The sequence below is a fragment of the Podarcis muralis genome, chromosome 10 (genome assembly GCF_964188315.1).
Source record: "Podarcis muralis chromosome 10, rPodMur119.hap1.1, whole genome shotgun sequence".
NCBI lineage: Eukaryota > Metazoa > Chordata > Lepidosauria > Squamata > Lacertidae > Podarcis > Podarcis muralis.
Window position 1 is genome coordinate 46,028,875 of NC_135664.1, and position 103,221 is coordinate 46,132,095.

Consider the following 103,221-nt stretch of genomic DNA (forward strand, 5'->3'; position numbering starts at 1 on the left):
AGAACAGACAGCAACTCCTCCTCAGTGGGAATTCAGTGGAGCTTGCTAAGTAATATTTGGAAAATGCCCCTAAGGGCTGCAAGCAAGCAAGCGGCCACCTTCGACTACAGAGCTAGGCAGAAAGTGGACCGGGATTTTACTGATAGATCTCTGGGTGTTTTGAAATAGGTCGCATGGGTTTTTGACTCGTTGATAACAATGGCCACAATAAAATTACTCTCTCCCTCCAAAATACATACATACATATCTACTGAAATAAGAAAGCTGTGTGCGGGGAAAACTTGGAGTTTTGTGTAGAAGGACTGTGAGTTCAGTTCTATACTGACACTCAGAACAAATTCCTGGGTTGTGGGCTCAGAAATGACAGCTCTCACACTAGTTTGCACAAATTAGATATTGCACAAATATCTAAATGGTATAACAGGACGCTTGTTGTTGATAGCTTTAGCAAAATGCTCAGAGTATATAATATACTGTACATATATTACGAATATCTATTACTATACTAATGCATCTATATCTATATCTATTACTAACTTACATTACTAACAGTGAACTCATTCTCTTGAGTGTGAATCCTTATGTAGACAAAATGGCATTATCCTCACACAAGGACCTAACATAAGGGCTGAGGAAACTGGGAGGTTTGCATAAACAGAAACAATATTTAGAAAAATAGAACCCTAAAAGCGGGCTGGGGCAGCCGCTCACTGACAGAAGGGTGGAGCACTACAGAATCAAAAGTGTTTTAAAGGTATGTTTTTTGGTCTCATTTATTATCTTTTAAACAAATAAAATGTTTAGTTTGAGGAACACTGAAAGACAATTATGTCATCTTAATCATTCTTTCTTTCCAGTGTAGCCCAGTGCTTTTTTCTGGGGGTATGCATGCCCCGTAAACATTCTGTGAATCTTTGTACTTTTGTCCATTTACTGTATTTATTTTTCATGATTTGAACTATAAAATGGTGTTTTTCTTGAGTCAAAATGAGAGAACCCCTAACCTCTTTTTTTTAGAAAAAAAGCAGTGGTGTAGCCTACACCTCAAGTTAAACTAAATTCAGCAGCTGATTCAGGCTGCATTCTCCACCTCCCCAAATTCCAATTTTTGGGAATATAGCCAGACATCCCTCCCCCATATAATTGGGGTGTTTTCTCTCATTTAAAGCGTTACACCTAGAATTGCAGCTGCCTATGGTTGCCTCTTAGCGCCTCCCTCCCCCTGTAAAAATAGCGAAATGCTTGCTTCTTGCCACAACACAGATAGAAAACAACCTAATGCTTGCTCGGTAGATCTCACTGTATGAGGACAAACTTGTTATCCAGCACCATTCTCGATAAAAGGCAGCCAAGAATCACGGTCACCACCTGATTTATTTCAATTATGGGACCCTGAGGCCTTCCAGATGTTGTAGACTTCAACTCCCATGGCTAATGATCAAGGATGATGGGTGACAGAGTCCAACATCAACTGAAGAATCAAAGGTTCCCAACTTCTGGCTGATTCAGACTCTCATTCCCAACAGCCTGTGTTTGAATTGCATAACAGGGCTTTGTACTTTTTGGATACTACTCTCTTTTGTAATCTGAGCAGCCGAATTCTCACTCTTTCTTGAATGAAAAGTACTGAGATAAATTTCTAACCTATGTATGCTCCTTAAAAATAATTACAATTTCTTATTTAAACTGTGTCTTGAGGGAACAGCATCAGCTTGCAATGGAATTAATGTGAAGGAAGGGGGAAGCAGGAGTAGTATCTTGCCAGCTTCCTTAAGTTTTCCAGAAAACTGCATGAGGTAGGGTAGTGCTTTTCAACCTTTTTGGTATGATCCACAGGTCCAAATTTACTTTGTATTTACTGACCCAGTGATTTATTGTCACATTAATTTTGGACCTTAGCTCTTTGGCAGCCATCACTTTTATGCATTTTAAGTGAAGCTTTGCCGACTTTATAACCATCCAAGCAAAAATTGTTCTTGATGCCCCCATTAATGTGGAATTGTTGAACTATTTATAGTACTTACAAATTCAATCAGGTTTTTTTTTTAATGAGAATGTAAGAACACCAGTCATGACTTCAGAATATTGCTTCATAAACCATACAAATGTATTCTATAAACATACCAAAGTGGTGTTAGATGAAACTATTAAAAATGTTCAGTTTGTCATCTTTTCATTCATGGTCAACTCTGTTTTGGCAAGTATTGGTGGGATCCCTAAAGCTTGCATTTTGCCAATGTGTACTCAATGTGGGACCTGAGATTTCATCTTCATAGCAGTCATTGCTTGAAAACCTCTGGCAAAGGTATGGGCTACCAAATGGCAGCAGCAAAGGTACTGTTTCATTAGCAAGCTCAGGATACTCGCTAGTGAGTAATTTGGTGATATAAAGTCAACATTCAGTTAATTTCAGTTCCAAAAAAATATTGTTGAGTGTCCTATCATATGACAATTCAAGAAGTTATTATCCTTTTTGCAGAGTGTCTGCAAACACCATAGAAGTTTAAAGCACATTTAAAGCATGTTCACAAAAAAGAATCCTGGTAACTGTAGTTTGTTAAGGTTGCTGGGAATTATAGCTCTGTGAGGGGAAAACTAGTTTCTATTATTCTTTGGGGTAGTGTGTGTGCTTTAAATGTATAGTATGAACACAGCTAAATACAACTTTGTGATATCAGTTGCAAATGTGTTTCACACACATTCACACTTCTGATTCTTCAGCAGACAATTTGTGGACAAATGTTGGCTAAGCAAACTCAAATACCTTTGGCTAAACTATTAGTTACCGTAACCCTGGTGGTAGGATCTGATGATGGTTCACCATAAGGTGCTCATACAAGTTGTTTTGAGTATTACAACTTGCCTCTGATGCGTAGATGCCACGTTCTCTGACCCACTGGTTGGGAGATACAAGTAGGGAGTGATTCAACATACTCTTTTTTGCAGTGATGGCAAGCAAGGTCGACTTTTTAGCTTGCTTAGCAATGCCTGTGATTCTGTTTTAGGGCCCATTTGGTCAGTGGATTTCTAAAATATGTAACGTGGGGTCTCAAAATGGTTTGCCTGTCACATCGACTGATGTGTCAAAATCTGGAAGACATTATTCCTAATTTTAGATACGTGGAGGATGGTTGTAATTATTTTGTGGTGCATATGGTCTAACTTTTTGTTTTCCCCCCTTCAAATATCTGAGGTTGAGCCACTGAGTTGAAAATAGGTTCCACTGCTAAGATGTGGTGGGCTTTCTCTTAAACTCCTATATTTTGTCTATAGAGCTAAAATAATTAGCTTTTTGGGTTTTAGAGGAGGAAAGGGACTTGAGGTTGTTTCCAGCTTCTACTCAAGACATTAAAATCAATGCACCTACATTAACAATATTAACCAATTTCAGTGAGTCTGCTCTGAATAGAACCAAGCTGAATGCAATCCTTGGTTTTGAGAAGTGTGTTTCCTGGCATGTAAGGTTTTGATTTTGGGCACTGAATGGGTGTGTTCCAATAAATGTGCCTTAATTTAATTATTCCATAATTAATTTCTAAATGAAAGATGCTGGAACTCACCTTTGTCTGAAAGCTGTTTGTGCCCTTCCACTCCCATCTAATGAGGGGTACGAAACAGTTCCTTTCACAGGAGGGAGGCTGAGGCACTCAATTCAAGTTTAAAGGGACATTTTCATTTGTTAATACTATTTCAGTTCCGATTTGGAAAAATGAAATGAAATTAAAAATGACAGGCCCTCCACTTTACTAGCTGCAACAGTGAGAATAGTACAATCCTAAATTTGTCAATTTAGAAGCCTCACCAAGTTCAGTTGCAGGTAAATAAATGTGTATGGGATTGCAGCTTAAATTATGCAAAATGCATGGATATAAATTACTGTAACCAAATGATATATTTCTGGCTACACATTACTTGCCTTGTTTTAATCCCCATTAGTTCCAAGGTAATCCACGAAGACTACAATCATATATATACTTCCCTGCCGGTCCCATTTAGTTTATGACTGAGAAGACATGCACAGTATTGCTCTGCCAAGCAGCATTAAAGTCCAAAACACAGCTGGTTCTTCAGCTAAGTGGTCTCATTGGCTATAATGCAAGTTTGCAATAAATGAATGCCTTTGAAACTTGATCCCATTAAGGTTATTCATAGTACCCTAAACACAGGTACAAGTTGTCTGTCTACACATGTACAAGTGTTTGCATTGATTCATGCCGCCCAGCTATTTACAGAGATTATATACTCATTGAAAGTAACATGTAATCACCCTGTTATGTTTAATGATCCCAATGCAATTAGGTTAACTTTCAAATAAGTGAGCATATAATACAAAGCTTGTAAAAAGTGAGTTTCACGGTTTTGTACTCAGTTATTCCTAAATCCAAATTAGGATATTTTTTCCCTAAGAGCCAGTAAGTGCTGTTTTTTTGTTTTTGTTTTGTTTATCCTATTCTCTCTCTTTTGTCTCCAAGTATCTCAATTGCATCATAGCTAAAGCAGGTCAGTCATAACTTTGTAGTCCTACAATCAACAGACCCAGAGAAAGAAAAAACCTGCCCTGTCTTTTGCTCTTTAGGAAGAATCAGAACTCAATTGGAGCATTCATTTTGTATGCAGGCAGTTTCAATCCCCAACATCTACTGATAGGGCTGGGAGAGGACCCCACCTGAAACTCATGCTACTTATGCTCACTATCGACAATACAGAACAAGATGGACCAATGATCTGACCCTGTTTAAGGCACCTTCCTAGGCTCCTGTGTTATTTCCTGCATGTCAAGCTTCTATTATCAGGAGGAATGAGTGCATTCTACATTTTTTTTTGTACCAACAATTAGAGGTAACATTTGAAGCAATGACCATGATTGTCTACTGTTGCCATCTTTGTACTGCCCTTGCTCATTCACCTTTTAAGAACCTGATACAAAGAATGCCTCTTGTTACATGTACACCCCCCCTCAATCACAAGAAAACTGCAACAAGTTAAAAAATGGCAGTTCTGCATGCCAAACACACCGATTCCCACGAGGTCCATGCGAGTATAGTTAAGGTTGAAGTAGTCCTTGAAAACCAGGTGGAGGTGGTACTCCTGCTCTGCAGCCCAGGTGTACAATAATGTTCATACACATGAGAATTTATGATATCCCTATTATGGATAGTATATTTTGCATTCTTGTACACAATGAGAATTCAAGATTAGGAGCTGTGGTTATTTTGCTCAAGGTAACTAGCAAAAGCATGAGAATTAAGGCAGGCTGGATGATTAGGGAAATGCCTGTTTCATATATTTTTAATATTTGAAATTATTGCTACAGAAACCACCTATAGTTCAATCTCCAATGTAGGTTTGCATTTTTTTTTTTTTAATGATGGCTTATCTGAGTGTTGCTGTCATGGCTGAGGCATTGCTGAATAATTTCAAGATTTCCAAGCTTGCAGCCTAGGTGAAAGGACCTTCTGGGCCTCCAGCTGTTGCCAAACTACAGCTCCCATCATCCCTGCCCATTGGCCATACTTGTGGGGGCTAATAGTTGAAGTAAATAGAAAAGAAGTGTCTTAGTATGGTCAAATGGCTTGTAGACCAAGAAGATGTCTATGGTGGAAGCATATGCATTTCTGAGGTAGGGAAGTTGTATTCCTGACATTATTGCAGAACAGAAGGAAAATGCACTTTATATTTCTGCATGGCAAGAAGAGCTGAAGTCAGTCAGAGGTGCATACTGAAGACAGGGAGTGGGCTTCTGGCTTTGCTTAGGTTTTCCCCAAGAAAGAACTTCACATTTAGTAATCACCTTCCTACTTCTTCACCCTTTTCTGCCTAAGAGATAGTAACCTCATTCTGCCTAACTACAGGACACAACATTTTAAATTCTGGGATAGTGTTTATCATTGCAGATTACAAATAAAACATGACAAGCTGCATGTTGTGAAAGCTAGACCCATCTGCATACCAGATAGATATGAGAATTTTCTGTTTTAATAAGATTTAGACCCAAAGTATCTCTTTAATGGCAGTACACCTCCACTGATTTGCAGAGCTGTAAGCTCTTATTTCCTGTAAAGGCACTGCAAGTTCGCTACAGAAGAATGCACTGAGTGTCAGATTAACTCACCCCCCCTTTTTTTTTAAAGAAAGGATGAGGCAAGTCAGTCTATAGAAACTTGATGTAATTTCTATCCTAAAATTAAGAGGGATCTTTTTCAATCCACTGAACTGTGGATCTGCTATATGGCTTTAGGGACACTGTTTCTCTGTCATTTTACTCTGCGCTTCAATTCTTATGCAGAAATCTACTCACTGTTTTTATAAAATCCTGGCTGGATTTCATTATAATTAATATTTTGTTTGCAAGCATCTGTTATAAATACTGTAAGTGAGTGTTAGTTCTAATTCATCAGTTTTGAATGAGCATTTGGCTCAAGAACTGGAAAGCAATTTCATTTTATACATGTATGTGTGTGAGCATGCTTGTGGGAAAAGGATTTAAGCTAATAAATTTAAAACCACCTAACAAGGAGACAAAGAATGATGCATAGAGTGACAGTACAAAAACGCAGTGATTATGAAAATTCATAGAAGATAAAAATAAAAGCTGTAGCTGGTGATGTGCCATCAACAATTGCAATTTAAAAATGGAATTTTGTATCTCCAAAATCTACTGAAGAACTACAATTTCAAATTTATCACACTGAGCGCATTGAAACTTTGCACCTTCACCCAGACAGGAAACACTCTAAATGCTCATAGGACTGTAGATGCAGAGTTCATCCTAAAACTAAAGCCTCTGGCAACGTTATTACCTACAACAATTTTCTATGAGCCACTTTTATTGTATTTTTGCAACACAAATAATTGTACATTATCCTGAGTTTTATCATCTGTGATAATATGTATTAAATTTTACTTCTTTCACTGTACTTTCCATCCAACCTGCATTGCCCTGTTTATCTACTGTTCTAAAATAGTGTTTGTCAGGGCTAAGGCTAGAGCCTGACTTTGAAACTAAACTAAGCCAATCCAGAAAGGGCTATAACAGGCGGAGAAACATTTAGAAGACCTTGTATGTAGTAGCTCAGATAAGCACCAAACTGACAGGAATTCTGTAGTACTTAATAATGCAAAACCTTCCTCAAACTCTCAGGACCATCCGCTTCAGCAGAAACAAAGATGCATCTACAGTAGTTAAATGTTAACTACACAAAGCACTGCATGTGTAGCTAACTATTTCTCCATCTAAGCTTGTGGGCATGACCAAAATCGGACCACCAAATTGCTGCCCCTGGATGGCACTCATTTATAGAGGGAGGCTCAGTCTTCACAGCACTCATCTAATTAAATTAGAACTGCTGGTGTCAGAGCAGACTGCCATGCTTATAATTTGCCTGCAATCACCACAAATTCCTCAGGTCGCCTTGCATGCCAACCCACTGAATTGTGGAATGGTGTCTTGAGACTTCTGTTCCGATAGTCAAACCCTGGGCAGTATTCTGGACTCTGGAGGTTCTTTTGAGGATCAAGTGCTGTCCAGGTCAAATATGCAGACAGCATCCCACCTAGATATGAAGAAAAGTTTCCATAGCACAAGTAGAAGCAAATATAGTGTCACAGCAAAATGGACATTGATCATCTTCATCTTCATTACAGCCCAAAATACGCATGTTTCAAAAACACACATAATGGTATGTTACTATACATAAAATTGATCGCCGTAGTTTTTTGTTCTGCAAAAGCATACCATCTTCTTTCCCCAGTTTAAAATAAGCACCAATTGAAGGGGAAAAGAAGAAGGGAAGCATAAAAAAATCAGTCTGTCTCACACAGTTTATTTAACAATAGGTAATAAGAAATCAATTAACAGTCTATACAGTGATCGAAAGTTCATATTTATAAGTAATCAACTTTAATTGCATGATTTACAACATTTGAGGGTTTTTTGCTTTCTATTTTCAAGTTTTACAGAAAATGGAAGAGGAGGAAATGGGAGGGGAGGGATAGAGAAAGCAAGCATAAAGAAGAAACCCCAGGGATTTACTCTCAGGTTAAAATTATACCCTTGGAATAGTTTCTTACCCTCTTTATTTTTTCCTTTGTTAGATGTAAAAATAACGAAAAAAATTCTTTCAAGAAAACAAAACCACAATATATATACTACATCCATTTGGCAGCTGCCCCGTGTATTTGCAAAAAGTTGTCTTCTCTCTACATGTACAAATTTTAATACTTGAAGTTTAAGCTCAGACTCTGGTATAGAAAATTCTTGGAGGACAAAAGTAGACTTCAGGAGGGAGACTGGGTTACTTAATAATTTTTACAGTTTTTAAAAGAATTGACATCTTTCCAACCAAAGAGGAAAAATTGGTATTTATCTTTAATATATATTTTTATATATTTATATATATGCACTGTATTTTAAAGCAACATTCACCCTTTTTGTCCTCCAGTTTTAGGAAATGTTCTGTTTTTTCTGTTTTTCTTTTTTTCTTTTTTGCAGTAGGCATGAGAAAAACCAGAATAGGGAAAAAAGTTAACCATCTGCCTCAGTAAATTATAACTATCAATATTACATATTTTCATTAATTTAAAAAAAAAATAAAACCTATTGGAGGCTAGAGAAGGAAGCCATTTGGTCAGCAGCCAAATAACTGTCCCCTCCCAAGCACCTCCCCAACGCACGCGAAGGGAAAACAAAAACAAGTAAAAGGACTGGTTATGACCCCAGCCATAACAAAAATATATTTTCTTTGTATTCTATTGTCCCTCAGGTTCATTTTGTTGGTTTCTCATTTTTAAAACCACAAACTACTGCTGCAGAGTTCAGATGTATTCCAGGGAAAAATGTTCTGCTAAGAAAGATTCAAAAAAAATTGTCTTCAGTACAAAAAGTCTTGAGAAAATAAGTTTTTTTTGCTCCCAAAATGCTACAGTGTGTCTTAGTGTATGTCTAGTGTACTCTGTGAAAGGTTTGAATTCAAGTCTGAATTATCTGAGCCGAGTCCCAGTTCTGTGGCACTTGCACCATGGAGGCCTGCCATGCCTGGATTGCTAGCAAGCTGAGAAAGCATTGCACTCTGGTCCGGGCTGGCAAAGTGCCCTTGATCCATGGGGTTAGCCTGGGCAGCTACCAGTCCTGGATGAGGGGAGCTGGTCTGCGGGGAGACGTGATGTGGAGAAGGTTGTGGCTGCATCCTAGGGGACGGACTGGAGTGGGGTGGCTGGGACTGGGGACGTGGTGAAGGGACAGGCTGTGGAGAACGCACTTGATTGGTGAGCGATGACGGAATCTGCTGGCCTTGTAAGTGTGGGGACTGGGCCTGGCTAGGGAGCATGTGCTGTTGGGGACTCATAGGATTGGGCTGAGCTGGTGATCCCATCTGCTGCTGAAGTAGCCTCTGCTGGAACACTTGCTGCAAACTGGATCCCGTCTCTGCACTCATCGCTTGTGGAAGCTGGCTCATTTGTCCCATATTCCCTTGTTGCATTTGCTGCATGTGATGCTGCATCCGCTGCTGTTGTTGCTGTTGCTGCTGCTGCTGCTGCTGCTGCTGAGAGTACCCAACTCCCTGGGGCTGCTGGAACTGATTATGGTTGGCCATGCCAGGCCCCAGCCCTGGTCCTGCTCCCTGACGCTGCTGCTGCTCCATCAGCTGCCGTCTCATTAGGATTTCCCGAAACTGGGGAGACATGGTTGCTGCAGGATTCATGTTCATTTGCTGTGCCTGAGGATTCATCCCGCCCATGGCCTGCTGGGGTGGTGGCTGCTGGGGTGGCGACTGCTGGGGCATGCTGGGCCTCTGGACGCCTGCTTGCATCGGATTCATATTTTGCATGCCTTGATTGGGATGCACACCTTGCTGTCCTGGCATGGCCTGCTGCTGCATCCCTGGTTGCCCTTGAGGCATTCCAGGCTGTCCCGGCATGCCCTGTGGATTCTGGTTCCCAACATACTTGGCAGCCCTCTGCTTGATGAAAGCAGCTAATAGTTGAGGGTTGGAGTGCAGGATGTTAAGCACCTGCTGCTGCTGCATGGGAGAGCTGGGGGACCTGAGAGTCCGCAGCAGGTTTTGTAAGGCTGCCTGGGGCACAGAGCTTTGCTTTGACGGAGCAGCACCAGGGACCTGACCCATTCCTGGCTGCTGCGGTGACATACTCATCTGCTGCCCAGCCTGGCCCATTGACATCATTGGTCTCTGCATTCCTGACTGCAGCTGCTGAGTTTGAGGCAAGCCTCCCTGGGCCCATGCGGGCTGCTGCTGAATTCCTGATGGTCCCATCCCTTGATCTATGTGGCCCCCGGGACCTCTGGCCATCTGAGGTTGAGTTACACTCATAGGCTGTATTTGATTCATCTGGGGCATCTGGTGTTGAATTGGCCTCTGGAAAATTGGATGGGCCATCTGCCGCTGGTGGTCAGCTACTCGCTGGATCTGCATGGCTATTTCCACGGCAGCTGCAGGGGGCCCCGGCATAGGTGGCTGAGTAGCCTGAGGAGTTGTTGGAGGAGTTACCTGGCCACCTGCCTTGCCTTGGGAGACAGCTCCAGGAGGCTGAGTTCTTGACATGCTATATGGAGGCATGTTATTGGGAGGTACGGGTTGTGGCTGCGAGGCATGCTGGGGTGGAGGCTGCGGCTGTGGGGTCTGAGGAGTTGGTGGCTGCTGGCCTGTCGGAGTTGTTGGTGTGGCTGGTGTTGGCGAGGGCAACCCTTGCTGCTGGCCTACTATGCCGGTCCTCTGCATGCTTGCCACCCTCCTCCGGAGCATCTGGGCCTGCTGCAGGCGGTGCTGAAGCTGCTGCTGACGAAGCTTGTGTTTGATGTTGAGGCAAAAGGGCACTGGGCACTTGTTCTCCTGGCAGTGCTTAGCATGGTAGCAGCAAAGAGCAATGAGCTGCTTGCAAATGGGGCACCCGCCATTGGTTTTGCGCTTGCAACCTTTGGTGTGCTGGACGACCCTCTTCATCTTCTGACAAGACGGCAATGAGCAGTTGGCATTGCGGCACTGGCAGGCATGGACCAAAGACTGGATGCAGCGCTGGATGCTCAGGCGACGTGAATCACCAGGACTCTGCGTAGTGGCTGTCTGTTGGTTGTTGCTTTCATCGTCAATACCAAGGCCCAGTTTCTCCATCTTGTGCTCATGGTTTTTAGAGTTATAGCAGGTGATACATAAGTCATAATCCTGAAAACAGAAATGATCAGTCAGATAACTGGCCTTATTCCCTGACAGAGGCACACATCTCTAAAAAATTAAATAGCCGATAAAAGATAGTCTTAATTAACAATGCAATCTCAAAATGCTAATGATGACCTGTCCAAGAAAAAATAATCATGAAACTTGGAAAGGCATAAACAAGCATTCACTGAAAACTATGCAATGACTATCAGCCAAAGTGGCTCAAGTGTCAGTTCTCAGGGGAAGAACAGCAAGACTGATATGGTGAGCAACAAAAGTGAAAGGTTGCTCCCATCTCAGACAGATGCAGACTTGAAAGAGGCCAGGAGTCACCAACCAGTGACTGGTAGCCCCATAAAAAGGTCCTAAGTTCTGAGTTTTCATATATTTATTTTTAAAAAGAAATCGCTAGACAGCCTAGAAAGTTAACGAGGAAAAAGTGCAGATATGTTGCTAAGCAATTTCTGTGAATAGTCAGCCTGACTTCTGTCACCTGACAATGTTTTTATTTTTTAGCCAATAAGTGAAGCCAGCTGTGATTAGTAAGTTAGGTAACAAGAACTACTTGGGTTCTGAAGAGCTGTTGTTTCCCCTCTCCCTCAGAGCACTCTTCATGCTTATTTTCTAGTAGTCCTTGGAATCTCTGTAATTTGCCATTTCTTTTTCCCTAGCAACCACAATGCATCTTTCCTATGGTGAATTCATCTGAGATCACGTAATCCCTAAAAGTTATTTTCTCAAATACTACTACACAATGAATATGGGTAGATGTTGAAGAATCCCAGTCTCCAAAAGGAAAATCTGAAATCTTTGCAAAGTGGCTTAAGTATGTCTTCTGCTTTGCAGGAGCTAAAGAACAAGCACCTACTAAGAATGGCAGAGTCAGAAGTTTGAGTCCCTTTCTGTTTAATGGGCTTTACTCCCAGGTAAGTTGGGAGGAAGGCAGCCTAGGCTTTGGTCTAGGGTTGAAAAATGGGGCGAGGGAGCACGGTTGTGTCTTTAATAGCTTTATGGTAGGCAGAAATTCATCAGGAAATACAATTATAAGAAACTTCACAATTACTGTACTTTCTCTAATCTTGTGTTATGACATGCCCCCATGGCTGCCATTTTGTCACTGGTACCCACAACACTCTCAAAATTTGAAATGTGTCCATTGTTCCAAAATGGCTGATGATCCCTGATGATCCCTGCCTCAGGCAAACAGGGACCCTAACAAAAAAGGGCCTTAAGGAGAATACATTTTCATCACTTTTTTTGGCTGTAATATCCTAAGAAAGCTCTTTACTCTGAAGCAGAGCCATGTTAAAATGGAAGCGTAAGCTATAAAGTATTTTGGTAGTCACAACATAAATATCAAGACACTGGAGTAGGGTAGCAAGGAATATTTACTTTTAAAATGTCCTAAAATAAAACCTAATATTGCAGTAGACAACACTAATGAAACCCTCCACTTCAGTTCCAAAAACCTCTTCATGATATAAACCTCTGAATATTTGTATAACAAATTATTTCACCAGTGGCGAGACATACCTCACAGACTGTGCAGTGCCACCTTGTTTCCACGTGGTGTTTGCACTCATTGCAGGTATAAACAAAACGATCCTGGCTCTGAGTATGAAGCTCTACCAGCATGCACATGGTTGACCACATTGCCCTTCGTAGTGAGGAAAACTCAAGGTGTTTGTCTCTAGCAAGGGTGAGGAAGGCATCACGCCCATCCATTAAGTCGCACGGAATGAGTGGGTCAGGTTCAATGATGGGAGGCAGGGAATTGGCTTGAGGACCAGCAATGAGACGGATCACAAAGAATACCTGAAAAAGAGAGTAGTGGATTTTAGGCTTTATTCCAAGAGGTTTGATTCATCACCCTTAACTATACAATGCCTTCTGTTCTCTGTCTTTCAGTCTCATTGTGGAGTCTGAAGTAGTCAACATGCTCCGAACATCAGGAACAAGCCACAACTGTTCTGTATTTTGTCAAGTTTATTGCAGGATGGCAGCAGCAGCAGCAGCAGCAGCAGCAGCAGCAGCAGCAGCAGCAGCAGCAGCAGCAGCGCAACTCTAGCCCCTCTGTACTTCCTTGGCCCAGTGTTGTAGAGAAAAGAGCTGGGCATTAGGCAACAAGTGCCATCAACCTTATTCTCAATGTCTCTGGGCCCCACCCTGCTGTACATTTCAGGGGCCAGGCCCAGCAGCATTGAGAGTAAGAAATTACGGGACAACTAGCTGTCAAACTTGGCCTACAAGGAGCTGGAGAGATAACAATTTGGCTCTCTGGGCTAGAACATTTCCCACCCCTGCCCTAAAAGAAATACCTGAAATAGTAAAACACCTAGTTATAATACTTTGTGTTATACAAAGCAAATTCAGATTATTTGGTTTATAATGCTCCAATTTGTATGTTTAACTTCATTTACCACAACAAAACCAACCCAAAATCACTTGGCCACAATGGTGCCTCAACAACGTCAGCCTGATTGCATTTCCCAATGTGATCAGAATTGAGCATTTTCTTCAGTATTTTTTTCCCAGGGGGTCCTCAAGGGTATGCAGTACCAGCACCTCTTTTGTTGTTGTTAAAAAGTGTGGCACTTACTGTAACAACTTCATGGTGAGTACTGGTGCCTATTTTTCTAGAAAAAAATAGCTTGTTTTCTTTCACAGTTTTTCCTTACTCTCACATGTGCTTGATAACATGCTCATTGGTTTACAGTATGCCTTAGAATTTGGCAAAAATGCTCAACTTTCCAATTTACAATACAGCCTTTAAAATATCTATATAGGTTTATTAGATATGAAAAGATTCTGTTTTTGTATATTATCTAAATACCCAGGAGAAATAAGATTTTAAAAAACCTTTTTAACACAAATAGAAACATGTATGCAACTACTTTCCACAATGCTCCACAGAGAATGTATGTGTGCAGCCTGCCGCTCATTTCAATACATTCCGTCAAAAGCCTCAGACCACTGGATTAAATTAACCAAGCGTCTAACTTGTGTGGCAAATGAAAAGAATATTATTATTTGGTCATAAAGTTCCCTCAGTCAACATGGAAGTAATAAACCCCCTACTTTTACAGTCCAAGGATATATTTCACTTGCACTTAGATGCTGCAGCCATTCAGACACTTTAAATATTGTTCTTACCTCCTTATGCTTTTCCATAGTGGCATACAGTTTCTGGGAAAGGTCGTTGGAGACATTAGGCATTCCAGGTTTCTTTTTATTACCACGACTCAAGCTGCTCTTATTTTTACTGGTCTTCTTATTATTTTTCTTTTTGGCATTTTTGCTATCTCCTTTGCTGACCTGCAATGTGAATGGAGAATTGAGTCTAATTTGAAAATGGCAAGACACATTTGGTTCCCAAGAGTAAACAAGCAACCACCAAGAAGTCATTACAACACATCAATTATCCATCAGTCCCAAAAGCAAAGGTGGCAACTTAAGCCAGGTAAGGCACATATTCATGTCTTGATCTTATTCACACAAGAGGCAAAAACTATGGCAGCTAGAATGTTCTTCAGGCAATTTTAAGAAGTAATTCCTGAATGAAAACAAAATGCTGGGGGTTGGTTCCTTATTCCTTTCCACCAACAAACCTATTAGAAATTAATAACTAATTCTAGAGGGGATTCCTGAATCCTGGGTCCAGTTTAATATGCCATTTGTAGATTTTAGGAAAGAAATTTGTTGGGAAAACATGACTTCCTTACATCAGTGCTCTCATTGCTAGTGTTCTCTTCTCTCTTTCGCTCCTCTTCCTCTTGCTCTAGCTCCTTAATGCTCTCTTCTAAAACATTAGGCCAGAAGTCCCCTTCAAAGTAAGGCAGCTCTTTTGCACTTGTCAGACGGTCTTCTGTTGCCTGCTTAAAAATATCCTGCAACACAAAAGGTTTCTCAGTACACATCACATTGATGACAGCAGCAAAAGCAAAAATTCTCATGCAGAATATAATAATAATAATATTTGTACCATGCCCATCTGACTGGGTTGCCCCAGCCATGCTGGGACACTTTAATTCTTCAAAGTTGTTTTTCTTCCAGGATTCTTTTAAAAATAGTGCTGGTGTTTACAGTGCAAGTTTTTTTCTACCCACCAAATCTGAAATGCTTCATAAGATCCAAATGTTTCTCGGACATTACCTTTTAAGTACTGTTAGCTAAGCAGTATTCTAAAATATATTTCGACATTTTTCTCAAAATAAATTCCTGTTCCAGTATATGTAAGGGGCAAGAACTAAAGGTGATATTTAAACTAATTCACAACCAACCTTGTAATCATGCACTATGCGCTCTGACACAGATTTATCCAGCATCTTTTTGTACCACTCTTGCAGTCGTTTGGGTTTGGGTATCTTTTGGTCAGGAGGATGGCAATGGAAAATATAATCATCACCTTCACTAGGTGGGCAGGCCCATATATGTCCCGTTGTATACCTAATAGGAATTAAAGGAAAAAGTCAATACCATTAGTTCTGTTATTCATTATAGTGTTTCACTGTGTTGCCCACTTCATTTATCCATCTTTTCAGGAGCAAAAGTTTCTTTTACAACATCCAAGCAGAGCCAAGGTCAGCCTAGAAATATTGCATCTAAGGAGCAATGTATAAATGATGCAGATGACCTCTCCATCCAAGTTAACTGGTCAGACCCAAAACTGCTTAGCTTCAGAAACAGAACTGATTCATATACCTTTAAACTATTCTAAGGGATTCAGAAGCCTGATGTGGTAGCCAATGGAAAGAGCTTATTGTCCAACTCAACCCACCCAATCTCTGTTTGAAAACAGTTACAGGCTATGCTCAATAATACTTGCAAAACTGGGAGAAATCTGAGTTTTTAATGGTTTTATTAATATTGTTTTATTGAATTTAGGCTCCTTTTCTTTGGGGATGGAAAAATAGGTCAGATTTAGAATGCTCACCATTCTTTCTCAACTATTTTGCCCTATATACCCTCCCCAACCAGATGCTGGGTAGTTCTTTGTCCCTTCCATTTATCTATAATTCCTTGTGCAACTGCTGCACAACAGCCTTGTAAGGCAGACCAGTTGCACCTGAACTGTCTGGTAATCACTGCCAGCACCACTCCCTTTCAACACTTATGACTCCCCCAGATGGGAGGGGATTCTGGGGCGCTCAAGGAAATGCTAGGTCCTGAAGTCAACTTGTTCAGAATCTACCACTTATGCTTCTTCCCTTTGAAGCAACTTGACCAATATTTCCTGCTGCTTTATCAATTTCTACTTTAGCTTTGGCTTGTGTGCCCATTTCTACCATTATGGTTACAATTTAATGGCAGAATGCACCCTTTCCTCAGTCTTCTACAGCTTATCTTCTCAACAACCAATATGTGGCGGTCAGCAGCTTATAAATCTGTGACAGTTTATTTTGGGTAGCCAACTTCTATCTGCTTCCTTTGATAGCAAAGAACATTTAAGTAGAGAAAAGGGTTACTTTACCCAGGCAAGAATTATGTAGCAACTATGATTTAAAAAAGCAGAGAGAAACAACAAAACCCCATTGATACAGATCTTAAACTGTCCCTTTGCTTAGATTTCAAAATTTGTATAATCAGACACCTTTTTCACAACAGAGATATTTGTGGGACCTCTTTTTATAAGCATATCACTAATTATTCTACATTTTCTTCAAATCCACCCCACTTCCTCTGGCTTATTTCACTTTGTCATTTACTTAGTTTTGTCTACAATTTGGTTAAATTAATGCAGGTTAATCTAGTTAAATGAGACCTCTCACATCATGCTGGTTTTATTCATTTTCAATCAATCCACCCTGGTTTCTTTTCTCTCCCCCCCCCCTCCAGACACATTATCTCCTGAAGCACCTCATGCGCCAAAATTTCTACTCAGTGCTGGTGACTATCACTACATAAAATGAGACAAAGGCTCTTCCCTCAGATATACAAACTTTAAAAAAGAGACATTAAAGAAAATAATTCAGGGAAAAGGTAGAGACGGAAAAGAAGTTTTACACCATAGGTGGGTTATTTGACAGCAATTACAAGAGAGAGACACATCACTGATCAATACAATAAAAGACAACAACATTTAAGACTATCTTTATTTTTGTAAGTCAGCATTGCAGGAATTGTTCTCCTTTAAAAACACTCAGATCAGACTGAAGCTGATCTTCTCTATATATGGACTTCTGCCCATACATTGAAGGTACTCAAAATGTACTGTACGGTTGCCACAAGCAACCTAACTGCATATTCTTCCTCATTAAGGTTAATTACTAATTGTGGGCACATCTATATCCACAATTTACTTCTGAAGATCTATCATTTTCAATCATTTGGGATAGTATGGAGTTTATTGCAGAAGAACAGAAAGCTTACCCCAACTTTTTAACGTATTCGAGGTATCCTATTAGGATTTCATGATATACAGCAGTCCTCAGGCATTTGGGGCGAAAGAAGTGAACACTGTCAAGGTAAGATATGTATACTCTCCTAGATAAAGAACAGAGAACATTCATAAATCCAGGCCATAACCAGAAACATTATTCAAATACCTCACCATTCCATTTTTCCCCATTACCAAGGAAAAATGTCTGTTGGTGTTTGAATTGAGGTACTTTCAACATTTGAGTAATTTGTCTTCCTTCACATTTTTGTTTTGTTTACATAGCTATCTCAATTACATTGCCATTTCCCTGCCCAAACTTTTTCTCTATTTGCCATGTGATATTCTATACTTTGGGTCACCAACATGGCACCTGTGGGCACCATGGTGTCCTCAGACACCCCCTTGCCATTCAGTTCTAATGTTTTTTTAAATGAGCTTTTGGGGGGCTTACTTGTCTTGTATTTGTTCTGGGGAAGGTTGCCTATTTTAGAGGGTATGTTAACTGCTTTTTTAATATAATATGTGTTATCAGAGATGTATAGGTGTTTTGTCTGTTGGGAGGGGGTATTATGAGCATCACTATTTTCTTCTTCTCTGAAACTAATATCTTGGGGTGTCCATGACAGTTTTAGATCTCCAAAGGTGGCCTTAAAACTCCAAAAGTTGGGGCCCCTTGTTTTATATTGTATTTTACAACACTCATCTCTGGAAGAAATTAATGTCAGAAAGGTTCAGTCACAAACCTTGGTTTGGTGCTACTAGAATGAACCTTCAAGAAGCTTTAGGCTTGCATGCTGTGATTTTATGTTAACTGGAAAACTAGGATTTGTCTTTGGCCAGAAAACGGGATAAAACTTTTGTTTCCAACACTGGCTCGCAGATGAAGTACTAACCATAGTTTGACAGTTCAGACAAATGACTAACTCTGACTTGCCTCAGACCAGAGAGGGAACTGTCCTGTGCAATGGAGGGCAAAAAGTGCACATGCAAGTCAAAAGCTCCTTGAAGGTTTGTACTTATAGTATCAAGTCACAGTTGATATTTAAACCAGTCCTGCAAACTTGTTGGGCTAGATCTCTCTCTGGCATGCAAGCCTCAAACGTTGGATGTTCTCAAGTGTTTTGTAAGGCAAGTCTATTACAGTAACAAACATATATAGTCTCATTAACAATGCAGCATAATAAATAGAAATAATGTCAGGAGAAAAATATGTGGTACTGGTTTACATGGTGCCACTTCTAAGAAGTATTAACATCTCTCAAATACCAAGTACTTAGCTTGCATTAAGACTTTAGGCATTACTTGACCTCTATAAATAGGTCACTCATAGGCTACTTTCCCCCATTCAAGAGATATGGGCACATTATGTGGCTAGCACAATGGTCTGAGGATACATCTCCCAACAATTATTGCAATAGTTTAACAATCCATCCACAAGTAGAAGACCAATATGAGCAGAGGAGCTTATTCATTTAATTCTGTAGAAAATACTGAATTTAAGGGTCAAACCTTATTATTATTATTATTATTATTATTACATATAAAAGATAAACAAGCTTCAACAATTATGCTTGCCATGGGGAGTGCCATGGGGAGTCTTCTGCCCAACTCTGATGCTCCAAAGATGGGTGGAGATTGTCCCCTGGAAGCATTCTGATGATCCCTGCCCTCTCCCCAGTTCTAAGGTTAGGAAGAAGGTGTGGGTTGGTTAGCATCTTCATTGCTCAAAGCCCCCACTTTGAACATACGGGCTCAAAACCAACACCAATCTGCTTAAGGGGCTTCTTCAGCGTCTGCTCAATGGTGACACTCCCTCTCTCCCATAGAAGGGGGGCAGTCTTTGGCCATTACTTTGAGCTCCTTTGTTGAGCACTGGTGAAGCCAGAATGGTCCTGGCCTGCCTTTCCCACGGGACTTCTTTTGCTGCTGAGTGGAGGCGATTGCCTCCATCAAGCCACGAGGGGATGGGACAGGGTGGGAAGAGCGAACCTGGCAACCACAATTATTTATTTATTTAAAGATAAAAACATTCCAGTTGCTTCTATGAAGTAAACACATTGGGGGGGGGGGGAATCAACCATCAGAAAGGAAAGCCAGAGATGGAGCAGGAGTAGAGGGTAACTGTAGACATGTACAACGAATCTTGCAGTTTGCTTTGGGGCAAATAATTTAACCTCTCTTAAACCTTCAAAATGGCATATCTGGCAACAATCCAAACATAACTACCATCAAAATAATAAAACTTCATCAGTGTACTTCTTTACCTCTGATTGGGTTGAGGGCAATCTGATCCATACTCCTGAACATGCATACCAAAAAAGCACAAATCGACACCATCAATCTCCTCAAAAGCAAAGAGGGCTTTTGTTCGATAAGGGAACTGTTCTGCCATCTCTCCACTATCTACAAACCTGCAAAATGTAAAGACATAATTTAAAGGCATTCTTTGAAGACAAGCACAACAGAACGAAGGTAACAGAAATTCTAGTCATGTGGTACAGTTTCAAAAATGCAGATATTGTACCCAAATAAAAAACTGTAACTACTGCTATTTATTTTATAATGGATTTGTTTTAACTGCCTTGTTCTGTTGTAGTTTAACCTTAATGATGAAAACAGCTTTAAATGTCTTGATAGCATAACCGCGTCAAATTAATAAACTACACAAAACCTAAATGAGCACACCCGTAACTATGGAGAGAATTAGAGCCAGCTCCGATTAGAATTTAACAATAAGAGATGCCTGTTCAGTCTCCTTAACGTGATTAATTTACTACCCTTCATTTCCTAGTCTTTCCCAACATCTCCCACATACCTTTTCTCCTAACCCTTACAATTCATTGTATGAAATCTAAGTAACAAGATATGCAACCAACAGTGAATGTCCTAATTGTTATAATCATTCATACTATAATACCAGCATTAAAAACACTTCACATTATGACATTCCATGGGGAGTGTGGGGAAGCGAGGAAATATCTTAACATTAGAAGAGATCTGATCACCTTAGCCTGCAAATGAAAACTTAGCAGTTCAGGGTATCTACAGCCTACTGAAATATTATGTTTTATTCCTTAAATTTTATTTTTTAGCTATAAATTATGAAAAGCCAATACTCTATTTAATCCCTATGATCAACATTTTTTAATTAATTCACCTTACTTTAAAAAAAACTGTTATAATGGGAAAGTCATAGAAATAACAGTTTGAAACTCATAAATGTGAGATACGATTGATGGCAAAGATATTGCCAAGTGCTCTTTGATTACGAAAATGATATATTATGCATTGCTTTAACACACATAGTAACTGTGCAACTAGAGGATTCATAAGGAAACATAACTCAAAGACTTGAGGAAAAACATACCTTGCTTTCATCCCTGGCTTTACCTCTACAGTTTTCTCTGAAGTATGAACCACCCTAACTATGACTTCGCCTGACTCAGGGTGATTCTGTCTTCTCAGGAACTCATTCACTCTGTTCTCTAAGAATGTACCAAGTCTTGTGGCTGGTAACCCTGTATAAAACAAAGAACTCTCAGCATACTATTACAGTAAACATCAACCAAAATCGCCTAATATAAATAGGTATAGCTTTACCTTGAGACCCACTGATTAAAATTTGCATGCTTTTGCCCTTGATGTTAATCTAAAACTTCTGCCTATTAATCTACCAACTGAATGATGTAGACTTGCCTGGACACCGATCAACTAACCTGCTAACAGTTTTCAATAAAGCTAGTAATTAATATCTACATAATGTTCTCCCCAAGAAAAGAGGGTAGCATCAGGTATATATATCGCCTGATGCTACCCTCATATAAATGAAGAAAATGGAATTCATCTAGAAACATGATTCCAGTACTTTTTGACCATATGCTTGTCATGATGTCCCTAGCAGGGCACTAGAGCTCTTTTAAGATCTATCTCCAGCATCTTAAACTGTCCACCATACTAGCAAGATTGTTCCTGAATGGACTACTTAGGAAAAAGTTATCTGTGTATAGCTCACTAAAAACACTGCATGCAGCAGCATAGAAAAAAGGCAAACAGTATTGGGAATGATTAGGAAAGAAACTGGAAATCAAATAGCATGCACAATACAACATCCCCACCCCCACCCCAATTCTCAAGCAATGATCCCAATAAATCCAGGAAGCTTTAATTATGGGGGGAAAGCAAACAGATGTTGAGACTTTAAGTATCAGGCTCATATAGTGGCTTGGTTTCCATTTTAGGATAGTGGGGAAAACTCCAAGTGTTTGGCTGCAAGTTAATGTCTTCCATATTTCAAGGATGTGCAGAGATCTGGGCCTCCTAATTGCACCTTGTCAGCGCAAGTTACCAGGCGGTTTCTGATAGTCAAGGACTTCTATACTTGCCTAATTTCTTATTATAAAAATGACCAAAGATTCAAAATTCCACCTTAAAGGCGGAGTAATGTTAGGATCATGTTCCTGATAGAGGAATATTGTCAGTACCCAAATGGAACTGATCTGGTCAATAGACTACCTCAAGTTAATTTCTGTGGCTCAGTGAAAAAAACAGCATGTAATAACAACAGTTCTCAACGTATCACTTAGCTATAGGATCTTCTGAAATTAGTAAGATTTATTTCCTTAATCGGTAAGTGAGCATCAAGTGGATGCTCTGACCCCTGAAATGCATCTTGTTGGGTCCATGAGACCTTCTCAGGTTCTGTGTCCAGCCTCTGGAACTCCCTGCCAAGGGAAACTCTTCTTTTTATGAAGGCTCTAGGACTTTAGAGGTTTAATTTTGCTAAAACGTTATGTGGGCAATTGGGACTGATATTTTAACTTGCTATTTTATTTTTGTTGTACTTGAAATTCTCTCTTGTATTGATTTTTAATGTTGTTGTTAGCCATCTTGAAGGAAAGACTGGATTAAAATGCTTGAAATAAAGCAACCAAAGGGTTGAGGAAGACAAGGAATATCTTCACTTACTTCGAGCACAAAATTTATTTTCTCTCCGGGTTCGCCCAGTTTTCTTTAGGCAACCATCACAAACAAAGCTGAAATAGAAACGGGGGAAAAAAGAAATTCAAAATATATTCTTAACAAAAAGGTGAATAATCTCCACAAAAATATTCCTTTGATATTTTCTAACATCCTGATACCCAGTACTTATTTCAACCATTATTTCTTTTTTTAAAAAAGGATAGCATACTGGATTTGATCAATGTTTTAGTATGTATCAACAATAAATTAGGAAATCACTAAAAGGTCTTATTGCCAAAAATATGTTTTATCAATTAACTTCCCTTTTCAGGTTTAAGATGAGCACTAATTTTAAGCTGATCCGGTGATTAATGTACACTATACTACCACTTCAGCCGTTTTCCTACAGCACTTTCTTCAAAGGAGAGCATAAATCCCAACTAGGACAATATACTGGATGGACAGAATGGAGGATGCTGCGGAGAATGTTGGCCTGCCTTCTGAAATACTGCATCATGGACCATATAAATGATGCTCTCTGTGCATTCTGTGATCTGTGGCAGCAGTAGTAAGGTTATTGGAACTAGAAAATCAAGCTTCCTGGGATCTGAGTTGTAGAAAGTCCCTCTAAAGGCAGCATTGATATTACATAGGAGAATGTTAACAAATGTCTATTAAGAGGGCAAGTTTATCAACTGACTTGAAAATAGCAACTTAATGGCAAGCGTTTTAGAAAAACAATTTTAAGCTGGCATGGTTGCTGTTTTAAATTAGACCACCAGCACTCTTTCCAGATAGAACTGTAGTCATTTTGTCATTTTTTTAATTGTACACAAAAAGCACATCATCAACAAATTACCATCTTTGTAAGAAAAAAGGAAAGAAAAAGCAGGAAGCAACCCACCCAGATGGCCAGATTGTCTCATTGTGAAGCACACAAATCTGATGCATTTTTCTTCCACATTCTATACATTCAACAAACCTGGAAGAGAGAATCAAAGTATAAGCAACACAGGAAGTTGTTGAAGATAACTGATTTAGAAAAAATGTGTTGGAACTGAAGATTATGTAGCCCAAGTACAAAATATTCAGAACTGTACAATTTCAAACCTGTTGATCTGCTGTACATGTATCTTTTCTCAGCAACAGTCTAGTGTACTATGCCCAAATGCAAACCACTACTCCCCATATGGTCTACATTGATTTTAGTTATGCATTATATAGCTTTTCTTTTCTTACATTCCACTACTAAAAGAATTCACAGCAACTAAGATTCCTGTGCATCTAAGTCTGAAGGCAGAACTAGGTACATGACAAAGCACAGTTAAATGTTTACAAAGAGGATTGGGAGGCTTTTGAAAAAGTGAAGTCAATTTTTTATACTTCAAAACAAATATATTCAATATAAATTTGTAATATTGACTAAAGTAATCAAAGGCTTTTCTACCCCAAACTCAGATTATGTGGCTATACTTAGGCAGGCAAATATTTGCTTTCTTAAGGTACAACACATCATCAATATTGCAGGTGATAAACTAAGAGAATAATGCTAAAGCCTTCCACTTACCCCTCCCACCCCCCTGCAAAAATAAATAAATGAATAAATGGTGAAAAAAACTTTCATTTTTAAAATGACAAGTGATTTGAGCTGCTCAAGCATGACTTACTGTTCAGGGTCCAGTGTATCATTTTTCCTTTTAGAAAACTGGTCTTTATTTATTGTGCTGAGGAGAAAAATTGATAATCACAGTTGTAACAAAAATAAGTAGCTGCTCATAATAATAATAAATCTTCCTAGCACCTACAGGAAACCCTGCTACACAGCCCAATAGAACTCCATATGCATTCTGCTTCTTAAGAATTAAACATTTTGAGAGGAAGGAAAACTACAGGTGAATTCAAATATCTAGGGCAATGTAGTGGCTACTTAAAAGCTTGTAAGACACCAGAGTTGCCATTCATAATCTGTGACCACACACTTAAGCACTCCTCCCCCTCTGCAAATGCTTAAAAATCCAGAAAGTCTTAGGGCTTAGCAGTGTCATCAGAAGCTACAGATAATTTCTTCCTCACTAGGTACAGGAACCATGCAGTCACCATGCAGCTTCTAACCATCCAAAGTCAACCCTCCATCACAGATTCGGGAGCAGACAAGCACAAAGAGGCTACTAGGAAGTACAGAACGTACTATTTAAACACATTCTACAGTTTGACGTATCATGAAACCCCATTTTATAAAACACATCATCTTTAAAGACTGACATTTATTAATATACAACATGACTAGCTTTTGGGTTAGTGAGACCTCCTTATCTTCTCTCAACTGTAATACTTGCTTTTACTATGATAGCCTGGACATAGTTTTCTACCCTCTGGAAATTTCAGAGTTTGACTACTGTTATATGTTGTATATGGGGTTGCCTTTAAAATTGGTTCAGAAACTTCATCTGGTTCCAAGCACAACCGATAAACTGTTAAGCAGGACACACTAGTTTCAGAACCTCTGCAGTATTAATAGTTCTACAAAGTTACCCAATATTTCCAAGTTCAATGCAAATTTCATTTTTATACCTTTAAAGCCCTGAACAGCTTGACACTAGAGTACTTAAGAAGGACCATCTTTTCTTATATGCACCAGCCCACCTTCCAACACCCTTTCCCAGGTGCCCTCAACTCTTTTAGTGAGAGCATCTATTCAGTGATGGTGCTTTGTATTTGAATAGTCTCTCTAGACATAAATATGGCAGTTACTTCTACCTTGATTCAGCTCAATTTCCTTTTTACCAAGGCTTTTAATTGAATTGCTGCTGCAATCTGATCTATTATTTTAGTGAATGTCATATTCCCCCCCCCTTGCTGCTTACTTGGGTTTATTGTTACCAGACAGGTAGTAGCCATGTTAGTCTGCTACAGCAAAATTGACAGGGTCTTGTGGCATCTTAAAGACCAACACATTTTATTATGGCATGTGCTTTCACGGACTAGAGCTTACTTTATCAGATACATGATTTTGTTTATCGCAATGTTGCTAGCTATTTCATTCTTTTCTACTATGGTAAGCTATTCCAAAGAGGCTTTGTTGAAAAGCACCCTTTTAGAACAATATCAAACTAATTAAATTAGGTTAGGAAATTATTGTTAATAACTGTTGTAGCACGTGCTTTTGTAACTTCTACCACTGAACTACTGCAGTGTGCTGTCTATAAAGCTGCTTTAGAATTTTTTTCAGAAGTTGATCCAGAATGTAGCAGACTTTTGCTGGCCATAAGAATTATGCTACACTTAATATGATTACTGGTTTGTTTCCAACCATAAACTCAAATTTCTGGTTTCAGCTTTTAAGGCCTTACCTGATCTGGGCCCTCATAACATGAAGGAATATCATAGGTACCCCATATGGAACTGAAATTTTGGGAGGTGGTGCTATTACTGTATCCTCTCAAAGAGGTATGGACAGCAGCTGTAAGATATAGGCTGGGGTCCCCAGTGTGACACCTGAAAGTATCACATTGCCCCCAGGCACCCACCTTGGTACAAGCCAAGACCCTCTGCTCCCCCCTTTTAATGGGGAGTTGTGGTCACTCTACAAATATGTATAATCACATTGTGATATTTAGAGTTTTCCCCAGTCTCTTTACCAAAGATCCCAAACATGGAATTTGCCTTTTGCACAGCTGCCACACAATAGGTCAACATTTTCACTGTGCTACCAATGATGACTTCAAGATTTCATTCCTGGTGAGTAACCATCAGGTCAGACTCTATAAGGATATATGTGAAGTAAGGATGCTTTGCCCTGTTGACCATTACTTCATACTTGCTTATGCTGAACAGCATTTGCTATTTTAATGCCCATTCATCCAGTTTGGATTCTTTTGGAGCTCCTCACAATACTCTTTTGGTTTTACCACCTTAACAATTCAGTATCATCAGTAAAACTGGCTAATACACTGCTTGTGCTTAATTTCAAGTGATTTATGAACAAATTAAAAAGCACCAGTACTAACCCAAATTCTTAGGGACCCCACTTCTCAAATCCCTTCATTATAAGTTGTTGTTGTTCTTTTTTACTATGTATTTTGTGGTTTTTATATTGTAATTTAATGTTGTGAACTAACTACCCTGAGATCTGTGGATGAAGGGCAGTATACAAAATGAATAAACGCCAAGTTTGGGGAAGGACAGGGGAGTGGCAATTGTTTGTATTTTTGTATTATTACTATTTGTGGGGGAGAAATATTTTGCCTGCTTTAGTGTGTGTGTATCTAAGCATTACCTGTTAACCTTCTGTGATGTTTATTTAACAAAGTTTATATACTGCTTGATTGTAATAAATCTCTAAGTGGTTTACAAGACATAATGTTAATGTAATGTCAACAAAAAAAGTTAAAACAGGTACTTTAAAATGTTCAAAGATCAAATGTGCATATAATGAGGTAAGGTGATCTCACAAGTAAATGGATCCCAAGCTGTTGAGGGCTTTGTATTAATATATCAATAGTAACGCCTTGAACTTGGCCTGGATATTAAAGGATATTTTGTAGTGCCTATAACAGTTTCTCAGATTTCAAAGAGTGATCTTGGACTGGGGGAAAAATCTGAACATCTAGGATGTTCTTGGTGGTGATGTTCCAGTTATGAAATTGTTGCCTAGAGAAGCTTTTCCTGGCTAGTTCCCTTTCACCTTTTAAAGGGTAGGAAACTTTCCTTTTCTGGAAGACATCTGCTGCCTCAGAATCCAACCAGACTAAAAATTATGTCTTTTGAGACCCTGTGTATTTTAGCATTAAAAATGTATTTTAAAGCATTTTAGGCACTTATTCTCCAAAAATCTACCACATATTTTCTCCTGTAGGTTAAATTAGTGGTGGACAAGACTGAAGACTAAGTTTTTAGCTAAGTCTCCTTCCAGGCGCTTCTTGTTTAATCCTTGGCATTAGGCTCTTTCCTGCTTCTAAAACCTTCCCTGTTTATATATTTTCACATATAACCAGAATCCATCAGGCAAAGGATCCCCACTTACTGCAATTAGGCAATCTATTTCACATATTATGGAACTATCAGAACAACATTACAAATATTGAAGTTGAAGCAAGGGAGCCTTACAGATTGACCCAGTCCAGATTTCACGACAAGTCACACATCAGCATGACAAGAGTGAGCCACAACAAGCCTTGAGCTTGTGCACTCCCCTCCTGAGAGTTCCAATGGTTCCACTTCTGGTTTAGATTAACCGCAACATCATGTCATCTGAACTTAACTTAAGCTGTGGCTAGCATTAACTATGGGTTGTTTGAAACAAGCATGCTTCATAACACAAGGTTTGAAGTTGAGTTGTTGCAAGCCATAGTTAAGGTTAGTCACAGTTTAGGGTTCGGACAACATGCAGTTCTCATCTCATCCTTGCAGCTGTGCCTAAGGAGAAGAGGATGTGGCGTTCAAATATGGCCAATATGTAAAGGCACATAAATATTCTAAGTGTCAGAACATGGTTGTAACCTCCAGCAAACAATTCCTATGAACACTCTGCTCCAACATAACCCTATTTTGAGCAGGAAAATCTGTCACCCGTGTTTTCAAATTTAGGCCTGCTTTCAGTTAGGTACCTGCCTGAACAATTCCTTACTGGATCTCCTGCTCAACAGGTTAAAGGTAGTCATGGTGTGCATGTGTGTGCACAAAATAGTTAAAAGTTAAAGCAAGCTGTGAAGTCTCTTTTCTACAAGCAGAAGCAACAAAAAATTTTGCAGGCTCAGGTGGGACTGGAATTCTTAAACATTAGGTCTTTATTAAATCTAACATATAAACGGGAATAATGCTTCTACTTTTCAAAAGTGGTTTTTCATATTCTCACCAAAATATGAATGTGTTTTAAAAGCTAAAGCTCATTCTGAAACATAAGGTTTGTCTTGTTTTCAAATAATATTCCTGTCCTCTGTTCCTCCCATAATTGCACAAGGCCTCAGCATTAAATAAGGAATTTTACCATAAATTTGATGTAAATTGTTTAATAGTATTTAGAGTATGAGATTGACTAATGCTATGATAAATGTTGTAAGAAATTTAAAAATAATTAGAAAGGAGATAGCTACTCACGTTTGAGGCTGTGATGGGTCGTCCCCCAAAGAAACGCTCTCTCCTTGGATTTCATTGAAGCACTTCTCACAGAAATGATACCTGTCGGCAAGAAGGCCATATTTGGGTGAACTGTTCCGTCCACACAACACAGCCCAAGCCAAGCAACGGAGCCACCAATCACAGCAGGCCAAGGAGGGGGGCGGGAGCAGAGAGCAGGTCATCAACGGCGACAGGGACATTCAATGATGAAGATTTATGGGACCCAGAGTTTGTGTTTGGTTTTGTTTTTTTGTTTGGGTTGGTTTTTTTGCAATCAAAGCCAAGTGCAGACAACGACAAGCATGAAGGAGAAATAAAAAAACAACACACACACACGAACAAAGAAATAGGGATTTGCAGGACGGAAAACAAAAACACAGAAGCAAGACAGGACAACACAAAGCAGAAAGCCAAGGCAAAGCACAGATTAGCATTAAATCTCTCAAATGGGATCACAAGCAGCAAATTATAGCAAATAAAAAGAGTATTCCATTTTAGTATGCCCATGCCCTCCTCATTTCAATAATCAATGCTACAATAAAGCAGAGAATCAAAATGAAGAAAGGGTAAGAGCAATTGCTGCTCTGACATCTGCATCAGGGTAGCAACTCTTTTCACAAGAACATCTGCCAGGAGAGGGCTGGAAAGGGGTGAAAACAATCCATCTTGAGAATGCTCAAATGTTGACAGGCCAGTCCTTCCCCTCAACGCATTTTTTGTTTGCAACATCTGTTTAAAGCAGCAGTAACCATCCCCAAAACAATTTCTATGCAATTGTTCATGATCTGCCAAAATGACAGGTGCTTTAAGGCATCTGACAATCAGCCATGCATATGTATGTTCTTAATATGTGACGTACTGATGTTCCATGCCTCCAAATTGATGTATAATTGACATATTAAAAGGATTCCATCTTCATCTAAATTAATGTTGAATGCTTTACTCAAGATGTTTTTTTACCCGCAAGAGTGCACAGAAACTGCAGCCTTTCCATTGCTAAGCAAGTTAATTTGAGTGCAAACATACAACAAAAAGAAACAAAAACAAAAAACAAAACTGTGACAGTATTATAAAGCAAAGCAAAACCAACACTAGAGGAAATGTAATTGCTAAGGAACGGATCACTTCTTCACCACCTATGTTCCCTATCTATAACAGGTTAGTTTATTTATTACACTGATACAATGACAAACATTGATTTGGACATTCAAAAGACCAGTGTCCAAAGAACCACTTAGTGTTATCTGCTTGGGGGGGGGGGCTTTGCCTTGCATGTTTTGGACAGCAACCTTCCATTCCACATTGTTTTTGAAACTCCTCTTAATTTCAAAAGCTGTGATATGGCATGACAGTCTGCTGATTAAAGGTAAAAAAAATCCACTAGCAATGCCCTAGCCCATGTACACACCTACAGCAGTTCTTTGGATCCCAGCTCATATGTATACATATGAAGATTTCTTTACTCAAGTTGGCATTTGTGATAAAAATGACTTATGGCATGAAGCTGTAAAGTTATAGAAATAAATGAAAGCTTAGCTTTAGATTTGTTAAAGAACTAGTTGTCTACTTCAGCAACCCACCCAAAGCATGATTTGCAGCAATACTCCTGACAAAAAACGTGAAAAAGTTGTGTTCTCAGTTTTCCTTCCTCCCTTAGAAGAGCTCCAAACACAGTTTTTCCTAACAGATGTTTTCCGACCCCAAAGCAGAACATAGAACCATGCTATCACAGAAAGCAAGTCTTCAGAAAGACTGCCATCATCATGCAGGTGCAGGTGGTAAAATTAAGATGCACGGTGATGCTTATTTAATCAAACAACTCCAGAGTTCACTCCTCAGTTAATTTCCACTTCAGAAAAGGGCCATCGAGAACAAACTGAAGGCTGCAGGTCCAGTGGAGTACAGAGAAGTTGCTGGTTTACTGAAATTCCCATAAAAGATGCCGGACCAGGTAAATCTTGGTCTGATGCAGTGCAAGATTTAGCTTTTTAAACAAAAGTACATACTCAGGAACACTTGACAGTTATGCCTCAATAGTTAAGAGATCCCAAGCACACACACAGGAGTGCTAACAGCATAGAAATTCTAGCTGAGAGTGAGAGACTGTAAGAGGCCATGGCAGAGTCAAGTCAGCCCCTCTCTGACCTTGCAGGCACCCTGCTTTTCACGCAGCTCAAACAAAACACAGCTTTACAACTACAGCTTTGGTTGAAATAACTGTGATCTAAAACAGGAAATATGTCTCCCTTAGGACAAGACTGAATGTTAAATGCAGTGAACTCAAGATGCAAACATGCATGCTTTTCTGTGCACTGTTTCATACAGAGGAAAAAATGATGGCTTTACTGCAAAAGCTTTGAACTTATCTAAAGCATATGGAGAGTTTATATTAACATCCTAATTTCTGAAACAGGAAGAAAAAGTCAATTGATGCAACAAGGCACTTGGCTTGCATGGGAAGTAATCTGCTGAGTATGCTATAAATATAAGTGCATGCCTGCCTATATCTAATATAATTTTTCACAGAAGGTGCAATGCTGTACCCAAGCATTTTCTTACCTGTTTTGGTAACTGTAATATGTAGCATCTCGTGGGATTGTGCATAACTGTTTGCCATAGCAACATAAAGTCTGTGGTGAAAACTCCAACTGAAAAGAGAGGGGAACGCAGGTTGCTTACAGGTATCCAAGAAATAAGACATTTTAAAGCAAAGTTTCAAAAGCTGCTACAAAAGCAGCGGAAGCACAGATCCCACCCAATGAGGGCATGCACACTATCTCCAGAAGGCAGGCTGGACACCAAATTTTCCTAATAGATAAGCTCTAGAAGGTTCCAGACACTGTCCTGAAGAGGCAGAAAGCTCATACTTGGGATTGCACAGAAACCACAGGTTTTTGTTTATAAGTATTCATGAAGTATTATTCATGAATAAGTATTCATGAAGTATCAGTGGTGGTAGTTCAGTATCAACACTGTCCGCCCCTCCCCAAGCTCCTAGAATCAGAGCACAACCTACAAATGTTGTGGTGCTAATGATGATTCCTGTACAACATAACATTTATTAGGCAGTAGTTTTATCCATTTGGAATGCTGTTTACCCCAAAGAAAACCTTGCCATCAAAATATTTTGTACACAACTACATGTAGGGGTAGACCAGGGACAATAAACTTCTTAGCCTTGGAGGACCATCTGCTTTATTGCTTACATGCAGTAGGAAAACAACTGAATGTTGTATTTAATGATGAACATTAAGACTCTGGAGTAAGTACTGAACACAATTTAAGACAATCCTAAAATAGTTCACCATACTTGATTTCTATATTAGCATTCAAAACAGACTTAAAGGATCCTTAAAATTAGACATTGAAGTGTTTGGGTAATTTCCTGAAATTCAGCTTAAGATGACTCTCCTTACCTTTCGTCCACAACAATAGCCAAGGCTCTGCATAACTGGATCAATTTCCTGCTCAAACACCTCTGCCAGCTTGGAACAGTACTTATATACTCTAGATGTTTTGCGGTTGTAAAGCCAGGCATTGTTGAACATGAGCCAAATATCATCGACATACTGCCAGGGCTCCTGGTACTGTCCTGTGTCAAGCTTCCTCTTGATTGTAGAAAGATCCATGGGGTTCTTTACTATATCAAAGTAATCCTGAAAAATAAATAAATAAGAATTCTGAACCCTTGGGTGCAGACCTGGAATGTCTTTGCTTATCTCATCCACAAAAGCCTGAAACCCCATCTCAGAAAGTAATGGGTAAGACATTTGCTTTCGGTCAGACAAATTTAAAAATGCCCAATACAGAAGACAACTTTGCTCTGAAGGAGACTAATCTGAAAAAAAGAAAAAGGAAAAAGATGGAGCTACAGGATTTTGTTGTTACACACCAAAGCCCTGGAAAAGTAGTTACGCATTGAGAGAAATGTTTCTTTTCAATACACTTACAGGAATTCCTAGTAGTTGGGGATCCACAGGCTGTCGGAAGGGAAGGGACTCTGGGTCCTGACGGTAAAGTGCCTCCAAAGTTGGCATAAGTGCCTGCCTCAACTCTTCTGGCTTGAAAACTTGTGAAAGGAGACACATAACATAAAATTAACCAAGAGAATTAGAAATCTGATTAACATCAAGACCATGCTTCATTTCCAGTTTCCCCACTCATTATCCAATGGTATCCAGGAATTTGATACGGAACAACAGTAGGAATTAAAAATATTTTACTCAAGAGCTAATGTGCACAGTAAATGTAAAGTTTGGCTAATAGTTAAATTTCATAGGCCTGTCTCCTAACCAGTGTTTCGTTAGACAAGGCACATCCTTCTATGGATGTCCTATTACCAAAATGTTAACATGTGAAGTTCAAGTCTCAAACTTAAGAAAACTACACAGCTTCTCTATGTAGCTGAAAAGAAACAGTAAACTTACTTTTCCTCTTTGACTGTCCTGAAGCTGGTGAAGACTGAGTACCTGGAGTACTAGGTCTTTCCTCCTCTTCCTTCACTTCTTGCTTCACTTCTGGCTTTTTCTCTTCTTGCTCTGTTGATTCAGATTTGCATTCCTCAGACATGGATTCTACCTTAACCTGGAAAAGCAGGAAGACATTTATGAGCAAAAAAGCAAAATAATAATAATAATAATAATAATAATAATAATAATAATAATAATAATAAATTACCACACCTTCAAGAATAATAATGAAGAAAGTGGCTGGGGGACACTGTATGTACTCCCTCTATTGCAGTGGTGGTGAACCTATGACACGTGTACCAGAGTGGGTTGTGATGGTGTGGGTCTGGATCCGAAGCAGGTTTGGATTTTTATTTTTTATTTTGGCGGGGAGTGACAACTCAGCTAGCCATCGATAAACAGAAGGGTCTGTCTCTTACCCTTGAGGACAGCAGGCTCGGGCTATGCTGCTGTTTTCAAGATCCAAGATGTAGAGCGGGGTGGGGGCAGAGAAGGAGCCTGCCCTCTGACACCAGGGAGGGGAGTGCTACGGTGGGCCACGCTTGTGCAAAGCAAAACACACACACGGGAGAGGGGGCAGCTTTGCAATGTGCCACATCGGGATGCTTCTGCCTGGCTTTTGTATAAGCCTGATTTCCCTGCCTTTCCCTCCTCCTTTTTTTGAACTCAGAAGGAGGTTGCTCTTTCGCCTGTGCTGGAGAGTGCGGACTGGGTGGGGAAGAGGGAGAGCCAGTGTGAGGGCAGGCGAGGCGCAGAAGGAGTGAATGTCATGAAGAGGGGCTGGAAGAAGTGAAGGGGTGGAGGCAAGCTGCTCCTTGAAGACACCTCGCAACAGGAGACCTTGCTGCCTGCACGCTGCGAAGCCAATGAGCCTCAGTTCTCCTTCCTGCCCACCCAAAGCCCAACCCAACAGAGCGACTCCAGCTTCCCTGGTGAATGGGTCGGTCAGCCAGCTCCGGGTTTTCCCGAGTCCCACACTGAGTCCTCTGTCTGTGTCTGTCTGTCTGTTTCCTCTCTGCTTTTCTCTTGTTCTCCGATGCCCGGGAGAGAAGCACCGAAGGGGCCACAGAGAGAGAGAAACAGACAGACACACACACACACTTCCCCACTAATAATAATAATAATAATAATAATAATAATAATAATTATTATTTATACCCCGCCCTCCCCGGCCAGAGCTGGGCTCAGGGCGGCTAACACCAATAAAACCACAGTAAAAACATAATAGGGGGAAAAGGCGGGGGGGACCAATTTAAAATACAGGTTAAAATAAAATTTTAAATGCAACCTCATTTTAAAATAGCTGATAAATCAAGACCATAAGGGGAGGGAAACATAAGGGTCAGACCGAGTCCAAACCAAAGGCCAGGCGGAACATGCAGGGAAAGTATCCCGAGAGTGCTTCACAACACACAAGTGCTGTCAAATTAATAGTGCAGATGAATTTACAGCAAGGCCACTGGGATCAGCACTTCCAGAAAGCCAAATATTTTACCACCAGCATGAAAAGAAGCCACAGATAAATTATTGTTCTCTGCAGGTGTGGCTTGCGCTATAACCATATTTTTTTAGTCTGGGTCTTCTGATGTCACAATGAGTTTTTGCACCAAAAAGAGTGTGTGTCAATGAGACATCAGGTGACCCCACCCACCTGTTAAAATGGACCACAGGATGGGGGTGGTTCAGAATCTGACCAGCTGGCCAGAAACTGTTCCCCACACAAGTGCAACTAATTAAACTGCTTGGTCATCACTTGAGAGAAAACTTCTAACCCCGCTTGTATCATGCATCAGAGACTACAGAGACAGGAGATCTGGATCAAAAAAACAAAAAAACTGAAATGTTTTAAAAATTAGTGCATTGACTTTCCTAATCAGCAAATCAGACTGGTATAGTAGATATAGTACCAATTTGGGTAGACCAGGGCTAAAATCCATGACATTTACAGGGCGACCTTGAGCCACTTACTCTCTTTTCAGCCTAATCTACTTCATAGGGTTGAGTGGATATATTGCAGCCCCCCCTTTCCCGTATCCCTCCTGTTCTTCTTGGAAGAAAAAGATCCAGATGTGATCAAATGAATGAATTCCTAGGCATATCCAGTGTGCATGCCACACTCTCACCTCTGGCTTCTCCTCCATTTGAAGATCTGTTTGTTCTGACTCCTCCTCTTCCATTTTAATCTCCATTTTAATTTCAGGCAAAGGCTGCTGCTGCTGCTGCTGTTCAGGAGCAGCCTGTTGAGAGTTCACATCTGCACTGTTGGTGGATGGTGGGTTTGATACTTGCCCATCAATGTTTGCACCTGGATGTGAAAGCTACAGAATGAAAGCAACAAAACTAGTAAAGCTACATGTCAAGTAGTGCTACACAGTTTTGCAGCAATTGTATTCTTTGCTTTATTTTGTGCTTCTAAGCGAGATGGTATCTCAAGCAAGTTATGCCACATGCATCTCAATAAGAAGAGGCGCTACACAAAAAAACCCCAATATCTTAATACTAGCCTACCACGGAATTATGTCTAGCTATACCACTTTCTGCACCTTCCTCCCCAGAAATCACACACACACATATTTTTATCAGACATCTGTAGCTGAATTAATTCTTTGAGACTCTGCTATACAAAAGACAGCATGCATTCCAAAGTCCAGCATACTGTTCTATACCTTCATGCAATGCATGCTATTGAGACAGCAGAAACCATTTAGCCTTTGATACTGTATATAACAACCTAAAAAGATTTTGCCCAAGGTTGGACTTTCACTCTTAATAGCCCTAGAAAACTTAAACTGCCTTACGGGTGTTGTAGGATGCTGAGGCTGCAGTGCTGCTGTAGGGGTGGGCACAGATGCAGTCGTGCTCTGTTGCGAAAGAGGTTGCTGTGGCAGCTGCTGCTCTGCAGAAGGGGTAACAGAAACTGGAGGCTGCACTTGCGGAGTCAGCTGAGCCTGGGGAGGTGTTGGGGTCTGCCTCTGTGGGGGGTGCATAGTTTGTGACGGTGGTCCAGGTGGCATCGCTTGAGGAACAGTGGCAGGAGCAGACGCAATTGTTGCCTGTGGTGGTGCTGGTTGCTGCTGCTGCTGCTGCTGCTGCTGCTGCTGCTGCTGCTGCTGAGATACCAGTCCTGGGGGTGTATGGTGTGGTGTGGGAGTACGACTTGGTACTGGAGAAGGAGAGTTTCGATGTAAAGTAGACTGTGGAATAGGAGGGCAATGAATATGACTCCCTTGAGAACCTGGCGCCACTACTGGAGAAGTCACAGGACAGGAAGAGCTGGTCATTTGTGCCTGTTGAAAAAAAAAAATTGTCAGTGTCTGAATAAACTATGTTCGGTATCAACAACTGAAAGTCCCAGGGGCAGATCTAGTCTCCCATCAGCTCCTGCTCCCTCAGTTTGGAACACAAAGGAGAAAAGGATGTGGAGGGAGTGGTGTGACTTGCAGGCAGTTCACATTGGAGAATGGATGGAGCTTTGGCCCATCCTCCTCCTTCTCCCACTCAGTGGCACTCCTGTAGAACTACTTGCCAACCAATGAGAATGTGAGTAAAATGGAAGGCAGTGCACAGAGAACTTAAGGATAAGTACTAAGTACGCTTGCCTGAAAGATGGTCCTCACTAGATAATCAGTAGTGCCAGTAACTGGCTTGAATTAATAATTTTGCTCCCTTTTTATCATTCATTCAGGTCTACCACACACACAAACAAATCCACAAGGAGCCTGCCAACAGAACTTCTCTCAACATACTTGAGACGTGGGAGTCTGATTGCCAGGTTGAGTCATAGGCGTGCTTGTTGGATTCATTCCAGGAGACAATGTAGGATATTGGGTCTGCTGAAGGAACTGACTTTGATTGGAAGGTTGTGACACCCCTTGTTGCATACGTGGGGAAAATCCCATCTGTAACAAAGTATTTATTATGAATGAATAAAACATTGTATCAAGCTAACAGTCAATGTTAAGAATGACATAGTATTTCCAGACATTAACATAGCAAATTTATTGATACCCTCTTATCAGATAAGTTGCCAGGGACTATCATGGCCAGAGACTTAAATGGTACTGCCTCTGGATTCTCAGCCCAGTAGCCCAATAAAATTCATTATTTGAAGCATGTTGCAGGTCTAACTTAGTTAACATAACTGGTTAAAATATGAACAGTACTCCCTATTTAGAGAGTGGACTACCAACACATTTAAATACATAGGGTGGTATTCAAGGTAGATCCACCAAAATTAATAAACATGACCAAGTTAGATCTCTTAATTTCAACAGGTCTACTCTGAGCAGGATTTGAGTCAAACAGCACCTATATAGTTTGGGCACAGCAGCCAACAATGGAAAGCAAAGTCAACCAACCTGGTTCATGGTCCCCGTCTGGCTTAGCTGTCCAGGGTGCTGAAGGGGAGGAGTTTGCCGGGGTCCAACTGACTGCATTTGCATGGTCATCTGGCCAAACTGATTCATTCCTGGAAGTTTACATGTTTAAACAAGATTGGTGAGTTCATCAGAATATTTATACTATGCCACACAAAAAGTTAAATTTGTAAGAATCAGAGAAGGATGGGAATCTTTTAAATAGGCAAGAAAGAAGGAGGAAGATGTCAGGGACAAACCAGTATCAGGACTGTGTGCAAGAGAATAAGGAGACACAAGGGAGTGTGAAGCTTGAAGTTAAAATGAATAGAGACAGGAAGCAAAGGCAAACAGGAACTTTATCATGGCACTGGAAAGAGACACTTACAGCACAGACATTCTGAAACAAATCAAGAGAGGAAAATGTACCAGAAATGCAGAAAAAACAAAAGAAAACACAGCTTGGGGAAAATGATTACATATGGACATGGCCTGTTGCAATAAAAAGAAAAGGGTGGCTCTTAGAGACACTGTAAAGTATGTGGAAAGATTTTGGCAACTGACATTGCTGCTGCTGTGTCCTGCCATTCCACTGCCATGTCCTGCCCAATGCTGCTGTCGGCCTCTCACATCTGGACATACTGACCCAACATGTGCCAGCACTTTGGAATCTATGCCAACTCAGTGCTCAGCTCTGATCTGCTTGTGGTAGCTTGACATTTTAGAATGATGTTGGACACTGCATGATGGGCAATGTCAAGCATAGCATTTGGGGCAATTTACATTGGCAGGCAGCTGCTAAGCACTAGCTCAGCACCCATTCCAAAGCATGCCATGCAAGAAACATATCTGGAGGAAGGTGAATAACTGATGGTGGTGGCATGCTGTGGCAGCACCGAAGTGGGAGCCGAATAGGGTGAAAGCACTGTCAGGTAGGGGACCATGCTGGAGCTAGCATGGGAAGCGGTAGAGACAATGAAAAGTCCCTACTATAGTGCCAAGTTGTTCAGCTCTCTTTTTCTGAACTCTTACCTGATGGTGTCTGCATTCGATTCACCATCTGGTTTGGCACATTGGCACGAATCATAGATGGATCGGGAAGAGGACCGTCTGTAATGTAGTTGAACACCAAAATTAAAGAATTCAGACATTTTCATTTTAAAAAAAGTCAGTTTAGGGTAAGGGGAACTTTAATTCTTAAATTCTTGGACATATTTCAGCATTTGGGGAATATTAACTTTTACATCTAGGATGTTAAAAACCTAACAGCAGCACTATCTTTATAAAATTCAGCAGCTGATCAACCAAGTTCTATTTTCAAGAACCAAATGTATCTTTAGAAATGAAATGCCAGGATGAAGGGCATTATTCTGAAGGTACTTTCAACAGAATGTGAAAGCATGCAGTTCTCCAAGCATCCTCCCTGAAATTGACGATTATGTATCACAAGCAGAACAAAGGAAACCTTAAACAGAACTATATATAACTGAAGAGAGATTAAAGGGTGTAATGTCATTTGTGTAGAACTATTCGTTTTAATGATCAAATGATTGCAATTATACAGATATATCAGAATGCTGATAATGAGTTAGCCGTTTTCACACATGCTTGTCCCAATGCCTCCTTTCACACAGACACAACTACTTTGCCATGTTTTCACACTATGCACTTCTGGGCTCTGAACAAATCACACAACTATATGGGGTGAAGGCTCATATGGGTTATTCCCTCTGTACCCAGCTGGAGGATGACTGTCACCCCTGTAATTCTTGAGTGCCCAAGAATCAAATAGATTCAAATGTCTATTGTTGTTGTTAAATTAATTGTTATTGTTAAATCAAACTTTGTAAGGGTACAACACTTACTTGCTGTCATCACGGGTTGTGGCTGCCCCATGGGCCCCTGACTGATAGGAGCTGGTGGCATGACTGGGGCATTTGGTATCATATTCTGCCTTTGTAGTCTGGTCCTCCTCTTTTCCTCCAGTTCCTTCTGGATCTTATAAATTTTCTCTGCTAATAAGTGGTAGTACTCTGCCTGCAATGAGAAAAGTATATGAGATGCATACATAAGGAAAGCTTACAATATGCATATTTCCAATCCACCCGAGACTGAAGGAATCCTCCAGCTACACCATATTAAGTTGTAATCTTTTTTTCCTGCACAGAAAATAGTGGCCACATTCTCATTAGAATTTCATTTTAATCCATACTAGAAAAATGCTGATCCTTGTGATGGATGGTATACACACATAGAAGGTTGCCCTTCATACTGTACTGACCTAGAAAGGGGGAGTGGGGAGAATGTGACTGGGGTCCCCATCAGTAGAGGCCAGGATACTTTGAAGTACCAGGGAGTGGTCTTGTACATGTAAGCCCAGGAAATCAAGATTCAGCGCCTTACTTCCTATGGCAAAACTGTTCAATTTATACTTCAAGTCTGGCAGATTGTGTTCCGTAATTCAAGGGCATCATCTAGGCTGCAGTTCTAGGTTGCCTGAGCATTCAGTCAGCTGACCACAAGTATCTAGTCAGCAGGCCCAATAAAATACTAGCCTCAAAAGTTTACTCCTTATTCCAAGTAACTCATCACTGGAATGAGCCTACACCAGAATGATATTTTGCTAATATTCTTTGTTTGTAGCTTTGGAACTCAGCCTCTGCCTCCTGCTTCAACTGACGGACAGCACTCTACTAGGTCCCAGAATACAAGGTCTCAGAGTCTGTCCTTTGCATGCAAATACCTAGTGTCTGGCATGGTAGGCAGGCTTGGCCATAAGGCAACATTGTCCCAACTGCAGCACTTCATTACTGGAGTAAATGGACAAAAGCAAAGGAGTATAACCAGGAGAACTACTGAAATGGGGGCTAGTTTCTTGGTCAGAGCAGGTTTCATTCCTCACATTTGCTAAATACTATCCTATTTATATGAGGTATAGCAGGAGCTACTCAGAACCAGGGCTTTGTCACCCTAATCTGGCTTGTTTCTTGGTGAAAATAGCAGCAGTGGGGAACCTCTGGCCCACAGTCCAAACCACAGTTTCATATTTGGCCTGCAAAGCAGTTTCCTCCAAAGTATGTCATATATGACATCAGGTGAGGGGTAGGTAGAGATGCAGCTGTCAATGCAGCTGTTGATACACAACTATGAGCCTGAAAGGGTGCCACTGACTATGTCCTGGCAGGGAAAGCAGACTTTGCCTCTACAAAGCTAAAGCTTCAAACACTTTAAAGCACTGTGCAGGGCTCTTTGCAATGATGCCATTCTGACATCCAGTGATTGACAGGAAGGTAGACACAAAGCTAGCATCTATTAGGGATCTGGGTTGCAAAGCCTAAAATGTTTCCTGCTCCTAAAATAGAATATGTTTGAATCCTTGGAACTTGCTTCAGAGAAAATTGGAATTTGCTACAAATGATGATTCATTAGTATTACTGAACCATTCCTTCCAAATACTTATTATATATACCATACAATGGAAAAGAACATGACTGGCTTTTGATCAACATAATTATAGAAATGACAAAAAGACAAATCAATTTATAAATTAGTACTTTGATACCAGAAAATTACAAAATAACTTACCCTGCTATTTGCTGATTCATACATGTCGCCTTCTACTTTCCGAGCATAGGAAACAAGATTTGCCATGCGCCTATCTTTTAGTGCTGCAGGGTCAGGAGTTGGAAATATGGCTTGTACTCTGCAAGAATATAGAGGGAAACCTTGAACCAACTATTTGTCTCCTGAACTTCTGGATCCAAAAATCTAATGCCCACAGCTAGAGTTTATGTTATTCTTAATTTTTGTCAACTTCTGGTAAAAGCCAAGAACAATCATAGATGGGAATTCTGTAGCTGTACTGGACCAAGAGGTACAAATTGTCTAATTCAACTCACTGAAAGCTTGCAACATCCAGAAAACATAAGATGCCTTAATTAGGAATAGGTGTTCAGTACAAATATGAAATTTGCTGTTGTGATGCTAGCTCACAAGCAGAACAAATTCTGGAATAAGAAATTGAAGAGAATCCAGCAGAGTATAGCTTGGTACAGCAGGAAGAAAGCGAAAGTCATGATAACCGTTTCTCAGACAAAACAAGCTTTTATAACCTTGTTATTTCAGGGAATGCGACTGATGCAGTAGAATCACCCTACAGCCTCAGAGGAAATGATAATCTTCTGAACCTTTCAATCTGTAACATGAAGTGTCTTACCACAAGGGGCAGCAGAGCATAGATCCAAAAGTTCTCAGTTCTAGGTCCAGGGATTCTTAACAAAAGGCTACTTTCCACTCATACGCTCTTTGAATATGATGTCTGAATAAGAACCAAAGTTTGCCACACTGAAACATCTATTGTCTCAATAAAACATGTCTTGACTGGGCCAGAAGACAGACAACAAAACCAATCCTCATCCAATCAGTGCAATATGTGAATTATGATTAAGAACTGTCCCTTACTCAACAGTGTGCGGTCCGATGAGCAACACTGTTACCTACAGCACTACTAAACAAGCCCCTGAAGCATGCTAACAAACACGGCCTGGGCTTTTTCTTTTCAATTCAACTGTTTTCCCCCATCATGAAGAAAATGGCAATAGATCAGGCACAGGCAAACTCGGCCCTCCAGATGTTTTGGGACTACAATTCCCATCATCCCTAACCACTGGTCCTGTTAGCTAGATATGATGGGAGTTGTAGTCCCAAAACATCTGGAGGGCTGAGTTTGCCTATAACTGGTCTACTACTTATTACATTCCCCTTAATCCATGTGTAGGCATAAAGTAGATCTCTGGATGATTTGCTGAAGATCCACAATGGTTTGACTCCAAATAGTTTATCAGTAGCAAAATGGGTTACTCAAAAGAAAACTTGGAGGGCAGGGAGTGGGTTAACAGGAATTGATTTTTCTGTGAAAGGGTTGTCAGCTAATTTTTGGTACTAAAATTGTCATTAGCCTGATAATGTGTTCAGCCTCAAGAGATTCTGAATTTTAAGTATATCCACCCAATAGTTCCTCTGGCTCTTGCTGGCAGAACTTAAGGTTCTAGGTTTTTTTGGGGGGCAGTTAAAGCCTGAAGTCTCCCCCAGCTTATTGCACTCCAATTAGCTGATGCATAAGAGCCTGAGTGGAACAGTGCTAAGGAAAATGCATATAACCTGGGGAGGTAAATTCAAATTATCACTAACCTGGTGTGTATCACACTGAACCATAGTTTAAAACAAATTATAATTTAATGTGAAAGAGAAGCATGCTGCTCAAAAGTTCTCATGGCACTCCTTCCACACACACTCATGTTACACTGTGGACAAAATAAGCCAGAGCGACCTGGTTTGTCAGCCAAACCCGAGCCTGTGGATCATTTTGTCCAGACAGACTATGGACTGAAACCAAGGTTTGTTCCAGACAAGCTAGAGTCTGATTTGCTTCATCTTTAGCACAGCAGAAGCAAGGGAGAAGCAACATGAAAGTTTTGAGTGGTGTGCATCAGAATATTAAAGCATTGTTTGCTTTAACTATGGTTTAATGTGATATGCAAACTAGGCCACTGTCATGGTTGTAACTGAGATGGATAGAGGACAATACACCAAGTATGCTACCTTGAGCTCTTTTGAGGAAAACAGTGATGTTAAATAAAAATCTTCCAAATAAATCTATCACAATGAGTCTGTCTCCTGGTCGAAACCAGTAATAATTTCTTCTTCCTTATTGAGTCAGTATAGAAAAATGTTCTGGGCATGTTCAAGATCATATCTCTTTGGTTTATTGGAAGTCATTTCAATTCCCCTATGGATGCCTTGGGGGGGGCAGTTTATGTGGCAAAGGTTCTAAGTACCAAAAAATGGATCGTAACCTAGAATAATTTATTTGGGCAGAGTTACAATGCTGTGTGTTTGTTCACCCATCACATCATGCACAGAATTGCCATTTAGCCCTGGAAATGACTTGTGTCTTCAGGAGCAGGGTGTGGAAACAATTACTGAGAAATTAAACTCTAATGACAAAAAAAGCTAGCTCAGGACAACATGGATGACATGCTAGAACCAGATCACACCACTTGGCCCCCACTGGCTGTTTCCTCTGAATTCCAACTACAACACCCTTTTAGGCATTTGGTTCAATGTAGAGATTCCAAATGAGCTAGGCAGCAAATTGGAAGTATTGCCATCTTCGGTCATAAGGCTGATTTTCTCCTTTCATTAATAACTCTGTCTGATCTTTAGACTCCTGCTCAGTCTCCCACAACTCCCATACAAGGGATACCAGTAACTGTAAAGTTAACAAGGTAACAAAGTGAATAGTTACATCCATCACCTATGGAAGGAATGCAGCAGATACATTTAGAAGGTTTAAGTACTTTTATTGCACTATTTCAATTATTTCATCTAGAAGTTTGAAGATTTGGTGATCAATACTTACAGTTTATGAACAAGGTGATTTCTGAGGTCCTGAGTAATATCTTCATGCCATGGTTTCCGAATTCCAATGCCAGAAGGATGTGTTGCTGTTGGCATGGCTCCCAAACTGGCAACATTGGCATTTTCATTCATCATGGTACTATTAAAAAAAAAAAGAGAGGTGATTATCAAAGACACAATAAACCTCGTTAAGTGAGACTTTCTTTATATGTAAACACATCACAAGTAATTGTATATGAAAGTGGCCTACTCATGCTCAGATTCCTGCTCAGCCATAGGTGGATAAACATGTCTTTTCTCTCTCTGTGTGTGTGTGTGTGTGTGTGTGCGCGCGCGCACTTATGAACTTCTGAAACACTGTTTTATGTAAAGAGACAACTGTAAATAAATAATGGCTTAATACCTTGGGGCCAAGGAATAGCAAGTCACTATTGGTGCTAAAATACATATGGATGATATTGCACTCTTCTTTCAGGCAAGGCTCTACATTAAGGTGAGTTCCAATATTCATTCACTTTCCACTTTATAGATGGAGAAATACAATTTTGAACATTAGCTGCCATTTCTTGCATCTGGAAAGTCCTGAGTACTTGTTATTAACCAACAATAATTTACAGTGGTCAGGAGCTGAAGCTTCAGTGTCCTCACTTGACCTGTGTCCCAAGCAATGAGCAGCAGTAGCAACATTATGCACAATAACCAACTTTAATTTGTACAATATCTACCAATCACAACATGTACCTTTTTGTGGAACAGAATTATTTAGCCCGGTATATGATATATATTCATATTATATATCATAGTTCAAAACATGTGCTATATAGCATGTGTATCACTAGCAGAATGTGCTATACTACTTCACTGACAACATTTAAATGCCAACACTTTCCAGTCAAAATAGAACCGGCGATCTAAGAGCGTGTAGCAGCACTACAGAATTCAGTAACGAGGCGCATGTATATCTACTATGAAAGCAATGCAGCTACTGCAAGGTATTTTGCTTTACCTATAACCTTTACAAAAAAAGTTTTTCAGGTAAATGTGGAGCCCCTATGGCAGAACAGACAGAGTATCTCTATGCTAACTCAGATTTAGATCAGGCAGACAAAAAAGCCATCTCTATCATAAAGAGCTTTATTCAGAGGTCACAGATAAAATTTTAAACTATACAATATTTTCCTTTTGTAAAAATCCCTCTTGTTCAAAGTTACTATTTTGTAGCTCTGTCACTTTTGTGAATTCTTTCCTCAATGTGTTATTCCAAAAGTTGCTTTCTATACAATTAAAAATAAACTTACTTTTGAGAATTCATAGCTGGATGCAACATTGATTCAGGTAGAAGACTCTGGGCTTGAACACCAACACCTCCATTCACTCCCATAGGATTAGCATCTAGACCAAAAGAAAGAAAAAATTAAAATATGCTCTACTGTAGATTAATTGCTTTGGGTGCTTAAGTTGTTTCCAGATATTCTAGGGTACACATGCTGCTATCATTGCTGCAAAACAGATTTTGGCCCTACTACAAAACGGCTTCTTTCCCTCCATATGAATGTGTAGGAGCAGCTCAAGGGGGGAGGGAGCACTTATGATGGCAGAGGCAGATCTTGCTTCCTTAACTGAGTCTCAGATTGCAGCGTGTTTAATTTGTTCATCAAATTAAAAATGAACTCAATGGGAATCACTGAGATAGCCCCTCACTAAGACTACCCTGAGTTCAACTTTTTGGTTATACTAGAGAACAATGAAACCTTGAAAACTTGCTTTTGCCATGTACAAAGCCTCACCTCACTATCACCCATTCTCCCAATGGATGCAAAACTTCACAAATGCCTTTAGTAAAATACTTGAATAAGTTGTAGCTTACGTGTGGATGGTCCTATTTTTGTTTTAATGCGGAATTACATATTTTATTGTTGTTGCTATGATTTGGAGTTGTTAGCTGCCTTCTGAAATAAGGTGGGATATACATTTTTAAAATGAAGTTAAGAACATACTTGTAGGATTCATGGGGCGAAGTCCCTGCGGTGACTGTCCTTGCTGCTGGCTCTTCACTTGAGCTTGTGTTTGCGTCTGCATCTGATTCCCTTGATACGTCAGTCCAAGGGCAGCATAAGCCCTCTCAATCGAACTGGGGTCAATCTGGTTAGCAGTATTTATGTTGGGGGTTGTCTGCTGACCAACCCCTACAGAGCCAGAATTTCCAAGTCCTACTGCAGCACCACCTAATAATGCTAGAAAAAATGGAGACATGAAAACGATCAAAAACAGTGACTAGAATGAACATAAAATACATCAACCCTTTTATAAAGTCCTTAGTAACACATCAATAAGGTTTGTGGCATTAAACTGTGTCTGTTGCTGACCTGGTAAGCATGGAGGCTGCTGCCTACCACAACTTGGGCAGCTATGGCTGCGTCCTACTGTATTTGCAGACAAGACTGCCATCACAATATGATAGTGAGGCCAGAGTAGAGGGTCCATGTATATCGAGGGTCCCTGCTGTCAGGAGCACTGCTTGTCCTGTAGGAACTTGATCCTGCAGCTGTCTCTCACACCAGCCATTAATAGTATTAGGAGAAACATTATGAGAAATGGAGTGATACTGCAAATCTGTAATGCCCTAAAAAGAAATAAATTAGTGACTACTTACATTGTTGATTTCTTTTGTCCCCAGCATTCTTGAGAGGGAGACACACAGGACAGTCATGCCGTGTACAATTCTTCCAGTGCGATATGATTTGTCGTGAAGATGCACAGTGAGCCACTAAAAAGAGGGTTAAAAAACAATTTTACACTTAAAACTTTAAATTTCTTTGAGCCAGCTATACATGTGCTACGGATGCACAGAATCTATGCACAATTACTTGGAGTACAGTGTGACTCATGCTTCTGAGTATATTGGACTGCATATATCTATATCTCCAGAATTGAAAACTTTCCCCTTAAGTCGTCTTTTGACTGATAGGTCAAGGGAAATCTTAGTTGATTGAAACTTATCTTACCCAAGTACAGATCAAGGCTTTTCTGCTCTTTGCAATAGGTCACCCAGTCTGGATCTCTTATTACTTTTTGCACAGTGGAGGCCAAAGTTGATTGCTAAAACTTCAGTATCTCTCATCCTGACCTTGTAACTTGTGAGCACAAATTACTGCAAAATTGTTTTTCAAACAGTATTAGCTTCCTACTGTCACAATGGTAACATTTCCGGAGGGGCTTGACTTTACAAGAACAGGACCAAAGATTTCTATGAGATGAAAAACTTTATACTTACCCTGGCAAGATTTTCCCGCCTGGCAATGTGTCATGTGGTTGAGGACATTCTTCATGGTTCGACAATGAGGGAGGTTGCACTGCCGCACCTCACCATTTGCTTGTTCCCGCCGCTGACATTTGTGAGCATGTAGGAGGAGAACAAGTTGCTGCTGAATGAGCTTGCGCTTTTCTGGGTCTGCAGTTGGTGCTCCTGATCCCATGCCCTGGGGGGCAGTTGACACCATCCCAGCCTGCTGAACTGGAGGTGTCTGCTGTTGACCCTTCAAAGGTAAATAAAGAAGACAAATGGAAGTCTAACTCTGACAGTTCTCTAGAAGTCAGCAAAACACAAAGAAGTTATTCATGTCTTTTGAAAGTTTGCCTAAACCTGTAGAAGCAGCAGCTATATGAATTACTTTAAGATAACTTAATAAATCCTCTCTCTCAGAGAAAGCTCTTATTCCTTTGAAGAAAACCCATTCTCAAGCAAAGTTCCACAATGCAACTTAATGCTCATATAGTGCCTAAAGAAAGCAGCCATACAACACAGCCTACTAATATAATGAGTATGAGGAATGATTTCATGAATCAATATTTTCTAACCTCCAGCAGCCAACACATAAACATACCATCCCTAAATATGGAGCAATGCAAAGGACGGATCAAGCACAGGAGACATAGTTATTGTAGCCACTACCAATGCAACACAGCAAACTAATATTGCTGAGGTTGATAATTAGAAATATATGTCCTATTCTGCTTAGCAACCACCTTGCAATGCCACTTCTGAGGCTGATCTTTGGAAGTGGCAATGCAAGCATTATTCCATATTGCTTTTCATTCAACTTCAGAGAGCTTGACTTGATTTGGTTTTAAGGATCTTCAGGCTTGCTTCATTAACTGGGAAGGAATAATTATTGTTTTTCTCTTTTAACAAGGGGTCAAGGTATGAGAGTTCAGCACAACTAACATTGTACCATCCATGGGAGAAATTCAGTTTTCATGTCAGCTTCACCCAAATACAGTAGTAAAGGGATTTCTTCATTTTCAGCCTGTTTTCAAGTATACTGGAGCTTCACAGCTTGAAACTAACTGGGCACCATAGGCAAAGGCTAACTCCAGTTTGAACAAAAGTTACACTAATAACTGAAATGAGCTTTCCTCTGTGTTACTGTTCCATATGAACCATGTTTCATCGTTCCCAAACTGACTACAACATAATACTACAATTGAATTACCCTTTAGCAATACTGTAAATTCCAGAACTTTGACTCTTCACATGTATGGGTATTATGGCGATTCACAGTAAAACCCCACTGTCATGAATGGAACTTCCCTATACAGGTAGTAGGATTGTGGCACTCACAGATAGCTTCACTCTCTTCAAATTAATTGGTGTACCCAATACCAATTGGATTTCAATCACAACTAATAAACTTACTCTTTATTAGAGTAATAAAGAGTAATACAACATACCTAATTAGCATGATCTATATTCATACAGTGAAGCTTTTAAAGTGCTCTTTGCCAATGCTATATGGATTATGGTGTACAAGTTTACATTGGCCCAGTTTGTACATAACATTACTCCATAGTTTATTTTAAACTATGAGAAGTGTGCTCCTGCCCACCCTATAGTCCCTATGGCCTTTTAAACCGTGAATGGGTGTGGGTTATTGTTTTTGCTTGTTACTATGTTATGTATTTTTGTATTTTTATATTCTAAACCATGCTGTGATCCTCGGACAAAGGGTAGTATATAAACTTAATAAATAATAGTAACAATAATTTGTTCCTCCCCTACTCCTGCATGTGCCTGCCCCTCTCTCATTGAGGTAACTGTTTGACCAGTTCTATGAAGAGCAGTGTTAGAAACAGAGATATTAAAGCTATTCTTCATATGGCCCCTTCAAAGGTAAATAAAATAGGTTATGGGCACACTAATGGAATGTTTAGGCACTTTAAAAAAACAAAAACAAAAAAAACAACCCATGATTACAAAGCCAAAAATGAATTTTGTATACTGTCAGCTCCAGCTAAAATCTGACTCATGCCATAGCATGGCAGCAAAAAACCAACAAGGCTGCTGCCAGTGGCGGAGATGTCAGGTGCCATCCTGGCGCCCAGGCATCTTCACTTAGTTGCAAGTGTCTAAGAGAAGCAAAAATGTTTACCCATTCAAGGGAGTGTAAGTAGAATTCACCTCACATTTGAATTTATTAGGTTAGTCAATTCTCATTATGTGCCAGTGTCAGGAAGCCTCTGCAGAGGGAGGCCGATGTTTCTGCCCTCACTCTAATTCATTGACATGACTGTTACAGCAGTAGAAGACTATACTGCCTATACTCATTAAAACATACTCTAAAATAAACTCTAGTTTAATGTATTGTGTGAACTAGTTCACTATTGGAATCTATTAGATCTGAAAGCCAAACCAACTGTTGCTTATTGGCATGCTGATCTGATGAGGAGCGCAACATGCTGCCCACGTGATTCCCAATTGGTTTGGATCACATCAGGAATATGGCTTAAAAGTTAATGTGAACAGTACATAATGGAAGCAAGCAAAGAGGAGCACTATAAGATGTTTTGACTTCTCCTAATCTTCTTTGTTACCAGTATTTTTTAGGCAAAAGTTCAGCACAGTTCTATTAGGATCTATACAACATTATTTCACTCTTAAAATGCCACTATCTAGGGATGCACAATTTGACCATAAGGTGCATAAGACATTCTAAAAAAGTCAGCAATCAGAATTAGCTTGAGATAAGTGAAGAGCTACACACCTGTGCTGCTCAGAGTAGATGAAGATGATGAATGAAGATTTTAAAAAATCCACTTTTTACAGAGCAACACTTGGCTACAAAGATTACTGGCAACAGCTAGACATTCAGAAACAGCAGTCTAAGAATGTTTGGGGGTCTGACTTACACTCTTAGCTTTCCACTTTTTAAGAGCATGGTTCCATGCATGCACTCAGGCCACACATATAATGCAACGTGAGATAAGTAATACTGCATGCATACCTGCAATTCTATCCCCCACAAAGGTGGTAGAAAAATTAAGACAGGCTATACACAACCCAGGAATCAGCTCTACACAGCCTCTTCAGTGCTCCCCTCCCCAGCTCCAGCCTGCTTTTCAGTGTGGCGCCTTCATCGCCCACTGCCCAGGCCCCCCCTGACTTCCCAGAGAATGGAGCACTGAAAGCTAAAAAAGGCCAACAGAGAGAGAGGTGGTAGCTTTGCATGGCCTTTGCAGACCTCACAATCCAAGTAACACAGTGTGCCCATCTTCACCACAGCTCACAGCAAGGAGAAGGGGACATTGGAAGCTCCAAGGAAGTGTCACACTCTCCATGTTCTGACCAGCCTGGCTCCTCCAACATCTTACCCAGCTACATTCTGCCTCCTCCTCCACCTCTGTATTGTCCAGTAAGAAGAGTGTGTTCCTTGATACCCCTGCCTCCAACCTCTCCACCATTCCCAAAACCTGCTGTTAAAAATACCAATAAGGCACACATCATCTGGAAGGGAATAGGGATGCTAAGAACCTTATGAGCATGTACAGGCACCTTCCCACTCACACGACCACTGACACATGCATCATTTTTGGTGCCAAAGGGGGGCAGAATAGGACAGAAAGGACTTGTGTGTGTCCCACTGACATGCACAGTTACTGGGAATGGAATCTCTATGTACACAGAGATTCTCTTGTACTGCTGTGTCACTAGCTCAGCACTGTGAAAGGCAGGATTAACAAGAATCAAGTTAAGTGTGTGCACATTACACTGTCTGCTCATTGGGAGCTCAGGTGTATCTGTGGTGCAATGCTCCACTGAATGTGTTGGCTCAATGGCTGCAAAGCATAGACTGGCAAATGAGTGAACTGATGCAATCACTCCTCATCAAATACATCTTACATCCTACTATGACAATGCACCTATGTAAACTCACATAAAGTCAGTTTTCAACAAAAAGTAATTTTATGTCATCCATTTCTTCCTATATCCCATTTCCTCTTGAACCTTCCACCCATATTATCAACAAGCACATGACCACAGTTTCAGAATACATCACAGACTGTTATTTCTATATGTCCTCCAATATATGGATGGAAATAGTACTGTCTGCCCCCTAAAAGGCTAGAATTCAGATGATGAAAGGGTAGATATGAGAATTATGCAAAAGACAAGGAGATATGGTTCAAGTAGAAATGCCATTCAAAAGAAATTAAAACTCAACTAAAATGCTTTTTTCCTCTAGGTTGAATACACTTATTTCTCATGATTTGACACAATATGGAACCCTTTAAGACAAAATACTGGTATATCTTGAACTAGCTCTACAATAATTTGAAATAGAAGTTACTACCTACCATATTAGGCATTACTGGACCAGGCACTGGCTTCTTGTCCATTGGAAACTGGGGTAAACTGTTAGGTAATACAGGCTTATTTTGCATCTGGGGACCAAGTCCACTGGATCCAATTGGTTGTCCAGGATTCTGGCTGTATGGTGGTACATAAGGACCGGGGTTGTTCATCATTCCCATCTAGAAATTAAAGAATGACAATTAAGGAATATTTTCATTTTCTTCTGTTCATTTCATGGTATACACTATGGTTAACTACTGTTTGGTTCAAGGAATGGAATATCAACAAACTGTAAAGTATTAACAAATTCTGATCTACGTCATATACCCTCTTAATACTATCCATCTCTTTCCAAACCCCAATTCAATATTGGTTGTACTGACAATTAATAAAAATTTGCTATCATTCAATACTTTCCATTTTCCCTTCATTTTAAATCAAGCATTTCATATATATATTCCTCCAAATATTGAATTATATTGACTGAGCACCTCAAAAGTTAATTTATCCTTGAATGCTTATGATCCAAAGGCACACCTTCAATTTTACAATCTGAATATTGAGCCTGATTCTGATCATAGGTCATGAAGAAATTGAAAATTTGAAAGAATGTCTCAATGGTTTGGCAGATTAAAGATTTTATATCAAAGCAACACCCGAGCCATTAATTGTTTAATGAAGAATTATATATCACTTGATCTAAGAAAACCTCTAAGCAAATTACAAAAATATAAAATACAATTATTGATAGTTCCTAAATGTCAAATTTTTACAAGTGCAGAATGAGTATTAAGAATCACCTGTAACAGTGTCAGTGCTCCAGACTGAAGCTGTCAAATGGGCATATATAGATATATACAAAATAAGCGGAACACGTGAGTATATATGGAAAACACAGCTGAATCTGGCAGCTGCCTAAATTGATGTTTTCTACATTTATTGACTTTTTCACTATTAGCTGTTGAATAGTAATCCAACAGTTCTCCTGACATGTGTGGATACTACACCCTAGAATCACCTAACCTAACATGCTAGTGGAAGCCAGCAAATTGTCTCCCACTAGCACAATGGGGCTTCTCCTGCTCCACCAAATCTACTCTGGCGAGTCAAGAGAATCCCTAGAACATTGCACGGGGGTGAGGAGAAGGGACAGTTCAACCAGCAGAAATGCATGCACTGACAGAACAATCATTACATCATGAAGCTGAATTCCTCCATATGGTGGTGGTATTATTATTATTATTATTTACAATGTTGGACTGGTCTAAATCATGACAATCTTTAAACAGTTATAAAAAAATTGCACGAGTTTTCAGTTGAAATTGAAGCAACAAGGCTCTGCCCTTCTCCCCGGCTCCAAGCTGGTGGACCCCTGCCCATTATAAATAAAATACACAATCTCTGTGCCTCTTTCAGAAGTGTGGTCTACCAGAGCAGGTAATTTTCAATGATTGGTTCTTTATACAGGAAGATTTTCTATGTCTCAGATCTTATCTACTTGTCCAAGTAAGTTCATTTAATACAATTTTGCTAGTAAAGTTCCTAGATAGCAGGAAATCTCTACTGGAAATTGTAAGAAAGCTCTGCTGGCCACAGTCCATTTTACACAGAGATTTTAGTTGCAGAGAAAACAAGCACATTGTTTTTAAAAGAGGAAATCTGTGGTTTAGACAAAGTAGCAGGTACGAACATAATTAAGAAACCAGCATCGGTTAAATAAACCTAGATGGCTACAGTGGAAGAGTCCATGCTATGCACTACTGTAACATACTGGAAATTCCCTTCCAAAACTTTCTGATATCATTATCTTTTACATTATCTAATACTCATCAACATAGACAACTCAGTGCCCTGTTCTCCAGTAGAGACAGCTGATGCCACCCCCTAAAAAGGTCACACTGCTATTAAGTTGAGGCGAATATGAAACAGACACAATTCTGTAGTATAGTAGTAGTGATTAGGGCTGGGAGATACCTGAAGGAGCATCTCCACCCCCATCGTTCAGCCTGGACACTGAGATCCAGCGCCAAGGGCCTTCTGGTGGTTCCCTCACTGCGAGAAGCGAAGTTAAGGGGAACCAGACAGAGGGCCTTCTCGGTAGTGGTGCCCGCCCTGTGGAACACCCTCCCATCAGATGTCAAGGAAATAAGCAGCTGTCCTATTTTTAAAAGACATCTAAAGGCAGCCCTGTTTAGTGAAGATTTTAATATTTAATGCTGTATTGTTTTTAACACTCGATCGGGAGCTGCCCAGAGTGGCTGGGGAAACTCAGCCAGATGGGCAGGTAATAAATTTGTTGTTGTTGTTGTTGTTGTTGTCGTCATCATTGTCATCATCCGCTTTTCAACATAGTAGTGTATCGTCAGCCAAATATCACAGTTTGGCGATATACCACAATGTTGAAAAAACAAGATGAACTGGCCTCTGCCAGCAAGACACCAGCTGAAACTGCCCCAGCTCTCACAGCCCCGGTGATCTCTCGTGTGAGCAGCAATAGCATTGGAGCTGCTTTGTGCCACTCAGCTGGGGAGAGGGAACGCCCGTGAGTGGGCAGAGCATCAGGGCTCCTTTAACTGCTCGCTACGGGGAGCAGCAACCACGCTCTCCTCAGCTGAGCAGTTTCACAGCGCCGCCAGCCTGCGGGAGCTAGCGCAGGGCTGGGGGCTCCTTCGACTGCTCGACTGATGCAAGGGCAGCTGAACACTCCTCAGTCGGGCAGTTTAAAGATGCACTTCACAGATACAGCTTGTTTCTCCCTCTCTGTCATATGAGAACGAAGTGGGATGGCTGTTTCACTCAGCGAAATACCGCTGAGTGAAGCAGACATCGCGGCCTGTTCCTCATACCGGTCTTGGGCAATATATCACCCAGGCCTAGTAGTAATGGGGAATCTGTGTTCCTTAGCCTCAAACATAGAGAAGCATGGAAAAATAACTGAACACACAAGCTTGGTTACATCAGTGGAGAATGGAGCCTCTCTACTATCCTTCTACTGGGGAACAGAAGACAATTGCAAGTTGTTCAGCTCTTGCTAAGTCATCCCATGTGCTCTGTCATCCTTGTGTCTTCAGTTTGTGTACCTCAAAACATGCCACATAGGCAACCCTGAAAATTAAGACTACATAGGTTTAGATCTACCTTGACAGCATAGATCATGAAGTTATACATAAACTGGCAGGCACAATATGCTGTTCCTCTGGTAGTTGCTGTAGCCAACTTCAGAGTGACTGGTTAGAGTTTATTATTGCTTTTTAAAGAATGTTTAAAGTTTTCATTTGCTAGAGCGCATAGGAGGTGGGAAGGTGCTCAGTATGTGTGCACAGGAATCAAGTGGACTGCTGGCAAAGAGATGAAACATTTCAACGCACCACTGCCAGCCCACTGAATTTTCATACTGGATTCTAGAGGTCAAGCTCCCTAATACCTGTCCATCCTAGAAAGCAAGAGAGCTGGCGGCAGAGAAATGAAGCACTTCATTCCTCTGCCACCGGCCTGTAGTACCTCTATGCTACACAAGTAGGAAAAGGAAGAACAGGGAGGCATGGAGTGACTCATGCCTCTGCCACTAGTCCATTTGCTTTGTTTGCTGGATTTGCAGAACGAGTCTTTATTTTCAAGACATAAAGTACAGTGGTACCTTGGTTTACAACCATAATCCATTCCGGAGGTCCGGTTGTGAACCAAAACAGTTTGTAACCCAAGGTGCGCTATCGCAAATGGGGCCTCCCCCCAAAAAATGGGTTAGAATCCCAAAAAAGGGGCACGCACTTCCGGGTTTGATGTGTTTGTAATCCAAAACGGTTGTAATCCAAAGCAGTTGCAAACCAAGGTACCACTGTAGGAACACAAAAGGCTTGGTGCCTACTGTGTTTCTAGCCTGTAGAATTCTTCACTCTGCTTTTTACCCAGAGCAGGGGCTGGCAAATATTCTATCCATCTTCCATCAGCCCCTCTTTTGAGTACTATTTTTGGCTGGCTGTTAACTTTGTGGCCAATTTATACTATTATTGTCATTAATTTTTAAGTAGCCTTCTGCACAATCATCTCGAAGTTATGCACAAGATAATAAAAATGAAAAGTGAAAAGACGGTTAAAAGCACAAAACACAGCAGACACATTTAAAACAAAACTCAAATAATATAAAGTAGATACAGCAAAGACCCATTTATCCAGTTGAGAAAGCTTGTGCACAATTGTTATAATCCTATTATTTTTTAATATTTGATTGGTCTGGGAATAACCTCTAGCATTCTCTTCCATTCATGATTTCATGTGAAAACTCACTATGGACTATCAGCAGTCCCTAGATTCACAAGTAAAACTCAAGAGATAAATGCTATGACCACCAAGGTCCCTTGCAACTCTTACGATTCCAAAATATCAACAGATTTTAAGTTTAATGTTTGTAAAGTGTACCCATTTGGATTCATAACTAAACTATCTTCATGAGCCATTCTTCCAAGCCTCTAACTTACTAAATTATCAATGTCATTGCACCAGCATAGCCAACTACCATTAAGTGTAATATGGCTGAGATGTGAAGAGTAGATCTGTTCAATGCACTGGCTCTCTTACAGGGTACTATAAGCAGGCAGATTGTTAAATCCCAGTTAAGGCCATATTATGTTGCGAACTACTCTGTGATCTTTGGTTGAAGAAAACTGTATCAATTTAATAAACAACAACAACAACAATTAAAATAAACTTGTGGTATTTATTCTTCAGTCATTGCTCAGGGAACTGACAATATTCACATTCACCGATTAAACAAAACAATGAGTAGTAGAAGCTCCTATATTTGGGAGGGGGTGGTTCTCCACACACGTTCTTGGCAGCAAACCGATCCTCTAAATACTCAAATTTGGAAAATTCTCTATAGATGCTAACAGAGCAGATGGCACTGGAAACTTCTGTTTCAAGAATGCAATTTACTCCACCTCCCCTGTTAAATTCAGTCTGCAGCATGTGCATTTTAAAAGCCCAAACTGACCACACTCCCACTGTAAACCAGTGTTAGAAACTCAGAACTTTGTGAACTTAAGGAGGAATAGCTACTTTATCCAGGGACATTTCACACATACATATAGGCCAGGGGTCTGCAACCCGCGGCGCTGGAGCCGCATGTGGCTCTTTTACACCTTTGCCGCGGCTCCGGGGCAGATACTAGCGAGGGGAGGAGGCGCATTGTGCGCCCCGACACTCCCCACTGTTGCGGGCACTGTACTGGCTGTGACGTCGCATGGGGGTGGTGCATGCGTTAGTCACGCACCGTCCCGACGTCACCTTCCCGCCCGCCCGCTACATTGTAAGGGGCATGTACGCTGGTCACTGCATTGAAAGGGGGCATGTACGCTGGTCACTGTTTTGAAGGGGAGTGAAGAACACACACACACACACACACACACACAGGTAACTTGTTAATTTAACATTTATTTCTATGAGGAGGAGTAATTCTGAGGGGTCAAACAAAGAAATAATAAAAAAGTGACAAAAAAGTTATTTTTATAATGACGAGTTTTGCAGCTCCCAGTTTTTTTTTCTTTGGAAACGGGTCCAAGTGGCTCTTTTTGTCTTAAAGGTTGCAGACCCCTGATATAGGCCTATTATTACCTCTTTTTCTTAATGGTGACACAGACCATTCATAATGTAAGTAGGGTAGGTGAAGAGAAGCTACAACAATTAACTATAACATTGTTCACTGCTCCTGCTCAGGCTGCACAGATAAAGCATGTTGGTTCCTGAAATTCATTCTGATTTTGTAGATAAAATAAAACTTATAGAATTCTACAGGATGTCTTATTAGTGTGTGAAAACAATCAAAATCCAAGGATCCTGAGGCATGCACCTCCAGATGGTGAAAATGTCAGGCGCCATCCTCACACTTAGGCTTCTTTACTTGGTCACAAGCGGCTGATAGCCAAGTGCAAAATGTACCTGGCTAATTTCAAACACTGTTGCAAGCTACTCTAGCATGTTTGCTCTAAGAAAAGACATGTGAACCATCATCAAGAAAAAATAAAGGAGAAGACAAGATGGACTTTCCCCAGACATATAAGATTACAGCATTTGAATTAAATTCAGTATTTACCAAGAGTTAAGGAGGTTTATTATTGCAAAGCCAAACCTTTCAGTTCATTTTAATATGTGGCATATTGAATCCTTAAGTGGCCAAAACACTTGTTAGACAATGCCAACATGTAAATCAATGGATCAAAATGTGATTAAGTCCTTTCTTGGAGTTCATTTATGTATCAAATACAGTCAGACCTCGGGTTAAATACGCTTCAGGTTAAGATTTTTCAGGTTACGCTCTGCAGCGACCCGGAAGTATCGGAACGTGTTACTTCCGGGTTTCACCGCTCGCGCATGCGTTCAAAATGCTGTCACGTGCATTGCGGAAGCAGTGAAACACGACCCACGCACACGCGTGTTACGTTCTACTCAGGATGCGAACAGGGCTCCGGAATGGATCCCGTTCGCATCCAGAGGTACCACTGCATATCATGTCTTTTTTTTACTGAAGCCCCAGAAACTATGCTATTCAATTATGACTTTGTCAGTTCTTGCATACATAAAAGTTTTGAACCATATCCTTTATACCACACAAAAATTCCAGGATTGGGAACCAGAGACCCTCTATGTGGGCTTCCAACTCCTACCAACTCTGATCACTGGCCACGCTGGCTGGGCCTGAAGGGAATCGGAGTTCAACAACATCTGAAACGAAACACATTCCACATCCTTGGTGTTGCTAATATGGTGCACAAGAACATAGGAAAATGCCTTAGACCAAGTCAAACCATTGCTGCTGCTAGGTCTTTATCAGCTACAGTCTGATTGGCAGTGGCTCTCCAACATTTCAGACAGTAGCCTTTTCCAGCCCTACCTAGAAATGCCAGGGGTTGTGTACAAGATGTCCCAGGTTCAAACTGTGCACACTTCCTATTGTGAACCTAATCAGAGATTAATCCCAATTTCATCCTGACATTTCCCTTTCACGTGTCGTTGTATATTTATGTTATTAGGGGATGTCTTGTACAATTGTTCTTTGAAATTATTCAAAAATAAATAAAAGTACAAACAAAAATTTGCCACCAAGTTACATCCCAACTTCATCTAGTTCTACCTGCAAGATCTTGTACTGCAGTTGTTGCTTAATTCCACTTGGACTGCATAATGTTCAGATATCAAGGTCTGGTTATTCTACACCCATCAATGATATTTACTGTAGCTCATGTATACCAATGATATGCCAAGTAACTACTAATCCATAATTCTTAACTGCTGTTCAAGAAAACGTGACTCACCTTTTCACACCCATAATAAAATTAAATTACAGCTCAAATGCAAGAGTTCTAGAGTATATTCAACGACACCAGAAGATTGTAGAATCATTGTACTGTGCTCAATTAGAGCCAGAACGGGCCAATTTATATGAATGGATGGAAACACACCTCTTTTAAAAAACAAAACACTGAACACCTGAACAGAAGTAAAACAAAAATAAATCCAGAGTATTCTAAACTACTGTCAGTTATATCTAACTAAGTCACTTCAACGTAAATGAACACAGTTCATTCTCTCTCTCTCTCTGTACAGCTGTTTGGGCTTGATAAAATTAGCATATGTTAACAATTTTCAGTGCTTCCTCCCCCCCCCCCCAATTAAATTTAAGCAAAGTGCATAACACTAAATTGTCTTAAAATAGTTGCAAGTAATAAAAAAATTTTTAGTAAAGCTTTGAATATGATTTACTAACATTTATACCCTATCTATAGTACACAGTGCTATATGGTATAGAGCTTTGAGACAGCTATATATAGTATAGACTAAGTCCAACAATTATCATAATCAGATTTGTAAAGCTGATTTAAACTGGGCATTGGGGGAAATTAGATCCATTTTAGAAAATGGAAATTCACACCACTGCTTTCCACCTACTGTATTTAGAATTCAGGATAAGGGCTTTTATAAAAGCACAAGTATCATACCTTTGTACAACAAAGTGTTAGTTGACAAGAATGTTTCCTGCAGATAAAGCGCCTATATATTATAACCCCATGAAAGTAGAAGAAAATGCTCGTCCTGATATGCACAACAGCCATGCCATTTTGCTTCGCCATACAAAAGAAGCCTAGTATTTCATTTGAAGATGAAGCTCAGCTATACGTAGGCTACAAAATACTTTCACACTTTTCATTTTTAGACCCCTCAAAAAACTCCTGTTCCCAGTTTACTTTTCTAGACTCGGTTGTGGGGTATCAACAACAGCTGGTTGGAGAGCAACACAGATCAAGCATGCTTGTTGTCAGCTTGTACCAACTCCACCTCAAAAAGTGAAACTTGGGCTCTCTGCCAACAGCCAAACCAGTTGAATACACTCTTGAGTCTCAGCCTCCATTTCAGATTTCCCTCTAATAGGCTCTTCAGCTAGCTTAAGAACATACATTACAAATGGGGGTGTCCAAGCCAAAAAGAGTGTCCTTTCTGCTAAAACTGACAGAAGCAGAGCAAAACCATATCTACAATTCATGTTAAACAATCTTCTTTGCTTCTCCAATTACCACTCAAGTAAATTTCAGGATTTGAAGACAGTATACTCCAATTGCTCATTAAACTGAATCTTCACATGTTAAGTATTATTATATTATTAAAGTTGTCAGACTATTAAAGAAATCTTAGTACAGTTTATCAGTCTTGTGAGGTATAGCCAACAGACTAAGCCTGCAATGATATGTACATTTATCAGTAGTCCTACTTTGTTCAATGGATTTGCTTGAGTAAGAACGCACAATACTAAAAAATGCATTTTGAGTAAAAGTGCATTCAAATTTAGCTCTGTAAACGTTTGCATAGAATGAAACTGTTTAAGGGAAAGACATTCAGTTTTCAGATTATTTGTGCCTATGTTACAGGCGGCACCATCCTAGAAGAATATTTGCCTTTCTGAAGAAAAAAGCTATGCCCCCAAATTATGCCTGACACCTGCAGTTTTTCTGAATAACTTTTGGTAATAAAGAAATAGTTTTCGAAAAATCTGTTTACATAAGCCAACTAATCTTTAGGAACTGAAATTCTCATTATAGACTTATGAAGCTTCTTCAGCTGATGAAAGGTTGCAGCACTGCATTTTGTGGGCTTAAAATCACAAAGCTAGATCTGGTAGCAGGGTCACTGTCTTTCTAACTGCTATTTGGCTATCTGAAAATGCCTGCAGTTAAGTTTCTCCTGCAAGTTCCAAAGATCTCAGAAGCCCACTCTGCAGTAACTCAGAGCAGTGTGTGGCTGTCCCCACTCTGTGGAATAGAATTCCTGTCAAGATACAACAGGCACCCTCTCTATCTGTACTTTCCTGAAATAAGTGACATGTTTGTACCAACAGGTTTTACCAGCAGCATTAACTGGTCTATATCATAACTGTCTACTTTGCTTGATTTCATTTTTGTTTTAAATGAATCTGCTATTTTTGTGTTATAACTTGTTTTAATTATACAACACCTTGAGATGGTTTTTAAGAAGGTGATCAATAAATTAGAGAGGATTATATTTGCACCTTTAAGTTTAGCCAGTTTAAATCTAGTTATTTGACCAGCCCTTCTATGAAATATGGTACTAAGGTCTGCAGAAGGTAGTGGGATCAGTGAAAGGTATGTTCCCTATCTTGAGAACAGAAACACTTTTCAATACAGCAAGGCTACTATTGGATACAACCATATGAAATCAAATTCTAAACTGCCACTATAACTGTGTTGATCAAATACATATTTGCATCCATTTGAAAGACAGTGTTGTTGCTTTGCAATTTTGTTGTTAATCTATATTGATTTTTTATTGGCTGTAAGCATCTTTAGGTAAACATACCAATTTTGCTCTCAGATTCAAAACCTATCCCAAACCAGGGTTAGGTTAAACAACTGCCATCAAGAAAGAGCCAGTAAGATTTTCTGCTGGCTCAGACCTTGAGGGCCTGATATAATCAGGTAATAAATAAAAATGTTTGCAACTTAGAATTCTAGGTGCTTTGGGAACCAAAACATACAAGCCCCACAGATTGAGAAAAGGAAACTGCATCACTCCAGAGCCACTATTCATGTGTTTCATGTCCATGCAAAGCACAAGAGTTCTCAACAATGTGGAGCAGTAATGTGGAGCAGAAAACTTTTCAGAGCTTTATTTTTCCATGAAAATTTTTCTGTTTTATAAGTTCATTAGCAAAAATTAAAAGATGCCAAATGCAAATATTAAGCAAGCTTGATAGTTTCAAATATTTTAGTTTTGTTTATTAAATACAAGAAAATATGGCAAACTAGATCACTCTCGGAAATTTTTCCAGGAAATCCATGTTGAAAGAGGTGTTACAGTTTTTATCTTGGAAGCCACAGAATACACGTTATTTTTAAGGGCAATACATAAATAGCAACCCTTCCCCAAAGTAGTAATATTAAATGGGAGTTATCATTATAGTGGAGATCAGAAGGTGGCACAATGTATCTTTACTTCAGTAGCTCTTAGAGATAGAACACAACCTGTTCCCAGCCTGAGTCATATAACAGGAGGTGAACTGACCAGTAAACCCTGAGAAAAAATCCATACCCGCTACTTTGTGGGACATGTTCAGGTGAAGAAAAGGCTAAGGAGTAAACCCTACACAATCCAAAATGGAGTCCCTAAGTCGGTTGGATGGTGCCCTGTATACCTCCTTCCAGCAACTCCTGCAACCAAACTTTCCTTTCCTTTGGACCACATCAGTGAAGCCGAGAAGGTTGTTGGATGCCACTTCCTTTGAGCTGCAGCTCCCAAGCATGCATGCTCCCTGCCCAGCTGAGGAGGTCGGGTGAAAGATGCTTGCTAGGGAGAGGGCACGGCCAGCAAATTGTAGGGCCTTGTCACTGTCATATTTGTTCTTTACTCCACATGTTAACCCTGTTTCTGAGATAGTGCTTCCACAACTTCTATCAAAATGCCACCGAAATCAGCAATGACAGCAAGACTTCCCTTTTCCAAGCATCACTGTCCACCTCATTCACATATACCTTGCTAAAATCATTTCCCATGTAAACCAAAACATTCACTAGTAGACAAAATTGAAGTGATTCTACTTCCCCAACTTCCAAATGTGAACATGTACCTACAGTAGTCACTGGCAGTGAAGCATTCTGCAGTGGGTGTGTCCAACTCATTCACGTTATTTTAAAAAAGCTGCCATCTCAAGCACAGAAATAGCGATAGAAGTACAGTAATGTAGCAGTCCTGTCACAAAAACGGCAACAAGCTCTCTCATGTCAAGCAAAAAATGTTTTTGCTTCAAGAATTCAACTACAAAAAATGTTGATTAATTCCCTGCATCTGGGGCCAGGATTCCTCTACTCTTCATTTTAGATTCCAGTAAGTTCTCAGACTGAATCAAACACTTGCATTCTCTTTCAGGGTTAGGACACTGTTCAACTGACCAGCCAAATATACAAGAAATCAAACATGTTGATAAAACATGGATCATTAAGTATTTTTGTAGGGGGGTGTTACATTTACAATGGCAAATTTATTTTATATTATAAGACAGTGTTGTTTCAAGTTATGCTAAGCAGTGATGCTACATATTTTTCTGAAATTCCAGATTTCATCTCACTATAAAATCTGGCACTACTTTTGATAATTTGAAATTCATATTTTGTCACTTGAATATGTGTGTAGCCAACTGCACCTACAATAGTAGTTACATTTCATTGCTAAAGCCCAGCCTCTCACGCCTTCCCACTGCCTGAGTTAAACAAAAACAAAGAACACCATACTGTACTAATTTTTTGGTCACACACTTCCATTTCCTCGCTACTGACAGTGTGAAGTCCATTCTCCCCATAAAAAAACAAAACAAGCTTTCTAAAAATAAAATGTTATTCTTATCTTGTCACTGCACCTATATACATCCAAACTTTAAAATCTTTGTTCTACTTTGTTACTTTAGAGCTAGTTATTGCCTTTAAAGTCTGCTTACAAGACTTATGTCTGAACTATCAACTGAGATTCTGCAGACCTTAGGAACCAAAGATCAGAATTTGCTATATCTCCTTTACAAGCGTCACTCTTTGACAAGCTAAACAGCTCACAAAGATGGAACTGGAAGGCAAGCAGGTTGACTGATCAAGCAAGCTCATCAGCCAAGCAACTTGCAAACCCAGTCTGCATCTAAGTAGTAAACCTGCCAGTGAGGGCCACACTATGGAGACTGAACACATTATTATGTTTAGTCATTAGAGCAAATGAGTTTTCAAAAGACAGCTTAAAGGGTATTATATGCAAAGACTGCATAGATCTATTCTACTAAAGAAATCCTCACCAACGTGTGCCCTTCATATGTTTCTGACTACATCTATCACCAGGCATGAGGACCCTCTGGTTTGTGGGCCTACTTAGACCTAGCACTGTTCCCAATTTGGCTTGTGAGGCTGCTTTCCCAAAACCACACCCACCTACCCCACAACTGATGTCATGTGATATCAGGTATGGAGCAGATTGTGCAATGGCAGTCATGATCTACTGGGAGCCTTAAAGTATACTCCCAATTGTTCAATGGCAAGGGAGACTTGCTATCACTGCTGATCAGCTGGTTTTGGCAGTGACAGCAGCCCTGCTGGGATCAGCTGAACCATGGAGTTCCCCATACAGTACTCCATAATGCACTAAATCCCTGCTCAAAGTAGAGCATGAAGTTGGCCTGTATCAGCAGCTTGATGGTAACTTCCAAGTCAGGCTTGAATGAACTAGAATTTCCTTTGTAGCAGTACCAAGTAAAAATGTGTCAACTGCCATCACAGTGACATAGAGTAATTTCCAGGTGGGCAGAGGCTCACCTACCTGTCAAAATGGCCCACCATCGGCAGGAGAAACTAGGGTACAGCCCACCAGCTAGATATAGTTCCTCACCCATTTTACATAAAGCACCCAAGTCCTCTATTTGCTGCTCTGTACAATCATGTGTTAACTCTCACTGGCTACCACTCAATGAGAGCAACCTGGCAGTTTGCTACATATTTCCCACAGGACAAGCATCTGCTAGGCAAGTACCTATTGAGGACTCATTTTAGATGCTTAATCTAAACACTGTACTAAAATAAGTAAGAGAAAAGCTGTTTCCTATCCTTTCCCCTGAAGTAGTAAACAACTACATGCAGAGGTTACACCAAAGCTACATGATTAGTAATGAAATGTACAGCATTTTTCTGCTCCACCACTTACAAAGCACTAGGTTATTCATTCTGATTAGTGAAGATACTGTTCTTGGTGCCTTATTACACTCACAGTACTGTTTTTTCCAAGTACTGAGATATGAGAAGTCCTGCTGGAGCAAACCTACAGATCTACCATCTAATTTGTAAAAATGACTACAAAATATCTACAACCACCATGCAAACTCTCCTTCATTGTTTGGCACCAGCATCTGTACTCAGAAATGCTGCACCTGGAGGTTGAAGTTATCAATCATGGGTAACAGTTGTGATAAACCTACCCACTACTTAACAAATCAAGGAAAATATTGCATGCACGTATATTCCCACCCCACCCACAATTATAGCAATGTTTCACTGAAGAATAGCAATACAGTGGTGCCTTGCAAGACGAAATTAATCTGTTCCGCGAGTCTCTTCGTCTTGCGGTTTTTTCGCCTTGCGAAGCACTGGTCACTGTCTCTTCGAGCTCCTGCCATCGGGACGGAGATACAGGACGATGAAGACAAGAACGAGCCGTCTTAAGAACAGCTTATTCTCCAGAGCAATCTCGGCCCTGAATGGGAAGCCTGGACTTTGAAAGTCATCTAATCTTCCTTGCTGTATTATACTGTATTGTTTTAATTAGTGTTTTTATAGTTGTTTGTGTGGAGTGCCCTACCTGGGTGGATGGAGCAGCCAAGTAATTTCGTTGTCCCCGAGAGGGGGCAATGACAATAAAGATATTATTATTATTATTATTATTATTATTATTATTATTATTATTATTATTAGCAGCAGCTTAGCGGCTATTAACGGCTTAGCGGCTTTAAGAAAAAGGAAACAAACTCGCAAGACGTTTTGTCTTGCGAAGCAAGCCCATAGGGAAATTCGTCTTGCATAACGACTCAAAAAATGGAAAACCCTTTCGTCTAGCGAGTTTTTCGTCTTGCGAGGCATTCGTCTTGCGGGGCACCACTGTATTAGCCTTCCCAGTAGTTTTAATACTAGGGGGAAAATTCAATGGAAGAACTAATACACCAATCATAGGTACTATTGAAAGCTATAACCTCAATACATCATTTTGAATGACAATACTGTAACTGGACACAAAGACTATGAGGTTTTTTTTAGAAATACAACTTTTCATATAATGCTACATGCCTCCTTATCATGTATTAATATGCTTAAATATTCCCAGGTATCGTTCATAATTGCAGTGAACAAGCCTGTTTTCTGGAAATGCTTAGGTATTTTGAAATATTATACTTCAAAAACTTTATTTGTGATCACAAGAAAAACTTTGTCTTACCTTGCCCATTGCTCCAGGCTGTGGACCCCTCAAGCCTGTCTGTCCTCCCATCTGCTGAGAACCTTGCTGCAATGTCTCAGCCAACAAGTTACCAGCATTACCCATTCCTGGGTTTGAGTATGACATGTTGGAACGTCCTCTTCCTGCTCCAATCGAACCATTCAAAACTTGCCCTTGCATCATGCCTTGTCCATTTCCTGAAGCCAACATACCAGGATTCATGCCAGCATTTATTCCTGCATTCATTCCCATTCCAGGCTGATTTACCGGATTGTTCACTGCTGGCATCATTCCTGCAGTGGGTTGAGTAGACGGACCTTGATTTGGCCCACTTGCACCCATCCCCAAATTTGGAGATGTCAATGCTGCCTGTGCCATGGGGCTTTTGACCATACTGTTTAAGATTCCCATTCCTGGATTGTTCTGCTGGGGCTGGCTGGCCATGCCCTGACCTGGCCCACCAACTCCCATATTAAGGTTTGGTGAGCTACCAGCACGTAACAGTTCAGACAACTGTTTGTGTTTTGAAGCAGCATCTTGTGCCATACCAAGACTAGTCTGCAGCTGATTAATGTCACCACCATTGGTAAGTCCCAATTCTGTGGAGCTGATCAGTTCATCTGGTAAGTCATGTTCCAGATCAAACAGGGATCCAAAATCTAGGGAAAGGAAAAAACAAAAGAAATTGTTTAGAACACTGAGAATAAATTTCATATAAAAGTTAGCTCTTTTCAATGCTGGCACAATATCACTTTTCTTATCTAATTAACTATGCAGCAAGCCTAGAAGCATAAACAGGTTTTTTTTCCAAAAAGTATTTCACATTTTTCCAACTACATAAAAGCCTCACACAATTGGCTACCCTTCTTCTCACTTCATTAAGACTAAAATGGGGGAAAGATTTTGGAGAACAGAGGAACAATTCTGGGAACACATTTGTAATAAACTGCCATTTGGATCAATCTCAATTAGAACTTGAGAAAATGCTTTAAAGATAGCACATCACTAGTAGATGTGCCCAGCCAGATTATAGAGAATTAATCATAACACATCCGACCTTTGCTAGCAGGAATGCAATTTATCTGTCTCTAGTACACACATGTGGTTTTGCCCCAAAATTATTCCCTTTCGGGAAAAAGTTTTTCAAACAACCAAATGATGGGACAATAGCTACAGCCCTACAATAATTTTTCTCCTCTGATTAAAAACATAACCAATAAAAACCTGATTCTCCATTTATTAAGTGCAGCTAGATTAGTGACTGCAAAAAACTTGGAAAACTTTAAATGCCAATCTTTTTGAAGCCTGGATTTCACAGGTATTGTGCTTCTGGTCAGATTAACCATTTCACAAAAGGAATATTGACTGGGGGGTGGGGGAGGAAAACTCACACCTTCTATATGACAAGTTATCATTTTATTGACTTTGTTAAGACAATCGACTCATGGAACCTTATGAAAAAACACTTTCATTTGATCGCCTTTCTTGGGACATCTAAAACTACAACCATCAGCCTCTATTTTTCTTTCGTTTCTGCATAACTACTAAGCTCTGCATTCCTTGTTTAGTTACTTGAAATTAAAAATCATTTTTAAAAATTCACATTTTTCCTCCACAACCCTACAGAATATGTCAGGCTGAGCAATAGTAACTGACCTAAGGTGAACAATGCTTAGCAATGGCTTAAACAAAGGGCTCTCCTGTGCAAATCAAATAAAATATCAACTATACCACATTCCTTCATATGTATATATTCAAGGCTTAATTTCTTTTACTCCTGCAAGATTCTAACTCATGTTAAAAGCTTTCATTGTAAAAATAATGTCACATAGTGTTTGTAAACTATTGGTTGTGGTGAAAGAACTGGATCTGGCTGGAAGGCCAGGTTCCTACCTCCCCTATTCTGCAACCCCTCAGCAGGTTTGCTTTGACAGATGGGCAGTGCTGACCATCTATCAATCATCTGACATCACATGGCTCCTTTTCCTTTTTGCCCATGAAGTTTGAAATCAAGCCACTGCAGGCAAGGCACAACATTTCTCAAGCACCAATGATCAGTTGATTGTTGGCACTTGTAAAGCACTGTGCCTTCTTGGCTAAGCCCAGTGGGGCACATCACCTGATCAACACTGTCAGCATGTCCCGCTTGCAAATAAACAATTGGAAACCCACTTTAAGCTTCCAATAGCTCATTTGGAGCCACGTCCTTGCCTACCCTATCCATGACATCACACAGTACTTCAGGTGTCAGGCAGCTAGCTATGGCAGCCAGCCTTGCAAGTCAAACGCTAGGTCTAATAATGTACACAAGCTAGAGGTTTCACACCCATGCCATATGCCAAGAGTTCAAAGCACTCCAGATATGAATTTGGTAAATCTTACAAATAGCCTTGCAAAGTAGGTCTGTAGTTACACCATACTGAAGATGGGGGCAAGAAAACAGTAGATAATGAAGACACCTAGCAAGCTCACAGCCAAAGTGAAATGAACCAGGAACTTACTGTGCAACACCAGTTTTCTTCATGTGCCACTATAAAGAATACTTCCTTCTTGGTTTTCGTTCAGCAACTGAATTGCCTAGACTAAAGGTCTTAAACACGCTATCATTCACACAAGTATATTGAGTCTGCATCAGCTCAATCTACTTAAACCTAAAACAGCTTTAAGCACAGAAATACAGGCAGGAAACCTTGGTTCTGTTCCTGGCCCCCCCATACATGTCAGCAGAGCACATATAAGCACACACTGCTTCTGTTCTGCCTTCTTCTGGGTACCAAAGGACCCACGTGTTGGTGATCACATGTCATTTGGACATGCCTAAAATGGTCACCAGGACGCGGGTGGCGCTGTGGGTTAAACCACTGTGCCACTTGGGCTTACCAATTGAAAGGTTGGCGGTTCGAATCCCCGTGACGGGGTGAGCACCCGTTGTGCGGTCCCAGCTCCTGCCAGCATAGCAATTCGAAAGCATGCAGTACAAGTAGATAAATAGGTACCGCTCCGGCGGGAAGGTAAACGGCATTTCCGTGCGCTACTCTGGTTTCGCCAGAAGCGGCTTAGTCATGCTGGCCACATGACCGGGAAAAACTGTCTGCGGACAAACGCCGGCTCCCTTGGCCTGTAAAGCGAGATGAGCGCCACAACCCCAGAATCGTTCGCGACTGGACTTAATTGTCAGGAGTCCCTTTACCTTTACCTAAAATGGTCACCACCTGTAAGTACACATGTATCTTTCGATTAAAAAAAATAAAATCCAAGTATTTTTTCATGATGAAGGGTGTGTGTGTGTGCCCACACACATACATACCTTCAATCATGAAAAAATACTTGGATTTTTTTTTTTAATCGAAAGATCAAAAGCCTTTTAAACATCAGTGGGGTTTTTTTTGGGGGGGGAGTAGGTTTTAAATGCTACAAGCCTCAACTGCCAAATGTTAGGCTTCGTGCATCTATTTATGCAAAACCATTTTGGACACACAACAAAGGAAATGAATGATAGTGCCTACAACTAAGCAATTACAGCATCTTTTTATTGACTATGGACTTTCAGTTTCAAAACCTGTTTCACCCAACTCAAGCTAGAAAGTAGCCCTAGACACCCACTAAAAATGCGCCTGTAAGAACCTGCTCCACCTTTGGAGCACCTTCATACAAAATGAAATTCAAATGTTCAACATACTGTACTCTTCAGCAATTTGATATTTCAATAAAGTATGTACTATAAAAGATATTCCATATTTCTGTAAGAGAATGACCTGGTTCACACATATTAGTTCATGGTTTAGTATTATGTGTGAACTTGACCCAGTTCCTCAAATAAAATAAGCCATGGTTGGCCACCTGACATTAACTATGTTTTAGAGCAAGGATGAGAAATCTCTGGCCCATGAGCCGATTAGGCCCAGTGTGTCCAGATTCTACGCCATTTCCTCCTAACCATGTCTATCTGCCCCACAACTGAAATTATATGCTATGTCCAGTATAAGGAAAGTATGTGGCTTCAACTGTTCCTTGCAAATGGGGCTCACTGACAGCCCCAAGAGATCTGCAGAACTACTTGGATTCAAACCACACCTGATGTCTCCAGAGGAGAAATGTCCATGTGTAGATGCAGTATGAATGCAAACTTTGCCAGCAAATGGGACTTCAAAAGGGTTTGCTGTAACTGGTCCCACTTACCTTTCAAAGCTGGCACATGAGAAGTGGGAGAATTGAGGAGCCAACCTGCCAGCCACATCCAGTTCTGCATCTCTAGTTTAGAGATGTGAACCAGGACAATTTTTTGACTATGGTTTAAGTGTGGTTGTTTGTTCCACATGGGTACAGAGACAGTAGTAAGAGTATAAATGAAGTCACTGCTAGATCTCCCTGGTAACATGGTCCTTTCCCCCCAAACAATTCTTCCACCTCCAGATTTCTTAAAGCAACTTGTGTTATGGCAACTATTAATAAAATTGCATTCCTTAACATAAATTTGTCTGCTCTGACCCACCATGACTTCACAGAAGAGTTGTGGAGTGGAGATAAAAATTTAAACAGTGTTTATTTCTCATTACGACAGCTTTCCGCACTTCACTCATTGTCTACTGTTTACAAAGCTTAAAAGCCTGTTACTAACATTCTAAAGTCATGCCTGCACGAGTGAGTGTGGGGCTTTTAAAATTATTTTAAAAGAAAACTACCATAGAAAACTACCCTTGGGTTGTTTTGTTTTGATTATGCATTTTGTGGTGTTATATTCTGTTTTTATCCTGTGAACCGCCCTGAGACCTGTGTAGGGCAGTATACAAATTTAATAAATAATAGATAAATTTATCTTAAGATTCTGTCCACGAGCAGCCATTTTATGGATACTCTTCCCCTCCCCCAGTTAATTTTCTTTCTTCTCTGCTTCTATGGTTTCCTATCTAAATTACTATACATGTCTACTCAGAAGTAAAGTCCAGTAAGTTTAGTGGGGATTACAGCTTGGATACATTCTAAGCATATCAAAAAGCCCCAATTTTAAACAGGAAAAAGGGAGGAGGGACACTTCAGGCTACATTGGAAAGGATGAGATAGGTGAAGTAATGCCAGCAGCAGCAACTCAATGATTTCCCTTTGGACCAAAACCCACCAACACACATACAAAGTCCTATTCTTCCTTCCAGAGGACAAGTGTCCAGTTCATGGAATCTTGCCTGTGAAAGAAAACTAGTCCCTCTTCTCTAACTCCAGTCCAAGAGTATTTGCAAAAATGTTAAACTTTGTCTTTTCACTCAGATACATTTCATTCCTTGAGGAAGGAGGGCAGGATTTGTCCTAACCAAGGTAGGAGCAACGGAATTATGTGACAGAGCAACACTATAGGTGACTGGTTAGTAGGGAATAAAGCAAAGCAGTGGAAGGAAAAGGTTAATCAACTACACTGCCAAGGATTTTAATGGAGTAATATTTCCACTCCAGCCAGCTAATGGAAGGAAGCATGGTGTCACAGCTGGGCAATGCCAGTAGACATTTTTTCTCAGGCTATCAGGTAGAGCACAAAGCAGGCAAGGAGGCAGGGGGGAAACAAGCCAATGTTTGCCCGATCATCTGTGGGGACACCTGTGATTATGGTATTGTTTACTATGTTAATTTGGCTTAGCATTATCTGCAAACCAGGCCCAAGCTAGCTTAGCATTCTCATCTACATTCCCTGCTCCCATGTGCAAGTCCTTCTTGAGAGGGCAGTTCATAGACAGCAGGAACACCTGTGAGGAATGCAAACGGCTCGTATTTGCCACATAGTGGCCTGCTTTGACATGACCGTGCTTGATGGAGTTTTCCATACGAAGTGCTAACCCCTATGAGCAGTATGCAAATGCCAGTGGCATTCAGATGTTGGGCCCTCCAAATGTTGCCAAACTACAGCTCTCATTATCCTGGGCCATTGGCCATGCTTGCTTGGCTGATGGAAGTTGTAGTTCAACAACATCGGAAGGGTTCTAGTCCTTGGAGTCAGCATACACACATGCAGCAACATCTCACTATGGAGCTCATGGATTAAGCTATCCTTCAGCAAACAAGGAAGAAATAAAGAAAAACACAAATGATATCTGCCACACCCAAAGAAACTGCAAGGCAAGCAACCCAACAATGCCATGCAACTTTTTAAAGGCAGCATTCTAAGGTATGTCTCACTCTAAAGTACAATTGATTTATTTTGGAAGTGAAGAAAGAGAAAGGCCAATACGAACTTCTATTATAAAACACAATGCAATGAGGGCTTTTTAAAACCTCTTACTACAATAGACAGAGGCTGCCCTTCTCATAGCATTCTGAGTGGAAAGTGTACATTTTCAGCATGTTTAGAACTATAGAAACAAAAACAAAAAAATCCATAAAATGTGGATTAGAAAATAAGGAACAGTTATACCTTTTTCTAGAGATTTAACACTTTCATTAGTATTCAATTAACCAGGAGTCCTATGATATTCTTAACCTATCATTTACTTGCCAGGTGTTCTGAAACTGCAATATGAATGTTTGGTTCACCTGATTTGGTTTTCCCCCCTCTTACAACTGATTTTAAAACTGTGGGATTTTTTAGGTTGAACTAACCTTAAACTGATCATATCAAACATGCACTCTAATAGAATGGAGAATGTGTGTTTCTGTCAGGCCAGATGAGTACTGAACTACACTAAGGACAGCAGTTTACAGGGTTGCCATTATATGCCAACAGTTATTTTGAAAACGATTAGATCCCAATGCTATGGTTTCCTCTTTTAGGGACATGTTAGTTCTAGGCAAGAACAGCGAGGGTTTGGGGGTTTTGTTGTTGTTTTTTAATGGAGGTTCAAATAATCAGAACCTGCTGAGGTGTGTTGCTTCTTCACAAAAATATTAATGCAATTTTAAATCACAATGAATGATGTTGTCAACATTCTTTACTTTAATGTACTTGTGGTGAGGAACCACTGACCCAAGGCAAAGTTAAGCCTCCCAGCCTAGCAAGACCATTTCAGTCAAGCCACAGTTGCTGTCTATGAACTCAAGTTTGGAACAGGTAAAGGTCAAGCTGTGGTGGAAGGGGGGTGCAGGCAGTGCCTATCAGCAGTGCCTGCAAACCCCCATGCAGAGCACTTTGCAAGCACCAGTGATCAAAGCCATCAGATGATTAGCTGATCACTGACACAAAGCACTGCACCCACATCCATTAGATTCAATTTCAAACTATAGCAAAAGCAAGTCACCTGACAATGATGTCAGGTGACTGAAGGATGGGTGATCCCACCCATCTAGCAAACTTGACCCACAGGGGCAGAGGAGATAAAGATTCATCTGGATCCAGTTCCCCATACTTGATGTACATGAATAGCTTTCTTTGGCTCTTCACACACACTTGAAGAAATCACTCTCATATTGGTTAGGATGTTTCTTTCATTCATGAAATGGTGGAAAGCATGAGCTTCCCGATACTAAAAACCATCATACTGGAAACAAGCTACAGCCCTATTTCCATCCGGCTTCAGTTCAGTATCAGCTAAAACTTAAACAACTAACTTTAAACACTAAATTTAGCTGTTATTTGTTGTTCTTGGCCTTTATTGGCATAAGTATATATGATTTGTATTATTTTATTTTTTAAAGTCATCCAAATACACTGATAACCCAAACACATAAAATGTATAAAAGACCAGATAGCCACCACTGAATAAATCAGACTGTTTTAATGCCAATTAAAAAAGTTCTGTTCCAGAAGTCCGTTCAACTTCCAAAACATTCGAAAACCAAAGCGAGGCTTCTGATTGGCTGCAGGAAGCTCCTGCAGCCAATCGGAAGCCGCGTCGAACATTTGGCTTCCAAAAAGAGTTCACAAACAGAACAGTTTGCATTCAGGAGCCAAAACGTTCAAGAACTAAGTTGTTCAAAAACCAAGGTACGGCTGTATTTCCCAGGAAATATTCACCTCAGGTATCTGAGTGCAGGTTGAACTTGGAATAAGGGAATGGACAAATTGCAAATATATTTGGCACATCATTCAGATTTGTTATTTGGGCAGAATATTTAGTTGTTGCTTACACAACTGAGGATAGAATAATCCAATCCTAATTATATTTACTTGGAAGTCCAATGGTTGTCAATGGAGCTTAATTTTCAGAATGAAGTCTGATTAGTTACAATGCAATACAACACACCACACAGGATCACATGAAAATAAACTTTTTGCAGTTTTGCTATTGTTTCCAGCATTCTATATTTCAATAAAATGAACTTAAACAACAAAAAGAGTCTCATTTCAAAATTCTAGCCATTCCTGTGCTATGTTGCATGACAAAGTAAAATATATTCAGTTTAGATTTCTGTAGTCGCTAACTGTTTCCAAGCAAAGCAGAAGGGTTAAAATCCAGCATTTCTTTTCAAATACAGTATTTAGCAGTTTCACAGTACTTCCAAGGTCTATTTTGGACACAATCATATGAAAGAAAAATCACAGAAGCTAGACAAACAAGAAGTTGAAGTGCTCTCAGGAAATATTTCCCACCTCTGAATCCATCCAACACATCTCTTTCAAGAAATGTCACCTTTTTGATAGAAAATATGGTATGGGGCAAACTGGTTAAACCGCAGAAGCAATTCAAAATGTGGAGCAAAGTTTCCTTTCAGGCTGTTTATATTCAGCCTATTTTTTAACAGACAAAAGTTAATCTTTAGGACTGCTGGTTTTCAGAAAAGTAAAAGTAAGATAGCAGAAAGTTCCTAAATAACCGAAACAAAATCTATTGCAGCATATGTTGACTAGTAGTCGTCCATCTTTTTAGACCCAGAATCTACATCTAGCCCACACAAGCATTTGGGGATGCAATAATTCTTTCTTTTGTAATCATGTATTTGTCTGGAGGTGGTTGGAGGATGGATGGCAGCTAACAGATTGAGGTTGAATCCTGACAAGACAGAAGTACTGTTTTGGGGGGACAGGAGGCAGGCAGGTGTGGAGGACTCCCTGGTCCTGAATGGGGTAACTGTGCCCCTGAAGGACCAGGTGCACAGCCTGGGAGTCATTTTGGACTCACAGCTGTCCATGGAGGAGCAGGTCAATTCTGTGTCCAGGACAGTTGTTTACCAGCTCCATCTGGTACGCAGGCTGAGACCCTATCTGCCCATAGGCTGTCTCGCCAGAGTGTTGCGTGCTCTGGTTATCTCTCGCTTGGACTACTGCAATGCGCTCTATGTAGGGCTACCTCTGAAGGTGACCCGGAAACTACAACTAATCCAGAATGCGGCAGCTAGACTGGTGACTGGGAGCGGCCACCGAGACCGCATAACACCAATCTTGAAAGACCTACATTGGCTCTCAGTATGTTTCCGAGCACAATTCAAAGTGTTGGTGCTGAACTTTAAAGCCCTAAATGACCTTGGTCCAGTATACCTGAAGGAGTGTCTCCACCCCCATCGTTCTACCCGGAAACTGAGGTCCAACGCCGAGGGCCTTCTGGCGGTTCCCTCACTGCGAGAAGCCAAGTTACAGGGAACCAGGCAGAGGGCCTTCTCGGTGATGGCACCCACCCTGTGAAACGCCCTCCCACCAGATGTCAAAGAGAACAACTACCAGACTTTTAGAAGACATCTGAAGGGAGCCCTGTTAAGGAAGCTTTTAATGTTTGATGGGTTACTGTATTTTAATATTTTGTTGGAAGCCGCCCAGAGTGGCTGAGGACGTCCAGCCAGATGGGTGGGGTATAAATTTATTATTATTATTATTATTATTATTATTATTATTACTACTACTACTACATGGTAGTGCTGTCATAGTTGCAACCAACAACCAGATTCTACTTCATTAGATTTGTGAAACACTATCCTCAATTATACCAATTATATGTAATTGCCAGAGAGGAAAAGTTGTGAACAGTAGCGCCAAAAGGCCATGGAATGCAACTTATAACTATGGGTCACTTTCCTGTTTCATTACCATCCTGCAACTTTGACTGCTTTACAGGCAGTCCACTGTTTACGCGGGGGTTACATTCTGAGGCACTGCACACGTTGCGTATAACTGAAACCTATTGACAAAGCCTGCAAACAACCCATTCCACCTCACCCTTTTAATGACATCTTTATGACGTTTCCGGGTCATTTCTGGATTCTGCGATGCGCATATACATGGTAGTGCACATATAAAACATGCCCCTTTCCCTAATCGCCACCAACCTCATTTCAGAAAGCAGGGAAGCTCAGAAAAGGGCAGGTTCATGTGAGACACTAAATGTGCCCCAAGTGAACACCAGTTATCAGAAAGTGAGTTACTGCCACTGGTGGTGACTAGGATTTGCCTCCAAGTGATTAGATGCCAAGTCAGAACCAAAAATTTTCATTACACTTCTCAGCATGAGTTTATTCCTTTAAAAGTTAAATCTACTGGATATGTTCAATTCAGTGCTAACCAAACTAAGTTAGAGCTAGTACTTTATACCAGATGACTCCTGCTTTGTTGTGCAGAGAGCTCTGCAGTCAATACCTTTTTTGCAAATCAAGTCCCAGTAAATTAAGAAAGTGACTAGTCTGCAGACAGTCCATGCATGCAAGTCTTTATCAACAGGAGATAGCAGCTCCTTCCAAAGACACTGCCCTTTACAAGAGGCTGAGACTCAGAGAAAGCTATGAACCAAACCTAACTAGCTGCCTGCAGTAGCTGCTGCCTTAAGAGAAAATAGCCTGGAAACTACTTTTATAAGGGGCTTATTCAAAGGCTGTACAAGACTGCTTATGATTACCTGGTGAATTGAAACTAGTACAAATGAGCCATAACTTCTCATGTTCTTGGGATGAGTTCAAGCAAAGTCCTGCACATTATTCTTTAAGGGGAGAAAGATATGGATGTTCAACAGCAAAACCTCAGAAAGTTCTGTTTTGCCTTTGGTCATTTAGGATCTATGAACAGAAATCAGATTCGAGCATCTCCTATGCAAATGACATGATTTTTCAGTATGTTCCTCTGAAGTTACACCAAAACAAAGCAGAAGCCTATTGCTTCTCTCTCAAGTTTTTTTTTTAAGTTCCCCAATCATAGAGCAATGAGAGGTTACTGGTATTTTCTAGATTCCCCCCCAAAAAACTTCTTTTTTACATCAACTATAAATTGACTGCTAAGCTCCTAATGAAGGGCTAATCAGGAAACTGTTAACTTATCAGCAAGCTTCTTGCATATACATTCAACTCAGCATGGAAATTTGATAAGACTCCTGGTCCTACTCTTACATCTCTAGGGCTACTACATATCTGACAACTAAGGATAATACCATGCATTTCATAAAGTGGGCTCTGATATATAAAAGCCTATGGGACAACAGGTTTTACTGTGCAATTATATGTCTTACAGTCAAATGTGTTCAGGATTACAGCAGGACCAGCTCTGGTGGGCTGCCTAACAAGCTTACCTGGTGGTTTGAGCCATTTAAATATTTATCACAATGCCCAGCAGCACCTGATGTAGTGCTGAACGTCTATTGCAACTTTAGTCTTTCAGGTGCCAGAACTAAGTAAATTTTGCTGCCCCCTTGCAAAACAAATGCTTTAACACTAAATATAACTTAGTAAGTAGAAGCTTGTTCTTCAATCATACACATACTACAGATGAATTGTCATTGTGATCCAAAACTCAGTGTTTTATTTTATTTGGAGGGATGCTTCACCTACAATGCATATCGCTCTGATTATTTATGCAGCTACTAGTTTGATTTTATACACCTAGAGTATTGAATGTTTCCAATTCCTACAACATACTTAGAAATATATGTTTTCTACAGGGTCTAGTATAAACTTTTGCATTAGTATTGATCAGTGATAAATGAGATTGGTTTAGGAAAGTCTGCACCCATCTGTAAACTGTTTAGCTTCTGTTTGGATGACATGATAGTACTGATACTAATGATGTAAAAAGCTTTAAAAAGCAGTCTTAAGTGTTTGAAACACACTGGGACTCCACCATTTGGAAGTAGATACACTATTTACGGTGCCACAATTTAATAGTGTTGTGAAGCACTATTTTAATCATATTTACTTGGCATTAAGGCACCACTGATTTCACTGGCACTTACTTCGATATGTGAGTTTTCAGGAATTGCAACTTAGTATTCTTCTGTATTGTTTAATAGTTACCTTACAATTGCTAAAATCCAGTGATACATGCATGCACACTGAAATAAGGACATCAAGAGCTACACTCTATAAAACTAGCTTACATTTTTCAACTCCCTACATTAGAAAACAGTAAGGAACATTGGACATTAAATTGCTTATAAAAATATTATAATTCTGCCAGAACTACTTGCTCTATTTCCAATGGCCAAATGTCTGTAGTCCGAAACTAAAGCTCCATGGCTTATTACCACCATTTCTGCTGGGCTCCCAGGTAAAAGGTATTCACCACTGGGGAAATGGTCTCTAGGCTCAACTGCTTGCTATGAAAAAAGAAAAGAACCCTCTGCCACCTCTCCCCAGTGCTCCTGATCCCAAGGACAATGGCAAGGTATTCCTGCTATGTGGTGAAAGCGACAGGAGAAGTAAAGAGGAGTACAGAGATTGGTCTCCTCCACTATCCACTTTACCTGCAGTCTTAACTCTCCTGACATGAAGGGAACTACCAGCATTGGTGCCAAAGGAGTGAGAAAGAAAAAGATGAACAACTATTCCTTATACAGAAGGTTGGTAAATGCACTATAGCCCATTATTTGTGTGTGTGTGTGTGTGTGTGTGTGTGTGTGGCCAGTGGTACAATAGTAACTATTAGTTTACAGTAGCTTTCTATTCCCATCTTTCACAGAGAAAGCTAAAACGTATACTAAATAACTTATACTTTGCAGTCATCTAAACTTTCCCATTTTGTTCTACCTATTCCAGCTCATTCTTATGGATTTTGCAGCTGGGATATACTGTTTCCAATAACCTCTGAAACAAACTGATATCAAAAGCATAATTGAAGTGATTTGTTCTAAATTAGGCACACATACACCAAATTAAGTTTGAAATACAAATCATACTTCAGTCATTTGAAAGTATGCTTATTTGTCAGAAGAAAAACACAACTTTGAACATGACTGAGTATAATGCTATACATTTTGAAGATCAGAATAATAATTCTAATTAAGTACACAGACACAGAAATCAGCATACAACAAGAAGTTTAATGCACAAACAGAAAAGTAAGGCTAATGAGATTAACGACAAGGATTTATGATACTGGAATTAATACATCTCAAAGGTAAGGGGTTTCTGTGTTTTTCAAACAGGAGATCCTACTCCATTCCAAAATCGATTTGAAACTGAGGGACAGTTCAAAAGCACATAGGTGCAGTAAAAAAATTCCATGAAGCCCCTGAGTATGCCTAAAGCACCTATTTGGGTCCTGACATAGAATCTGAATAGCTGTGTACCTGCAAAGCTATTCTGAATGTACACTGCACATATTTAGTTTTGCCTGTTGCTGCAAAGTAGCCAAGATGACAGAAACAAATTGTTTCTGTAAAATGATAGTCTGTAAAATCAGTCACATACCAAACAGAAGAAGCAGGTTTAAAATGCAGGTCCGTTACCTACTTTCTGCCTCATTTCCCAACATCAGCACTGTATGTATCTGGATGATATTCCAATTTTTACTCAAGAGTTCTTTACATACCTAACCTTCAGAAAGACAACTGAAATGCAACCTTATAGGTTTACACTAACTAAAATTCTCAAATGTGTATTTCATTTCACAAAACACAACTAAATTAAAACATATACTGTAGGTTTAATAAGAGCTTTCATAACACAATGCACTACTTTATGGATATGGCATACAGTAGTTGTGTTCTCTCTCAATGCAGCACATGCTTGTGTTGTGTTCTAACCTGTGTTTTCAGCTGAGCTCATACAGGACCACACAACTTTGTTATAATCAAATAATGAAAAGACATCTCCTTCCACTCAATATGAAAGCTATTAATAATACTATAGCAAAACTCATTTGTTTGAGGAAAGGGGGAAGCACCGTATTCCGGAGTTCTGATAGCAGCCAATACAGGCAATGTGGGAATTCTAAGCAATAATACTGCTGTTCAGCATACAGACAGAAAAGCTGCACAAATTGCCAACTTTATTCTTATGGCAATGACATACCTAGAAATGTTTCTATTTATCAACAGTCTTTTTTCTCCAACATTAATATCTCCATATACTCTAATGATTTCAGCATTAATATGAAGTATTTTACAACTATATATGCTTTTAAATTTGTATTAAATATGTTTTAAGGCATCAGAACAAGAACACAAAAATAAGGCAGCTAGGGCTTCTATTAGCTAGAAAAAGATGCAGCACTGTGACGCAGCATTATAGGGGGGAAGACCACTAGTTTGTTTCCAAAATGAGGTTTACTACCATACCACATGTTAGTATATTTTAAATTACTTCTCTGCATGTCCATATTCTGAACACATAAAGTAAGAGTCACTATCATATTTCCACATTCTAAATATGAAGTAATGTATCTGTACAATCTAACCTCTAGATAAAGTACTTCTGGAGATTAAATTTGACTAGCCCTGGTTGCAATATGCTGAATATACTTAACATTTCTCCAAACACGGCTAAATTAACGTTACACTTAACATCTCCAGTTGACTAGTATTTCACTGAGGATTCAATCAAAATAGGCATTATAGATCATTTATTACTAGTCAAAAGCATGAGGCAATAACTACCTTTTTAAAGGAGGTAACAAACCAAGTAACCATTACAAGACACTAAGATTTGTCTAGTATACTTCTCAAATAAGGTAGGAAGATATGTGATAGCTTACCAATATTATAAAAGAACAAAACAACTAAAATATGCTTACTGGATATTAAGAGTAATGCAATTCTCATAGGCAAAGGAATCATTCACTGAACACAACTACATAAAGGATGCAATCTTGAGCATATTCACTGTAATCCTAACCCCTGTAATCTGGGAGTAAACTCCATTTAGTTCAATAAGACTTCTGAGTTAGGAATCTCAAAATAGGACTTACTTCTGAGTAAATATGTGCAAGATTGTACTGACTTTTAAGCGCAGGCATGTCCACTCAAAAATTAAAACTACTCTTACAGTGTGCATAGGGTTGCAGGCTTTAAGATTTTACTACATAGCTTCGTTCTGTCTAAGAATGACCTGACATGAATCTAAATACCACTGTGTAGCATAGTATGAAGAAATGAGTATATACTGCGTTACCTATGTAGTATTTGCTTTTTGGCCAGAGCTTCTAATTCTGCTTACCAGTACAATGGAACCTGTTGATTTTCAGGTAAGTGCAATATCCCAATAAATGGTGTAATTAATGCTGCTTCATTTGAAATCCAGTTCCTAAACTTACTACAGTGCTCTTAAGGAGAGTGGATTCAAGAAAAAACATTGCTCAGCACCAAATGCTTAAAACAGCTTTCTGAATTATGCTAAACCAACCAGTATTCAAACTAAAATACAAGAAAATGAAAACAACTTGTTATGCATCAAATAATATCAGCCATTTCCCCCCTGACTTCATATATGAAGTAGTGCTAACAAGTTCAATGTACAAAACTGGCTACCATCAGTAACCCCAATGCCCAGATATGTGGCTGAAGAGCTCCTCTCCTCTAATAAAGTTAGTTAAGAACTACTGCACTGTTTGATCACTTACTCCCCATACCTATACCTTCAGAAAAGCAATACCAGTACTTGTATAGCCAGTTGCATTCTACAGTGATTTAGTTCCCTGAACTTCTAAAACAACCAGTAAACGTTTGTTACCAAATGAACACCTGTAACTTGCATCCATAATTTCTAAGGAGTTCTAGAGTTCTAACTAGCTGGCTTTTACGAACCTCAAGAAATATCATATTAAAATACAGACAGAAGAGTTAAGAATAGTTGTACTCATCCTCACACATGCAGAGAGACTATATGGGAATTTCAGACATTTTGGTCTCAAAGCAAGGAAGTAGAAGATGCAAAAGAAAAAGGTGGCTCCATAGTTTCTCAAGGCAAATCAGGTGAACTATTTAACAAAATGTCAATACAAACATTATTCACGACTCTTGACCAAACAGAAATGTTGGCATTTAAGAACGCTTTGTGGTTATGAAAGAAATGGTGGAGGAAACAAACTATCCATCATAATACTGCTCAGAGCAAAAAAAAAAATTTCAAGACTGAATGCCTCATCTTTAAAAAGCAAGATTTTACAAAAATCAGTACTCTACATGCACAAAAATGTAGATAACAGTTGCCTAATGATTTACACTATAACTAGAGTTTAGGATTGTTAGTGTTTTTTTAACAAGGGTTTCATTTGCTGCAGAACAGTGAAACGGGCAAGCAAGTAACACAGACATGCTTATAGCCCCTTCAATGAAAGGGCAGCAGCAGCAATTAAACACCCAATGTGATTAATGCAGCAAGGTGCAGAGAAAAGTAGGTACACAGAAAGGCAAAAAGAGACAGTATAAGAAGGGTACTGGACAACAGACTGTGCAAAACATGGGGACATTCAAGAGGAAAGGAAGGGAAGGGACCCATATGCAGTGAGGTAAAAGCAAGAGAGACTGACCTGTGCCATCGCTTGCAGAGACAGAGAGCGCCGGTGAGGAGAGTTTAGGCCTCTTGGCTGAAGGCGGGCCCGACTCCACCACATTCTCGGCCATTTTTAATTCTTTTTAGACAAACAGAGCCCAAATTAAAGATGGGGTTCGTCAAAGTCGTCAGCCTTCTTCTTGGATCCGGAATCAACCGAACAACAGTAAGAGAAGGAACTGAAGAAGAAAGGGACAAAGTTCCTCTTTTTCTGCCCCTCGGGATCTATCTCTGTTGGGTAGCAGCGACTAAGGGGGAACAGAGATGGGAAATAGGGTGTGGAAGCAGTCTTTCCTCCGGCCCACAGGGAAAAACAAGGATGAAAAGAGCAGAACAAACCCTTCTCCGAACACAAATATGCGGGGTTGGTGGGTTTACAAATCGAATTAAATCCGGCTGTGGGGCTGCTGGTGCTTCCTCGCCGCCGCCAACACCACCATCTTCATCCTCCGGGGGGTCGTCGTCTTCTCCTCCTCCTGCTGCCTCTTCGCCGCCGCCATCAACCTCTTCCTCCTCGGCGTCGTCCTCCTCCTCCTCATCGCCACAAGGAGGCGGGCGAAGGAGGAGAGGAGAAAAAAAGGAGAAAGAATCTCTCTCCTCTGCTCGCAGTTCCTTCCCTCTCCTTCCAAAAACCAGCTTGCAATGCGGGGGGGGGGGGGAATGCCCACTGCTAGTGAAAAAGGGACTGGGGAAGGGGGTCACAGACGGAGCGTGTCGAGGGTCCCCAACTCCCCCTGCGCCTTTCTCGCCAGTCACTAATGGCTGCAGAAAGGGGAGCCGTAAGGAGGAGGAGGAGGAGGAGGAGGAGGATGAAGCTAAGTCCCAGGAGTCTCCGCTTCACATCTTGTTGTGCAGGAACAAGGAGGCGGAGGAGGGGTTGTTGTCCCGATGGAGGCAGCAGAGATCCCGGGATGGGGGCTGGAGAGGGTGGGCTTCAGGACTCGCACCCCGCGCCCCCACCTTTTCTTCCTTTCTTTCTCTGTAGCAGGGTGCCCCCCTTCTGGTCAGATGGAGGGATCGATCCCAGAGCAGGAGGAGGAGAAAGCGGCGGCGGCGGCGGCCCCTCCCCCCCTTCTCTCTGCCTCTTCCCCCTCCCTGGGGGGATAAGGATGGTTGCGAGCGCTTGGTCTGCGGAGAGGACAAGACTCTCCTCGGAACCGAAGACGCGATGCCTCAGGCGTTTCTGGAGCGGCTCCGTCTCATGTCCGCCATGTAGGACCTGGGGAAGAGGGAAGGGGGGGCGCAGAGAAAAGAAACAGCTTTCCAAACCGGAGCCAGGCGGCCTCCTGACCCCGCGAACGGGCTCAGTAGCCAGGAGAGGCTGTGGGTGGGGTCCACCCGGGGTCCCGAGTCACTAGCCGAAGCCGGGAGTGCGTACTCCCCTACTGGCTGCGAGGCTGGTGTAGGGGGTGTATCACGGAGGTTTCGGGTTCCCTCAGGTCTGGCCGGCCAGGGGCCCTGAGCGGCTGTCGGTCTCTGTCGTTGCTTTTCCACCTCCCAGGCTCTACCCGCCCAGCTCGGTCCCTCTCGTTCGCTCCCTCCCCTCAGTCGCTCACACACAAACAAAATGGCGGCTGTTGTTTCTTCACTCTCCCGATTCCTCAGAGGGAAGCGAGCGGCGGCGGCCGGAAATGAGCCAAGAGAAAAAAGGGGCGTGGCCAGAAAAAGGAGAGGCGGGGACGCACGCAGCTCGCACACACAATGGAACGCGGAGGGCCGAGGAGGGGGAGAACCCGAGGCGGGGTCAGCTGCGGTCACGAGACTTGCTCAGCCACTCGCCTTGCGCTCCCGGAGCGATCCCTTCCGCAAACTCTCTCGCCTCCGCCTCTTAAAGGGGAAGGAGAAGCTACTCGCCCGCTTCCCTCCGCCTTTACTTGTGTTTTCTGTCGGCCAAAATAGACCGCGAGGTTGCTGCTTGGGACAGGCCTATTGTAATGGGGGAAGGGGGGGGGGCGCTGAGCTTGTGTACTCTGGACCTGGCATTGCCCACGGTGCGCATCGGAAGCCCTCCGTAGGAAGACAGGCCCTGGCTGCTCTCTTCCCTCCTTTGCTGCTGCAAAGACAGCGGCCCAGAGTCACAGTCGAGGGGTGGTTTGGTGGGGGGCGGCGGAAGAGAGCAGGGTTTGGCCGGCCTTCTAGCTTCTCATGTACGGTGCAGGCACACACACACACACACACACACCGATGTGATGAAGACGAGGACTCAGGGTGTACGTGCACATATAGACATAGGACATGAGCCGTAACCTGTGATAGTATGAGAACAAAATCATCACACAGCCTCAAGGTGGAGGCGCAGAGGTCTTTTTATCAAGCGATCTTGCACAATTGCATTTTCCTGCCAACATCCATGTCTGTTCCTCGTAAAGAAGGAAAATTCACTGCGGTGGGAGGGCTTTATTACGCGAAAAGACGTGGGGTAGCATTGTGCTGGGACTGATACGTATTCCCTGTAATGCCGCGAGTCTGGTTTATAACGCTACGCCTATGTTTTTATCGTGATTTGCCACCGCGCTCTTTCGTACAAGAATCCATAATGCTCTCTTAAGGCAGGGGGGGGGGGTCACAGTAAAGTAATGTATAGACTAGGAGAGCCTTCCGTCGTTCGGTATGTTGTGTGTATACACATGAGCCTTTCTCTGCAGACCCCCGGGAGAAACAGCAGCACCTTCCTCACATATTCATTCCTTTGTAAAACGTAGAGAAGCGAGAGGGTTCCGTGTTCTTTCCTTTCCCTCTTCGTAGGAGAGGTGAACAATCAGTTCACAAGACCACTGGACACATGGCTTGCTTCTTCTAGCTTGGTTTTTTATAAGTGCCTGTAGGAAACGCCTCACCTGAGCAGCGCACATACTGTAATATAGAATGCCTGCTACGTTCACTTTTCCAAGGGTTTTTCTGGTCTGTGCTTGCGACAGACAGTTCTGTTAGTCCGTTCATCACAATAATTGTTTTATTAAGGTTAAAAGGACAGAGCAAATCAGAGCATTCCATCACTTGTGTGAATTGGTCTTTATATGACACTTGTAGTGGACTGGACTACTGAAAGTGATCCATAAGATTACTTACGATATGGTGACATAGAAGGGGTGTAAAATCCAGGCAACTGTGGCCCGGACCTAGTTGCTGGAAAGGACAGGACGGTACGTCTCTCCTTGGGTATGTGCTGCTACACAGAACACCGAAGGACAATAGGATTGTGGAACACCACTGCTGTCTCTTGCTCCTTTTATCTGTGCTTCTTTCCCCATCCCAGTTATTTCTCTCAAGCCTATTTTCAGTGAAGCTTAACTTACGTTGCTCTCAAACTTTGGTGGAGATGTGTGAGCAGCACAAGCAGGAGCCAGGAAATCATCTTCAGTAAGAGGGGAGATACAGAAACAAACCCAAGCAGGACTACTGACACATCACTCCCTTTTAGTCTAGTCCTAGTACAGCTTGCAGTTCCTGAATTTTCTGTTTCGTTTCATGTATCTGCTGCTTTTCCACAGTGGACTGTGCCCAAAGCAGCTCACAATAAGCACCAGATAACAGAAAAGACCATTTTAACAATTCATTACAAAACATAACAAATTTAAATAAGGGGAAAATGAACCATTCATCCTCAAATTATTTTGCATGCAAAAAATAATGTCCATCTTCACAGACAGTTCCTGAAATGTGTTTGTGGGTGTACCAAATAGAAAGATTTGAGACAACTTATCTCCTGCCAAAGTCCTATGCTCTTCTGAAGAATGTCGGTATATCAAGAGAGTTTTGTAAAAAGTATTTGCGCCCTTGGTAATCCACTGTCTGTGAAGCATTCAACTGATCTTATCATTAGGAAAAAAATAATACCTGGTCTGCTTCACCCAAACTGCACAAAGCTTTAGCACACTAGACAGGAAAACAGTGGTACGTTATGACACAGTAAAAGAATACCACCATACCTGGGCTTGGGATGGGGATGGGGAACTAGTGCCCTCCAGATGTTGTCACTATCATGGCCAATATCCAAGGATAATGGAAGCTGTACCAGCAATGTCTGGAGGGCCTCATGATTTCTGTTTGAATCCAAGGCTGTGGCAATGGGGGAAGCAAGGTCCTCTTGGGGTTTCGATGCTGTGAACCCCTCCATCTCATGCTCAGGTTGTATAAATATATGATAAAGACACCATAGCCTCTGCTTTGCCTTGCTACCAAAATGAAACACGAACCCTGGGTAAGCGCCTGGAACCCCTGGAATCTCGTAGTGCTCAGAGATTGGGGTGGCGACAATATTTTAACTTTTGAATGTTTTTTGAGTGTGGTGGTAATTTTTTCTTGGTTTTCATGTTCGAGTTTTTTTTTTTACTTACAATCAAGCAGTGTATAAAAAGGTAAAGGTACCCCTGCCCGTACGGGCCAGTCTTGCCAGACTCTGGGGTTGTGCGCCCATCTCACTTAAGAGGCCAGGGGCCAGCGCTGTCCGGAGACACTTCCGGGTCACGTGGCCAGCGTGACAAAGCTGCATCTGGCGAGCCAGCGCAGCACACGGAAACGCCGTTTACCTTCCCGCCAGTAAGCGGTCCCTATTTATCTACTTGCACCTGGGGGTGCTTTCGAACTGCTAGGTTGGCAGGCGCTGGGACTGAGCAATGGGAGCGCACCCCGCCGCGGGGATTCGAACCGCCAACCTTTCGATAGGCAAGCCCTAGGCGCTGAGGCTTTTACCCACAGCGCCACTCGCGTCCCTAAGCAGTGTATACATCTTATGAAATAAATAAAAATAATAAATTATGTGTAGTGAATAGGCTGGAACATCACACCTCAAGTAAAATTTATGAACTAATAAATCACTGTTAAACTTCAAGGGGGGGCGGAATCTGTCTTACCAGGTCTAGTGCTATTCAATATTTTAATTCATTACTTAAAAGAAGGGAAATGCATCTAATTTATACATGCAACAGAACAAAATATGTGAATTTATTGAATAACCCTACACTGAATCAGTCTAAATGTATGTTTTTTCCTCAGCCTCCCTTGCAGTTTCCCCCTCTACCTGGGAAAAACTCCAGAAGGTAAAATGACAATGGAATGGTAGATACTAGGAAGAGGGGTTTGGGGAATCTGTATATGTTATCATGAGCAGCTGCTATCACCAAAGTATTGCACTCTCCCAAAATGTTTAGAGGTACCAAGGCTCCATCTCTCTCTGCAGCAGTGCCTCTGTGCCACCCATGTTTGCTTAGTTATGTCCCACCTCAATTATGCCTACCTACCTGTCCTCCCAGTTCTAATTTATACACCCAGATACAGCATCTTGCTCCCAGTCTAGGTGGATGATGGTTGATAATCTAGCTTTTCAGCCTGTCAGTTGGTGGGGACTGATTCTGTTGTTGCTGCAACCTGCTACATCTAAGCTTTGCTGTGCTGACTCCCAGCTTGTTTGACCTCAACCCTGCCAATGGTCACAACTTGAAGGGAATGGTGGAATCCACATCTAAAAAGAGGCAAGAGTTTGTTGGGAAGGTTCAAGTGTAGAGCAGAGAATCCTGCTTGTGCACAGAGTTTGACCTTGAGGTCTCCTTCAGTCCATTATTCTTCATTGATCTATTCCAATACTTCTAAAGCATCATCTTAACAGTATCTATCAATCTGCTTCCAGTGAAATCTCTAGAATCTTTTGAAAAAAAATTTTAAAATAAAAAGACTGGTGTATTATTGTGTTCATTTAGAGATTATAGCTATGTGGTACTACTCTTCAGTGGTTCATTCCTATCTGGAAAATTGGTCGCAGAAGGTGGTGCTGGGAGATTGCTTGCCTATCCCATGTCTTCTGGCATGTTAGGTACTGTACTTCAGGGTTCCATCTTGTTTCCCTTGTTTTTTAACATCTATGTCAGTGGTTCCCAAACGTTTCTCACTGTGGACCACTTGAAAATTACTGAGGGTCTTGGTAGACCACTTAATGGCTCTCCTGCTTGTTGTAGCAATTGTAATTAACAGATGCTGTATGATTTTTTTAAATGTATTTTTACTGCTTCTGTTAATTCTTATATTGTATTTTATTGTATTACAATTTGTAATAAAATAAAATCCAATATAATAAATAAAAGAAGTGCTAAAAATACAAGAAATAAAAATACAGTTAAATTCAATGTGAATATTTAATGCTGTGGATATGCCTGTCCTGCTAAACTTCATCCAAGCACCCCATTAACTTTGCTCTTAATCTTCTCTGTTCCTTTCAAGGCCACATTTTAGCAATTCCTGCATAAGTGGATATCTAGCTAAAGGGAGATTTATCCTCTTCACATTTTTTGTTATGTCTATTAGACTGCAAGCCTGTGAACCTGCACGTCAGACCAACTGGGCAGCTGTGTAACAGACGTGTAATCTTTCAAGGAAAAACCATTCCCATATCTACCTTCTGATAAATTCTACAGGAAAAGGACATAGGAGAAGCTGTTTCCCAGGAACCCAGTTGCATATTTGACTCCTGCTGCTAATGGAAAGCTGTGCCTCCACCATCCACTGACACCACTCCAAAGAGACAAGAAACATCCTTGCAATGTTTGGATGCTCAAAAGCTAGGAACAGTGTGTCACTACCACAATTCAATACAGCCCTGAAATCAAACTTCATTAAGACTCCATGACAACCACCACTTGGTTAGTAATCCAGCCAGGCAGCACTTTGGATCCCGCAACCAATGTCTGACTGAGCAACAGGACAGTCTCAAATTCAGCCTTTCAGATACATTTGCAAAATTTACTAAGCTAGGACTTATATTCATCTTTCTGCCTCTATGTATAAAACTAAGAAAAATGTTTAAAGGAGCCTACCCTGCTCCACTTTTTAAAAAGTTTCTCTCACCAACCAAAACACAGTATTCTCCACCCTCGTGTGTTCAGGGCACAGGTGCAGAAGCAAAAAAACAAAAAAAGGCATAGAGTCTCTCATGGGTGTAGAAAAGACAACACCTTTATTGGTTAGTGGGCATCAACTATAACATGGCATGGGGCAAAGATCCTATCATTCAGTGCGCTAATTCCTGGACAAGGCTCCATGCTCAAACCATCTGCTGTGAGTCAGTCTCCTTAACGGCCCACATCAGTGGGACTGGTCTGCTTACAGCAACCTGGGAGCACAGCAACCCAACAGCCCCCTCAGCTGCTGGGGCCATGGAGAGAAAGCAGCACCCTTAGATTTCCCAAGAGATATTGCCATTGGCTTCTGCATAGTAGGCCTGCCCACACACCAATGCGGCCAATTGTCACTCCTGCACCCACAAAAGGGGAGAGATCATTTACTCCTGTCTGCACAGGGGCACAAATTGCAGCCCCCTGTTAAGTCGGGAAGTGCATCAAGGGATAACACCAAACCAGTGCTGCAACACTGACATGGCTCCATCTCCCCTTCCCCCAGTCAGATTGTCCCACACAAATGCCGGACTTAGACATTGCTAGGGGAGTAGAGAAAAAAATCATAGAGGAGGGACAGCTGCCCCTCTGACACAAAATATAGAACAGCAATTGGATTTCTCTAGTCAAGAAACAAGTTGAAAAACTAAAGTCGAGTCAGTTTGAACACATATGACCCCTTGGCACGTCAGACTCAAGTAATGACTGGAAATATGTAGTTAATTGTTAATTATTCATTTTATTATAATTACTTGCAGTATATTTTATGGGTTAACGACTGCATTGTGGGAGAGAAACATTTGGGAGAACAATATCCTGCTGCAGATATTTTGAATTAGAATATACATCATAATCTAGTCCTGTGTTGAATTATGCTTTTAAAATGTTATGTTCCTTCTTAAATATGTGTTTTATGTATGTATCTTTGTATGTTACCCATGAAAACTGACACTTTAATGGGGGTATAAACTGAGATCTGTATTATTTTTTAAGTTATGCTACTTAACAGACTTCATTGTTCTTTTTCCTCCCCCCCCCCTTTATCTTTATTGCAGTCCATAGACCCACAAAACAGTTTCAAAACAAGATACAGTTAAGACAACCAAACAACAGGCAAAAGAGACCGAGGTAATAGTTTTGTTATGTCTAGAGCATGATGGTCTTTTTTTCTTACGACCTCCGAAAGAAACTTTGCCACGGTCAGTGTAATATCATTTGACCTATCCTCCAGAAGATATTTAATATGGGAGGCTTCGCATTTTCCTGACATTGTTCTAAGGAATTTGTACCTTAACCTTAGAAAAAAAGTGAGATGAGCATTTGTGCTAAAATTCCTCAATACAGAGGGTACTTTATCTGACTTACAAATTACTAATTTTATAAGTTTAAATAAAACCTACCATTTGTGTGTGTGTGTACACTTATACGTACAAGCAAGAACATATAAAATTGAAGTTAAGATAAATTCAGGCCTGTTGTTAAAGACTAGAGGAGTGCTACTCAAACTCCCCCTCCTCATGGATAGCATAATTATCACAATTTTCCTGTGTATATAATATAAACACTCAAATACATAACTTAGTGCAGACAGGAATCACTCCATGGACAAAATATATGCTGCGGGCCAAACTCTCAAGGAACCCATTCACCTCACCTTGCTCTTCATTTACCATACTGTATTTAAATCCTCTCCTATCATAGTAGGATGTGGTCTTCATAGTACCACATCAGCAGTCATGCCAGTGAATTAATTTCTTTATACTTTTATTTAGACCATTTATATACCACTTAACAGATAAAAGCAACAAGTATTACAAAAATACATAGCAACAGTGCTTTTTTCTGGGGGTACTCAAAAGGCACATTAAAAAAAATGTTAAAAGTGTGGCACTTACTGTAACAGCTTCATTTTTTCATTATTATTTTTTAAGCATTGCATAATAACATATACAACTGTAGAATTCATAATTACTAACCTTTCTATCTCCCCTCTCAGCCTCCTGGCTCTTACCCAGGACACAAACAAACTCACAACTCAGTCACAAAACATCAAAAAGAAGGATTCTGCAAACTGCTGACATCACCCTAATCTTTTACTTTTTTATGGGCAGGCACCAAGGTGAATGGAGCTTCCTCAGCCTATGTCCCATTCAACAGTTAGCTGCCCTCACCATAGCTAGTCCCAGGTTACGGCAGCTTTGATGAGTTTCTCAGTGAGTTCCAAAGATGGAGAAAATAACATTCCTCCACACACAGTTCTTTCTGTCATTTTTTGCCCATTTCTCCAGCTGCTCTCTTATGCTCCTATGGAGGGGCTTTCATTTGTGGGCAGGCACCAGGATGGATGGAGCATCCTCATGCTGCCCACAATTATGTCCCATTCGGTAGTGGAGCTCCAACCTCCACTTCGACTTTGTATGCAGCATATGGCCATAGAACAGTTTAAGGAGCAAAAACACATGGATATGTTGATTACAGAGTTGTGCCCAAATGCCCTCCCAAAATTATCCACCTGATTTGTGGGCAGAAAAAATGGGGTATACCATTTCGCCAGATTTATCTAGATGGAGAAGAAATTATCCAATAGTTTCTCAATGAATGAGCCTCGCTGATAGCAGTGGCAGCAGCCAGTGGCGTAGCGTGGGGGGGTGCAGGGGGTGCCGGCCACACCAGGCGCAACATCTGGGGTTAGGGCAAATCCACGGGTTAGGGGGCGCAAATCCACAGGTTAGGGGGCGCAAATCCACGGGTTAGGGGGCACAAATTACTTGCCTTGCCCCGGGTGCTGACAACCCACGCGACGCCGCTGGCAGCAGCACAGCTTGTTTGTTTTCCTCTTGTGTGCCTGTGAGAGTTTTGCTGCTGTACGATCGTTATGGAGTGCTGCTTGGAGCCAGGATGGGGGACACCACAAAAGAGAAAGAAAGAAAGAAAGAAAGAAAGATGGAGAGTATTTGGATAAAATTCTGCAAAGTGGTCTTCTTCTTCTGGGAGAGGGATGAGAAACAGCAAATCTCATAAATATTCACAAGAATGTTTTCATATGCATATAAAGAGGCCCAAAATGCACATGTCTTAAGCATAGGCTTGTACTCTCATCACCCCTGATCACTGGCCATGTGACATCTGGTGGGCCAGAGGTTTCCACACCTGTATTATACCTTACTCCTGTTGAATATTCAGGCGGAATTGACATTGTCCATATGTTCTGAGGTCCTGGGAGTTATTAACATATTTTCCTCAAGGCTTGCAGGAGAACAGTGCAATGGTATTGCATGGCAGACATTGATCCAAAGTGGAGAAGCATCTGCAAGTAGTGCTGTCATTTTGATTTACCAATTGCCTGTAGTTTGTATTGCTCCTTATCTCTTTATCCATATCTTCATGGCTGCTCAGTATCTGCACAGATAGGAGTCAATAATTAACCTAGGCTCAGAGCCCAATTAATTCCTATGCGGACAGTATCAAATAACGGGATTAAAGATCATTTTCCCTTAGCACTTTATTTTTATCGCCCGGTCCTTACTAATTCTCATGTAGCTTTTGCTGCGAAACCTTTTAAAACCTGCTGCTATTTTGCCCCAGTTTTGTTCCCTCTGCATGCCTATATTTAAAGCAATTTTGTTCTTCCCTCGCAGATTTTGGGGAGGTAAGTACGCTCGATGAGGTCTCACTGATGAGCAAACATTGCATCAGTTTGATAAAGAGATAGAAGGTCTGAATAGAAAAAAAAAGCGGACAGTTTGACATTATTGTGGGTAAGTTACCATTTCAACAGCAAAAAGGCACCGAGCCATCTGCCTTTGTGTAACAAATTGTTCCTGTTTGAACGATAATCAGTAAAAGATGAGAATCAGTAAAATCAGAGGGCATGTGAGCAATGCCAGCTCAAATACGCAGAGTGGTAGTTTAAAGCCCAGAGAGCCCGTGAAGCCACTGACTGAGTTGTGTGGCAGCCAGAATGACTGCAGGGGAGGAGTAACCCTCCCACAAGATCCTGGGGTCCCTTCCAACTGTACAATTCTACTCCTCTACTTGCTAGTCTGTAGCAATAGGCCTTAATTCCCCTTAACTTCAATTACCAGTTCTTACTAGTACTAATGTGTGTGTGTGCTAAACAAAAGGTTAGTTTTACTTAAACTTGTAAAATAATTTACTTGCTAGTAAAAAGAGAGAGAGAGAAATTACCGTCTGTACTGTGAAACTGCGCGATAGATACTCATCTCACATCTTCTTTTCTTTTTAAGATGAAGGAGCAAATTCCTTGATACAATGAAGTCTGTTAGTTGCATAACTGAAAACAGAATCTACATCTCAGAGTTTATAATCCTTTGAAAGTGCCAGTGTTCTTGGCTAATATATATACATACATAAAACACACACACACACAAAGCCCACACAACATTTTAAAGCATAATTCAACACAGAACTAGATTATGATGTACACGTTCTAATTCAAAACCTCTGCAGCATGATATTGTATTACCAAATGTTTCACATGCACAGTGCAGTCATTCACCCATAAAATACCCTGTAAGTGATTACAATAAAGGCAGGAAGAACACCCAATTAACTACATATTTCCAGTCATTATTTGATTATTGGTTGGCATCCATCTGTCTTGGAAGAGTGTACTTTTGAGGGGGTGAAGACAAAACATTGGAAGTTACAGCGTCTGCTGTGGCTGTAGAGGCCAATACAGGAGAGACATGTTTTGTTGCAGTTGGAGCAAATGAAAGTGTCTGGTTGTGCTGCTGCAGATGCACCATGTCGTTGCTTCTCTCTGTGCTCCTCCCAATGGTCCTCCTTTGGTCACTGCTGTGGATACACGACCTGATTGTCTCCAGACACTGCAGACATCTGCAAGGGATTCCCAAATGGCAGGGTTAATGTTGCCAGCTTTCATGTCATGTTTGCAGACATCTTTGTAATGCAGAGTCTGGTGCCTGAACCCAGCTCTCTGTAGAGCATGGCCTTGTGGATCCTGCCACCTTCCATTCTGTGAGCATTACCAAGCCAGCATAGACGTTGCTGAGACAGGAGTGTGAATATTCTGGGAATGTGGGCTTGGGAGAGCATATAGTTGTTTGACAGTCTCCTGTCATGTGACGCCCCAAATCTTCCAGATACAGCACATTGAAGGCATTGATGTGCATTGTAAGTTGCCCATGTCTCACTACTATAAAGCAGTGTAGTGAGACGTGTGGGCAACTTATATCCACCAGAAGTGATGATTCAACACTTTCCACATGCGCTGAGTTAGGAAGGGTTGGGGCATCATGTGGACAGAGACAGAGTCTCAAAGATGTGACATGTCCTATATGTTCAAACTGACACAATCTTAGTTATTTAGCTTGTCTCAGAGAAATTCAATTGCTGATTGATGTGTTGTTTCAGAGGCAGTTGTCACTCCTCTATGGTTTCTTTCTCTACTCCTCTAAGTCTAAGTCCAGTAATTGTGAGGGACAAGTTGACGGCAAAGAGGAGATGGAACTATGCCATTGCTGTAGCACTGGTTTGGTGTTATCACTTGCCAGTGATGCAGTTACATACCCTCCAACATTTCTCTGATTAAAATAGAGACATCCTATTCAACAACAACAACAACAACTTTTCTATTTATACCCCACCAAACTAACTGGGTTGACCCAGCCTCTCTGGACTGCTTCCAAAACATATAAAAGCATAATAAAACATTAAACTTCCCTATACAGGGCTGCCTTCAGATGGCTCAGGGTTGGATAACTCCATACACTCCATTTCTCCAATGAAAATAGGGATGTCCTAAGGAAAAGCAGGGCATCATGGAATCAAATCAGAATCTGAGATGGCTTCTGTAAATTCAGGGCTGTCCCTGGAAAATAGAGACACTTGCAGGTGGTTAATTTTAGTCTCTGTCTTAATAGTCTTACATGTGCAGCAGGGTTCTCTTTCGATCAGGAGCGAGGGACCTCGGGTCCAGAGGCCACATACAGCACTCCAGTCTTCTCTATTTGAGCCATAGGACTCTCTCTAGGTCGTGCTCCCTTCTTGGCCAAACCCTATTTGGGCCTGGCTGACATTTGACCTTGAACTCTGATGACTCCTGCTTTCCTGGATGGAGGACAGAGAAGGTGTCTGAGTGTGTGCAGAAGCTAGCCTACTGTACAAAGGTCATATTTGCATGCATGGCCCTGCTCACCTTTGACTCTGCCCCCTCCCTCCACTAGCCTGTGGCCCCCAGAAGGTTAGCCAGAAGGGAAATGAGGCCCTTGGGTTGTAAAAGATTCCCCAACCTTGCTTTACATGGTAAGGGAAAATGCAGAAAGTCAGTCCTGTTTCATTTGGCAGCCCTTCTGCACTCATTCAGCTGACCAGAGCCCTGCCTTTGACTTCTGCCCCCAAGTCCACGTCTGATGGGACCACTTCCCCTTGAGATCCACCTTCTCCATGTGATCATGGACTGCAGACAGAATTGGAACACTGGAGTGTGAAGAAGCTATGATGGTAATGCATAAATCTGCTCTGATATTTCCTTCCCACTGTACTATGTGAACAGAGAATGTAAACTCTGTTACAACTTTTCTATCTTATGAAAGATGCCATTAATATGGTTTTACAGAATGTAATTTAAACAAAAGCATGTGTTCCAGGGGAAGAGGAATCCTCTGGTGAGCAACCAAGCCTGAAATGGAGAGCAGCATAGTTGTGGGTTTGCATACTGCAAGAATGGTGTGACTAGGAAAGCCTTCGGGCCAAAGTGATATGAAGAAGTGCTTTTCCTTCCCAGGTGTACTTTTGTCATTATTAATTTCCAGGAATACACAAGCAAAAAGCAGAAGCTTGAAAATGCACCGGGAATAAGCCATATCCCACACTGCATAGGTTAGTAGCTAGGGATGAGGGGGAAATTATATTCGGTTTGCATTAAAAAGCAACTCTATCAAATTCACACTTACTGAAACAGCTCTCCTTCAAAATCGGCACTTATCTTAAATTTTGTGAAGCACTTCTGCATCCAAACAGTGTTTACAAAGATGCATATATTAGGTTAAAGGACCGCAATTTGTGCCCCTGCACAGGCAGGAGTAAGTGATCAGCCCACTTTTGTGGGTGCAAGAGTGTCACTTGTCCGCATTGGTGTGTGGGCAAGCCTACTGTTGGGGAGTCAATGGCAGTTCCCCTTAGGAAATCTTGGGGTGCTGCATTCGACCCATGGCCCCAGCGGCTCAGGGGCTGTTTTGCTGCAGTGCTCCCAGGTTGCTGGAAGGGCCCACCAGACCAGTCCACACTCAGCAGGCGGCCTGGGTATTGAGCTGCATCATCATCCAGGCATTGGCCCACTTGATAATGGTATGTTTACCCCATGGCACACTATACTGTAGTTCGTATGCTATAACCAATAACAATGTGATCTTTTAAAACTCACTCTATGCCATTTATTGCTTCTGTACCTGCATCCTGGGTGTGTTTTTCGATTGATCAAATAAACTTTTAAAAGGTGGAGCAGAGTGGAGTTATTTAAACATTTCTCTCAGTTTTATATGCAGAGGCAAAATATCGATATAAATCCTAGCTTAGTAAATTTTGCAAATGTATCTAAAAGGCTGAATTTGAGACTGTCCTGTTGCTCAGTCAGACATTGGTTGTGTGATCCAAATTGCTGCCTGGCTGTATTACTAACCAAGTGGTGGTTGTCATGGAGTCTTAATGAAGTTTGATTTCAGGGCTGCATTGAATTGTGATACTGGCCCACTGTCCCTAACCTTTGAGCATCAAAACATTGCAAGTATGTTGTAAGGTTTCTTGTCTCTTTGGAGTGGTGTCAGTGGATGGTGGAGGCACAGCTTTCCATATCAGTAGGAGTCAAATCTGCAACATAGTTCCTGGGAAACAGTTTCTCCTATGTTCGTTCCCCAGTGGAGTTTATCAGAATAACAGAATCATAGAAGCAGCAGGTAGATATTTACATCCTTGTTTAAATCCATTGTCTGACATGCAAGTTTATTGCACCAGTTAACCATGTATGGCTGTTAAGAGTGATTGAAAGCCTTTATTTGCTTTTCTTCCCCCTTCGATTCAGATGTTGCTGAACTACAACTTCTATCCTCCCTGGCAAGCATGCCAATAGCCAGGAATGGTGGGAATAAACTATGGCAATGATATGGGCAATTGATTGCTGTTAATTGCATTTCTTCAAGTTCGAATGAGAGTATTAGCTGCAGCATATACTGTACTTGGGCTTATTAATATGCATTTGACTATTACTGTTATTTAAGCTATAATAAATAAAAGAGAAGGACACGTCAATCACCAGGATATTATATTATTATTATTGCACATCTTACAGGATACAGAGGGTGTACATAATACAGAACAGAGCCAAGACAAAATTTATCAGAATACATACTTCTGAATGTTTCCACAATATGTATCTTGTGTATGCTGAGATGTAGCAACAGCCATTGTAGCCACACTATAGTCTGTTGAATTTATCAAAATTAATTTTGTAAAGTGTTTTTTATCACAGTCCAGGCCTCCAAAACTCTGGGCCTTCCACAGATCTGGGGTCTGGGGTTTTGGCTGCATTTCTTCAGCCCTGTGATAATTCATCCTGATTTACTTGTGGGGTATTTATACCTCTTCCTGTATTTGTTCACTCCCCCTCACTTCCCTAACTACAAAAAGCCTGATTCTTTTTAATGTGGATTTATTGCACTAGGGTGACAGAGCATGCCCTCCAACATTTCCTTCATGAAAATAGGGACATCCACCATCATCATCATCATACTTATACCCCACCCATCTGACTGGGTTGCCCCGACCACTGGGCAACTTCCAACACATATAAAAACAATTTAAAAAAATTTTTTCCCCTTAAACTTCCCTATACAGGGATGCCTTCAGAAGTCTGCTAAAGGTTGTATAGTTACTTAGCTCCTTGGCTCAGAGGCTGCATAACTCCATACCCTCCAACATTTCTCCAATTAAAAATAGGGGCGTCCTAGGGAAAGCTGGGACATTCCAGGATCAGATCAGAAACTGGGATGGCTTCTGTAAATCCAGGACTATCCCTGGAAAATAAGGACATTTGGAGGGTCTGATAGAGGTCTTTAATCCACTTTGACTGCACAAACCTAAAGTTCTGGAATGTGCTTAAATCCCTCTTGTACAATAGAGTGATCACCATTTAATTGGGTGATCTGTCCATTAACTTCTGCTTTGCCACTGGGACAGGCTGACGTCCTCCCCCACCTGTGGCCATTTAATGCTATGTACACATTAGTGGATTGAAACATGGAGGGGTTGTTTCTCCCCTTCCCTTTGTTTCAAGTCACCTTTGTATATTTCTACACACCGGAGAACAGGAAGGGATGTCTACCCGATGCACATTCCCTGATTTGCTTCCCAATGAACTTCTATTCAATTAAGCTGTCATCTGCACAGGCGCAATGGCTGTCTCAAATGTACATACGTCTGCTTCACTGATGCTTCAGACTTTCAAACTGAATGGAAGCTGGTTTGAGGGGAAACTCACCAATGAGCAGTATTTCTCAAGAACCTACAAGGTACATAGGGGTTGTAGCTAACGTCACTTGTACGTGGCTTCAGACACCAGCGGTGGGAGCGCACTCCAGCTGGAGTAACCGGTAGCGTGTACACAACCTAACTTGCAAAGGCAGGCAATGCAGTTTTGTTCTCTGCAGCCCGGAGAGCTCTCCACTCTGTTGGTCTCCTTTGCTTCTGACTTTGTCATGTACACTTAGCTATACTCTTTGATGCCATTTCTTCATTGCATCGCTTTGGAAGTCTGGTTGCTATGGCAACTGAGCACAGCTTTAACAATCTGTTTGTGGTCCACCTATTTCAAGTAGGCATTATTCTGGATTCTCCATATTTCCATTATTGCTATTCAGTTAGGTATGTAAAGCACAGGACAGATTGTTTTTTTCTTTTCTTTTAAAAACCGATCATTTGCTGGCTGGTAACTATCCAGTTCACGTAAACCACCTTGCAATGTTAGCCTGACAAAAATAATCCTCTGTGAAATATTGTGCTATCAGAGACACATTTTTAATGGAATCTCTGAGGAAGAGAAATATTTGAAAAAGGCCATATTTCTCCCAATTCTGAAAGGCTTTGTACTGAAACTTGGAGCTCTTCCTTTAGCAGCAAAGCTGTACAGACCAATATCTTAGATAGGAGCTTAAGGCTGCACCCTTTCTTCACTCTCAGCCATGTACTTTCCCCTCCTCATGAGTAGCCTCACCTGCAGCTAGCCAGGCACTTCCCAGTCACCCTGAAAGTGTTGCCTGGCTAGCCTTCTTCTCTGCCCCTGTGATCTTATACTTGGTATTAGTGCCATAGTTACTGGGGAAGGGGGCTAGCCAGGTTTTTTGCCCCGGGTGAAGCCCCCAGAGGGGCAGCATTGAGGCTCCCAGCCTGTTTGTCTGTGTACTCATGTGTGCCAAACTGGGTCTTTGACCCGGGTGAAATAAAGCCTAGTTCCGCCCCTGTCTGTTACGGGGCAGTGGGTGTCCGTCTGAGGGCTGACCAAAAATTCAGGCAACTGATGTGGAGACCCTCAGTCCTGGGTCAAGGATGTCTGGAGCCACTGGCTCCTCAGGGTCTCTGGAGGTACCAGAAGATGTTGCTGCCCCTGGTCCTCCTTTGAGCAGCCCCCACGTTCAAGGTCTGAATGGGGTTGAACCCTTATAGAAACTCATTAGGATGCATAGGAACCAACTCCTAGGGGCCAAGATTCCTTTGCCCCCCCCGAATAAAATAGTTGAGGGCCCCCTCCCAAAGCTGAGGTGAATTCCCATTTGTGTGTGTGTGTGTGTGTGCCCCCCCATGTCATGTGATTGATTATGCAGGGTGGGGCTTACCTGCCCTCCCATATTTTATTCAAGTTGGCACCCCTGTTGGGATGGTTTTGGAATTGTCAAGAGTTGTCTAAGTCTAAGCCTTCTTACATTTACTGTTAGTGTTGTCTAGGATGAGAACATGGCCCAGAGGAGATCTTTCACCGTCTCTCTCTCTTGCACTGTTAGGCTGCAATCCTACATCCACTTACCTTGGCGTGAACCCCATTTATTTATTATCCACTCTTCAGCTTTAGTGTGGGATGGAGGGGTTAAAAATGTTATTTAAAAGAATTTATATTTTATTTATTAAATGCATATACTGCTTTTCTACTGAAAGAAACTCAAAGCAGCTTATATCAGAAATATAAAACATAATAAAATACAGTTACTATTTTGAAAACAACTTTTAAAACCAGCAGTTTTATTAATTTGCACAATGAATGCCCTGCCCTTCAATGGGTACCCAGGATGGCTTATCAAATGTTAACAGTACAAGAAAACAAATTCGAAATAAATTGGTAAAACACCACAATATAGAAGAGCACTAGAAAAGCAGGCAGCAGAATATAAATGAACCTCAAGTGGCATAAAAGCTGTACAGAGGATTAAAAAGCCTTGGAAAATTAGAGCAAGGTTGAATTATTAGTTGTGCTGCTTTAGTTAGCTTTTGGGGGGAGGTTGAAAACAGCTGGTGAAGGCTACCTCAACGTTGGGTGAGGATGAATGCCAGCAACTTTTGATAGGGTGAGGAATTTATCATTATGATGAGGTGGCAAAAGGTTTTTAAGTTTCAGTGCTGTTTGTTTGTTTGATATGTCTGCCACTTTATCTTGCTGAGGGCAACACAAAGTGACATACAATCAAACAAGACTCCCACGAGAGGTGGTTAACTGTCCTCCCTTGGAGGCTTTTAAGCAAAAGTTGGATGCCATCTATCTTGCATGATCTAGTAGTTGATATTCCTGCATTGCAGGGAGGTTGGACTAGTTGACTCTCTGGGTCACTTCCAACTCTGATTCTGTGTCAAGACAAAATACAAAAATTCCTTCCGGTAGCACCTTAGCAATAACAAACTAAGTTTGTTATTGGTATGAGCTTTCGTGTGCATGCACACTTCTTCAGATACTATGATTTGCTAATTTCTTTCTTTCTTTCTTTTAAATATTTTATTAAGGGTTTTCTTGTTTTACAGTGTAAGTGTAATGCCTCGTATTTTTTTTCCATGTAACATTTTTACAAATCCGTTTCATTTGTTGAGGCATTGCTAATTTCTTTCTATGATTTCTATGATTTGCTAATTTATTTCAGACAGCCATGCTGGAAAATCCCAGCCGCCCTGGGACAAGAATTCTGCATTCAGGTTGCCACACCAAGTAAGTCCACTGTCACCTGACATACCTTGGGTAGCGGAGGTAGCTCAGAAGGGCCTCAATTAAAGAGTTTAGAGCAAGCGTTCCCAAACTGTGGTCTGAGGACCACCTCAAATGAATCCTGTGAGCTTCAGTTGGGAGGTCTGTGGTGTGTCTGTGAAAAGCACAATTTGAATTCTATGGATTTCAAATTGTAATTCAATAAAATATAATAAAAGAAGCAATCAAAATGCAATTAAAATCTGTATCGCATCTAGCACAACACATTACAATTGCCACAGCAGGCAGAAAAAGAAGGGCTTCTCCAAGACCCTCAAGCAATTTTCAAATGATCTGTGGGAACCACTGGCTTATAGTACAAGCAGGCACATGTGTGGAGATGTGGTCCTGCAGATATTCCAGTCTCATGCCATGAGGGGCTGTAAAGACTGAAGGCAGAACTTTGAATATGGCTTGGAAACAACAATTAGTCCAAAATACATTTGTGGTGGTGTTAACTGTGACTGGAGGTTATGACCACATTAAGCCCTTGCTTTGCCAACTGCACTGGCTCCTAGTTCAGCTCCATGCTCAATTCAAAGACAGTTCCACAGTCTAACATGTTACAGCAGTCTAATATGGAGATTAGCATGGCATCAATCACTGAGGCCAGGACATTGCTGTCCAGGTAGGGTTGCAGCTAGCATAAAAGCAGAAAGCTAACCTACACTTCTAATGACAAAAAAAAAAAGATCATTTAGCACCCACAGACTGTCCAGTCACTGCTGATTGAGCCAGATGGACTTTGGTCTGATCTAGCAAGTCAAGCTTTATGTGCAGCCGTGTGCCAATACACGCTAGTTAGTTTTTAAGGGCCAGATATTTTTGTACAAGAGGCAAAAAATGCAAATCCCCCCAAAGTACAAAAATATAAAAAATCCTAATTAGTAGGTAAGTAAAAACTTTAAATTTGCCTTCTTTTAATGATGCTTGGCATGTTGTCCAAAGCATCTGCCCAATACAACACCTTGTGATACTGTATGTGATACACAAATGTGCTTGCTGTGTTAAAGCTGTGATCTTATGAATGTGTACCTGCAAATGAGCCCCCCTTAATGCCTTGGCCCTCCTTTTCTCTGAGGAAACACGAATAGGATTGTGTTGTTTTGTGTGGGGCTAGGTGACCATAGGGGCTTTATTTAAGGCAGTCCCGGAAACAGTTCTAAATGCCAGGATTCAGTTGGGAAACGTGAGGAACAGTGACAGAATTAGTATCTGAACACACACATTTGGGCCTTTGACCCACTCCATGAGTAACCGAAAGCTTTCAGAATGCTGCCCTGAGTCATTTTTTTACTCTTAAAGCAAAATGTAAAAAAATCTCTCTCACACGGAAGGGCGCGAACACACACTCTCTCTTTCCTACACTGGAGCTTGTGTTGATGAGAGAAAAATCAGCGTAGGAAATAACGAGGCAGTAAAATGGCACTGTCTTTGAAAACTGCACTGTAAAAGCACATTGTTTTGT

At 40.9% G+C, this 103,221-nt stretch overlaps 1 protein-coding gene and 1 long non-coding RNA gene across 5 annotated transcripts; one reads left to right on the plus strand and one right to left on the minus strand.

The window, feature by feature from the left end:
- Positions 1-7,806: 7,806 nt before the first annotated feature.
- On the minus strand, positions 7,807-84,231 carry EP300 (EP300 lysine acetyltransferase). Of its 4 annotated transcripts, none has more exons than XM_028746526.2 (31): positions 82,591-84,231; positions 66,015-66,673; positions 51,503-51,679; positions 47,145-47,406; positions 46,524-46,637; positions 45,868-46,104; positions 45,169-45,262; positions 43,872-44,009; positions 41,036-41,153; positions 39,316-39,487; positions 38,483-38,560; positions 37,454-37,563; positions 36,842-36,994; positions 35,894-36,382; positions 35,219-35,413; positions 33,054-33,210; positions 32,577-32,695; positions 32,043-32,282; positions 31,186-31,274; positions 28,606-28,716; positions 24,177-24,233; positions 23,414-23,491; positions 22,516-22,583; positions 20,918-21,068; positions 19,815-19,961; positions 17,541-17,654; positions 15,452-15,617; positions 14,894-15,058; positions 14,325-14,486; positions 12,705-12,986; positions 7,807-11,177 (listed from the first exon to the last, which is right to left on the minus strand). In XM_028746526.2, the coding sequence occupies exons 1-31, from the start codon at positions 82,682-82,684 to the stop codon at positions 8,931-8,933; spliced, it is 7,443 nt and encodes a 2,480-aa protein (XP_028602359.2). In that variant the 5' UTR covers positions 82,685-84,231; the 3' UTR covers positions 7,807-8,930. The 4 variants fall into 4 exon arrangements, with proteins under 4 accessions (XP_028602359.2, XP_028602360.2, XP_077791059.1 ...); XM_028746527.2 differs by having other exon boundaries at positions 28,606-28,686; positions 82,591-84,230; XM_077934933.1 differs by lacking the exon at positions 38,483-38,560 and having other exon boundaries at positions 28,606-28,686.
- A 559-nt stretch (positions 84,232-84,790) lies between these two features.
- LOC114605944 (uncharacterized) lies at positions 84,791-90,498 on the plus strand. Its single transcript, XR_003708706.2, has 2 exons — positions 84,791-87,652; positions 88,911-90,498. It is a non-coding gene; the product is annotated as an uncharacterized LOC114605944 (long non-coding RNA).
- The last annotated feature ends 12,723 nt before the right edge of the window (positions 90,499-103,221 follow it).

Coding starts and splice junctions, on each gene's coding strand:
- EP300 (XM_028746526.2), bottom strand. CDS start 82,684: ATGGCCGAGAATGTGGTGGAGTCGGGCCCGCCTTCAGCCAAGAGGCCT. Junction 32,283..32,576: donor CCCAACTACTAGGAATTCCT/GTAAGTGTATTG, acceptor TTTATTTTTCAG/GATTACTTTGATATAGTAAA. Junction 11,178..12,704: donor GGCACTGCACAGTCTGTGAG/GTATGTCTCGCC, acceptor TTCTGTTTTCAG/GATTATGACTTATGTATCAC.